The 133,075-nt window shown below is 43.9% G+C and overlaps 1 protein-coding gene across 6 annotated transcripts; it reads right to left on the minus strand.

Annotated features, from left to right (window-relative positions):
• Positions 1-1,557: 1,557 nt before the first annotated feature.
• ATP13A3 (ATPase 13A3) lies at positions 1,558-108,940 on the minus strand. 6 transcript variants are annotated; one of them, XM_067542817.1, is made up of 35 exons: positions 108,498-108,940; positions 105,201-105,244; positions 73,267-73,363; positions 69,426-69,599; positions 65,223-65,393; positions 64,731-64,801; positions 62,363-62,443; positions 57,437-57,506; positions 56,313-56,447; positions 54,736-54,808; positions 53,899-54,030; positions 52,717-52,896; positions 43,656-43,813; positions 42,699-42,887; positions 41,454-41,515; positions 40,500-40,650; positions 39,868-39,984; positions 38,735-38,752; positions 38,475-38,628; positions 38,270-38,390; positions 33,521-33,645; positions 32,017-32,195; positions 28,168-28,290; positions 27,997-28,076; positions 27,035-27,077; positions 26,819-26,928; positions 25,442-25,538; positions 24,261-24,333; positions 22,308-22,485; positions 20,877-21,064; positions 19,570-19,658; positions 18,460-18,540; positions 12,781-12,870; positions 5,997-6,165; positions 1,558-3,027 (listed from the first exon to the last, which is right to left on the minus strand). In XM_067542817.1, the coding sequence occupies exons 3-35, from the start codon at positions 73,315-73,317 to the stop codon at positions 2,987-2,989; spliced, it is 3,774 nt and encodes a 1,257-aa protein (XP_067398918.1). In that variant the 5' UTR covers positions 73,318-73,363; positions 105,201-105,244; positions 108,498-108,940; the 3' UTR covers positions 1,558-2,986. The 6 variants fall into 6 exon arrangements, with proteins under 6 accessions (XP_067398918.1, XP_067398922.1, XP_067398920.1 ...); XM_067542821.1 differs by having other exon boundaries at positions 1,558-3,722; XM_067542819.1 differs by having other exon boundaries at positions 5,953-6,165.
• Positions 108,941-133,075: the final 24,135 nt, after the last annotated feature.

Consider the following 133,075-nt stretch of genomic DNA (forward strand, 5'->3'; position numbering starts at 1 on the left):
CCAATATTCATAACAGGGTGCAAGGGAGGTGGGGCAGAGGCAGGAGGGAAAGTGAGAGGAACTGAACTAGTAAACGCTGATAAAAAGCCATAACACTATTAAAAACTTACTAACTATAAATACATATGTGCAAAAGGCACCAAGACAAACTTTGAAATATTTCACAGCTCTGGGCACTGGAGGTACTGACGCAGGACACACAACAGTAAGAAGGAAACAGAAAGGTGGTCGGTCCGCTCCACCCTTTAAGTGTTTAGTTGGAAGCATGAGGCAGGCCAGGTCACATGCACAGAGCAACCAACACTGCTTGCAAGAATTCTTCGACCCCAGGCTCAGGCGTTCCCACAGTGGAATGCACATAGGCATCAGCATTCAAAGGACAGTTATGACCAGCGTGGGTGGGGTCTACCAGAAAGTGTACACGTGTACCCCAACAGCCCTGTATCAGTCTGAATAGAGCCAGAATTCCTTATTCCAGCCCCCATCACGAGTAAGGTACAGAAATACATGCCTGATAGCAGCAGCATGTCTCGCTTATTATATGACACGTCCAATACACAGGAGTTCATAGTAGACCTAAAGGCACATCAGTCTCAGATTCACGTATTTATTTATGTTTAAATCCCCGTACATCTTCCAATGGGCAAGTATCTGGGGCGCAAGGTCTTCCAGTTCCAGCCACTTGTCCATCAACAAGGCTCTTCTGCATCAGAGCTAGAACCCTGGCAGCACCAGCAGGGAATGGGCACCTGTCTGCTCCCGATGCAGGCTAAGCAGTACAGGCTGGGCACCTTTTACCTCCCCTGTCTCCCTCCAGTTTAATTCCCTTGCCTCCATGAACAGTCTGCAACAAAAACTTAAGTCCATCTTGAAGGAAGCAAAAGGGTAAAAAAATATTGTTTTGGTTCCAGATTTGTGTCTAGGTTTTTAAAAAAACCTATCAAGCTTTTGGGAGTTGGCTGGGCCTCTCTCAAACACATCCTACCTTAGCTTTTCTTAAACAAAATGCTTTGTCCTGCAACATTTTAATGTGTTTCCACACTGTAGTGTGGAGAGGGTCTCAGCCTCACTCATAATGTGAGGTTTTCTGACTCGGAGCAGGACAGATATAGTAGGGGCAGCAACATTGTTCGCGTGCGGAAGATTGGCAAGAAATGAATGTGTCACCTTAGGAGAAATGCTATCAGCACACCACACTGCAGAGCAGCAGCACTGGAAGATCTCAATAATGAAGCAGAAATGCATCACTGCTCTCAGTAAGTACAAGTTGCAGCCTCAAAATGGTCTTCATCAATCCATGATGCAAAACTAAGGTCATTGTCTCCAGACATTAATCTGGTGTGTGTATATCCACACACACACACACACACACACACACACACACACACACACACACACACACAATGCATGTGGGGGGCTGATCCAAAGCCCATTGAAGCCAATGGGAGTTAGTCATTCTGTCTACTTCCATGGACTTTGAATGAAGTCCTAACTTTGTGACTGGGTGGAATTAGAGAAACATTCCTGAACACGAATAACAAAAGCTGTGAAGATATACTCTGTTCATTTACATTTTTATTTCAAAGAGCTTCAATCACAAAAATGATTTTACAAGGCTATTTACAATTGTAATGTACAGTTATGCATGTATGCCTCTGATGCCTGGGTACCATTCTAGAGCAGCAATACATATTTTTAAATATAAAGATGCAGTATCACTTCTGATTTAAACTAGCTTTTTAAAAATAAGAGGAAGGTGAACTTCCAGAGAACGCTAAAATCACGAGCCTTCTCTTTTTGTTAGTTACAAGGAAGCCAACACCTAAACCAAGAGTAGTTTCTGGTTCACAATTATCAAACAAGCTGCAATTCATTGAAAATAGCTGCAAAAACCTGAAGCTATACTGTGTAGAATTAACATATTCAGGACTTTAAAAACTCAGAAAACCACCCTTTTCCCTCAGACATACAAAAATCTAATTTTATAATTAAAAATTTCACAGGAGAAATTCTAAAGCACTTCCTAAATCGTGAGTGTTGTGATGACCAAGGAAAATACTAAAAAACTTGCAGCACAAAAAAAGCATCCTGCATGTGCTTGATGTTAATACAGTATATACATAATACAGTAGAGGATTATTTACTTAATTTCAGATGAACTGGTTCTGCGCAATCTTCAAAAACACAGAACAGGAAATAAAATAAATAGAATAAAGAACTGTGACCATTTTAAAAATAAAAGTGCAATTGTAAAAGTTTGCAATTTAAAGTTTACAAATGAATCTGAACAATCTTTGTTTTGCGGTTGGCGTAGCCACTTTCACTGGAGCCTTATTTGCAGCCTAGTTTACAGCAGATTTAGTTATACAATGTATGAAAACAACAGTTACCACTAATTATATCTGAAGGAAGGACGGAAGGAAGAACTTTAAAAACAACCCTGAGGGATACCCATTTTAACGATCTGGTTATTTATTTAAAAAATTTTAGAAGTTACATTTATTATTTAACAATTGCTTTCCTGGGTAGACCATTCTTTTAAGTATGTGCATAAATAATATTTAAATCAGTAATATTTACAAATCCTAACACACCAAAGTAAGACATATACAGATTTAAATTTAGGTCTGTATACACTTAAATAATTTAATAGAAAATCTGAATCAAACTATTCAGTCTGAGGCTGAACTATACAATAGAAAGTAAAAAGACTATCAAGAGTATTTGGTAGGGCCCGCTAAATAGTTCTGTTCATCTAAATTCATAAGCTTTCAAGAAAAATTTACAGACGTTTCTTTTAAATACAAACTCTGAAGTCCAACATACTTCAACGTATGAACTAATTTGGGTCCAGATCTAGTTTGCTATCTTTCTGCATACCTGAAAAAACACATCTTCCTTTCAAAGTGATACACAGGCAAATAGGGCTGACACCTGCCTTGAGGTAAGAAGGTGCAATTCCCAGTGACTTCAGCAGGAGCTGCGCCTACTTCCATGGATGTGTTTGAACCCTAAAAAGTATAAAACCTGGCAACAAAAAGCAAAGTTAAAAAGGATTTTTTCCCAAAAAGACAGTTGATCTGTTATTCTTAACAATAACTAATTGTTCTTGGTCAAAGACACTAGCCGTTCAGTCATATGATGTCAAAAGCACCCACTAATTTTGGGTGCCCAACTTGAAGAACACAGCACTGACTCTCAGAGGTGCTGAGCACCCACAATTCCATGTGGAGTCAAAGACATGTGCAGGTGCTCAGGATCAGTGAAAATCATGCCCTAAGTTTCACAAGCCATTCACCCAAAATTAATGGACACACTTGACAATTTTGACCCTAATTAAAAAAATTAGAATACTCTCTAAACAAACTCACTACTCTAACAAGTAGTTTACTCCTTATTATCTGGATATTACTAATGGGCTGATACATGAACTATTATCATCACAAATGAAAGACATACTTTAACATCTGAACCAGGACAGACTGATTAGCAGTCTGGGGGAAGAGCACTAAGCAACGGTACAAGAAAGAAGCAGACCATGTGCACATTTTTCTCTTCACTTTTGACTGAACAAACAAGTTAAAATGAATGAAACACTAACTCAAAGAAAGAAAAAACTGTAAGTTAACATTTAAACAAATATAGGATGTGGTTGTAAGTCACAGCTCCAAGGTCCAAGATGCATAGCTTCATGGAATCTTTCCACTAAAGTAAAATATTTTCTATAAAAGGGAAGATATAAAGAATATTCACTCAGCTAGCAATATTCTTCCCCTCCTCCCCCCACATTCCACACTAACGAGATATCCCAAAGATTCAACCGTGGCAACATTAGTAACTGTTATCCAGTTTTTACACTCTTCTAAAGTTACAAATATTGTTTGAAGTTTAACAGTATAAAAAAGGCAGGAGGAGGACAATTCTGCTCTGTACTACAGATTAAAAGCTGGTAAATAAAACAGGAAGAGAGTTGTCACTTGCCATAGGGGATGGTAAACCACTATGAACTCATGAGAAATAATTGTTAATATAACTGCTGATCTTCACAGACCTAGAGGAACCCTCCAAACCATTTAGCACCATTTTTTAATTGCAGCATTGGCATGGCATGTTCAACATCGTAAAGGCAATGAGAATATTACCACACACTGCCTCATATGAAAACACAAGGGAAACAGGCCTGAGCTGCAAAATTCCGCTTACTGAAGAACCCTAGAGAATGATCTCTTCCCTAGGTAACTGTAAAAAGCTATCTCACAGGATTTTTTTAGTAGGGAGAACACTCTCGAGAGTACTTTCCACAGTTTTCATTCAGCCCTATATACAATGCTACAGGATTTTTCATGGAAGGGTCAGATCTGGATTTCTAGTGTTCTGTCGCAAAGTTCAGCGTTGCTTGGATCGGTCAATTTCATTGCCTTAAAAAAGGCAGTTCAAATTTAAGCGTTTTTGTCATCTTTCAAAAGAGCAATAAGAACCAGCTGGAGGAGGGTTTCCTCTAGGTTTTACCGTTTTATTAGGTTGCCAAAGAGGTTGGGGTTTTTACCCATTTTTGTAGGCGGCTCAAATCCAGTATTTTGAAGGTATTGCTGCTTGCTGTCTCATACTTGCAGTTTCATTTTCCTAGTGGCCTAGTAAAATTCTCTTTGGCACCACCTGAAGGTGAAACTGCACACGGCCACTAACTACTTATATGGCACCACTGATGATGCAAAAGGTTTTTAAAAAGAAATCCACGGCAGCCCTATACTTTTACAACAAGACACGACATTTCGGCTCATCTATTTCCATCTTTCCATTGCTGCATATAACTGCATGGTGATTAAGACACTGGTAGACCAATCCTTTGGTATTTATAAGCCCTTGGTGCCCAGGATTAAGGATTGCTAATGCTAAGGACACGTGAAAACCGTTTTCTGCCTCCTAGCAGGAGTTCTGGCCTTGCTGGTGCAAAGGTGTTAAAAATAACTCAGATGATACAAATAAAAGCTGGGCTGATAAACGTCATCACATCCCCTTTGTTGGACAGAGTAAGAGTGCATGGAGCCGTCAGTTAGTTAAATCCAATAAAAGTGAGATGTAAAGGAAGAAGAATTATTTGACCTAAATTCTTCAGCATCCCCTTCTCAAAAATCCCACCAGCAGATTAAATCACAGAACATTAGAGTTGGAAGGGACCTCAGGAGGTATCTAGTCCAACCCCCTGCTCAAAGCAGGACTAACCTCAGCTAAGATTGAACCTGTCCTTCTGCAGCCTATGCCAATTCAGGATTAGCGGAAAAGAAGGTAAGCGCTCATGTGAGAGTGATGCACTTCCTTCTTCCTAGGGACTGAGCACACTGCTTTTACTGCATTCCCAGTACCTGCAGGGTCAGATCGAAGGACTAAGCTGCAAAACTCCAAACTCTTACCTGTGCCACAGCTGGAAACTCTCTTGCACTACTAGGTATTAACTTGTGTTTAGTGCAAGTGAAATAGGAGGAATACACACACAAATGCAATGCTTTCTGATAAAAAGTGAAGAAGAAATAACTGACAACCCTTTACGTGTTTTTTCTATGGGCCTCTAATACTACTGTGACAAGGCTACGTCAAGACAGCACATTATGCTCATACTGGTGTTGGTGCACAAAATGGAACAATAACCACCAAATATTAACATTCCCCACATATTCAAAAGGACTGTATTTAACTGCCCTGCAGTTTAAACTTTTAAATACAACTCACTTTGGGCAAGTGAGACTTAGACATTAGTTTTAAAAAAAAAAAAATCTTCTGTTGTACGTTATCTAGCTCAAATTTTAAATGTGTCCATTGCATGATGTCCAGCTCTGAACTTTGTATTCAGAGACAAAGTAACTGGAAACGTTTGTACTAGGATTTATAACGCTTAGTACACTGCAATACCAACCCTAACATTACATTGCTCTCAATACTGCTAAAGAAACATACCACTGAGATTCATTGTTATGTTACAGTGATTATTGGATATGAACCATTTTCCTGGGTTGGAGCTTTAGCTTCTGTTGTTGTTCTAGGTTTTGGAGGCCATTCTGGATCAACCAGCAGTTCCTGAGCTAAGTGCATGTACTTGGCTTTTGGAATCTTCTTTCTGCAGCCAAACAGTGAGGAAAAGAAGCATCCTCTCCAGCGATCCGAAGCCTCCTGGAGAAGGGGCAGGGAAATGAACCAATATGAAAATTGGGCTGCCAAGAGCAAAATACTTTAAAGCCACACCAGATATCTTAGAGTGAGACATCACAAGCAAATGTGACTTTCATGATGAATTGTTTTAGTTTCTAATTCAGAAATTGTCATTATTACAGGATCAAGATAATGTTGTGCAGAATATTTATATAGGGTCACCTACTCCTTCTTCTGCATTGTGGAAGGAATGAGATTTTTAAAGGTTCAAATGCGAGGGGGGTGGAGGGGGAGATTCTGCACCACAGTATCTAGGTCTCACACACCAGCAATCATTTTCATCTGCTTATAACTGTACTGTTTCAGAGGAACTAGTCAGCTCTCTGCAATCTATGTCTGTTTGATTCCCAAATTTGGGGGGAAAACCCCTCAAAATATATTACACATATACATATGTTTGTTCAACGGTATTCAACCAACCATCGGCCGTAAGCAATTTAAGTAACAATGCCTCTCTCCCAGGATGTGCTATTAAAAAGCATGCAAAGCAGTGAATTAGAAGTAACATGTTAGTGAATAGGAGTAAGTCACACTGATTTTTTTTGTGTTTGTTTTTGTTAGATCTTCCTCACTCCCCTCCCCCTAAATAGGCAATACATAAGCCTCCACTACTTGGAATAGACAAACACATTGCTATCATTCTCAACATATTTGGTTCCTCCCATTTCTTAGTCTACTCTGTTTACTTTGTACGACTGCCATTCTCATGGCTATACATATAAGTGATAGCTCTTATGCTCCCTGGCTTAGATTTACCCCAGTGCAGAATGCTAGCATGAGCCCTAGGCACCACTGAAGGTCTCAAAAATCAGGCATAATCTGGACTGAAGCAATGTGTGGGACGATTCATGCAGGCTCTCTGCCCAGAGATACACAAAGGGCATAAAGCATTAAAGGTATAACCAAGTCAACAGTGTTTTACTACATTGCATTTTTCATAGACAGTAGCCTCAGTCAACAAACTGCAATTGGTACCACTATCACTTGAGACGTAGCAGCTGCCAATACCATTGCCTTCTACAGAAGCTTAATAATTAGTAGTAATTGACCATGTCTGTCATTTTGTTTCACTTTATATGTACCATAGGGTACCGATCTCACAGAGGATGCTCCAATACCCCCTGGGAGCAAGGTAATTGGGAGCAAGGTCAAACTATTGGTTAACAACCCAGCTTCCATGAGAAAGAACAGTTATTTACCTTACAATTGCTGTTCTTCGAGATGTTTCTCATGTCCATTCCCAATTAGGTGTGTGTGCGCACCACATACACCGGTGCAAGAAATGTTTCCCCTCCTGGTATCTGTAGGGCTGGCTCTAGCACCCACTGCAGTGGTGCACACATGCACCCACAAATAGGGCGCTGCCGGCCCCCCTTCCTCTCAGTTCCTTCTTGCCAGAACTCCGACAGATGGGAAGGAGGGTGGATGTGGAATGGACATGAGCAACACATCTCAAAGAACAACAGTTACAAGGTAAGTAACTGTTTTTTCTTCTTCGAATGCTTGCTCATGTCCATTCCGAACTAGGTGATTTACCAGCAGTATCCCCAGAGGTGAACAAGAGTTCATGGATGTGACATTTACAACACCGCTCTGTCAAAACCAGCGTTGTCCCAAGCCTGCTGTATGATAGCGTAGTGGGACGCAAAGATATATACTGAAGACCACGTAGCAGCTCTACAGATGTCCTGTATTGGAACGTTCCAGAGGGGTAGCCGTGTTAGTCTGCATACAGCAAAAACAACAAGAGTCCTGTAGCACTTTAAAGACTAACACATTTAATTTCTGCAGGCATAAACTTTCGTGGGCTATACCCCACTTCATCAGCTTCGAAAGCTTATGCCTGCAGAAATTAAATTTGTTAGTCTTTAAAGTGCTACAGGACTCTCGTTGTTTTTGCTGCATTGGAATGTTTGCTAGGAAGGACGCTGAAGACACCTGGGCCCTTGCTGAATGTGCCATTAGGGATATTGGAGGCGTGACTCCTGCCTGTGCGTAACAAATCCAAATACGGGCAGTGATCCATGCCGAGATTTGCTGGGATGATACCAGTAGCCCCTTCATCCAATCAGCAATAGCAATGAAAAGCTGTGTGGACTGATGGAAGGATTTAGTTCTCTTAATGTAGAAGGCTAGGGCTCTCCTGATGTTGAGAGTGTGCAGGCCTCTCTCTTCACTGGAATTGTGAGGTTTTGGAAAGAAGACCGGTAGAAAAATGTCCTAGTTGACATGAAAGTGGGAAATCACCTTTGCCAGACGCCGAATGCAGACATACTTGAACCTTATCTTTATAGAAGATTGTATAGGGAGGCTCTGAGGTCAAGGCCCTAATCTCCAAGATCTGCCTTTCTGATGTAATGGGCACCAGGAATGCCACCTTCCAGGACAGGTGCATGAGGGAACATGAAGCTAAGGGCTCAAACGGTGGCCCAGTAAGCCTGGTGAGGACCAGATTCAAATCCCACTGAGAAGTTGGGTCCTGTACTGGTGGCAAGCGCCTTTCCAGTCCCTTGAGGAAACTGGCCATCATCTCGTGCGAGAAGATCATTTTACCCTGAATAGGAGGGCGAAAAGCAGATATGGCTGCTAGGTGCCCCTTAACCAAAGAAAGCCAATCCTTCTTGTTTCAAATGGAGCAAGTAGTTTAAGATCAGCTGAAGAGGAGTCTTAGTTGGAGAGGTAGTGTGATCAGCTGCCCAGCTGGTGGAGCGCTTCCACGTGGCCAGGTAAGACATTCTGGTGGATGGTTTTCTACTCTCCAGTAGAATCTAATGGACTTGGGCCGAGCAGGATTGTCCTTCCCGCTTCATCATGGAACATCGATGCCGCCAGGTGCAGGGAGGCCAGGTGCAGAGGGAGCAAATGACCATGATCTCGGGAGAGGAAGTCCAGCTGCGATGGGAGTGTCCACAGGCGGGTCACTGATTGGTTCAGGATGCTGCTCGAACTATGTTGGCGTGGCCATGCAGGAGCCACCAGGATGACCCATGCCCTGTCTCTTTTCACTTTTATGAAGACTTTGTGGACCAGTGGTATTGAGATCCCCAACCAAGATAGGAGAAAGTTATCAGTCAGTGAACCATCGTCGAGCCCCTGCCGCAAGCAGAACTGCCTGCATTTCCTGTTCTCTCTGGTGGCAAAGAGATGCACACGAGGATTGCCCCACCTCCAGAAGATGTGACTGGCCACCTCTGGGTGTAGGGACCACTTGTGGTGAAAGCAAAAGGATCAGCTGAAGTGACCTCTTCTACTGCACCCACTTGTAAGAGGGCTTGCACCTCCTGGATGAGAAGTTGCTTATGAGAGGGGTCCCTGAAGAGGGACAGTGCAGGAGAGTGGGAGGGAGGAGAACTGAAGAGTGTACCCAGTGGCTACCATACTGAGCACCCAGCAGTCCGATGTTATGGTAGCCCAGGCAGGGAGGAAAGGAGTTAGGCGGGAAGAAAATAATAGGGAGGCTGGATCCCGGAAAATAACTGGTATATCGCCCTCGGATGTGCCTTCAAATGGCCTGTTTGCCTCCTTGGTGGTGGTGGCTTGAGCCCAATGGGGGGGCAGTGTATGACGAGTGGCCCTGGCACCTCTTGTAACCCCCATTCTTTTTTTTGTAGGGCTCTCCTGGGGTTGCCCCCTGAATCCCCGTGGCTGTTGGGGCCTAAAATGTCACATGGCCGATGACAGGGTGTACAGACCTTGGGAATGCAATGTCGCCCTCCAGTCTTTCATCCAATGCAGCCTAGAATCTGTCTGCTCTGCAAACAGGGCTGTACTGTCAAAGGGGAGGTCCTGGATGGATTTTTGGACTCTGGCGAAAGGCCCAATGTTTGCAGCCAAGATGCCCTTTTCATCGATATGGCCGATGCCATAGTCCTGGCCGTGGAATCTGCTGCGGCTGAGGCTGCTGCAGAGATGCCCTATCTACTACCCTCCCTTCCTCCAAGATGGCCTCAAACTCTTGCCTGGAGGTCTGAGCTCAGGAGTCTACAAATCTGTCTAGTGACTGCTGGATATTAAAGTGGTATCTTTCCAACAATGCCTGCAGGTTAGATACACGCAGCTGTCGACTCACAGTGGAAAAAGCCTTGCGCCCGAATAAATCTAATTTTTTGGCCTCATTTTTTGGGGTGGAACTCATTTGGCCCTGTCTATCCCTCTCGGCAGCTGTGACTACCAACGATCCTAAGGAGGGGTGGGCGTACAGATATTCAAACCTGTTAGCCGGCACATAGTATTTCCTTTCGACCCGCTTGGATGGGGGGTGCAAGGAGGCTACAATCTGCCACAGTGCCTTGGCCAACTTCCCCAGAACTTTGTGCAGGGAAAGGGCTATCCTGGATGGAGCTGCTGTTGTCAGGATCTCAAATAGCTCATCCACAGGCTCTTTCAGTTTCTCTATTCCAAGGCCCTGATTGGACACCACCCTTTTAAGCAGTTCCTGGTGGGATCTGAAATCGTGCAGCGGGACCATGGTGAAGGGCCCTGCTACTGCCTCATCAGGCAAGGTTGAAGAAGAGGCTGGTAGCTGTGGAAGATTGGGATCCTCTTCTCTGGCTGGGATGGCTCCACCTGGGCTTGTGGTGGGCAACCCCTCTTGGTCAGACTCCACATCTAAGTATGGTGCTGTACTCAGGGGCACCGAAGATCTTGGTACGAAGCCCCTGACACTAAGTAAGTCTGGGACTCCTGGGGGGGGACCCCCATGGGTTCCAATACTACCATGGTCTGGGCCACTGTCCCTGAGGCCATGTCCTCATCAGTGGCATCATGGGGAAGCCAGGTGCTGGGGTCAAAGACGGTCCCTTCAGCAGGACCATTTCCTCTCCCCTCAGAGTCTGAGGAGCTGCTGTTGTGTGACCATGGCGGTGCTGACACTGATTGTCCCTTGGTGCTGTGACACGTGTGCTGATGCTCCGGCACTGGGAATCAGTGGCAAGAGTCTGTGTGTCGGGTATCCCAGGACTCGCTCTTGTCCTTAGGTCTTTTGTAAGTACTTGGGGAGCCGGGTTGAGGCTCCTGGGATCTGTGCTGGGAACCTGGGGACCGGCAGCGCTCCAGAGACTGGAACCATCACTGTGCCGACCAGTGCCAGGCACTCGGAGACTGACAATGGGAACCCGACCTCTCACTGCACCGTTCTGGTGAGCAGTGTCTGACGTCCGGGCACTGTCTACGCATCAGTGAGCGGAGACAGGGACACCTACGCGGTGATCAACACAGGTTATCCCCTTGATGAGCTCACGGTGCTGAGTCTCGGTGCGGTGGTCTCCCTTCCCTGGGCGCTGGTGGTACAGGCATTGACAGGAGGTCCTTGATTGCCTGAAATGCCACCAGGGTAGTCAGCACCGCCAGATGAGGAGGACCCTTACCACTCCCAGGAGTCGGTGGTGGACCTGTTACTGGGCTCGAAGCTCATGAAGGCGAGAATCCCCTTGGGGGTTGCAGGGATTGGTGGCCCGACAAGGGTCTCAGCTGGTCCCCTGCGCCCTTCTTCGCTGGCAGGTGTCCCTGCTCAGTGTGCGCCTTCTTCAGCCTCCTCTATGGCACTGGAGATGGTGATCGGTGCTGAGAGGAAGATGGTGCCGGGAGAGCGCTCTGTGCTGAGGTGCTTGGCGCCAAGTCTGAGTGACCCAGCTCCAATGCCATCTACGTGCCAGCTCCATTAGAATGGCCTTCAGCCCAATGTCACAGTCCTCCTTAGTTCAGGGGCGAAAACTCTCACCGATTTTGCAGCACTTGCGAATGTGAGTTCCCCCCAGGAACTTCAGGCAGCTCTGATGTGAGTCTCTTTTTGGCATAGGCTTCCTACACAAAGCACGGGGTTTAAAACCCGGGGACTAGGGTCCTGGGACCTGGGTCGCTTTCTAACAACTCACTCTACAACCAACTCTTAAGAGAAAACTAGTAAGTAACTATATACACACAGGTTAAGAAAAAACCCACTAGGTCAGGAGACTTGCAAGGGCAAGAGACGTTTCAGCACTGTCACAGATGATCAGAAGAAACTGGGGTGGGAGGCAGCCCCCGATATGCGGGCACATACACATGCCGCTCCAGGGGGCCCTATGGATACCACTAGGGAAAAGATTTCCGGAACTGGTGCATGTGGCGCTCACACACCTAATTGGGAATGGACATGAGCAAGCACCCAAAGAAGAATCAAAGCATCTCTAGTCCCATTCTACTGATTTGCTGACAGGCAGACGACCGACAAGCGTCTGGAATGGACATTGGTGGCACTGCATGTGTTGGTCCCTGAAATTCCAAGTATGTCATTTTGGAGTGAAAAAACAAGCCAATGGAAAAATCAGAGACGCCTCAAAAGTGCACACATGTTTAAGTCCTGTAAGTGAAGCTAAACTACTTCATTTACAGTTATCTGCCAACAATAATATTTAAAGATTCTTCTGTTAAAATTCCTTTAATTGTAAAGTTACAGAAATGTGATATACTATTTAAAAACATGTTTCTAAAGGCAGCAAGCAAACATACACCCATATACCATTATAAATGCATGGTACAAGACTAAATTAATCTGCGTACAGTTGAATGATTGACAGCAAAATATTGGTCTCCAACCTGAGGTGGCTGGGGCATAGCGAGGCGATATTCTCCATGTTTGTCTCGACTGAACACAACCTTCCAAAGGATCATGTCAAGGAGGAAATTCTGTGAAACATTGCAGTGAGTGGGAAGAATTAAAAAGACTAATGATCATTTGTTGTTAGTGTGCACATAGAAAATAAAATCTGAAACAGTGAGGTAAGCATAATTAACTCAGTGCAGAACAACACTCAGCTTTCATTTGACAACATTTATTTTTTACCAGTGTTTATGAGATTAAACCATCTCCAGCATTTAAGTGCTTACATGAGGGTTTTAAGAGCATGAATGTATGCTATGCATTAATTGCAATAATTATGACAACTGCATTTACACAAATAGGATTCTTTTTTAAAACAACAAATTTTGACACTGCTATTTTAAGAATCCCCAGTAAACACTGCAAGTTCTAACAAAGCTTTGAGTTAAGATTCTTTTCTCAAATCATCTTTTGAATTCCAGTTAGTCTGATCGTTTGGGTATTTATTTAGCATTGCTGATCACAGCCCAAAGTTAGTTATTAGGTGAACCAGAGCGTTCATCTGGTCAGGATTTCAGGGGGGCATAAGTGCAGATTCTGTGCTCGGAGGCGGAGGGACTTGGTGAGTTATGTGTATGGTCTGTCTGTCTGTCTGTGTGGCTGGGCTGTAGACCCCTGAACAGGCCAGGTGAGACAGATTTGTCTGTGCCTCAGTGAGAGCAGTGTGGCTGCAACCCTTGGGGTCTTTGAACCAACTCAAAGTTTGAAGTGTCTCAGCAGTTAACCCCACCCTGTCAAAGAGAAGGTGGAGCTGAGCAGACAGGCTTAGTATATAAGTCAGTTGCCTGGTAAACTACTGAGGGAAGCAAATAGGAGAAGCAAGCTGATGAATTTAGGAGAGAATTTGATTCGTTCTGTTTGCGGCATAGCTCTATTCCAGGTAGCAAATATGGACAAGAAGGGAACAACTATGTCCTGCCTCAGATACACTATGGCTATGTCTACATTGACGGTGGCAAATTCGCCGCAGTAAGATCGATCTATCCGGATCGATTGAGTGGAATTGAAGACCCACTCAATTGATCCGGAAGTTGATCTATTAAAACCACCTCCAGAAAAAGCATAGTGTTGTGCTGATGGGTACGCATTTACCGTCGGCGCAGCATAGGGAGAACGGCGCACAAAACGGAAATTACGAAGTCAACAGGAGTTACACAAACTACTCTACATAGCTTGCGTCGCTCCCGTCGACTGCCACCGAATTCTCAGGTAAGTGTAGACCAGGCCTATGTTTACTTTCCTATTAGAAGACAGAAGAAACCTCTGGTGCCTGAATTCAAGCTGTGGACCATACTAGAGTAGAAAATACATGGTCTAAAAGCACACGTTTCAACACTTCTTGATTTCCAAATGTGGTTGTCCTTTACCACAGATACCACAAGGGGAAGAGTCTGTGAAAGGAGAACTGGAGAGAATAGAAACTGAAGAAATGGGTTGAAGATGCATGACCAAGAGTAGAGAGAGAACCAGGAGGCATTGAACCCAGCTAAAAATACCGATTCATTATCAAATAGTCAGTGAGGCAACTACAGAGGAACCTGTCTCTGGAGAAACAGAACAGACAGCTACAGGGAATGTAGCTCCTGGGCACCCGGGCATATGAAGCAAGCAGCTACAATAAAGGTGTTTCACCTGTCTCAAGAAGGCAAACAATCATCCTCGGTGATTCCACAGTAAGAGTGGGCACAGAATTTAGCAAAGGACACAAGGACAGCAGGATGGGGTGCTGTCACCCCAGGGCGAAATACGAAATGTAACTGCAAAACTGAATGGGATTATTAAATCTTCTGGCAAGCCTCCACAGGTGGGGATACACATTGGAACGACTGCTGTGGCATCACACAGAAGTACGCAGATTACAGAAGACTTCAGGAATCTTGGAAGGGAGCTGAAGAAGATGAAAGTCCAAGTTAAATTCTGAGAGAGGCTTCCAGTCCCACAAGCAAGAGAAGGCAGAAAATATTAGAGGTGAACGACTGGTGGTACAACTGGTGTGAAGTTGAAGGTTTCATTTTGTGAAGCACTGGCCATATTTCAATGGGAGACAAGGCTATATGAATGGGACCAACATGCATCTCACAAGTAGGGAGCTAATCATCTCAGTTGGAGACTAGCTGGAGCAGGCGAAGGGGGAATTAAACCAAAAACACAAGGGACAGGTGTTAAGGAACTAACTCAAACTTAGTGTCATGAACAAATTGAACAGATGTGAAAGAATGTGAAGAGCAGAGAAAAAAAATTCTGTTGCTTAAATACCAATGTTAGGAGTCTAGGTAAAAATAGGAAGAAGGGGAAATTCTCACTGATGAGAAGAAATTTTATATAATTGGCTTTACTGAAATCTGCTAGAGGGAGGCACATGATCGGAATGTTAAAATCCCTGGTTAGGAAGGACAAGAAGGTAAAGGGGGAGGGGGAGGAAAGGAGGCACTCTACAGTAAAACAAGTAATGGTGCCTTATAGAGTTTTTGGTAACTCAGAGACACAGAATCTTGAAAGCATATGGATCAATGTGTTAAATAACAACGCCTAGGAGGGCTCCGGGGAGGATGTGTTACAGAACATTAAATCAAACCAGAAAACAGGATGAGCTATTCCTCCTTAAACATCTGTCTTTAATGTGTGGAAATAAAAACTGTATTGTCATGGGGCACGTCAGTCTGGGGGGAAAGACAGGCAGATGCCACTCAAGACACTCTGCCATCCTAAGCAAAATGTCAGTGTGTTGCTCCCATCCTCTCATAGGTTTGGGGGGAGACAGATCTGGCCTGGCTGCCCCACAATCATGACTGCAGATTTGACAGACGGCCCCAAATTTGTGCGAGTGGAATTGCAAGCCTGTGCGTCAGGTCACAATGCCACTCGCTCAAATTTGGCCCAGCCACCCCTCCATCATGATAGAGGGATGGCTGGGCCAAATCTGCCACCCTAGGCAGCTGCCTAGTTTGCCTATAGCTAGAGCAATTCCTGCATACTGGAGGTTGCATGCAGGCCGTAGTAAAACATATACTGGCGTCTAAAAATTATAGATAGTTTTCTAACCCAACAGGTACTGCACCCAATGAGGGAACGCTTTTGGACTTCATTATTATAGAACAGTGAATTAATCACCGGATTCAAAGTGGTGGTTGCCTACGGGCCAGTGCTCATGAGTTGATTACATTTAATGAGAGCAAACAGAGGACAGTCTTACCCAGTAATGTATAAACTTGGTGCTTCAAAAAGGCTAATTTTCCAAAGCCAAGAAAAATGAGCAAAATTGATTGAGAGAAAAAATTTAGATAGAAAAATGTGACTGAAAATAGGGAGTTCTTGGAAAAGTTTATTAGACGGCCAAAAAGTCATAATGCCACAATCAAGAAACATGACAACTCTGGCAAAAAGCCCACCCTGGTTCAGTGGCAAAGTACATCAACAATTCAAAATAAAAGCAATAAACAAATGGCAAACGAGGGAAGCAGATAGCAATTGATATAAATGAGAAGTTATGAAGTGCAGAAAATTGATAAGGGAAGCTAAAAACATAAGGAAAAACTATGGCTAGCAGTGCTTAGGACAATAAGGAGTTTTAGAAAATTAGGGAAAAAAAAATCCTAGCTATGGTTCAAGCCTATTAGTAGATTGATATGGTAAAATAGTTAATAATGAAATGGATACAGAAAAATAAGTGTTCAATAAATTTTTCTGTTCGGTATTTGAAAAGAAGGAAGATCATGTACCACTTGAGGATGAATAAGTATTTTTAAGCTAAGGAGGATGTCAGACAATATCTATTAGGGATAAACATTTTTAAATCACCAGGTCTGGATAACTTGTACTCAAGAGTGCTAAAAGAGCTGGCTGAGAACATCTCTGGCCCTCTGATGTAAATTTTTAATAAGTCTTTGAACATCAGGGAAATTCCAGAACACTGGAAGAATGCTAATGTTGTATCAATATTCAAAAAGGGCAAGTGGGATGACCCAGGTAATTACAGACCAGTTCACCTGACATCAACCTCAAGCAAAATACTGGCAAAGCTGATATAGGATTCAATTGATAAAGAATTAAAGGATGGGAATATAATTAATGCCAGACAATATGGCTTTATGGAAAATAGGTCTTGTCAAACAAGCCTGATATTCTCTGGATGAGATTACAAGTTTGGTTGATAAAGGTAACTGTGTAGATGTAATATACTTAGACTTTTGTAAGGCTTTTGACTTAGTAGAGCAAGACATTCTGATTTAAAAATTGGCAGTGTGTGATATTAATAAAACACACCCTAAATGAATTAAGAAGTGGCTAACTGATAGATCTTAAAAAGCAGTCATCATTGGAGAACCATCATAGAATGAGGATGTTTCTAGTGGAACTCCAGAGGGATCTGATGTTGTTCAACATTTCCATCAATGATCTGGAAGTTAATATAAAGTTATTTGCAGATCAAATTTGCAAATGATACAAAGATGGACAGTGATAAATAATGAGAACAGGGCAGTCCTAGAGAACAATCTGGATCAGTTGGTAAGGCTGGCCCATTCAACCAAAATGCATTTTAATAAAGCCAAATACAAAGTTATCCATCTAAGAATACCGTCCATTTCTACAGAACAGGGGACATATATTCCAGAAAGCAGCAACTTTAAAAGAATTTAGGAGTCTTAATGGACAAAGAGCTGAACATGAGCTCTCAGTGTGATGCTGTGGAAGAAAGGGCTAAAGTGATCCTTGAATGTGTAAACTGCAGAGCAGTAAAGATGTGATTTTACCTCTGTATTCCGCTTTGGTGAGACCAATACTGGAATACTGCACAACTTCTGGTGTCCACATTTTTAAAATGATATTGAAACACTGGAGATGCAGAAAAGAGCCACAAAGACGATTCAAGAAAATATTTTACAATGAGATATTTAAAGAGCACAGTCTGGTTTAGCTAATCAAAAAGAAGAGAGGTGACAATTACAGTGTGTAAGTATTTTCAGGGAAGAAAACATCAGGTACTAAAGGACTTTACTTTAGTAGCAAATGGCAAGACAAGAGACAAAGGCTGAAAACTGAAGCCAGACAAGCACAAAGTAGAAATTAGACACATTTTTAACAGAGAATGATTAACCATTAAACAAACTATCAAGGAAAGTGGTGGATTCTCCATTGATTTCTTCAAATCGAGACTGAAACTGTTCTGGAAGATATGCTTGAGCCAAACCCAAGTTACCAGGCTCAATACAGGGGTAACTGGGTGAAATTTAATGTGCTAGACAGGAGGTCAGACTAGAGGATCTAATGGTCCCTTCTACCACTGATCTATGAATTACACTTGTGATCCAGTATAAGGATAGTGACACAGACCCTAAATAAATACATGTCATAGAAATCTGTGTTCAACATAGTACACCGCTGCTGTACATTAAGTTGAATTCAATTGCAATGCCTAACACCATTATTAATATTATTGCTTAGTACATTCGTTATCTGTATTATGAAACTTTAAACCTTGTGGCTTTAACCTTGCCTGAAAATACATCTGAAGGACAAACGTAACTGTACTCCATCAGTATTTGTACAGGGTGTATTTGTACCCCAGGAAAAGGCTACACAGAAAAGACCACTAACAGTTAATCTGACCTACTTACCTCTACCAAGATGGATACAATTGCATTGATGATGACAATCACGAGAATTGTTATACGCCACTGATATGGTACACAAACTAGCTGCAAGACAAAGTTACCACAGGTGAGCAATGCCCATTGTATGCCCTGAGCAGTTTCACACAATAATGTGTGCAATATGAAACAAGCGTGGTTGTAAACCTCGAATTTCAACTCCTATCTTACTGCTTAAACACGAGTCTTTGCAATAGAGCAGATTAATGCTTATCTGCAGAGCATATCAGATAGTATCACCTCTCATTCTACTGTATCTTGCTGACAGAATGTTTAAACCCCTTAACACATGCTTCTTCTGCATTAGGTAGATCTAAAGGGATTTTTTTTTAAATTAAAAAATGGTGAAAATTTATATTTGGTTCTCATTTGATTCTCTAAGTATATGCCAGATTTTCGTTAGGCTCATCTTCTGGTCGAACCTGAACTCTAGCTTTCAAAGGATCAATCCAGCCCAGAGGTTTCCAATCTTTTTGGCTCAAGGGCCACAGATATTATTTTTACAACCCTGAAGGGTCACCAGCGTCCGCCAGCAGCCCCCCTCTCACCTACTGCAGCCAGACGGAAGGAGTTTGGCGAAGAGGCTGCCTCCTTGCTGATCTCCCATCCCTCTGGCTGCAGCAAGGAAACCACATGCGTCCTGTAGCCCCGTGTACGCCATCTGGGTCCCTAGGCAGTGGCTCCCTTCTGCAGCCAGGAGGGACGGAGATCAGTGCTCCTCTCCCTCTGGCTCCATCAGGGACCCAGCACCTAGGGACTGAGGCGAAGCATTTTGCCATGCTCCCTGCTACAGCCGAGGGGAGGGGAGCGCTGATCTCCTGTCCCCTGGCTGCAGCAAGGAGCCTGCACCAGTCTTGTAGCCCTGCAGCAACGTGCTTGCCTGGGTCCTTAGGCAGCGGCTTCCTTCTGCAGGCAGCAAGGGGGCATGGCAGGCCCTGAAGGAAGACCCTTGAAAGACCCTGAAGGCCGTGGATTGGGAACCACTAATTTAGCCAATGGGAATTGTAGACTAGAAGAGAAGCCAGCCAACTGATTTTATGAGGCATGAAGCGTATACACATGCTTGTTGAATCTTACCTCAAGACATCTGTCAATGGATTCAACTGGATACATCATGATGAAAAATGTGAAGATATAAAGAACTATCACAGATATAACAAAGAGAACTGTAAAAAGAAGAGAAATACAACTTTAAACATGCTGTCACTCTTAGCTTTTGCATATGTATCTCACAATTAACCCCTGAACAATAGTTCACAAAGCATATTTTGCACTGGTAGACCATATGCAAGTACATATTATATTAAACAGTTTTGGATTTCTCTCCTGTAAAATTGTATTGCAATGATTTTGTTGCATATCCAAAAAAGCCACCTAAACAAACAACTGGCTAACTCTCATTAACTGATTAAAACAATGCAGCTTATGTGACACTTAACATGTTGTGAAAGTGGAAAACTTCTTGCAACAGAATATAAATTTTAAAGCACTTTGCGAAGAAGGATAAAGATATCCATATCTAACTTTAAAGCATGTGCACACGTGTGCATATATATATATTTATTTATTTATTTCTCCATTAATCTTCTAAAACAATAATATATATATATAATTTTTGATAAATACAAAATGATTAAGTTACAGGAGTTCAAATCAATCACTGCCCTACCAACAAAAACTTACACATTTTAGATTACACTTTTTGCACTCCTGAGAAAAGACCATTTTTAAAATGTAAGTTTTGAGGCCCATAATGCAAACCAGAATCTTTTCAGAATCCTGAAAAACATTTAAAGCAACTGAAATCTGTTTAAAAAAATCTGCACGTGAGCTTTCTAAACAAACAAGATTATCAAAGATATTAGCAATCAGATTTTAGTGTAAGCAGCAAACACACAGTTCCAACAGATTTAAGAAGTGGAAAATGTTATTATTCAGTGTCTTAAACAAAACAGCAATGGAATGCAGGAGTATTCTGCTACCAAAACCAATGAGTCAAAAGAGAAACCTCATTTGATACAGTGGTAATGACTGTATTTAATTGGTTTTCCTAGAGAGAGAATACCATTCAAATTTCATGCATTTTACTTTGAAAGAAGTAAACATTTGTAGAATGTGAGAATTTCTGCATTACCCTCTAAAACAAATTCCCAGAGGAATTTTTGAATATTCTACAATACTGCCCTATGTATTTTCACCTGAAACTCTCCTCTCCCTCTTCTGCTGGGGGAACCCACATTCTTGTAGCAGCAAAGCTGTTACTGCTAAAGCAGCACAACATGCTCCTAAACAACTGTGCTAAATTAACAAAACATGCCTACTGTAATTTGGAATTCTTCCTTAGAAAAATACAGAGGAATTGTATACAACGAGAATAGACTTACCATTTTTGTAGCAAGGCTGTCTAAAGGGCTTCCCTTTAGAAAAGACTATTGCCACTATGAGGTACTGAAAGCAGGAGATAAAAAAAACCGTTGTGTTTTCATAGTTTTTGATATTGTGCTCATCATGAAGAGTCTCATTCTCATGTTGTGAGGAATTGGTATTTGTGACTGTTGATAAGTTACATGCACTGCAACACAGAAGAACATTCAACACGGAGTCAAAATAGAGGATCACAGTAAATTTTAGCCTGGTCTACATTATGAAAATAATTCCAGTATAACTTGCTACAGAGGCTATGGTTTTACTACAGTTAATGAAGTAATTCAGATAGGCCTTTGTGTGAGTTGGTGACTGTGATCAGGGACTGGAGTTTCTTTTGCAGCCCCGTGAGTTCTGAATTCTTTTGTTTCCATTGGGTCAGTCAGTAATACAAACTGTATAGGCTTATTGTGCTACTGTCCTTAGAGACTGCAGTTAAGTAAATTTTACAAACTAAAAAAATAAACATGGCAAGAGTGGTATAAATATTGGTCAGTAGCCCAGTATGCTGCTGCTTTATAAAGGATGAAAGAACTTTATTAAATAGTACAGAAATAGGCACCAAAACATGAAGTTTGGATCTGAAAATTGCTCTGAAGCTCAGGGCTCTTCAGATTCAGGGCTCAGGTGCAGGCCCACCTCTATCAATATTAGCAACTGAAAGTAATTACTAAGAATTTCTATGCTTTCCCTTCCCTTCCACCCGCTGCTCAGAGATGCAAACGTTGATAGTCCATCTCTGATAGCCTCCTGTGATCCCTGCAGCCATTCCTGATAAGGTCGTCACAGAACTCCCTCAGTACATTATCTTCAACCCTTAGAAAACAGTACCTTAGTGTTCTACAGTGGTACTGCAGCTCAGTAAAACTTCTTCTGTACCTCAACTCCTCTAGCTGTCCAATCCCATAACTCCTGCTCCACTCAGCCTTCTAAACTGGACAAAATGAAGCCCCCATTGTGCGTTTAGCCCTCCTCTAACTTCCCGAGCATGAGAAGATTATTCTTCTTCCCCCATGAGGATACCTTACATTCCCTGCTCAACATCCCCAGTCCTTTGCCAATTCTTCCACACACCATATCCGGGCCCTCTAACATGACCCTACCTTTCCCTACTGGTCCCCACAAGTCTTACATGCAGCAGGAAAGAGGGAGGCTTCCAGGTCTGTGAAGGAGGCGGGCAGGCAAGCTGAGACCCACTCAGGCAAGAATCCCACCCTAGCTTGATTCCAAGAAATCAGAAGCCTTTTCTCCTTCCATGGCAAGGAATTCCTCCAAGAAAAAGCTCTGCACGTTAGCCAGTTGCCATGAGAAATGCACCTTGGAATTTGCTAGTTATAAACCAATCCCTCTTCAATGTCACCATAGTCTGTATTTACCAGTGTACAACTTACTCTGAATGTGTGGTCCAGGGCTCATACCAGGGTTGCTGTTTGACCCAAATAAATCCTATCGTTTGGAAGCCAAGGCAGGTGATAATCTGAGACAGAACTGAGCAGAGAAGTTGACCTGAGATGAGTCCTGAAGGTGGCCTTTGTGCAACAAGCTCCTTCCAAGCAGGATTTAAACTCACTGTATTGAGAGAAAGAAAATCAAGGACAGTTCATAATCTGCACGTTTCCAAGTATTATTTTGTTTAACCTTTATGGAGCTAGGCTATGTCTATGTGGTGAGCTATGGATGTGATTCCCCTGTTCGCATACCATGATGGCACTAGCGCTCTCTCATTCAACGCACAAGAATATTAAGTAGCCACAGTAGCACAAGCAGTACTCTCCTGACACTAGCGAGTAAGCACTGGGCAGGGCTCAGCCACGCCTCTGTGCTACCGTGGCTACACAGCTATTTATACTCACACTAGCTTGATAAGAGCTGGAACAAATGTGTGTATGTGAGCAGGGGACTCCCTTACCTCGTAGTGTAGACATCGCTTTAGAATGTTCTACTTAGGACTTTTAGACATTTACTTTATCCCAAGTTACTTTGGTGGTTCTGAGTCCTAGTAATGTTCATCAGTTTGCAAAAGGCCGCATCTTAATAGGCTGCTGGCACAGAGATGGGGAGAACCAGCCTCTCATTGGTTAACCCATCATTGTGGTATCCAGGGGAACCAAGGAATAGGGGGACCAGAGTAACAGGAGTGGTAGACTGATTGTCCCATCTTCATGGCACCTGTAAGAATCAGCAGCAATTACAGGGTCCCTGTCTTTGTCTCCAGACAGTATACCTTAATTTCAAGAACTATTTTTTAACACTGGCCAATAATTTTACTGTTAATATTCCTTGAGCTAATCACTATCTGCACGCTTTTCAAGTGTGGATAAACACACACGTCTATAGCACAGGTGAGAATGTAATCTCTTGTGCATAAAAAAATCTATCTGTGAAAATGTAAACCAAACATAATCGCACCTTGATCTTTTGGATGAAAAGAGTCGTAGCTGTTTAAATAATTCCTATTCACTTTTAGCCAAATTTCTGCCTCCCTGTACAGCCAAGAGCCGCATTCATGACATCATGGCTGTTAATCAATTGTGTGTGGTGACACGTCGCATTCCGGAGCTCACCTCCATTTAATGTAGTACGTTAGCATTTGATTTTCTAATTCAGACATTGTCTTTAGCATATTCCCATGGTTTTGTTCACCTTTTACTCCTGCATCCCCTTCTAGAGGGGCAGACACTAACGGCATTTCTCTCTCCTGGAATAGGAAGGGAAGAAGGAGGTTCCTGTGCTCTTGCCTGCTGGTATGTGTCAAGTGGGGGTGTGGAAGTTCAATCCCTTCTTCTACCCATCCCCAGTGAACAGAGACTGGGCGAACATCCAGCAATGAAACAGTAACTATAAATCATTCAGTAATACTGAATGAAAGCAGAAATCACATAAAAAGCTCAAGGGCCACAAAAGACCTGTGGCTGCATAAGGAGAACCAAGAAAATACTTATTTACATGGCAGACATAACTAGCAGCGTTCATTTTGACTATTTACGCGAATAATGGGATTCAAAACAAAGTAACAGGGTTCTTTACCTTCAGGTTTTTTTTAAAATAACCCCATCTCCCTCCCATGCTATATCGACATGCAGAACCGTAGGAAAAAAGATGCAGGTGGACACCTACTGTGTCAGAAACTTGTGTACTTTATCATATAGTTTACTCTTACCTTTGAGATGGTACATTCAGGTACCAAAAAAAAGTCATGTGGATGTTAGTAGGAATATTTAACAAGATGTTAAAAAGTTAATAAATATGTGCTTCAGACACACATTTGCTCTTTTTTCATAATTGTTTACACAGCTGATTGCTAATAAAACAAAACATCAGGAGTAATTCAGCACAATACTTACTGGTAAAGACAACAACCAAAATGATTGCCAGATCGATGAAAAGAAACTGGAAATCACCTAAATTGCTCAGGATCTATATAGAAAACAAAAGAGCAATATTACTCATTTCTTCACATTAAGAAATATTTTACAGCTTTTTAAAAAACATTTATTTCCATGAATAGTTGCACAGAAACTTTATAAACTACAGGTTGATCCAGTAATGGACTGAGTGTCCAAACTCTGTGGGAGTCAGGAGTACTGGGCACCTTGCAGGATCAAACCCTATGGTAGCAATGTACTGTACACAAAAGCTTGCAGATTCAAATCATTTTCTAGGTAGTTTTTTTTTAAGTGTAAGTTGTTCTTTAGCCAAATTAGCAAACAACAATGCTGCCTATACAGTTACTCAGCAAACAAAGGCTATCTTAAGCTCTGAAGTTGCCCAAGTATTCTATACAAGAAAATCCCATGAATCTACTCACAGCATACTGCTCAAAAGCTGAGATTCCAAAACTCCCTTACTACTAACTGGTATTCTGAATTAAAGTTACAGATGTTTAATTAACCAATAACAATTAAAGTGGAGTGAACTTCCACTGAGTGCCTTTAAATTAAGTCATTTTGTCATTTCTGCCAAAATATACCCAACCCATTTTCTTCCCCATCAGCTCAATATTTTCCAGTTGTTCTGTCTCAAGCTCTATGTCATTCTTGATGTGTTATTTTGTTTACAGTACTATTCCTTTCTTAGTTGTTGATAATATGGCATGGTAACCGATGGAAAACAGGTCTTCGTTCTACATGTTGTTAGGTTTTAGTACTCTATTGCTCTATCTTCTAGGTACATACTTCTGCCACAGCAGTTCTGAAGCCGTTTCAATCTGTAGTAGGTTTTTTCCACATTTAACAAACAGAAAATGTTACCACAGTAGTTCCTATACCAACTATAGAGAAGGACATGAAATACTGTGAATACTGTGGTAATGTTAGCTAGTTTTCAAAGGCAAAGCTGTAATGATTTTCGATGACCATTATATACATTATTTAGAGATGAAAGCAAGATGAACCTTACCATAATCACCAAGTCCCAAAGAAACTTACAATACATTAATTTGAACCAGCCAGAGGTTAACTTGCTTATCTTAAACCTTCTGAATTACATTTAATAATGTTGGAGTGTTATCTTGCCAAATACTCACAGAATATAGTAGGGTAACGCTGAAATACTGGATAATGCTGTACAAAGCCATAAACTTAAATACGCAAAAGGAAGTTATTAAAGCGGCACGGCCTTCCCTGTGAAAACAAATACATTCATATAATTAAAGTCATTTAAGCCAACAATTATACCCTGGTTAGCAAAAGATAGCTAACACTGAACAGAACAGCAAATGCAGTGAGATGTTTTCTACTAAAGACTGAAAGGTCAAAGACGTGAAGAATCTGAAAAGAAAAAAGGGGTGAGAATACATTGGCCAGCAGATCACAACTGTGAACATGCCATTTACAGAGAAGAGACTCATCAAATTTCTGCTTGATGCTGTTTAATTTTAAAAAGGTTCACTGGAAAAATCAGTAAAGTTAAGGGTGCACCTCTCTTCTGAAAAATGTCTATGGTGGCATGTTTTTACTCAATAGATATGCTCCCTGATCTGCTGACTTCAGGGACACAAATTACTTTTGAGTACTTATTACAGAACCTACACAGTTGTGGTAGATGGAACCAGATTCTGTTCTGGCTCATGCATCAGCAAAGTTGTTAACCAAGTTCCAGGTGCTCGGACAAAAATTCAGTAGGTTTCTGTCAAAGATATCACTAAGGGCAGAAGTTGCCTGAAGAATTTTTATTGCTGAGGATTATGCCCAAGGAGGAAAGAACATCACTTGCCTCTCAGTTCCCAGATTGAGTTTGCAGGGACTGACCACACCTAGAAAGAGACACCTTATAAATGTAAACGGAGTAAAATCTGATCCGCCAATCACTGAGACACAAACATGAAATCCCAAGTGTCATCTTTTACTGCCACTCTTCAAAGCAGAACTGTACTTCATGCTATGAACAGACTATGTGGCAGAAAGTACAGCATTTTAAGTCCTGAATGGTCTCTCTCCAAGAGCACATATATTAGAATTGTTAATTAAAGCATCCTGTAAACTCCAAAAAATTAGTCCTAATTTCTAATGGCAGCAAAGCAATTAATTCTTAGGATATTTAATATGCCTGCAGACTACTTAGGATAGCTAAAGGCTCTCTCACAACTTTAAGGAAGAAATTAATTTTACATAGACAAAAATTGGGGTAACATATGGGATCATGCTGTGAAAATGCAATACATGACTCACAGAATACCCTTACATTAAATGAGAAGAAATATTAAGGGTTATATCTGCTCCTCTGGATCCAAACTGGGCCCCTCTCATATCAAATATGAAGTTCAACAGCATATGCAGAAAAATAGGCATGAAATGCTTTGATTTCACAGTGCCAGCATGTAGGATATTGCCTTGCTCACAGTATTATATCAACTACATTTACTTCTGGGAACCAGTTTGCTGAAAATTCTGAGCTGCATTACCTGATAAGGTTCGGCACACAGGAAATACTGGGAGTTCTGGAAGTGAATGGTGATGCCACAGAAGCCTCAAGTTCAGACAATGATATACCGCCATGGGCCTTCTTCAGCGCCTGCCGGGTACCATAAGGGTAGTTGGAGATTTTTTAATAATCTTTTAGCTTTAAAATTTACAGTAATGTGACAATAGCTCCTTAAACAAAATAGAAGTGTACTTACACCACAGTCATTTGCACCATCTCCACACATGCCAACATAGTAACTATAAAAAACAGACAAGTTTCAGCGTTTTATTTCAGTCCATGACTATAATACTTATTTCCATTATACTGAACACCTATATTCCAGTTTACAATTTCCAAGTGTGGTGCAGACATTAATGAATCCTCAATATGTAGCAGGTTATTACTATTATCACTGTGCAGATGGGGAAACTGAGGCAGAAAAGTAAAGTGACTTGCCCCAGCTCAAGCAGCGAGTAAATGCCATAGACAGGATTAGAACTCAGAAATTTGTGACTACCTTTCCCAAACTTACTCTACTATGCCATGCTGCCTCTACAGTTTGGGGAAGGTGCACCTAGCAATATTTGGTTACATGTGTTCAACAAATTATTTCTACGGTATCAGACAAACTATCACTAACATTAGAAAGACCTACATCAGAAAAAAATACAATTGCAAAAGGAAACCAGCCGTTAGACTAATCTCCATTTTAAAAAACTGCAAGAGCTTGAGACCAGGAGCCAATTTGACAGGATATGAATAGCTGATTAAACAGAATTCATCCCATAAATATTTACTTGTTTAATAAGGGGAAATTAAATGAGGATATTAACTGTTCACTAAGCCGAGTAACAAGATGTTTTATTGTGCCTCAGAAACACGTTGGTCAATTTAATGTTGCTTTAGTCTAAATTAATGCTGCACCACATTGAATTCTTCAGTTACAATCTCCTGAAAAAGCAGCTATTTAAAAAAGCTATATTTCACAGTCCTCCAGGAGATGACACTGGTTTTTAAACAGCTGTCTGGTTTGCCAGCACAGAAGCTTTTAGAGTCTAGCCTTTTCACCAGGCTACATGTAAACAGCTCAAACAGTAAAATGTTCTTATGTGAAAAACAGAGTATCTTCTTAATACAGCAAACACACAACATTATCATAAACAAACAAATACTCACTCTACATTTTGTAAAGCTTCCACTAGCTGGGTTTTCTGATCAGGTGCCATGCGGGCAAACACAGTGCCATGCAACACCAGCTGAAAGATAACAGATTGCTTACCAACATTAGTCACAGTGCAAAATTTGCACATCATCAGAAAGGCCAGAAACACCAATCAAGTTACTAACCTTGGGCACAAAGTCCTGAAAATGCTCCAGTATCACTGCAAATGACTTTCCGTTCATTGCAAAATGATATTTAGTCAGCTGGAGGTCCTCAAGGCTTTCATGGACCAATTTAATCGGAATATCCTGTATCAAGACAAAGACCTAAGGTTACTTTAGTCATAACATACTTATCCATATTCTTTAAACACTAAGCTCCTACACAAAGGACCAATGGAAGTGCTATCCTCAGAAATATAGCTTTAATAAAGGATGCTGAGAATTTTACTTTGAGCTGCAGGAAACCTTGTAATATTAAATCATACTTATTAAATAGCAAAAATTCCATGATTTATTATAGTTAATTACAAATATATAAATAAATATTTTGGAACAAACCCTTTAATAATTACAGATTGATTATGTACGAAAGGGTCACCTGCAGCTGCAACGCCAATCTACTAGTTATGTTTTTAACATATGTCTAGAGTAACAGGGATCTTATTCCCTTCTATTCAGCACTGGGGAGGCCACATTTGGAGTATTGTGTCCAGTTTGGGCCCCCCACTACAGAAAGGATATGGACAAATTGGAGAGAGTCCAAAGGAAGCCAACAAAAATGATTAGGAGACTGGAGCACATGACTTATGAGGAGAGGCTGAGGGAACTAGGCTTGTTTAGTCTGCAGAAGAGAAGAATGAGGGGGATTTGACAGCAGCCTTCAAATAGCTGAAAGGGGGTTCCAGGGAGGATGGAGCTAGGCTGTTCTCAGTGGTTGTAGATGACAGAACAAGGAGCAATGGCCTCAAGTTGCAGTGGGGGAGGTCTAGGTTGGATATTAGGAAGAACTTTTCACTAGGAGCGTTGTGAAGCACTGGAATGGGTTACCTAGGGAGGTGGTGGAATTTCCAACCTTAGAGGTTTTTAAGACCTGGCTTGATAAAGCCCTGGCTGGGATGGTTTTGTTTGGGTTGGTCCTGAGCAGGGGGTCAGACTAGATGACCTCCTGAGGTCCCTTCCAACCCTAATCTTCTGTGATTTATGATATTTTACTGCTGTCTGGTGGTTTAAAACTTAAAGCAGTAAGCAACACTAGAGCACACAGAGTGCAGAGCCCTCTGGGCTCAGATGACATTGCATCACAGGTCTCGTATGTGAGGATGCTGCTGTGTCCGGGACCAGTGTGCAACTGGGCAGGTTTTTGCTGCTTTGAAAAGGTGGTCACTTAAGACACTACCCTGCAGCACTGAAGACAAATGGGAGATTTTTAACTGACTCAAGTGGGAACAAGATCAAGCCGTTAAATGGAGGCAATTTAACACTGTGTAATAATTAGCCGTATCTTGGGGTGGTATCTTTAAGCAGGCAGTTGTTTAGTAAAGCTGTTGACTGAGATATGTCAATATATTTACTTTTTTCCAAAGAGGATAAAACCCACTAAGTAGATCTGTTCCCTCAAAAGCAGAGTTATGTTTCAATGTAGTTTCGTTATTTTCATGTTTGCACAGTGCTTTGAAGGAGAACAGCAATATAAATATTACTATTACTACTATCTATCTTTTAAGTGTACTTTGAAGTGTATACTAATGGCCTTAAAATCATGTTGCTTTGCCACAGCTAATTGATGGCTTACCAGCTACAACCCTGGTTAGGACTTTGGTGTGCTAGCCAATGGACAGCTTCTGCAATGGAGCGACACACCCTGCCGGTCAGCAGAGTGCATCTGATCCAGGATTTCCTCAAAAGGCCTCAAATAACTTTTCCATATTGAAAATTAAAAAAAACCACAACTTTGAATTTTATTTGTTAATTAAACCAAGTAGAGTTCAGTGAAAGATCAAATCATGGGATTTTTCTTCCCCCCAAACAGTTTGTGGTTCTAAAACAGCCCAGTATTATGAATGGCAGTATTATGCTTTACTTCTGGGATTGCATGTCACTGCATTTTCAGTTAAATCACAGGTGCTGAGTTTTGGTTTTGCCAGTGGGTGCCCTACCTTGTCCTCTCCAAAGCCCCGCCCCCAACACTATCCCCAAGGCCCCACGCCCACACCCTAGACTCCCTCCCCTGAGCACCTCCCACCTGCTGCTCACTCCTTTCTGACCCTTCCTGCCTTAAGGGCAAGGTGTGTGTGTTTGGGGTGGAGCTCTGCCAGTTTTGGGAGGAGGCTGCTTTCAGCATTTTTATAAACTTCTTTCACATTCTAGTTATTAAATGTGTGTCTGTTACATGTAATCAGACTACAAGTAATTTATTATTGTAGTCCCTTAATGTTCCCATCTGATGCATATCTACACGTTGTTTCTATATAAACATATTCAAAACACACAGATTCAATACTGAAAAAAGAAAACATAAAAACAAAGTAGTATATGCCCACTTCCCACCTGCAGAAACCCTGGGTTCTGTCTTCCGCTGTCCATCACTCATCACAGCCAGAGTTGCCATTAGCAACCTCCATGCCCATCATCAAAGAATGCTGCGTGGAAGGGTGGTCCCACTGAAGTCAATAGCAAAACTTCCATTAACTTCAGTGGAGCCAGGGTTTCACCCCATTTTTTTTCCCAAGCTTAATGCTGCCATTTAAAATCCTATTCTTTGTAATACTGCTTGTAAATCTTTTGCCATTTAACTTTCTGTAAAACAATATGATTAACTTACTGCCTGCTTTGTTTTTCCATTATTTCTTTTCCTTCACTGATCTTTTCTCCCTCTCTTTCCCCTGATCACCTTTTTCTGTTCTACCCTCCTGATTCTAATCCCTCCTTCTCGCCCTGGTTTCTCCTATTCTTTTCTATCCCCCTGCTCTGCTGCACTAGCTCTCCAATCCTCACTGCCCCATTCCATTCCCTCCCCTTTGCCTCTCCCCCCAATCTAGCCTCCCTTCTGCGTCTTCCTGCCCTGGGGTACTTCACTCCCCACTCCTGTTTGTTCTTGCTTTCCTTCCCACCTTCCCCAGCTTCTGCCAGGGCCTGGGTCCGGGTCCAGGTCCAGCTCCACTCCTCCCCCACATGGCTCAGTGGCCGGCAAGGTTCCCCCCTCCCCAGCTTCTGCCAGGGCACAGGGATGGGGTCCAGCTCCCCTCCATGTGGCTTTCCAGGCAGCAGCAGCAGCGGGTCTTCCCCCTCCCCCGGCTCTGCCGCAGCATGGGGGTCATGGAACCGCCCCAACGTGGCTTCCCTAGGTGGCAGCAACACTTTTGCCCCCACTCACCCACCCAGCTTCTGCTCGAGGCAGGCTCCTTTCCCCCCACCAGGCAGATTTCTCTCCATGTGGCGGGGACTCACTGCCCCCAGGCAGCAGGGGCTTTACCACTTTCCCCCTGCCCACCACCCACCCACATCACCCTCCCTCCCTTACCTGCTGCCTGGGGTCATAGTCTGGCTGGGAGGGGAAGATGCAGCAGCTACAATGCTCATTGACCACTCACACAGTACACACAACCCACATCTCTAAGGCTTTTTTTTGTGGTGGTTAATTTGTTAAGATGGGCCTGCCCTCCTTGTTAGCAACTGAAGCTGCCCCGACTCAGCCCCTGCGGAAGCAGGGAGGCATAGTCACTGATCTGCTGGCAGCAGGCTGAGCAAGCGGAACAGCTAGCAGCAGCTGTGGGGGGTGGCTAGGGGAAGAGAGCGGCCGCCAGCTGCCAACAGCTACATCCTGGTGGGTGCAGAGCACCCACGTTCTTTTCCCCCTGTGGGTGCTTCAGCCCCTCAGCACCCATGGAGTCGGCGTCTAGGAGTTAAATTAAGTAGTGCGTTTATTATGACTTGTACAGCAACTTACTGGAATGATTTAAGAAAATTCAATAAATGAGGCTAGCCATAAATCTCATGCTAACCCTTCACAGGGTAAAGCAATGCTGAAATTACCTGTGAGTTAATGGCTGGTGATGAATTAGTGCATTTTGTGCGAGTATCTGCATAATGCCAGTTTATCCTGGCAACCTGCCCATCCTTCGGAGGTAGTGCTTCAGCAATAATGACCTTATCCTGAGGTAGAATCATTCCACAGTCTCTAGCCACAGAGATCGCAGTTAGCATGTTATCACCTGTTGAGCAAATAAAGTACAAAAGGGTTTCATTAAACAAATGGCAATGTAGTATATAGATGATCATCAGGAAAGGATCATACTTGAGTAAAACCTGCTTTAAAACAGCAGCGCAGCAGGACTGTATTGAGTGGCATCAATGTCTGCGTGACCCACTTTGCTATTTCACAGCCAAACCTTTGTTTCCTCCAGGATAGCAATGCCAGTTGGACTGTATGGTATCAGAGTGTCATTTCTGCAAGACATCCACAGCCATTTGCATGGGCAGCAGAAGTCCAATGTCTACTCCATACCTACCAATATGTAAAAGCTATAAACGGAAATATTCCTGAAGAAAGAGTGAAAGCGGCAGATGGACACACACCACTTTTAACTCTACTGAAATACCATGGAGCAGGAAAGCTTATTCAGAACACATCAATAAAATGACAAATAAAATTGCTTAAAATGGGAATAGCTGACAAGTATGCTCCTCCCATTGAGGATCTCCTGTTGATCACCATGTTATATCTTACCAGCCACCCACAGCTGAACAAAAGTTCCATTTTGCTTAATAGAGATTTGAGAGGTATAATTTTTTTCTCAGTGCTTGTGTTTGTCTAACTTATAGGAATCACAGACAAAGGAATGGTTCAAGAACAGATTGATGGGAACTTTTCTTTATACAAAAAGACCATATGTTAGGTCTATTAATTCAATCAAAAAACCACCATCATTCAATCACAGGAACAACAGAATCAGCTGCAGCATTGTTCACAGTTTACTCTTGAATATTATCATAGTAAAGTAGAATTTGGGTGTATCTATACAACACTTTTACAAATAATGCATCGTTTTTACCACACAGTACAAATCATATTACTGTGAATTTCCATTGCACCTTCCTTCCAAGAATCTCAAAAGTGATTTACACATATTACTGAACTAAGCCTCACCCTTCCTTTACTGATGGGGAAACCGAGGCACAGAGCTGTTAAATAACTTGCCCCAGGTCACATAGTGAGTATACAGCAGAGTAAGGAACTGGATCTAGATCTCCTGACTCCTAGACTTGTGGGTTATCACAAGATCATACTTCCTCTCCTCAGCTACCAAAAGCAAAAATCTCATGGTCCCTTTCTTTTCTTGTTTCTATACAATATCAAATCTTTTTTATATACAAGTGTGAACTTGAACCAGAAGAGCTAAAAACAACTCAGCTTTACATGCTGGAGAGTCATTGATGTTAAATATAAAACCCCACATAGATGTGGAGGAAAGCATTATCTCCCTTCGAAACAATACATTTATTTGTTCCCCAAATGTTGAATTGACTATATTCTAACCTGTGATCATGACCGTGCGAATGTTGGCTTTATGCAAATCTTCAAGTACTGCAGGGGTTTCTTGTTTTAGTTTGTTTTGCATTATAATCAACCCCATAAAATCCATGTTGCTTTCAATGGCATCTCTGTAACAGGGAAAAACATGTTCAGAAAAATTACAGCTACTTGATGTAGTGTTTTTTTTGTTTTTAATAACCTGCCTATGCTTTTACCGAAAAAGCAAAGAGAAAGATTTTATTTTTAATTGTGAAAAATAAAAAGATTCAGCTTCATCAGTGATCTCAGAAATAATTTCTGTTTATTTTCAATTTATTTATTTAAGAAAAAATAAAATGTAAATCACAAAAGTGAAAAAGCAGCCTCTCACTCTGTGTAGTAACTGTATTTCTTTGAGATGTGTCCCCCGGTGGGTGCTCCACTTCAGGTGATCATGCACCTCGAGTTCTTGACTGGAGATTTTCTGTCCATTCAGCCTGCACATGCAGCCTTGTGCCACATACAAGAGCATACAGGGCAGTGGTTCCCAACCCATGCGCGGAGGCCAAAAGTGGCCCATGGAGTTTTTCAAAGTGGCCCGCTGTTCCCCTCCTGCTGGCCGCAGAAGGGAGTCACTGCCCAAGGACCCAGGCACAGTGCACTGCTGCGGAGCTACGAGACCAGTGCAGGCTCCTTGCTGCATCCAAAGGGACAGGAGATCAGCTCTGCCCTCCCACTGGCTGTAGCAGGGCAAAGTGCTCCACCTAGGTCCCTAGGCTCTGGGGTCCATGTTGAAACCAGAGGGAGGGGAGCACTGATCTCCTGTCCCTTTGGCTGCAGAAGGGAGCCAGGTGGAGTGCACGGGGCTACAGGATGCGTGCAATTTCCTTGCTGCAGCTAGGGGGAAGGGAGATCAGCGAGGCGGTTCAAGAAGGGACGGACGGGATCCAGGGAACAGGCTGGCACGCCACCCTCGGGCGCACCTTCAAAATGACCTCCTTTGATTACCGGATCGCCTAGATGACCCTTGCTGGGAGGCTGAGGAGAACCCTGGCGTTGGATGACGTCTCCTAGATCCCCTATTTTTGTCCCTCTGTCTGTAGGGCATGAACCGCTGTGGCTGGTACCTCTGCTGTTGCTGGTCCTGAGGACAGAACTGGCGCCTAAAGGTCTGGGATGTATAAAGACCCAAGGAGCGGAGCGTGGCCCTCGAGTCTTTCAGACCATGCAACTTCTCATCCGTCTGGTCTGAAAACAAGCCCGACCCGTCGAAGGGGAGGTGCTGGATGCACTGTTGGACCTCCTGGGACAGCCCCGAGGATTGCAGCCACGAGCACCTGCACATGCAGATGGTGGAGGCCATGGCTCTGCCCGCTGAGTGTGCTGTGTCTGACGATGCCTGCAGCACTGCTCTGGCCACTGAGCTGCTCTGGCCACTGAGATACCCTCCCCCAGGAATGTACTAAAGTCCAGCGCCTGCTCCTGGGGCAAAGCGTCCGCAAAGCGCGTTAGCAAGTCCCAGAGATTGAAGTTGTACCTGCCCAGGAGAGCCTGCTGATTGGCATTTTGAAACTGCAGGCTTGCCGTCGAATAAACCTCTCTCCTGAACAGGTCTAATTTCTTGTTATCTTTTGTCTTTGGGTGTGGAACCGGGCTGTCCCTGCCTAACCCACTGGTTGGCCGCATCTACCACCAGGGTACGGGGAGAGGGGTGGGTGAAAAGGTACTCAAATCCTTTGGCCACGACAAAATATTTTTTCTTGGCCCCCTTAGAGGTTGGGGACACTGAGGAAGAGGTCTGCCACAGGGCCTTCACTATCCCTCATGCACAGGGAGGGCAACCCGGGCGGCAGCTGCCAGGACATTAAAGAGACTGTCTGATGCCTCCTTCAGCTCCTTCACCTCCAATCCCAAGTTGGAAGCCACCTTCTTGAGAAGCTCTTGATGTGCCCTGAAATCACCGAGTGTCCCTGGGTGACTGCCTTTTCTGAGTAAGAGGAGTAGTGGAGGGGCGTGATGAGTGGTGGCATCCTTTCCTGCTGATGAGGGGCCCCAACAGAGGTCCCTTCCTGGGGGCCCGAATCATTGTTGTTGGCCTAATGATGGCCCTTCTCTGGCGCCGATGGTGCAGATCTCACCCCAGATGACCTGATCAACTGTAGACCTGGCCGGACCGGAAACCCTCAGGATTCCCAATACGGCCATTGGGGTGGCCATTGCTCGAGGCCATCCCAGGGCTGCCTGAGCCAAAGTGATGATGGCGACAACTCGCCCGGCGGCCATCCTCTTGGGAGGACACCAACTCACTGTCAGACGACTGTGGTGGGGCTGCCATGGAGGCTCCCGCTCTACAGTGCCGAGTGGTGGGGGAGCGATGACCCGACCTGTGGGTGCTCTGGCACTCTGGAGAACCGCCTCTTGGTGGCACTGATCATGACAACGAGACCCAGTGCCGGTGCCGCAACCGGTGCCGACGCAGGGAACCATGCTCCGACTGCAAATTGGAGCGCCCGGAGCAGCACCTGGGCACCGATGACTTATGGCACTGCTTCCCTCTAAGTGCCGAATCGGCCTCTGGCGACTGGGTTCTGCACCACACCAGTGTGGGTGAACTCCTCAGTGCCGGTGAGTCAGAGCGGTGCTGACTTACCTCTGGGGAACGGCCTCGTGCATGTGACCCAGAGAGGTGCCGCCTCCTGGAACAAATTTTGCCTGGTGCTAGGGATCGTGACTGGTGCCGGGAGGGTGACCTTGGTCCGTGCCCTGCCGATGCGGGGTGCTCCGGCAACCATGACCTGGAGCGACTTCTAGGGGAGCGGTGTCATGTCGACCCCTCCACCCGGGGCGACCGAGTGGTTGGAGATCTTCGTCCCCACTTTGGGGCTCGCCTGAGCCAACCAGGGGTTTCCCCTGCGACACCGGCCCGTTCTCTCTGGGCAGAGGCAGGGCAGTGGCAAGGCCAACAAGGTCCATGCCGCCTGAAACACCTCCGGTGTCAATGGCGCTGGTAGGTGCAGAGACCCCCTGCTACTCCCAGGAGTTGAGTGTGGCTCTCTGGTTGGAGACATAGGCTCCGACGGTGGCGAGTGAGTCTCCACTGTCTGGCTTTGGTGTGGCCCCATGCTCGACCCCACTTTTTTGGATGGTGCAGGGGAGCATCCCCGCTCTGTGTGCTGCTTTTGCTGCTCCTTCCTCGATGGAGAGGAAGAAGTCCGGTGCCGAGGCAGGGCCGGCGCCGATTGCGTGCTCTGCACCAATGCCATGTTCGGTACCAAAGCAGAACGGGCTGATTCGGAGACCAATCTGAGTGCTGCCTACATCAGAAGGCTTTCAAGTGGATCTCTGTCTTTCTGGGTCCAAGGTCTGAAAGCCTTACAAATTTTGCATTTGTCCTTACAGTGAGCTTCCTCCAGGCACTTTAGGCAACTATCATGAGGGTCGGTCAGCAGAAAGGCCTTCCTGCAGGAGGTACACAGTTTGAAGCCCGGTGACCAGGGCATGCCCTGCTCCTGGCAAAGTCCCAGCCGGGACTATCCTAAGTAACTAACTACCATCATTAACAACACTTAAGGTCTAATCTACCTACCTAAGACAAACAAGAAACGATTAAGGGAGGAGAAAACAGACTGAGCACTTGCGATGCAAGCCAAAGCAGTTCCAGCAACCATCACAGGCAGAAACAAGGAACTGAGGTGGGGCATAGGGCTGGCAGCGCCTCATATACCATGTCATGTGCACGGGGCTCCAGTGGGCGCCGAAGCCGGCCCTATGGGTACTGCTTAAGGGAAAAAAGTTCCGGTAACCGTGCACAAAGGTGTGTACACCTACAATGGAATGGATGTGAACAAGCACTCAAAGAAGAAGAAGCTTTTTTTTTTAAAAAAAAAAAATCAATGTCTAGTTTTTTCCTTGAGAAATACTTTAGTTTAGAAAGTTTGGCTTTAAAAAGACAGCATCTTCTGGAACACTTTGAAAGTCATTAGAATTATAGCCAATTGTATGTGTCTGTTTCAAAGCCACAACTTTAATTACTTTCCCTGGCAGCTTGCATGGTAAAGGTACAGGTAATAAATGAAGATGATCACAAAGTTATGGAGGTTTCTAAATAGACACATTATCTACCATACTTTCAGTATTTTCTTCTGTCACTTTTGACAACAACACGGAAGCATCTTTCGAGAATGTTCAGTTGCTTCTGTTGATTCTTCCACTTCTGAAACATGGAAACTGATTCTCTACTGTGGCACCCCAGCTTTGAGCTGCTGTAACTCCATTACTCAAACAGGGCACAGACCTGGTGGAACAGAGCATAGAATCATGTCCACAATCCTCATGATGCCTTCCATGTTTGGTTGTTGTGCGGATCATACCCAGTGACTCTTGAATGGACACATTACTTTCTGCTACATAAATATACTTATTTAATCAGAATGAAGGAAGTGGGGATTGTCATGTTAACATGTATCAGACACCACAACACAACAGTTATGGTGTATTGGAGGGTCAGAGCTGTTCCACAATGCACACACTATCACCAAAAGACACTTATTTGCCTTTGGTTTCTCTGCCTAATGTCTAGGATACCAATACCTATGCACAATACTGCAGGTGAGTAGACACAGAAGACAGAGATGAATAGGAGATGTAATTTAGGTAAAACCAAAATAAGCAGCCCCCAGGCTATTCAAGTAGTACAAAGAATGTAAATAGTGCACATTTTAGCATGAATTATCTTAAAGAGGTTAGTTCTCAATTAAAAATGGCCACTCTTACCTATTAATATTCTGGACTTTGTGCCATGTAAGCTTTGATTCCAATTTTCTGTGAGCTAGAGCGATGACTCTGAAGCCCTGCTTAGTGTAGTCTTCCAAAACCGTTTCAAAATCAACAGGAACTTTTAACAAAAGCCAATTACAGAATTATTAACACTCTCATATCACATCTGAACTCTATGAGAAAAGTCAGTTTATTCCTTTACCTGTTTCTTGTTTACATAAACTGGCAATCACCTCTGGGGCACCTTTCATGAAAGCATCCATTCTCTTCTCCCCTAGCACTCTTGCTATCACACACATGCGTTGCAAAGCAGAAGAAAATGGAAACTGACGTACAATTCCAATCTCATAACTGGCCTGTATAATTGATCAGAGACAACAAGGGAGGGGAGTTGTTTGGCATATATATCCCTTTTTCCAAAAAAAGCCATTTCCTTAAGAAAGGGAAAATATTCACACTTACCGAGAGCTCAAATAGTTCCTTAAAAAAAGACAAAAAAAACCCTTTGTTTTAAACAACCTATTACAAAGCTTCATTTTAAAGCTATATTTTCAGTGCTATCATCAGATACGTATTGTATCAGTAATACAGCTGAGTAATATGAAATGACAGTTGCATCCACAAGATAGATTTCCAGTTTAAACTGCACTGCATTGTAATTAGGCTTTAAAAGTTTGATATTAACATCTTGCATTTATATAGTGCCTTTCATCCCAAATGATCCCAAAGCACTTCACAAACTTAGCGTAATAACGAAAGCATGAGATGGGCATCAGTAAACCAGAATTTTATTGCCAACTTTGCCACAGACGTGCTGGGTGACTCTGTGCCTCAGTTCCTCCACATGCGGCAAATACTTGCCTACCTCACAGATTATGTTTGAATTAATGTTTGAAAAGCACTTTGGGTCCATCTACACAGCAAAAAAAACCCTGCAGCTGGCCTGTGCCGGCTGACTCAGGCTCAGAGGGCTTTCATTGCTGTGTAGACTTCCGGACTCAGAGCAGAGCCTCGACTCTTCGACCCTCCCACCCATAGACCCTTAGACATATCTTTAGAAACTCATGGAGAGAAGGTGCTGCAGAATTGCTAAGTTTTATTCCTTATAGTTATAAATTCAGCACTATTATACAAATTAAAAGGCAGAGCCCTCTGTTGTGAAACATGGTACGAGATTAACAATGCACTGCAATTCCATTCACAAAAGCTAAGGACAGGAAATAAAAAGAGAATATTGTAGCTACTACATGGGGAGTCTCTGGAGCAAACTAGTTACCAGGGTAAGAATCCCTAATTGTTTCAAAAGGCATCATAGTATCTTTAAAATGGCCAGAAGTAGTCAGAGCAACACCATAATGATGCATTAATTTGGCTGTCCAAAGGGAGTAGTGCCATTTACTGAATCACCAACTCCTGCAACACCTGAATGTTCCCTACATTTTCCCTTTGATGTGCTGACCAGTCCTGATCCTGTTTAGGATTAGATCTACAGGATCACAGTACATGGGAACATGCATCCACTCTTAACTCCTCTAATGAGCTAAAGAACAAAACGTACGCAGAACAACGGTTTTATTTGCTCTGAAATTTTATACCATTTCTTGATTTGTTGCAGGTTTGGATTCCGGAAGAAGCTGTTTTGAAGGTCGAACTACCGTTGGCATTATTCGATTGTGAAGAGCTGTTTCCTCTTCAGTTGCTTCTTCAAGAATCTAAATGAAAACAACATGTAATTCACTTTTGTCATTAACTAACTTTATATCAGATAATTATATTTCCAAAAACAATAACTCTGGTAGTCAACATCAAGGGCACTGATCTTTTTTGACAGGATTTCTATTAAGAAGCAACAATATTAAATACCAGTAAAAGAGAAGATAGACCAAGGTCCTTTCAAAAGTTTTAGCTAAAGAAGTGTGCATAGTTTGTGCCAGAAACGGACCACACTCTCCCAAGATTAGAGAAAAGTAAATTAGACACTAAAAATTCTTTCAGTTTTAATAAATTTAGGTATTGGTATGAGACACGAGTATTTTTAAAACTTGAGTTTCTGTGTTGACACTCTCCCTTTAGAGTGACACTCCAGTACTGCAGCACATCTAGTCATTTAAATCTTGCAATCTGAGGAGGCATATAACAGAACATCATATATCATATCACTATGTGACATCTCAGAATACTGCACTTAGAAATGCTGATTCCGCTGAAAAAAAACAAAAGAACTTACCCATCCTATGGCTTCAAACATCTTTAAATCAAGCGGGTCCCCAGAAAGCACTCCTTCAATTTTCGTGAGTGAATGACAAGTTGCCATACAAGCAACAAACTGAGACTTCACCAGGCTCTCACTGCAAGCTCTCTCTTCTGGCAAAAGGAAACTAACACAGAATATAGTAAAGACAATGAAGTAGTAATGTGCTTAGTGCTACAACCATTTATTCTGAGCTAATTCCAAAGGGTTATATTAGCAGCAGAACATTGGCTATACAAGTCTTTTCAGGTTTATCCTTTCCACATAGCACAGGGAATGGATTAAGACTCCGGACTGGGATTTTCAGTGGAGCCAAAGGGAGCTAGGCATCCAACTCCCATTGAATTTCAATGGGATATGGGCATGTATGTCCTTTAGGTTCCTCTGAAATCCGCATCCCCATTATTTAAGTAGTCAATCACCTCTGGTTTGATCACATGTAACTTCACAGGGGGCCTATCTACACAGGAACTAAAACTGGGTTACCTGAATCAAGTTCATGTTAACTCAGATAAAACAGCCTGGCTAACTGGTGATTATAGAGCCAAAAACAAGTGCATAGACCAAGCTCACAAATCACTTTGCACAGTTTCTGTGCTCTGTTTATAAATCCACTGTGGTCCCATCCACTTCAGCCAACTAACCCACATTTTAGAGCTGTGTGAAAGTATCATGAGCTTTTCACCAAGTCTAAATCACACTTTGAAATGTACGCCTTTCTAGTCACTTTTTTTTGTTTGTTTGTTTATTAACAATCAGGAACACAAAGGATCACAGCTTCTTTTCTACTCTATGCAGGTTCTTACACCATGCTCATCACCATAGTATCTGGGAACCAGTTACATATTTGCTCTCATGTCAATCACATTGTACCAAATAATGAAACAGAACTTCTCTCCCATACAAACATTGCAGTGCGTTTATCCTTACTGAGCATTTTCCACTCTTTGGATCCCCCAAAGATCTAAGCCATCTTCAGTAAGAGTGCCAGTCTACCAAAAAACAAAAACAAAAACAAACAAACAGTCAGTAACAACAAGGAAAGCCTTCAGAGCTGGGGTGGGCTCCAAAATGTGCCAGGAGACACCGCATAAATATTAGCAGAAAATGAATAAAGTTACACTTGAACAGTAACTGTTGCACTTTATTTCCAGCCAAAAAATAGAGCTGATATTTATTAACTGTTCTTTACATGACAAAAAAGAGCACATTTCCTCATTGATTCTGCAGATAACTGCATATGGCTTTGTGGAAACATTCATTTTGTAACACAGAAGCATGACTAGGTTACTGTCTAGTGTTATGTATTCACTGCTCAGAGCCTGTAATGAAATCACAGCCGTCTGTGCTCATGGGGACAGGATGGAACACCCAGCCCCTCAACCCTCAATTATGTGAGTTCACATGGTCTATATGCTTTGGAAGAGGAAATTCTTAAACTTTTATATAGAATTCTAAGCAAAAAAGAGAACAGATAGACAAAGGCGCTACAACTCAAGCTGGGGAGGAAGGGCAGGCACTAAACTCTTAGCAGTAGCAGTAGTTATTTACACAGAGTTAACACACCATTTTGAATACATTTGCCAAACACAGAAATAAAATGGCTGTGCAGACAGTTTAAGGAGTGAGACAAAAATTTAGAGGGGAAAGAAGTTTGGATTAGTCCTAGTTGAAAGGAAGAAACAGATGAGCTGTGTTCACCTGCACTATTTCTGACTTTTAATTGTTCCTATTCCTACATAAAGAACTATATTAAACATATTAGTTTGGACTTTCATTTGAAATAAAGTTAAATGAGAAATCAGCCCAACTACAAAGTCTGGATCTGAATTTTCCTGAAGCTTGGGGGCCTTCAGACAGCTTCAGTGTAGACCCAATCTCCACGTGAAACTTATGATTCTGGGAGCTATTGACAAAGTAGTATCTGGAGTTTTGAGATGAACGTACCACTCACATTTTCAACTCTTTGCTAGGGTTATTTCTATGTTTAGCATCTACTACCAATCAATTCACTTAGGATCTGTAGCTACTAGAATAGAATTTATTTATTTTTAAAAGTTAGCCCTAAAATCATGATTATGAATGTCCTTGTAGCCACTGCTATAATTACTACTTTTTAAAAATGATATACTTCCCAGCCAATAACCAGCAAAAAAAAATTAAAATATATCTAACCTTGTCAAAACACACAAGATTCAACTGGCCACAGATATTTATCCTCTGAGGACTGATGCAGAAGATACCAATCTTTTTCAACCGTCTCTGTGCATAAACAATCCCAGCAGTCATTGCAGCAGGAAGTGCAGGAGGTACAGTAATGGTGATAATGTCAAGAGACTCAATGATTATTATATGAGCTGGAACCTATAGTTAAAGAAAGTACACTATTAACGGAATAAAAGTTCAATGCTTAAAGGATTCAATAGTCTCTCCTTAGTAGATTAAGTTTAACACAGTACTGGACCACAAATTTCAGAGATAAAGCTCCATTCAGCTCTTTTTGGAATATCACAAAATAACTTTTTGAGCACAGCAGATGCTAACAAAGCTGCCACAATCCTTATTCACACAATACAACTTTAGCTATCCACTCCTAAGATATTTATACTTTTAAGCCTCTGATATCCTTCCCAATAGATTAGTTAAAAGCCAAAGGTGAGCATATAATGTGCAACAAATTTGATAAATTGGCATTTTCTATAATCTCATCAAATAATTTCTATGACTGATCCTTGGTATATAGCTCATTTCTGTGCAATATGTTTTGCATGTGCAATAGCTAATTTGTTTTGATTGGATACAAGTCACATGGTATCTTATTTCTTCTTTGGATTACATTAACTTCTAGAATCAGTTTTCTGGTGCAAATGCTTGTGACTACAAATTCAAATTTCACTTTCCTCTAATATTCCCTTACATTTTGCTTTTTTGCTCAACAATCCTGTCAGTAAATTTATCTGTTACAAAATTCATGGAAAGCAAATGCAGCCACAAAGGTTTCATGAAAAATTAGACTTAATTTTTGCAGAAAGTTGTCTTGCACTAGTTCACCCAGACCTATTAAAAAAAAACACTGGTCAGCCTCTACAGTTAAAGTAAATGAGTAGGGTGATGGAGGGATGGTAATCATACCTCATTTAGTATGCTATTGACAACTGTGTAAAGAAACCCAACACCTGCCACAACCACAAGGAATAGCAGAAACATGTAGGCATCTCTGTAGAGTTTGAAGTCAGTTGGCTTTGGATACAGTATTGAACGAACAAGCTGTCCTTTAGACGTACTAAAGCCTATAATGAGAGAGATTTTAAGGTATCATCAGATTAAAAATGTAAACAACGACAATGTTATACAATGCATCAAAAGCCTTTGAGAGACTAAGATCCTGAGCTAATATTTTGATGCACAGGTTTTGTTAGTGCTAAACCTATTAGCATGCTGTACTTGCAAATCCTGGCTTCCAGAATTAAAGCATTAAAAAGACAAAGAGCAAATTCAGTTTTAGCTGAATTTCACACAGAGTCTCTATACTTTAGCTGCAACCATGCACACAGAACAGCTATTTACCCTACCGTAACTGATTCTTCAAGATATGTTGCCCATACAGAGTCCACTCTAGGCATGCATGGGCTAAAAGCACATGAGATTAGATTCTTCTTAAATAGCAAAATCTGTTGGGGCCTTGCCTGCACCCCACGTGCCTTTGTGTCCACCATAACTGGTGGTACAAAGGGCAGGGCGTCCTCATTAGCCACTCAGTTCCTTCGCCATAAGAACTCCAGAAAGGATTCTGAATTAGTGGAGAAGGAGGTGGTCATGGAATCTACGTGGACAACCCATCTCAAAGAACCACATTTACTGTAGGGTAAGTAAGTATTCTTTTTTCGAACAATTGCCCACAGAGATTCCACTCTAGGTGGCTAACAAGCCGTTATCTCAAACCTGGACATGGGAAGAGGAGTCCTGTTTTCCAAGTGACTGCAGGACAGCCCTGCCAAAGTTGACATTGACAATGACCCTTGACCTAAGGAGTAATTAGAAGTAAATGTATGAACTCAACTTCTGGTAGCAGCCCTTCATATTTCAGATATTGGTTTATTATCCCGGCAAGCACCAGAAGCTTCCTGAGTCCTAGTGGTTCTAACATGATACAGAGGATCCTTGTTAGCTATCTGATACCAAGTCTTAATGCAGTTCAAAACCCACTAGATAACCTGAGTGGAAATAGGCTGCCCTCTAACCCTTTCTGCAAAAGCCAAGAATAGTCTAGGAGAGGATCTCAATGACTTTGTTCTGTCTAAACAAAAGGGCAACGCCCTCACCACATCTAGCCTTTGAAGTCTTGATTCTCCCAGGACAGAATGAGGTTTGAGAAGAAAACTGGCAGAAGGATAGATTGGGATGTAAATCAGACTACCTTAGGAAGGAACTTGGGGTGAGGATTTTATCCCCAAGAGGATTTTATCCTTATGAAATATGGTGTACAGAGGACCTGCTTTGAGGGTCTGGACTTCTCCCACACTGCTAGTGGAAGTAGCAAGCCACAAAAAAAAAAAAAAAGACAGCTTTCACTGAAAGATGGTACAGAGAGCAGGTTGCCATGGATTCAAACAGTGGGTCCCCATTAATCCAGTGAGGACTAAGCTGAGGTCCCACGAATGGGGGAGGCTCCCTCAGAGGTAGAAAGGCATGGCTTCTTACAGTAAGTGTTCGCGCCCCAGGGAGAAAATCAGGGCCAGGGCTGACAAGGATACTGGGGTGGAGTGTAAACAGGAGGATACCAAAATGGAGAATCCCAAGAGAAACTCTGCCCTCTTTCTGGGCCCTCTGATGGAGTCTTCTCTGGATTCCTATGGAGACATGAATGGTGGGAAGGACAGGCATCTCCACTGTGCTTTGGGGAGGACAATGAAAAAGAGCAGACCTCCTCCAAAGGTGGAGCTGAGCTGTCCAGGAATCAGTGCTGGATCAGGTGAATTAGGAGAGGAAGGCTGGTTCCTTGGACATAACATAGCTGAAGAACTCCAAAAGAGAAGACTCTCAGACTGGACCTATAGGCTGAAGCCTTTCATGGCACCAGCCTGTGCTGAAATATCCAGTGTCAAGACAACCGGTGCTGCAACGTCCATTAGCGCCATGAAGGCTGTGACTGGCACTGAAGGAGAGGTAGTGGGTGCTGCAGGTTTGAGCATCAAAGGTGGTGCAAAGGAACATGGCACTAGCGCAATGTGACTCCTGTGGTTAAAGGAGCCGTTGGTGCCAATTTGCTCTTTGGCACCAGAATGGGCCTCCAAGCTGCAACACTTGGTGAAGGAGGCCCCAGGAGAAGCTGAGTCTCTTATTCAGAGTTGGTGTGGTAGACCTGCTCCTGGATCCCCCCTGGAGCTATGGCCTCTTTCCTCCCTCTCTCAGAAGTACTAAGGTGGCAGGACAGAGGTGTGGGAGCGATGGGAGAAGGCAGCAATGGAGCTGGAAGCTCAGCCACAGCTGGCTGGTGCTGAAGCAAGATGCGACTGACCCACTCTGGGTTTTTCCTGAGGCAGAGGTTGGAGGCTCCATGGAATTTTCAAACAAGAACAATTTACATCTCACCTCTCTGCTTTTTAAGAGTCTGTTTGGAGAATGAGCAACATGCAGAGCAGGGCTTTTCTGTGCTGTCTCTCAGGGGGAAAAAAACAGTGGGAATGACCATTGTTTATGGGCTTGGCAGAGCCGCACAATGGCAGAAACTAAGTTAAGGCTATACCCCACGGTTGAGGGATATGGATACAGCAGGGTTCCATCGCACAGCATTAAAGAGGAACTGAGTGGAGGATTGGGCTGCCCCACCCCATATATCCCAAGCTACAAAGGTCACAGAGACACGTGCAGCCACAACAGACACTGCTATTCAAAAATAATCTGATCTCATATGTAGAGGGCTCCTGGAGTGGAATCTGAGTGGCCACTAACTCAAAGATGACACGTCCTGTGAAAGGAGCCACCGCATTGGATGGAGAGAGATCAGTTGGCATACCATCATGTGGAGGAGGTAAGTATACCAGACCTGTTGTGGCACGTTGGAGCTATTAGCATGACATGAACTCAGTCCTGTTGTATCTTGTGAAGTACTCAGAACAGGAGGGGAAAGGGAGGAAAGGCATAAAGATGGGGCGCATCCCATTATGAGGAATGCATCTCCCAGAGATCCACATCTCAGTCCCGCTCTGGAACAAAACTGAAGGTAGCAGGCGTTGTGCTATGTGGCCAAAAGGTATATGGTGGGGTAACCCCATCAGTTGAAGATGGGATGTAGTGCTCCCCATGTGTCCAGGTCCCATCCACGATGATGGGAGAACCTCCCTGGTTCAATGCATTTTAGCGTCCAGGAAGGTACACTGCTGAAATGGTGCTGTTATGTTGGAAACACCAATTCCACAATTTGACTGACTCCGAACATAAAAAGTGGGACCTCACTCCGCTCTGCCTGCTGCAATGCAATAAATGCAGGTGAAATTGTCTGCGATGACTCTGATGGTACAGTGTTCTAGTAGAGGAAGGAAATGTAGGCAGGTGTTGCAGACCGCTCACAGTTCTAGGAGATTAATGTGTAGGGTGGATTTGGTTAACAACAATCTGCACTGCATTGTGTGATCGTGGAGATGCACTCCCCAACCAATTAGGGAACATATCAGTTGTTAGGATCATGGTCGATGGTGGCTGAGGAAAGGAACTCCAACATAGACATGGTTGGGCTGTGTCCACCAAAGCAGTGAGTCCTTGTCTCTCATTGGCATGGATAAGAGTTTGTGGAGGCTGTGTTTATGGGGGAGATATACTGTACAGAGCCACGCCTGAAGACATCACATGTGTAGTCTTGCGTGTCTGACCATAGAAGTGGCTGCTGCCATGTGGCCAAGAAGCTAGAGGCACGTTCTGGCAGAGATCCAGGGGCAGACCCATGCGTTGGATACCAAATCTACTATAACCGAAAATCTCTGAGGTGGTAGGAAGGCTCTGGCTTGTTTGGCATCCAACTATGTGCTGATGAATTCCAGTTGTTGTACTGGCCTTAAAGTGGAGTTTTCTAGGTTCACAAGGAGGCCTAGCTTCATGAACAGCTCCATTGCTATGTGAATAACTTGGAGAACATCAGTTTCAGATAGGACTTCAAGGAGACAGGGGTTCAAGTATGAAAAGATGATGACTCCTTGTTTCCTTAGGTAGGCAACGACTACTGCCAGGGCCTTGGAGAACACCCAGGTGCTGTGGACAGTCCGAAAGGCAATACCTTGTACTGGTAGCAGTCATCGCCCACGATGAATCAGAGAAATCACATGTGGGCAGGGTGTATGGTAATATGAAAGTATGCAGCTTGGAGGTCGAGGGCTGAGAACCAGTCCCCCGTTCCAGTACTGAGATAATAATGGAGAGGGTGACCATCTTGAAGCACTGTAGTTTGACGAACTTGTTTAGATTGCAAAGATCCAGGATGGGTTGCTAGCCATAAAATTTCTTCTGAAACTGGAAATAGTGGGAGTAGAAACCCTGTACCATGTGCTGGAAAGGGATCAAGTCTATGGTTCCCAGCTGCAGAAGAGGATTTATTTCTCTCTGTAGAATGAACTTGTGAGATGGGTCCCTGAAGAGGTACGGGAATGAGGAGTGGTGGGGTGGGATAGATAGGAAGGGGATGGAGTATCCTTCCTTGAGAAGGATTCCTTGAGAAGTAGCCCCTTGAGAAATGCGCTGTCTATGTTTGGTAGGAGACCTTTGTCTTCAGCACTGACTGTCCTAATGCCATTGTGGAGTGTACCGTTGTGGTTGGGATTGTGGGGGGAGAGGAACTTCCAAAAGTGTCTCTTTGGCGCTGGTGTGTAAATTCCAAGAGATCTGAGTGTAGACCAGGAGTCTTTAAGGGAGCATAGAGAATTGTCCGTGCATTTCAAGAATAGTTTCTGGCCCTCAAAAGGTAACCCAATAGACGGATCCATGATGCACACCTCATGACCGCAGCAGTCACGATAGACTTTGCAGACACCACTGCCCGATCTAACAAGTTTTGCAGAGCTGTATGGGTCCTTCCAATATTAGGGACTAGAATTGCTCTTTCTTGGCCTCTGGTAGGTCATGACAGCAGTTCCTCCAATTTGGAGTAGTTTAAGTAATTATACTTAGCCATGAGAGCTTTGTAGTTCGAGATTCTAAACTGGAGCATGGCTGATGAATATGTTTGTGTGTCCAAGTAAGTCTAGGTGTTTGTAATCTCTGTCTGGATGGCTAGAACGGGATTGATATTGACGGCCTCTCTCTTGCACTGCATTGACCACGAAAGAATTTGATGTGGGATGTGAGAATAGAAATTCCACATCCTTTGCTGGAACATAATATTTTTTTCAGCGCGTTTGCCAGTTGGAGGGATGGATGCCAGAGTCTGCCAGAGCACCTTCATGGGGTCAAGAAGAGCCTCATTGATTGGTAATGCGATCTTGGTGGAAGAGGATGTGTAGAGGATATCAAGCAGTTTATGCTGCTGGTCCTTGACTTCCTCCAAAGGAATCTGGAGGGAGTCTACAATCTTGCAGAATAAGTCCTGAAAATGTCTGAAGTCTTTGGGAGACGTACGGGATGGAGGCATGATAGCCTCATCAGGGGAGAAGGAGGGAAAATATAATGTTGGTGGAGCCTCCCACTTCTGTTTGTCTTCCTGTTCTTCCTCTTAAGTTGGTCTCAGCTTTGCTCTCTGGGATGGTTCCCAAACTGTGCCCTGTACATGGCCCAAGGGTCCCAATATGGCCTGTGTGGACCGAGTGGAACATGTGGCTGCATCCACGGTGATCCCTGTCAAGATTTTGGACTAGATGTAGACTCTGGATAGTAAGGATGAACAGGTGTGATTTGTCTTGTAGATGAAGGAGCAATGGAGCCCTCCTCATCCTCCTACTCTTCATTCTTGTGGCTGGGGAAGTGAGGTGCCGTCCTTGGCAGAGAAAGAGACGAGTGTTGTGAGTCTAGAGAGGAGGATGGACATGGGGGAAGGTCATGTCGAGGGGGCGCAGACTTAGGAGTATCAGATACCAGCAGGTGCTTAGGGTATCTAAAATCTTGTGGAGAAGGAAAAAGCATCATCGGTGCCAAGTGTATGACACAGTACCGATGGGAGTATTCCCCTGAAGTGTCAGTAGATGGCACCAGAGACTTGGTCAACGCCAATGATTTAGCTGGCACCAATGACTTGACCTGCGCCGACAGCTTCTTCAGTGCCAGAAAGGGCGCCAGTGCTGGCAGTTTTGTTGGGGCCATAGCTCCTGAAGTCAGCCTGACTCGTTCCCCAGAAGTGGGAAACAGTGCCAAGGCCTGCATGTCTGCCGTTACGGTCTTTAGACCATTTCTTCATGTCAGTACCAGAGGTACTCCCACGGGCCCTGGAACTGTGCCTCCTGTCAGTTAAGGCAACAGATCTCACCGGGGACAGTGTTCTGGTGGGCTGTGCCTCAAAGCATGAGGAAGGAGCCTGTTTCTTTTCATCCAAGTGAGAAAGAGATGACTTTCTCTTCAAGGGACATAGGAAGTACAGATCAGCAGACCTGGCAGAGTGTGAGAGCCTCTCTGGGGAAGGGTCCAGTCCCAGGTTTGATCACAGCAATTTCTTCATGAGAAGTTTTAATCAAATGTCCCAGTCTTCTCTTGCTCTGGGATTCAGGCCAGGGCAGTGGGAACACTTTTGTGGAATCTATCCCTCTCCTAGACAGCAAATACACTGAAGGTGGCCGTCCATTACCGGGAAAACAGCCCCACAAGAAACACACCTTTTAAATCCAGGAGATCTAGGCAGAAGGGTGAAGGGAAAAAGCTTCCTGGTCAGGAAGGGCAGAAAAACGGAAACCTAAGCTATGAAATAACTGTAACGGAAAGTTAAAACAATACATTTTATTTTTGGTTAGATAGAAGAAAGAAAGGAGAAGAAGATAAATACTAACTACACTACACTAACAGGTAAGGCACTATCTTGAGAGGGAATAGGAGAAGTGGGCTCTGCTGCGGATTCCCTCCCAGACCAAAGGTGGTAAAGAAAGAACTGGGGGCAGCTGTACCACACAGCGCTAGACATATGTCCTGCTCACAGTGTGAAAAGGGGAGTTGAGCATATGCGGTCCAATAGGCAATGCTGATGAAGATTTCCGATTCCATGCGCAGAGTGCGCTGCCTCACCTACAAGTGGAGCACCCATAGGGGCATCACTCAAAGAAGAATCCCTAGAAAGCCTGTTCTAAAGGTGGCAACAAAAGGAGGGAGATCGCCTGAAGACTCCTTGCCACACATTTCAGCATTGGCAGTGTTCATGCTGTGTCCTGTGCCCTCCCTCCGTGACCCAAGGGGAGGCAGGAGAAGGAGGAGGAGGAGGAAGTAGTTGACACTGCAGGAGTGCAGCTGTTCATGCAAGCTCTAGAGACTTCAGCGCTATCATACATCAGGTGTATTACTCTCCTGGCCACACTGAGCTGGTTTTCCAATCTTGTTGGGCCCTTTCTTGCCCAAAGGAAGGGGCCAAGGTAATCCTGCCCACACTGGGCTGGGAGAGGGAAGTCAGGGACTGCACTCCACCCACAGGGCCAGCCAAGCTCCCCAGTGAGACACACAATGGAGGAAAGGGGTGAAGTAGGAAACGAAGACCCTTCCTTTTGTCTCTCAGACTAATGCCAACGCAAACGCCACAGAATAGGATGCAGAACTGAAGGGCCAATCTCCCCAAAGGCAAATGCAGCCCTGGGACATGACTGGGAATTAGATGAATGCTGAACCAAGCTGTTAGACAGAAATTTGAAACGAGGTTAAAACTTCCCTCTACGAAGGTCTGCAGCAGGGAGGGCTAGAGGAACTGCCAGTTTCAGAGGAGGCAGATAAAACTGGAGGGAATTTATTTTTTTGGGAAGCATTCCTCTGTTGCCTGTGACTGACACACGTCTGGTTCTCCCCCAAGCTGCATGCAGACTGAAGAATCCTCTGAGACAGCTCTATCTCAGCATGATGAAGGACAATTTACGAGATTGCCTTTAATTTGAAGTCCAGGCTGGAAGTGAGACTACTGGGCTCCCTTGCCAAAGGTTGCTTGCAGACTACAAATCTTGCATGCAGAAAGAAAACCATATATCATTTAGGAATGTTTACATTTAAGCTATGTGCACTGACATTCCTCAAGTTTCAACCCTCCACTACCAAGAGAACTCAATCAACGAGAATGAAAAACAAAATGTATCAGAAAGAAAATAATATTTTAACTGAACATATGCAGTGGATCTATCAGAGTTTCTCTTTAATTGTAGTCCAGGCATACGCCCACTAGAAAAGAAATTACTATAAAATGAAAAGGAAATAAGATTAAAATACAACTAAAGAAAAAAAAATCAGCTAGATATTTAAAAAACCACACAGCAGTAAGATTAGAGTAGAAGATGATTAGTCCATTCCTGTATCAAAAATGAAAATCACCTATCCATATGTCTTATCCTGGCACTGATGAGAAGGTTGTTAGGGATTTAATGATTTTACTGGGAAACTCCTATAGAAAACACACCTAGTTTTAGTCAAGCTAAATCTAACTCTCCTATCAATGGTTCATGCATAGGTCTATAGCTAAGTTTTTTTGGTTTTTTTTTTAAAAGTAGACTTGCAACACACTGAGCACTACTCTGGGAAATCCTATGCAGAGTTTTTAAAATGATACTTACTTCACATTAGCCTGGATTGCAGAGCTAAAACTATTAATATGACTAAATATAATGTTATAAATAAAGCTAGTGAATATGCAAGAAGGTGTCTGCCATTTTTGGACAGACACTGCCATTTAAATATATTCACTTCTTCAAAGTCAGAGACAGGCTTTCTCCATAGGCAAGTGTATCCCAAGTGGGGGGAGAAGGGAGGGAGGGAGGAGAAATCAAAGAAATAGACAAAGCACTTTTGAACAAAAACATTGCAAATTAAATTTAATGCCAATGAAAATGTTTCTGGGCATGTTTTAAATTCCTTGATTCTAGAGTCTAGTGGTTAATTGATTTGTCAGTGTTGAAAAATCAATAGTTTTAAAAGTAATTTTGTTAAATGCTTTGGGGAATATCTGTTTAATACAGCGAAATTAACCAACAAGAAGTAGAAAGCAGCAGATAGACATAATTATAAAATGTATGCAAGTGAGAAAACTTAGAATTTGTACCTGTTCTCACTACTATGGCTTTGACTAGTTCTCCAGTATAAAAACGGGTTTGAATGACGTTGGTTCCACAGAACAAAGTGTGTCGCTTATGTACTTCTGGACTGTATATTTCATCTCCCATGGCTTTTGGGTCTTCTGCAGGATTTGGGAGATTAGTCTTTGTTACAGGAACACTTTCACCTTAAATGGAAAAAAGCTCTTCGGTTCATCAAAAGCAAATACAAATAAGCAGCACTTCTCATCCATAGCTCTCAAAGCACTTTATAGAATAGTGAGTGGAGTGTTAACTCAGCCAGACAGTAACGAAGCTGGGAAAAGAACCCAGAGTCCTAATTCCCATTACCCCATTCTCTAACCTTCTAGACCTCCTACAGAACCCAAGAGTCTTGACTCCCAGTCTTTCCTCCTCTACATCACGACACCAGTTAGCAAAACATGACAATGCTGCAGCTTGTAACACTGAGGGTAAAAAGTAAAACTGATCAAAAAGTACATTTGTTACTGTAAAGAGCCATTTGATCAAGTGCAGGCTGCCTAAAGTAAGCTTTGTTAGGATGTGTCCCTACACACACCTCATCCAGTTTTGATCACTGGCTTGTTAAATTATTCATTTAGCAATTTCAACACTTAAACAAAAATGTATAGCGTCTAGCAATTAATCATGGCCCAGGAGGAAAATAATATGCATCTTGCCTAAAGGAAAGGCAATCCATAAAAATAAAAATCTGTATACAGTTGTATCTTTTAATACAGCTCACATATTAGGACTTTGCATTTGAGAATTCTTAAAGAAAGGAAGGAATCTGCAAGCTGAGACTGACAGAAGTACGCATATTTTAATTAACATAGTGAAAATAAAAGAGAGGTAAATAAGAACAATGAGATGAAGACATACCTTCTCATTACACCTTTAATTATAAAAATATATAGAATAGCATCTGGCACAATAAGGCCTTGATCTCATTGGCTTATAGACAGTATCACAATATAAATGCTTATTAAATAATACGAATACTGCCAAGATTTGTGTAAATACTATCAATCCTGTCTGGAGTAAATTACAAAAATACATATTTCAAAGTAGGTAAAATATTCCTTCTGATGGGATAAGTTGCAAGTTAGAAAAAGAACAATGACATAACTATCAACTACCCAGCTATCCAGGATGTAAATTTACTTCACCTGTTAACATGCTTTCATTTACGATGCAAGTACCACTGACAAGTACCGCATCACAGGGCATGATTGTCCCATTAGATGGAATCACCATGATGTCTCCAGGCACAAGGTCTGTGGAAAGGATCTCTTCTATTTCTGAAAGTAAGAAGAAAGAATTTAAGAACAAGTTCTTTTTCTGCAATTGTAAATAAAGGCTTGCAAATCAGTACCACCAACAGAACAGCCATGGCCCAGGCTATAAAATTATGCTGCTCTTTCTATTATTAATAGTGGTATTTAAAATGATGAAACTAATGATTCACTAACACTCTGTATGGACCCTTGATTTTACACTGATGAGTGCCTCAGAAATAATACAATAAACATAATTTGCCACACAAGGAACCTAAGCAGCTCAAGACTCCTGTTCCCCACACCAGCAGAACCTAGAACAGTTGGAGATATGGCTGCCAAAGGGCTCTGATTCACTGAAAGGTACTAATGAATGTCTCCCTGGGGTGTTTCTATTTTAACCTTTAGGCCCAAAGTAGGCTACTGCAGTGTTAGCTATATACATGGAGAGGTAGATAAAAGAAAACCGGGAGGGAGACATGAGGGCCTAGTCTAGATCTGCTCCGACACAAATGAGCTGATCATCTGGAAGAAGACACCAAAGTAGACTATCATCTCCAACTTTAAAGTTCACGCCTACCCTTTTACTGAGCAATGTTGCTAAGAGATAACAAGGACCCAACTACTTTAATCAGATGGAACCAAGCACAGACTTGTACTGATTTTAAACTATTCATTACGGACCAGTTTTAGATTGATCTTTTCAACCAAGTTGCCAGTGCAATTTACCTTGATTCGCTCTGCTGACAGAAACTCTGACAATGCTGTGAGCTGCCACCATGTCATGTAACATAATATATTGCTGGAAGGGAGAAAAAAGAACAGTCATTAATTAGAAGCACTAACACCCTTCTAGATCCAGAGAGAGACATGGTGGGTGAGGTAATATCTTTTACTGGTGAGAGAGAGAGAGAGAGAGAGAGAGAGAGAAGCTTTTGAGCTTACACAGGGCTCTTCTTCAGGTCAGTAAAAGGTACTCAGAGTCACAGCTAAATACCAAGTGAAACAGATTGTTTAGCATAAGGAGTTAACACCATTTCAAGGGACCATTCAAGGTGAAGTGGCCCTTTAACACCTCTCCAGTCACGGGGGCGGGGGAAGGAAGGGAGAGAACAGCAGCTATGGGAGGTCGGGGGGAGTGTTCGGAGGTTATGGATTGTTGTAACAAGTCATAAATCCAGTCTCTCTATTCAGTCCACGATTTTTAGTGCCTAGCAAAGTTATGAATTTAGGCTCCCAGGCTAGTCTTTTGAAGAGTTGTGCAGGTTTCCCTTGAGGATGAGGACAGAGATCAGGTATAAAGTGACTCTTTGCGAAGAGTGTTTATCCACAGGTGACAGTCTATTTTATCATTTTCTGTGAGTTCATTTGAGAGCGTAATGATTCAGAGACTATAAGGTCAGAAGGGACCATTATGATCTAGTCTGATCTCCGACACGACGCAGGCTACAGAACTTCACCCACCCACTCCTGTAATAGACCTTTAATCTAAGACTGATTTATTGAAATCCTCAAATAATGATTTAAAGACTTCAAGGTACAGATAATTCACCAGCAAGTGACCTGTGCCCCATGCTGCAGAGGAAGGCGAAAAATCCCCACAGCCTATGCCAATCTGCCCGGGGGCAAAATTCCTTCCCAACCCCAAATACGGCGATCAGTTAAACCCTGAGCATGTGGGCAAGACTCACCAGCCAGACACCCAGAAAGAATTCTCTGTAGTAACTCAGAACCCACCCCATCTAACATCCCATCACAGGCTATTGGGCAAATTTACAGCTAGTAGTCAAAGATCAGTCAATTGCCAAATTAGGCTGTCCCATCAGACCATCTCTTCCATAAACTTATCAAGCTCAGTCTTGAAGCCAGCTAGGTTTCTTGTCCCCACTGCTCCCCTTGGAAGACTGTTTCCCTGATGGTTAGAAACCTTTGTCTAATTTCAAGTCTAAACTTCCTGATGGCCAGTTTATATCCATTTGTTCGTGTGTCCACACTGAAGTTTTTGTTTTGTTTTGTTTTAAATATTGAGTTCTTTGGAGTCAATTTTTGTCTCAAAATTACACACAAATGAAATTAAACTTTAAATTAGGATTTTCATGGAATGGTTCTGAATGGATGGATCATTTGATGATTCCCTGCTCTACCATTCCCTCTGAAGCACCTGGCACTGGCCACTGTTGAAAGACAGGACACTGGGCTAGCTGGACCATTGGTCTGACCCAGTCTGGCTGTTCTTATGTTCTCATGAAATGTGTACTCTAGCAAAAATGGTATTTGTGATAATAGTACTGGTAATTTGAACTTACCTTTCTAATGGTGTACAGTGAGCTAACAATGGATATCACAGACATAATCACAATCGCTAATGCATAGTAGTAATATTCATCAGTGACCCACAATATCACACTGAACAGCTGGAAAATGTAAAACGGGTTTAGAACCTGAGAGAGAGAGAGAACACATTAAGGTTTCGCCAAATGTAATACTTCCCCTATATTAGTCTGAAATAAATTCAACCTCTTCTCAGCAGAAGAAACTTCGGCTTTTCAGTTCCTTATGCCTTACAAAACTTTTTCAAAGTTTTGCCTATGCACTTCCTGTTTTCCACTAACATTTCACTTCATGTGCCAGAGTAAATTACAAAATCACAGAGGGATTTCCTTAAAAAGGGCCAAATTCCAAAGGCACAGTTCTCAATGAAATCAATGGGAGCAGCAGGTGCAAGTGAGCAGAATATGGCCAAAACATTTTCTCCTACTTTAGCTCTCCCTGCTTCCAATGGTACTGAATCCCTACCAACATCGTCAAGAAAAAAAAAAAAAAAAGACAATTTTAACTTGACTAACAAGGAAATTTGTAGCTAAACAACTGCGCAGCTAGAGGGCTGGCAAATTTATTTTCTTAGGAACCCAAGTTTCAGGAGTAACTGTAAGCTCAAGGAGTTTAAAAAACATGTTATCCATAAAAGAAAACTAAACTCTAGTCATTCAGTTGAACCACCATGAGAAAATATAAAGAAAATAGAACAAGATTAACATACTATCTAGGCACACTTATCTGGTGAATACTAGTGTGGAGTCTTTAACGCATTCACAGTTTGTAAAGAGTATATTCAATGCTCATGAGTCAAGAACTGGCAAGAGCCAGACGCAGTATGGGTTTTTGCTGTGTAACTCTCCAGACAAAGTCCTGACATGATCTGTAATATTTCTGTTAATTAGACTCAGAACTGTGCCTGCAACTGTGGGCTCCTCCTGATCTGGAGGTCTACGAAATATTAGGGCCAATCTCACTTATGAAGAAAAGGGCTAAAATTTACTTTATACAAACTAATCACTATTTGAAACCTCACACACATTCAGTGCCACTCCAAATATTTATTAATTCTATATAGTACTTTTTTTTTTTTTAATTTAAATAAAGTTCTTACCTCCTTAATCAGAAGCTTAAAAATGGAAGGCACTTTCACAGCAATTTCATTTACTCCATAGAATAATTTTCTGTATGGAGGGAAAGCAAAACAGTTAGTTGCACTCTGGTTGTAGATAATCTATATCACACTACTGCTATATTAACCTAAATTATTTTAAAGCACTTTATCTTCCCATTCATTACAGTATGTTAGATTGTCTTTCACACAGTCAGTATAGCCTTTTAAATGCTGGTAAGGATGAACAACAGAAAATTTTACAGGAAAATGCAACAGTGAGTAGAAAAAAAATTGTATCTGGATGAGACATTGAAGGCCTTGAAAATTAAGGTATTTATGATCTAGATATAAATTGAACCACAACTGAATTTTCTGGTGATGTCCAAAAATCAGAGCAGTATGAGCATGTAATAGAAAGAAAACTAACCACAAAGTGACCTGAAGAGATTAAAACAGTGGTCTACATACAATATGTGATGCTACACAAAGACATAGAACAATTGAGAAGAAAAACCAATACAAAACCAAGGAACAGTTACCTGGAAATAGTAAAAGAAAGTTTTAGAGATAACAACATGTTATTTGCTGTTCACTGTTAAGTGTGATGTCATTGCCAACACCACATATACAAGAGATGACTCTGAGCAGATCAATAGTAACTACAGGGCACTCAGAATGAGGGTGAAAGGGTGGGGAGCTCAGGTGGTGTTTTTGTCCACTCTGCCAGTTGAAGGTAAGGGCCCAGGTAAGGACAGACACATCCTGGAGATGAACACATGGCTACACAGATTTCTTTGACAGGAGGACTTTGGTTCCCTGACTATGGGATGGTGTTCCAAGGAGGAGGATTGCTTTGTTCACCTGATGAAGAAATGGAAGAGCCTTTTGGAACATTAACTTACCAATCTAGTAAGGAAGACTTTAAACTAGGTACAATGGAGCCAAGAGACAAAAGCCCATAGATAAGTATTAAAAGAGGTGACCTTGAAGAGAACTGGGGGTTGAGGGAGGAGGAGAAATGGAAAATTACAATAGGGTCATAAGAGTAACAAGAGAGAAATCAGCAGAGGAATCTGCTCACCATCTTAGAAGTCTACACACAAATCAAAGGAGTATGGAGAATAAACACAAAGAACTGGAAGTCTTAGTACACAAGCTAAATTATGACTTAACTGGTCTCTCAGAGACTTGGTGGGATAAATCTTTTGACTAGAATATTGGAGTATTGCTTGTTCAGGAAAGTCAGGCAGGAAAAAAAAGAAGAGGTTTTGTATTATAAATCAGGAATATATACACTTGTTCTGAGGTCCAGAAGGAAGTGAGAGACAGACCAGTTGAAAGTCTTTGTATGACGATAAAAGGTGAAAAAACAAAGGCAACATCTTGACAGTGGCTTACTACAGATGACCAAATCAGGAGGAAGTGGATGAGGCATTTCGAGAATGAACAACAGAAATATTCAGCACACAAGACCTAGTAGTAATGGCACTTTAACTACCCAGACATCTGTTGGAAAAGTAATATGGCAAAACATAAAATGTACAAAAAGGTCTTGGAATATGTTAGGGACAACTTCTTGCTTCAGATGGTGGAGGAAGTAACCAGGCAGATAGCCATTTTAGACTTGATTCTGACCAATAGGGAGGAATTGGTTGCAAATCTGAAAGGCGAAGGGAACTTGGCTGAAAGTAATCATGAAATAATAGATATCATGATCCTAAGGAAAGGAAGGCGTGAGAGCAGACTTTTAAAAAGCAGAAATTGACAAATTCACAGAACTGATAGGTAGGATCCCATGGGAAGAAAATCTAATGGAAAAAGGAGTTCCGAGGTGCTGGCAGTTTCTCAAAGAAACAATATTAACGGCAGAACATCTAACTAATTCAAATATGAAGGAAAGATAGGAAGGATAGTAAAACAGCAATATGACTCCATGAGGAGCTCTTTAATGACCTGAAAATCAAAAAGGAATCCTAGAAAAACTGGAAACATGGACAAATTTCTATGGATGAGTACAAAAGAATAATGCAAACATGTAGGAACAAAATCTGAAAGGCTAAAGCACAAAATAAGTTACACCCATCCAGGGACATAAGAGGCCATAAGAAGAGTCTCTATAAATACATTAAGAGTTTATAATAAAAGAGTTTACTCAAGATAGTTAGGTCCAAAACAGGCTGCAAAGAGTTACAAAAGGATCTCACAAAACTGGATGATTGGAGAACAAAATGGCAGGTGAAATTCAATGTTGATAAATGCAAAGTAAAGCACATTGGACAACATAATCCCAGCTATGCATACAAAATGATGGGCTATAAAGTAGCTGTTTCTACTCCAGTAAGAGATCTTGGAGTCTTTGTGGATTGTTCTCTAAAAACATCTACTCAGTGTGCACCAGCAGTCAAAAAAGCTACCAGAATGTTAGCAACCATTAGGAAAGAGATAGATAATAAGAGAAAATATCATAAATGCCACCACATAAATCTATGGTACGCCCACATCTTGATTGCTGCTTGAAGATCTGGTTGCCCCATCTCCAAAAAAGATATTTGAATTCGAAAAAGTACAGAGAACGGCAAAAGAAATTATTCAGCATTCTTATGCTCTTATAAGCAAGAGAAAGACAAAGAAAAGCACAGGTCCACGATTTAATGGGAAAGTGAGCTAATATCGGATGACACAAAGAAGTCTGAGGTATTTACTGCCTATTTTTGCTTCAAGTCTTTGCTAAAAGGTTGATTGTGATCAAATGCTTAACCCAATTAATATTAACAACAAGGGGGAAGGAACACAAGCCAGAATAGTGAAAGAACAGGTTAAAGAATATTTAGATAAGTTAGACATATTCGAGTTGGCAGGGCCTGGCAAAATTCATCCTCGTATACTTTGGGAACTAGCTGAGAATCTCAAAATCACTAGTTATCATCATCAAGAATTCCTGGAGGACAGGTGAGGTCCCAGAGGACTGGAAATGGGCAAACACCCTACCTATCTTATAAAATAAACTTAAAAATCAGAAGTTGAAACAAAATTCCTATATATTATTTTTCTTATGTTGACTGGGACAGAGTGTACAGGGCCCTTTGAAGCACCCTGTGGAGGCTCCATGGCCCTGCCACACCCTGCCCCAGGAAGGAGCAGCAGAGGTGGATCCTCCAGGCATGCCTAGATGAGCCTCATGAAAGCAGTGAATCAGAGCCCATTAGGCTCAGCTAAAAGGAACTGCAGGGCTGAACAGGTCAGTTTCTGGCTGGGACCGGAAGGGTGCTCTTCTCTGGCCAAAGTAGCTCAATGGGCTACATTGGCTAAGCCTGTGTGTCTTGGCCAGAGGGCTAACCCGCTGAAAATCTGTCTACTGAGATCAGCAACTGACGGGACGCCAGCAGATGAACAATTGCAGGACCACCTCCTACTGCTAGGGGCACTCATGAGGTGAGTGTCTCCTTCACAATCATCAAATAGAGGGCCATATTCAGCCCGGAGGCTGAACTGCACAGGCTATGGCAAGCAGTTCTGCAGCTGGCTAAACTTTCAGAAGAAAGGGACAAAATCCAGCAGGCTGGAAAGTTACAGCCTTTTCCTCTTAGAGCAAGAATTCATGTAGGCTTGGTGGTTTTTTGGCCACATTCTCCAGTTTTAACATTCTGAGTACCTATCTTTCTGTGTCATTATTTCAGAGATTCTAAGGCCAGAAGGGACCACTGTGATCACTTAGACCTCCTGTATAGCACAGGCAACATGCCTTTCCCAAAATAATTCCTAGAGTCTACCTTTTAGAAAAACATCCAATCGTGATTTAAAAATCATCAGTGATGGTGAATCTATTACAAGACTTGGTAATTTGTACCAATGGTTAATTACTTTCACTATTAAAAATGTATGCCTTATTTCCAGGCTGGATTTGTCTAGCTCCAGCATCTACGCATTGGATCATATTATACCTCTTTCTGCTAGACTGAAGAGTCCATTGTTAAATATTTGTTCCCCAACATAGGTATTTATAGACTGTAACCAAGTCATCCCTTAACCTTCTTTTTATTAAGCCCTAAATTGTGCTCCTTGACTCTATTACCATATGGCATTTTTTCTAATCCTTTAATAATTCTTGTATCTCTTCTCTGATCCCTCTTCAATTTATCAACATCATTCTTGAATTGTGGAAACCAGAACTGGACACACTATTCCAGCAATGATCACTCCAGTGCCATACACAGAGGTAAAAGAACCTCTCTGCTCCTACTCAAGATTCCCATGTTTATGCAACCCAGGATCGCATTAGCTCCTTCGGGTACAGTGTCACATTGGGAGCTCATGCTTAGCTCCATGACCCTCAAATCTTTTTCAGAGTTACGGCTTCCCAGGATAGAGTCCCCCATTCTGTTAGCCTAGCCTACATTCTTTGTTTCTAGATGTATACATTTCACTACATTGTGTTCACCCAACCCAATTTCCTCCCACATCGCCCCACTCAACTGATTTCTGAATCTTTTGAATATTTGTGAATTTGAAAAGATTAAGCATCACAAGGATTTATTTCCTGCCAAGAATTAAGCAATTAAAGCCTTTCTTTCTTTTTCAAAGCCAACTGGCATTGCCAATTCAACTGTTAATGGTAATGATATTGCTAAAAAAATTATCTGACATGAACAGTTTAAGAGACTGGAAAAAAAAACATTTCTAACCATACTTACTGCTGATGTAAGCAATCACAAAGGAGATCACTCAAATTTAATATGATTTTTCAATTCAAGGCTATACACGTAAAGTGTTCTTCTGAAAGGAAGTTTAGTATATGTGGCTTGGATATTAATCACACTAAATTTTCTTCACTTACGAGAAATATACCAGAAACACAGCTATCTAAGAACAATGTACCTTTCTGACAGCTTTTAGATTAATATTTTAGTCTGAATATTGTAAGATTACCTGTAGTCTTGCATCCTCTTAGTCAGTCCTGTACTATGTTCATTATGAATTGAAGAACAGGAAGTAGACTCATCCAGTCCCCTAAAATAATTGTAGAAATTAAACAAGTTGTCAGCATCAAGCTTCTTAGCTAATAAACTTTTTTAAAATATCCCATTAAGATGCTAGAAATTGTAAAGACCTTATACTTTTATTAGAAGTTTAAGCTGCATTATAAAAGCAAAGCAGTCAATTATAAACCTCATTCCATTCATTTTTGCCTAGTTATTGCAAGCATCGATGAGATAAATTAAAGACTGAGCAGAATACCACAGAATTCATTGCTTGGTGAGGTCAAGTTTGCCCTTTGGTTTTACATCATTTATTTTTAAATTTAAATTTTTATTTTAAACATGTAACTAGTATTAGAAATTTCCACAGAGAAACAGGAAAGAATTGATTTAACTTCTATTTAATGAAATGGATATGATATGGATTAGTTTTGACCTATAAATTATTATTCAAATCCCTCCTTAAAATTCTTCTTTGCCATGAGGCCTACAAAAAATGACAACAGTTCGACCATCGGTGCACTGAAACCGCTGCCTATTTTGCTGACCAATTGTCTCATTGTTTCCATCTATCCCCCCATGCAACCTTAATTTAACTCCATTGTGCATATGCAGTACGATACATTTTTTAATGATCTGACATACCAATTTTCCCACAGGACCTCTGCCTCATTCAGTGCACAGGATGGATTCGATATTTCTTTTTATCTTCATTATTCAGTGTGTGGCCCCATGTATTAACTGCACACCATCCAAACACTACCCTAAATACAGAATTATTAGTTTCCTCATGGGTTTCCTATAGTGCTCATAATAACATCTTACCTCTTTACAAAGATTAATTAACTTATCTTCACAACAACCCTGTGAAGTAAGGTGGTTGTAAGTTTCCTCATGTTCAAAATGAGGAACTGGATGCAGAGATTAAGGCCAAAATTGTCAAAAAAGTGTCCACTACTTTTGGACAATCTATTTGAGAAGCCTAAGACCTGATTTTTCAGAATACTTAGCATATTTTAGCACTTTATATGTTTGACAGCAGAGCTCCCATGCACCTCAGTTATAGATATGAATGTTCAGCTCTTCTGCAAATCCGACCCTCTGTGTGTTAAATTGGATACAAGAAAAATGAGGAACACATGGTGGCCATCAGAGAAATTCTGGCTGAAGTGACTTGCCCAGAATCACACAGGAACTCTGTGGCAGAGGCTGGGATAGAATTAAATTCTCCAAGGGAGGCCTTAACAACAATGCCATCTTTTTTCTTCTTCAGTTCCCTGCCACATTCACAATGCACCTTCCAACTTGTGCAACAAATGAGACAGGGGTCCTACACTGACAACAACCTCATTAACTATACAACCCTGGTTCATTCCCAGAGCACAGGAGAAAAAGTCCTGTGTACAAAGTTTTTGTATCTAATGCCACAGCAATCCTGGCAGATGAGAGGAGCAACTGCACAGGAAATCCTGCTCAACTCCTGAAAGCCTGAGATGGAGCACCCTTATTCACTCCATGGGAATGGCATATGCACAGGCCAGTTCAGCATGTAGGAGCTGTGAAGGGATGAAGTATGTTCAGTGCAGATGGAATCTTCAGAGAATTTAGCATCCAAGCTCTAACAAACTTCTTCTAAATACATGCAAACAGTTTTTTCAGAGGCTTAAAACTTGGCCAAATTTGGGTGATTTTTTTTTTTTTTTTTTTACAGGAACAGCAAAAGACATCCATGACACAAAGGTAACCCTCTCTGCCAACTCCAAAAGTGCAAGATAGCTCAAAATGGGTAGGGAAGGAGCAACACACACACAGTGGGGCACAAAACACATCAGTAGGTCACACCCCCAACAACAAATCAAGCTTTCTTAGGGTCTGTCTACACTATAGTTAGACACCTATGGCTGGCCTGTGCCATCTGACCTGGGCTCCGGCTGCGGGGCTGTTTAGTTGCAGTGTAGACATTCTGGCTCTGGCTGAGCCTGGATGTCTACACTGCAATTCATCAGCCCCGCAAGCCCGAGTCAGCTGCCACAGGCCAGCCGCAGGTGTCTAACTGCAGGGTAGATAGACCCTTAGACATGTGGTGTGCTAGTGAATGGATTAGCCAAGACCTCTGCTACCATTCAAGAGAGTCCTGAGGTACATTAAAGAGATGGAAAAGGCACAAACCAGAGAAAGATTCACAAGTAAATAGTATTGGAAAAGAGTATTGGAATATTGTCATTTTTTGATCAGCTCTTTTGGAAACACAATTATGGCTACCAAGAAAACATGCATACTTGCTCTGCAAGGCCAAGGTAAAGCAGAAGTATTCTTACCCTAAGAAGTCAAAACTTTGGAGTGCATCTTTCCAGAAATACTTTACACTGTGATGCGTGAAATAGCGAATCTGTAAGGCAAATCCAGGCAATTAGGTATTAAGCTGACAGTTCAACGCTTGTTTTCTGTTATATTTAGTATCACTGTTAAAAATTTCTAACAAAAGTGAATTTAAATTAGTTGTGTTATAGTTTTGAAAATGAAATATAAAATTTTTATTGTGTGTTGTCTCTGCTATATTAACAATATATTTTACACTAAACAGTTTACTTTTCAATAATCTTATTCTATCATTAATCCCACAATATACTGAAGCAAAAGATCTGTTATACTTTGTAACTTAAAATATAGGAACACATTTCCCTACTTCAACTAACTGGCCTCTTTGGTAGTCTAAGCAGGTCACATGTATTATATTGTGCGGGCATAATATATATTCTTTTCAAAGATGCCTTGAAGATTAAGAATTCAGATACCACAGGTCCACTTACAGGTGAATGTTTGTTCGGGTCGTTTTTATTCCCTTCAGCAAGGTTTTCACAGACATGACCTCTATGGCCATTTGAAACTATGTCGGCAATAGATTGAGGATTCTGTAATGAGCTGGCTCCCAGAGAAGGCATAATACGAATCTTTGCACAAAACCATATCCTGAATTCATCCTAACAAAGAAAAAAATGTGGTAATAGAGAAACAAATTGCAGAATACTGTTTGATACCTTGTGAGGATGGATAGAAGTGAACCTAGGGACAATTTATTTTCTCATAAGTACCAACATTAATTGGAAAGCAAACCAATTAGCACAGTCAACATATACTTACAGAAATGAGATACCATGGGATTGACATCAATTACCCCAAGGACAGAGTTTTCCCTTTTATTTATAAAAACATTTTACCACTCAAACTCCACATAACACTAGCAGCAAACTTTAAAAGCTCTGACATGTGCTAGTGAACCCTCAAGACTTAGTTTTAGAATCTTTAGTTCTTTACAAATAAATATCATGGTATTTCTTCTATACGTTCAACAATAATTTATTATTTCAGAGCACCAGGGAGATTAGTTTAGGCTAAGTGAAGCGGTGAAACTTGCATGGGAGATAGGAAATACCGAAGGAATGGCATGAGTGAAATGGCTGCATCCCTCAACTATTCATCTTCAGGTTTTCATACTTCTGAGCTATTCTGAAGTATAAGATGTATTGTATAGAAATTATGGCACTTTTTGAGAGTGTTCAGCACAAAACTTTCAACCTTAAGATTTTAAAGTTTTTGGGGGGTAGCCGGGGGAGGGGGAGGGGACACAGACATGGAGGGGAATAATTAATTCATACATGCAGAGCACTCCCAGTTGTGGAGGTGATGTCCATGTGAAGTGGTAAAGCCATGTGATAAATTGCAGAATGCGATAAATTCACTACACACCTTTGTTAGCCTCCTCTTACCCAGGAAACTAACTACCCCTGGTCTTATTCTAGCTTTTAAAATTCATTAACAGACAGCAGCCACCATTTTATTTTGAAATTCATCTGCCAGAGATACGTCTTCATCCTGCAAAATATGGACTCTTCCCTAAAATTACACCTGACCAAAGCCCAAGACAAGCAAGATCTAGCCCTGGGTCAGTTACAGCTTTTCTATACACAAGCTTTACACCATTGGAAAGGGGAGATTTCCAGCTTCCCAATGGGATCCATAACATTGACCTCTAGCCCTTGGAGTGCCAGAGATATTTTCATAAAAAAATATGTGGGAATAAGTAGAATGGATGCAAATAATGCTTTAATAAGAAGGTAGTGTTTCATAGCTTTGTCCCCAAATTTTGCACTTCTGTTTATATCCTCTTCCTTTATACAGGACTTTACATTGCTTTACTTAAGTAATTATAACCAGATGTCCACTCATAACCTGCAATCCCTGATGCTCTAACCTCTCTGTGTCATGTTGTAGTTTATTTCTGTGCTCTTCTATCTAGAATACCTCTCTAATTTGATGTTAGCTGCACATTTGTTCATGGCTGAATTTACATCCAAGAAACATTGGAGAAGGAAAGACATGAAAAGTTGTGCAGAACTTTCTGGTGGATTAGAAATGAGCAAAAAAGCTGCTGGAAATCCCAGGAGGCCTGAACTAGGGCTACAACTAGAAGAAAGCATTATTGTTAGATGAGTAATGCATGCTACACCATCGTGACAGAGGCTGCTCTGCACAACACTGACCATAGCTTGAGAACGTCCATATTATGATCCACAAAACTCAGAGGCCAGTTCATCAACAGCCTCAGTTCATGGCCTTCCAAAACCTAGGATTTCAGGAACTGATTAGACTTCTATATAAAAGACAACTAAGTAGGATATAGAGATAAAACAGTCTTCTTTAGAAGTTAACATACACAAATTAAATTCTACAGTAATATTGCTTTAGCTTAAAAGGACGTCATCAAGATATTGTCTGTGTATTTTGTCTATGCACCTACCTACCTTTATAATCATCCCTTCCTGACAGTAAGATCAATGTCTTAATATTTATTTTTCTGAACTATTTAATACATAAGAATGGCCATACTGGGTCAGACCAATGGTCCATCTAGCCCAGTATCCTGTCTTCCAACAGTGGCCAATGCCAGGTGTTTCAGAGGGAATGAATAGAACAGGCAATCATCAAGTGATCTATCCTGTCGCCCATTCCCAGCTTCTGACAAACAGCCATCACTGCCTATCCTGGCTAATAGCCATTGACAGACCTATCCTCCAAGAACTTATCTAGCTCTTGTTTGAACCCAGTTATAGTCTTGGCCTTCACAACATCCTCTGGCAAGGAGTTCCACAGGGTGACTGTGCGTTGTGTGAAGAAATACTTCCTTTTGTTCGTTTTAAACCTGCTGCCTATTAATTTCATTTGGTGACCCCTAGTTTTTGTGTCATGAGAAGGAGTAAATAACACTTCCTTATTTACTTTCTCCACCCAGTCATGATTTTATAGACCTCTATCATATCCCCCCTTAGTCATCTCTTTTCCAAGCTGAAAAGTCCCAGTCTTATTAATCTCTCCTCATGTGGAAGCTTTTCCACATACCCCTAATCATTTTAGTGCTCTTTTCTGTACTTTTTCCAATTCCAATACATCTTTTTTGAGATGGGGTGACCAGATCTGCACACAGTATTCAAGATGTGGGTGCACTATGGATTTATAAAGAGAAAATATGATATTTTCTATCTTATGACCTATCCCTTTCCTAATGATTCCCAACATTCTTTTAGCTTTTTTGACTGCTGCTGCAGATTGAGTGGATGTTTTCAGAGAACTATCCACAATGGCTCCAAGGGTATGTCTATACTGACAGCGGCAAAGTCGCCACCACCAGATCAATCTTTCTTTATCGATTGAGCGGTCAGTGTAGACCCGCTCAATCGATCTGGAAGTCAACTGAGTAAAACCACCCCCTCAAGTAGCGTAGCGCTGCATCGACGGGAATGCTGTTCCCATCGGCGCAGTGCAGTGAAGACGGCGCGCAGAAGGGAAGCACAGCAGTCGACAGGAGTTACGCAAGCTACTCTGCGCAGTTTGCGTAACTCCCGTCGACTGCTGCCGAATTTCCAGGTAAGTGTAAACCAGGGCCAAGATCTCTTTCTTAATTGGGTAACAGCTAATTTAGACCCCATCATTTTACATGTATAGTTCGGATTATGTTTTCCAATGTGCATTACTTTGCATTTATCAAAATTGAATTTCATTTGCCATTCTGTTGCCCGCTTACCCCGTTTTGTGAGAGCCCTTTGTAACTCTTCACAATCTGCTTTGGATTTAACTGCCTTGAGTAGTTTTGTATCATCTGCAAATTTTGCAACCTCACTGTTTACCCCCTTTTCCAATCATTTATGAATATATTGAATAGTACTGGTCCCAGTACAGACCGCTGGGGGACACCACTATTTACTTCTCTCCATTCTGAAAACCAGCTATGTATTCCTACCCCTTGTTTACTATCTTTTAACCAGTTACGGATTGGAGAGGATTACTAAGGAGAGGATCTTTCCTCTTTTCCCATGACTGCTTATTTTGCTTCAGAGCCTTTGGTGAGGGACCTTGTCAAAGACTTTCTGAAAATCTAAGTACACTCTATCCACTGGATCACCCTTGTCCACATGATTATTGACTCCTTCAAAGAATTCTAGTAGAAATTGTTTTTTACTATAGTTTCAACCAATTTGCCAATAATACAGAGTTATGAATGCAAATACGGAATAATGATTGCATGACTATCAAAGATTTTAAAAAATCCTGTTAGTGAAGATATTAAAAGTTTCACTGAATGCTATTTTTCTATTACTTATTTCAGCAAACACAAAACACAAAAGTATCAAAAGTCCTTAATAAGTAAGCAAATGTCCTTTGGATAGTCACCATTCTTCTCACACACAAAGCTACACAAGCAAAATGCAACCTTTTGTAATTTTCACAGCAAATGGAGTATTTTTCTAAAGTCCTCATGATTTCATTACTCCAAAGGCCCCTTCAAGTTTTCAGTTTGCTTACAACTGGCAAACTAGCCCTTCGTCTACTTATACTCCGTAATACAAAGAAAGTAGCATTAGGAAGGTTACAAGTCTGAGCTGCTAACTACCACCTCTAACTTTGCTGTTTCAGTCGCGGTGTTCACAAACTAGAACACAATCAGAGCACAAACTTACCGTTGTTCTCAGTAGCACCACTTCACAGTCTTTAAGTGTAGTCCTTTTGCACGTTGCTTTCACACGCCACTCGGGCATCCAGTAGAGGAGGAGGAGGAGGAAGCCACCAGTACAAAGCACCCCTATAGCAACTAAAACTAGCTTCCAGCGGCACAGATTATAACCATAAATCTCCTATACGGAAACAGAGAAACAAATAATGAACAAAGATATCCTTCATTGCTCTGGCTGAAGAATTCAGAAGTAATCTGTTACAAACCATGGAAGATAAATGTGTCATATTTCAAAGGTTTTTCCTCCTTTTCTTTGCTAGAGGGAGGGTTCAAAAAATGTATTTACTATATAGTGTCAGCTGCTTTGTTCAGTCCGATGCACACAGACTCAACAAAACCCACAGAGGTGCTGGATACACACCAATTTAAAAATACTGCAATACAGGAACTGACTCCTCCTCGGACTGCACCCCAGGCAGTTACTCAGGGAAACTGTTATGTTACAATCTAACCTTTAGTTTTTAAGGACTAGGTTCTGATTCATTGTTATGAAGATGTAAGGGGGCAACAGATGTAAATTCCAACAGCAGCTGTGAGCACTTAGTATCCTTCCTTCTACTCACAATCCCACAACAAACTAGGCTGGATAGAAAATAAAAAATTTGCGGGGGAAGTTACTGTTGTAAGAGCTTGTTTTGTTTATTAAAAAAAAAATTATATGCTGTTTTGTGTTTAATTAAATTTCAGTTACCATCCTAATGCAACTTGACATAGATCATGAACAAAAGATTAATTATCTATAAAATAGCATTACATCATTCTCCATTTTCAAACATATTAAAAAGTACAATTAATAAGATCTGAAAACATTAAGCTATATAATTGCTTCAATAAATGTATACAGTTATTGTTACACTTCTAGGCAGCAAAAAGATGAAGTTACTCACCTTGTGCAGTGCAATGGTTCTTCGAGGTGTATGTCCCTACGGGTGCTGCACTGCACCCCTGTGCTGCTGATCGGAGATCTTTGGTAGAAGTCTGCCTCGCCTGCACATGCACTGCTCCCCATCTGCCATGAGCCCAGCAAGCATGCGCAGGCATTCCCTCCTCTGCTTCTTCTCTAACGCAGAGTCAACTACTAGAACTCTGAAGCAGAGGGGAGGAGGCAGGGTAACGGAGCACACATAGGGACGCACATCTAGAAGAACCATCGTCACTGCACAAGGTGAGTAGCTTCCTGTTCTTGTTCGAGTAGTGTCCCTGTAGGTGCTCCACTGTAGGTGACTTCCGAGCAGTACCCACCACTGGAGGTCGGGACTTCGGAGTGGAATCTAATGCAAAGGATAGTACTGTGACATCGAACTTGGCATCCACAGCTGAATCCTCCAGGACGGAGTAGTGTTCTGCAAAGGTATGCGCAGATGCCCAAGAGCTGCTCTGCAGATTTCTGATATAGGGATACCCTAGGAGAAGGCAATGAATGAGGACACTGACCTCACAGAATGCATGTGTATTGAAGATGGGAAAGCTACCTTACACAATTGGTAACGGAGCTTAATACAGCTGGAGACCCAGTTAGAAAGTCTCTGGGCTGACATCACTGCATTTCACCTATCTTCAACGGATAGGAAAAGTCTCAGGGATTTCCTGAAAGTCCTTGTCCTGTCCAAATAAAAGGCCAAAGCTCATTGAGCATATGGAGAATGGCTTCCCTATTATCCTCATGAGGTTTGGGATAAAAGGCTGGAAGTTGAATAAGCTGATTCATGTGAAATGCAGAAGTCACCATGGGAATGTGACCACCATTGGATGTGATCTACGTGTGACCTTCTCTGGGAAGAACACAGTAAAAGGAGGATGCACCATCAAAGCTGCTAACTCCCCTATACTTCTGACAGAGGTGATGGCAATGAGGAACCCGTCTTCATGGAAAGGTAAGTTAGTCAACAAGTGGCCATGGGTTCAAATGGCAGTCTAGACAGTAATTTTAACAGTAGGTTGAGCTCCCATTGGAGAGTGGGGAGCCTGGGTTGTGGGAAGAGATTTGCTAAGAAACCTTGAGAAACCTCTTCATAGACAGGTGGGAGAAGATTGGGTATCCTTCTACCTGCTGCTGGAAGGTTGCAATTGCTGCCAGATGAATCTTCAGCGAACTAATAGAGAGTCCCTACTTCTTTAAAGTCAACAGGTAATCTGGGACAACAGGTAGGATGGCTGCAGTAGGGGAGACATGCTTGGGCTGGCATCCGATCTGGAACATCTATTACCTGTCAGCTCTATTTTTCTTGAGGAACCAGGGCGCAGTACCTAGCCTGTCTGACTCACAAAGGACTTCCCCTGCCCCAGTCTCTGCTTGAACCAGAACCGATTAGAAAACTTACAAAAAGCAATGAAAAAGCAGTGGGAGACACACCTAAACCTCTTCGGACAAGGGTGACAAGATTAAGGCAACTCCCCTAGCCTCATTTGCATTGAAGATGGAACAAGACAGGCATCTCCATTAGCATACCGAATGGAGAACCAAGCTCCAAGACAGGAATGGCACTGAACTCTGGGATCAGCAAAGCAGGGAAGCCTGGCATGATGAGAGATCTCTGCTCCAGATGTTAAAAGAATCATAAAAGATTAGGGTTGGAAGGGACCTCAGGAGGTCATCTAGTACAACCCCTTGCTTAAAGCAGGACTAACCTCAGCTAAATCATTCCAGCCAGCCAGCAAAAAACAAATGAGGTAACAAAGGAAAAAAAGCTTCAGGAGAAGCAAAATTAACAAAACTAGAGGGAGTTATAATCTGTGAACCAACAGCTCAGAGCTCTGTCTCCAGCCAGAGACGGCTGAGAAGGGGCTGAGAAGGGAATACACATGCATGCTGGTGGGCCTCATGGGAGGCGGGAAACAGCACATGCACAGACAGGACAGACTGCTCCCAAAGCTCTCTGATCAGCAGTGTGGGGACACAAACACACCTACAGTGGAGCACCCAGAGGAACACTACTCAAAGTGCCAAATCTAGTGTTAAGGACCTATTTAGTTGTAAACCAGCATGATTTAATGGTCATATCAACCAAAGAACAAGCATCTTTCTTTAAAAAACAACAAGTACAAATGGAAAAGTTTTTTTTTTAAGGGCCAGATTCTGGACTTTGATCATGAAGAAATAACAGCCATGCAAACCTACTCTTCACCTCGGCAGAGCAGGCCCAGTCAACATGCCCTCATAGCCATTATGCAGGCAGGCAACGCACACATACTAAGCATGGAAAAGGGGAAGGCACAGAGAGCTTATGCAAATTAGCTCACCATCCGCTGAACAACTCCAGGCATCCTACCTCCTCTCAATCATCTGAAAAGAGGCTGGACATTTAAAGATTAGCCACCAGGACCTTCCCCCAGACTTTGAAAAGTTATAGTCTCCATCTCCAGAGTAGAGAGCAAGGTTTAACTGCTGCTACACAGCTACCTCCCTGAACCTCTCATGGGACAGGTACTGCATCTGGGTAAGTGTGCACACAGAGCACTCCAGGCCCACAGTTCTAGCCAGGTTCCATACCTCAAGGGACCAGAACCAGGATTGGTTTTTATGAAACACTACTTCGCTGCAATTTTCCTTTAAAAGGGTATTGAGAAAGAACATGAGATGTGGGACCTGTTGAAATTTTGGCTCCACAGATCTGCTTGGTTCTTCACATTCTCTGTTTAGGACTTTGAATAAATGGAAATTCCTACCCCAAGACTAGTCCTCTACGATTCCACAAAGGGCTCACGAGGACTGTGCCTAAAGCAGTATGACCCAAACAGAAAAGCACCATTTTCTTCAATTTGTGAAACTAGACCATAAAACTGATTACCATCTCATCCTCCTCGCCTTCATTGACAATCTTCTTTTCTTCCTTTTCCATGTTTACTGAGATGTGGAACTTCTCAACTTCAGGTACCGGAAGACCTCTAACAAGAGAAGTATTAAAAAATAAACTGTTAAAGCAATATTTTGCCTACTGTGCATCTGCATTAACTTTTGATGTTTCATTGGCTTAACTACATTCATAACATGAAATGCATTGACACACCACCTGCTTTCATCTCTCTCTTAAAAGAATTTGTGACCATTGTATATGTTAAAGCTTTTGCAGTTCAATTTACAGAAGTGCCAACTAAAAATAGTTAACTAAAATTATTTTTCCAAACCCAATTTTATTCTAGAAGTCTATAAATTATCTGACAAATGTAAACAGATATAATTAAAACTGCACTTCTAGCTACTTAGATGCCTCACTAATATTAATGAGTTTATTCTCACAACACCCCTGTAAGGTATGGAATTATCTTCATTTTAAAGATGGGGAACCAAGACAGAGAGAGATTAAGTGATTAGCCCAAGGTCACATTGACAATCTGTAGCAGAACCAAGAACTGAACCCAAATCTCCTCACTCTAAGTTCAGTGCCCTGGCCATAAAGCCATCCTTTAATTTATTTCTGCTTGAAATTGGATGACACCTCTAACTACATTTTTTATTATTATTATTATATTCCTACATCAAGATTAAAGCACTTACGTAAACATACACACTATTATATATCTGTAAGTCTGAACTGAATTTTTAGTTTCTTATGGAGGTGGAAATGCACAGATGGAGAGCAGTACTAAACAGAACACAAAATCCCCTCCCCAAGACCCCAGAGGGTTAAACCAAGGCTCTAGCAGTGAAGAAAACAGCAACACTGGTCAAGGATAACTGAAATACATCACACAACAGAAGGGTTTTGAAGAATTTTTTTTGAAGGAGGAAAGGGAAGGAGAGACATGACTTTTTACTGAATGTGGTTCCACCCGTAAGGGGCAGCGAGGGACTCCCTACAAGCACTATTCACACATTCTACAGATCCCATTAAGAATATACATGTTAAAAAAGCCTGTGCTAGACAGCTTCACGATTAGGAAAGAATTAGAAATTCTTATCGATATTTTTTATCTTGTGATAGCATCCAAGGGTCCTAATCAGGAGCAGGCCTGCACCATGCTAGGTGCTGAACAAATACACAGAAAGACAGTCCCTGCCTGGACAAACTATTTCTAAATTGAAAAATAGACAACAAGTGAGTAACAAACACAGTAGAAGGCGGAAAGGAGAAGGTGACATGGGTAACAGTAGTATGGTCACACAGTTACATGGGTTTATTACATGCCTACATTGAGGTTTCTGTTTCATTAGAAAAGTACTCTCTTTTACAACTAAATATTCACTACCCAAAAGGCATTCAAGCAAGCCATAACAGATGGCCAGTTTCTTCTAGGGTACACACCAGATATTTAAACTTGAGAAGTCATTTAGAGGACTAGTGGTGGCCATAGGATTATTTCTGGGAGGGTATATGATGCATAACATAATTCCGGCCTTTCCCTACTTTTGAGGGCTTGATTTTGCAGCATTAATAATGTGCCTTTAATGTAGTTGTGCATACGTACGTTTCCTAGGCTTCTCTAAAAAGCAAACTGAATAAATAGAAATTCTATCATGTGGCATTATATTGAAACCCAGAAAAGATCAGCAGCAACCCTTTTGATCCACTACACCCCTGCCACTTGAGTTAACAGAGTGACTGACAGAAGTAGTAGGTTGTCATCCTCTATGTGAACCAGCTCTAGAGGGGTATGGGTCATTTTGCCAGTGGGTCTCAACTATTTGCTAACAGCAGAGGAATGATGAGACTCTGGCATCTTGGGTTCCCATTCCAGACTCTGGAGGGGGGTGTACTCTACCGGGCACAGACTCTTCTGCTCATTTCTTCCAAAGTGTGACCCGCTCTGCCCCATCCCCTCCAATCTGTCCCTGTCCTCTCTGTTCCCCACTCCTAGTTCCTTGTCCCATTTCCATTTGCCTCACCTAGTCAGTCTCACTCCCCACATCTCACACTTCTCCCACACCTGTCTCCCCCAATCCCTCTGGCTCATTGTTTCCAGCCTGCCTGTCAGCCAATCCGTTCCCCTCTCCTGTGCATCACTCCTGCCCACATTCCTCAGCCCCACTGGCTCCCGGTCTCCCTTCCCATGAACTTTGTCCAATATCAGCACCCCTCACCCCAGGCTCTTTTTTCAGTCTCTTTGCACAGCCACTCCCAGTTCTCTTCTTTTCAGCATTCCAGACCCATCAGATCTGTATCCCGTCCCCTCCACCTCCTTTCCTCACCCCCACAGGTTCCCAGTTCCTCATCCCACCACTTCCCTCACTTGCTCACAGTCTTCCCCTCCACCCACCAACTCTCAGTCCCAATTCCCTTGTCCAGCTAATGCAAGTGTCCACACCCTCTGCCCTCACAGGAGCCTCATCCCAACCTACTTCCCACCCATACACACCTTCCCATTTCTTCTCCCTCTGCATTTGAATGAGGCAGCTTTCTTCTCCATGCTGCTGTGGGCAGGGGACATGAGTACACAGGTGAGAGGCTCCCTGCTCTCAGTTCTTGTGCACAGCTCACAACTGCAATTGTGGTGAAATCATAGTCCCAGGTTGGAGCATGCCCAATGAATTCAGAATCACCAGAGAATCCAGCTGCAAAGCACTGGCATGTGTGAACTGCCATTTTCAATGGCTTATAACTTGGCCAAATTTGGGTAGATTTTCCTGGGGAAGATAAAAGGCATATATCCCTACCACAAAAGCTACCTCTCTGCCAAAATTCAAGCCGCTGCTCCAAAGCATAGGGGCACTAGAGCTTCTCAAAGACGACGTCACCAGAATTGTTTAACATGGGCAAAACTATGTGTTTTTCCCTAGCTTCATTCTCAGAAACAACAACCATGTTAGCTGAAACTTTCTCAAAAAAAGTGAGGCTGAGACAGACACCCAAAGCAAGGTCAATATCAGTCTAAATGGTTACAGTTTGGCAAAGTTATAAGTGACTGAAAATAGGGTGTTATAAAAGAAATCATCAGGCAGCTTTAATTGAGAGTGCTTCCACCCCATCTATAACAGAACACGTATTATTGTATGCTTAGGCCTTGATCCCTTCTGGAGAACTGTGCAGGCAGCCCCTGTTCCTACACAGAACACAACAGAAGTTAACTGGGATCCAAATGGGTGCAGGAGTCCATCTACAGGGAGCTCCTTGCAGGATCAGGTTCTCAGATAATAATACAAGACTCACTATGAAATAAAGATTAAAATTAATTCCTCGAATATCTTTTTTAAAATCAGTATCACTTCCAGTCAAATGAACAACTGTGTCAATGTCCTCCCACATTTGTTTGAGCCAAGTAAGTAACCTCTTTCTACAACATGAGCTGTCACAGTTCCAATGGAAGCAGAATCTCCACAAACAAATTATTTAGAAAAATGTATTGACATCTAGAGTACTAAAGAGCTAGACTGCCTCCGTTTGCATCTTACTGTGGTGCACTATCAGTATCAGCGCCTGAAGGCAGAGTTCGATTCTTGATGAGAACGGTGAGCCTATAGTTGCCAACAGAGAGGGGCAGGAGAATAAATGGGACTGAAAAAGCACTGAGAAGGAGAGGAATAAATGGCATTTGAATATTTGCATGTCTGTTTGCAAATCTGGGTAAGTTTCAATTCTTAAATTGGGAATCATTCCACAAACAACATGGCACAGATAATCTAAGTATATTTTATTATACTATTAGGCATTCCAAAAAGTAACAAAAAAGACAAAGTACGCTGATAAACAGTTTTCATTTTGGTACTGAAAATCCTGCTTCAGAAACAAGACTGCTACTGTACTCTAAAAATAAAACTACTTCCTTGTACAAGTAGTATCTTCTCTTCTAATACAAATATCATCTATTGTGCTGTCCAGCCAACAGAACCCACAACAATATATGTATGCATTACAATGCTAATACCTAGGGTTGCCACATTTGGTTGGACGTAATCCTGCAGATTTAATTGCTGGAGACTTCAGGACAATGCTGGAGGGGTGGCAACCCTAAATATCAAAAAGTTGCTGCAATTTGAAAATTAAGTGTTCAGTTCTGCAAACCTTCTCACATAAGCCTTTCCAGTGGGACTCTCTAAGTAAAAACTACTCACATGAGTAAGAGTTTGTAGGATCAGGACACAACCTCAAATATTTAGTACAAGTGGTGTATCCTCAAAACTTTCCTAGCACAAGTTAATGTTAAAGCGGATAAAATTAATACAATTCCTTCATCTCACCATGGCCAGCTGCTCTCCCCCCATACCTCCCCCCCCTCCTCCCCGCCAGCTGGGCTCCAGATGAAGCAGCTCCTGGAATTTGAAGGCTCTTCTGCTGCACAGCTAAGTCATATCAATGAACGGAATCAGACACCTGCCAATGGCAGCCTGTGGTAATGGAGCATCTTCCCTCTTTGCCAGACGTGGCCCTGGGAGGAACAAGGCACTTGGGTCTTCAGGCAGCCATGGACCTGAGGAAAACGCTACAGTTCAGCTGGCTCTATCGATAGTATGGAGAAAAAAAGAGTTAAGATTAGAAGGAAGGAGAATAAAGGAAAGCAATGTGAATATGAAGAGTGGAAAGCAGGAAGCTGAGGGAACCCAATAAAAGGCAGAATGAAATGGAAAAAATGGGAGAAACAAGATGGCAGATCTGAAGAGAAAGAGATAAAGTGAAGAAAAAGCAAGTAGAGAAAGTTTAAGAACAGCAAGTTTTATTTATGTGTTTTACTTATTCTAAATGCACCACAGTGAATACAGACACAACTTAAAAGTTACATCAAATTGGTTTAAGCCTTTATGTTCCTGGGAGCTTGCCAATATAGTCTTCTGCTATAAAGTTGGGCAACATTAATAAACTTGATATTGTTAAAAGCATTCTAGCTGTGCTCAGCCATTAGACAAAGAGTGACTATATTCTCCTCCCAATATTCTCAATTCCTCATTTCAAACTTTAATTTGCACTAATGGGCAAATGAGGCAAAAAGGCATGAATATACAAAATCTGTTAAAATTAACGTATCATGGTAATTTATCTATCAAAAGCCTTTTAAAGGTCTAAAACTAGGGCAAAGAACAAGGCCTGTACATTCAGTTAAGTCATTCAAAGTAACACTAAAATAAGGCACTAGTTCATATATTGCTGACATAATATACTGAGACTTCTGTAAGGAATTTGACTTTGTACTGCACAACATTTTGATTGAAAACCTAAAATGATACAAATTCAACACATTAAATGGATTATAAACCAGCTACCTGACAAGTCCAAAAATGCAATTATAAACAAGGAATCATCATCTGGTGTGTCTCTAGTGGGGTTCCAGAAGGTTCAGCTCTTAGCCTATGCTATTTAACACTTTTATCAATGATCTGGGGATTATAGTGGATAATCAGCTGAACATGAGCTCCCAATGCGATGCTGTGGCCGAAAGGGTTAATGCACTTCTTGGATGCATAAATATGGGAATATCAAGCAGAAGAAAGGAGGTTCTATTACTTCTGTATTAGGGACAGGTGCACCCACTGCTGGAATACTATGCCCACTTCTAGTGTCCACAATTCAAGAAGGATGTTGACAAAGTGGAGAGGGTTCAGCGAAAAGCCAAGAGAAAGATTAAAGGATTAGAAAACATGCCTTAAAATAGATTCAAAGAGCTCAATCTATATATTTAGTCAGTTGAACAAAAAGGTTATGGGTGACTTCACATCTTTATAAATACCTACTTGGGGAACAAATATTTGATAATGGGCTCTTCAATCTAGCAGACACAGATATAACAAGATCCAGTGACTGGAAGTTGAAGCTAAACAAATTCAGACTGGAAATAGGATGCAAATGTTTAAGATTGATGGTACTTAGCCATTGGATCAATTTATCAATGGTTGTGGTGGATTCGTCATCATTGGTAATTTTTAAATCAAGACTGGATTTTTTTCTAAAAGATATGTTCTAGTTCAAACAGGAAATAATTCAAGGAAATCCTACTCCTGTGTTATGCAGGAGATCACACTAGATGATCAGTGGTCCCTTCTGGGTTTATAATCTACCTATCTGTTCATGGACTTGACTCTTGTACATTTGCCAAACCAAAGATTCCTGAGAGATGGCAAGTACTTTGGAACCCATCAGGGTGCATGAGTATTTTAATTAATTCCTTCTAGTCACCATTAACTTACACTTTTCTGTGCTGATGTTGCCCATTTTACTTCACTTTGGTGGATCATTAATCTATCAACACATGAAAGAGTGGAATCCAAATGAAAAAATTTTGCCCCAATTTACATCCTGAGCAACTTCATTTAAAACAATGGTTATGCACAGGAAGAAAGCTAGGAAAAAAATCTGTCCGTCATTTCTTTTATTCTAATCTGACGTATAACTAACATTTGCTTTTATCTGTGATTCACCAGGATAGCAGGGTGATCAGTAAACTGTAAATCACTGAATAAAAGACTATTAAGGAACTTCGGTGACTACAGGATTAGAGCTATAGATTGGTTTTAATCCATGATCGTTTCAGAGTTAGAAGGAAAATGTTAGAAAAAACCAATTGTCAGCATTGAGACTAATAAACCCGGAGGTACCTCAACCTCATTATTACAATCAGTGATGTTCTAACACACAGAGGAGGGATTGAATAGTGGGGTTGGGAATATGTTAGTCAAAATTAGGGACTACTTTGAGGCACTCCAGAAGGACCAATTATATTCATATTGATAGAGCCGACAATTTTTCATATAATAGGCTCATTTCCTCAGCAACACATTCAACAAGTACGTATCACGCAATGCTCCACATGCTATCCCTAACTTTCTGTCCAATACTTAATCCAATTCCTAATAGGCAAAGCTTCAGCTACATGAAGGATCACTTTTCTGACTAACCCTGGTAATTACAAGCCAGGGATGGGATTTGGGAGGGAAGTGGAAGAGAGAAATAGTGGCACTCTTTCAATATCTGCTGACAAAATTAATTCTGCCCATTTGATACCACTCAGACTGTGCAATAATTCAAATTATTGACTCCTACATGCACCCTAGGCTCTGCTCTCCTCTCCCTGAGGAGAGTTTAGTCAAGTGCCTCAGCAATACAGTACAGGCTTTCCTGGGCTGGTCTCTGTGGCCTTAGCTCCTTCTCGTTTGCAGGGAGACAACCCAACCACTCAATCAAAAAGTCCATAGTTTATGCTGATCTGCATAATGTGATCCTTCCTCTCCTTCCTCACATTTTGAAATGAGCAGAGAAATATTTAACAATCCTGATCTGTAAGGCTGGAATTGTCAAGTAAGTATAAGGGAGTTAGGCAGCCAACGTGCATTGAAATTCAGTGGGGGCTGGCTCCCTCAGAGTCCCACTCTAAAGTATCACTCACATTGATTTAATTCCTTTTGAGAGAAATGCAGCAACTCAGCCCTCTCAGAGCTATTGTTGGAGGCAAGCTTAACAGACATTGGAAATGTGAACTGTGTAACTGGTGGAGCAAAGCTTCATTCACGCTTAGTGTCTTTTTTTTATATTTTATTTGTAAATGAAAGTTGAGATTGTGAAGAACAAAGAAGCTGGAGAGAAGCGGTGGTAGGCCATACTGCTGTATACCAGCCTAATTCAAGCCTGGTTACAGTTATCTAGATGTCAATATGGCCCCCATCACCACAGAATCCAAGCACTACCATGGCAAGAACAAGAGTGGTAGGAGCAGAGGACTGGATTGTCTCAACAGCTGACCCACAGCTGTCGAACTCCAGACATCAGGATGATTCTAGATCTCCCCAAAGGTCTTGTACCTTTTTTTGAATCTCTTTTTGCCTTTCCTCCTGCATACCTCCACCCCCAACAGCAATCCAAGAACAGCAGTAAAGGAAAGTGAGAAGTCATACTAACGTAAGTATGGAAAGGAACAAAAAAAACTCCCAAAAATGCAGGAAGAGATTGAAAATACAATCCTTCTGATTTCTTGTATGCTTATGTAATTTTTGTTCACTTAAGTCACCACTGCAATGGGCACAGATTGAAAACATCCATCAAAACTAGACAAATGGGCAACATGGAATTCAACACAGAAAAGCACAAAGCAATGCTAATTGGAAGAAACCATTTAAATTACTGGTATACCCAAATGGGTCCCAAATTAATTGCATCCTCAGGAGATAAACATAGGTATCATGGGACAGCTGAATGGTGAGTAACAGTCAAAATGTTTAATATAATAATACAGAAAATAAGCCATTATGTAAGTCAAAGATACCCTCTTCTCCTGGAATAGCGAGTCCAGTTTTGGTCACCTCATCTTAAGAGAGTCAGCAGAAATGGAATGTGTAAACAGAAGAGCCATGAAATATTGGAAAGGGAATCTTTCATGCAAAGATTAAAAGACAGTGGAATTAATAAAGTTTGGAAAGAAGACGAGTAAGAGAAAATATATTACGAATGGTATAAAAAAGGATATTTGCACACCCTTGCTTAAGCTGTCCCTTTATTAAAGGAGCACTTGAAAATGAAAGGCAACACATTTGAAAGAAAGAAGTAAACAATGACTGTGCAGCACATAATCAGCTTTTGAAATACACTGCTTAGGAACATGGAGGCAAATAGAGTAGTACAATTTTTAAAAGGATTAGGCAGTATATAAATGACATCTGCAGTTACATGAATTAAGAAAAGGCCTAGTAATCATTCTCCAGGACAAAAAATAATTACCAACAGGAAGAAAGTTCTTGCATGGCAGAGAATGGTAAAATTACGAGAATTACGGGGAGGGGGAAGGGGGGGGAGGTGACGCCTTCTTCTGAAGCATCAGTCTCCAACCTTGACTGTAGACGGACTATTGAAAGGTCACCGACCCGTACGGCAATTTATAAGATATTGGAAAGCTATAAATATTCAAACAGTAAAACAAAGGTTTATATTACTTAACTGCACAACTATTTGAAGAGAACATTTGATAAGACTTGCTAGAATTTAAGTAATAAAGTGGCATATTTTAAAACTAGACAACAAAAATATAAAAAATTACACATCTTAAAAACAGTTTTTTACTCATTTAGAAATTGTGATATTTGAGAACCATTATTAGCCTATTTTCTTTAATTTTGAAATCAATTTCCTAAGAATTTGTACAATTTGTAGAGAATATTTGTAACAATTTTGTAAGGAAAGGATTTTAAGTCAACAATGCTGGACATGTGCCACAGGTATGAGTACACCTAAAAAAAAGTTTCTGTTGAAAGCATGAGCAGTTGCCGTAAGTTAAAGAACGGGAAAAAAATCAAGCTAGCTGAAAACTGCAGAATGTTAGGAGAAAATGAGAGAACTCCTAAACTTGGGAAGGATATCTCCACACAAGAGGAAGGAATGAAGTTTTGAAGATATATCCCCTGTGCCTGGATGTTTACCACACTAATTTCTAAGATGACAACAAAGGTCACTAATATGTGTTGGAGGGGAGAGAGGAGGTTTTGTTTGCTTGTTTTAAGTGTTTTGCCATGTAAAAACTTGGTAGTTAAAGGTCTACTTTCAGTAGATCCTCCAATACCACCCCCGTCTTAGTCTGTTTTAATTACATAAGTATTTTTTTTTTCTTAGTTTAGTGGTGGGAAAAAAAAAGTTAAATCAAACATCCTTTGTTCAACCACTTCTCAGATCTTCAGAACAGCATTTAAGTAACAAAAAGTTTCCCTTACCAGCAGTAGTCTATCACCCGTCCTCTCCAAATGCTTTTGTTAGGAGTTCCACGATGCAGTTCTTAATAACTGAGACCCTATCTACAAGGGAAGTCCTGCCAATGAACTATTTTGTCTAAAATCTAAAAAAGTCTCCAAGGGCTTTTCAAACTGCGTTATCAAAAGATTAAAATATCACAGAAAATTTGGCACTGCTTGAGTTTGGGGGATTTTTTTGTTTTGTTTTTTGGTGTGTGGGGGGGACAATTGAAAAACTTTAATTGGATTTGTTTAGAGGATATGCCTCCAGCCATCAGACTGTTGGTACAGCTCATTCTATTCAAACCACTACAACAGCTGACGAGGCTCCTAGGACATAGTTTCATGTGCATGCATGAGCCCTGATGTTATCTGTATGGCTACACACATATAGGATATTATGCTTCTGACCAAACCCTTCCTTGTATTTACAGTGAGCAGCTTTGAGCTCAACATTTTTATATGAGTAAGCACACAATACAAGACATAAAAAAACCGCATCATTGATAGAGTGGGCTATCTTTGCTCCACAAAAATGTTATAAAAAAAGTTAATCAATGCCATGGCACACCAGATTAAAAACCCATTAGACCTTGTAGTAAGGTAAACAGGAGTTGGCTTGATCAATGCGTGGCAAGAGAGATCTCAAAGGTGCTGCAAAAACTGCTTTGTAACCTTTTGAAATTATGAACACCACTCTTCCTTATGAGTCAGAAATAAACCAGCATGGTCTTAAAGGACTCTGTGCTTACTGGAAGTGCACATAAAACATATAAAAAGTCAAGTTACTAATCATAATCTATTCTAAAGGAACACCAAACAGTACGGGCATTAATTTGGTTCCCTAACTGAATGTATGTAATTACAGTCTACCTACTTAAATCTAAGAATAAGAAACAATAGGTGGATATAACAGACAGGCAGAGTACAATATAACAAGGAGAATTCTCATCAGCAAGAAAAGCAGGGGTCACAGAACACCACTTGCCTTACTATAGTCAAGAGAGACAAGGTGGGTGAGATAATATCTTTTATTGGACCAACTTTTGTGGGTAAAAGAGACAAGTTTTTGAGCTTACGCAAAGCTCTTTCTTCAGGTCTGAGAAAGATAATCAGCATCTCACAGCTAAATACAAGATGGAACAAATAAGGAGTTAACACATGTTGCAAGAGACCATTCAAGGCAAAGTGGACAATTAACACCTCTACAGTCATAGGACAAAGAAGGGTTGTTAGGTTACAGATTGTTCTAACCCTAAAATAACTATAAAAAACCCTGATGACTGCCAGGCAGCACAAAAACAAGAAGTGGAACCAACTACAACTCCATAACCGCAGAACATCACCTCCAACCATGACACTGGGATCCAGCACATGGACACTACTTTACATTCTATCATCATCTTATCAAGACTATCCCTAAGCAGAGTCCCACCACAGAACCCGATACCATAATTAATATATGGAGAAGTAGAAGAATTCTTTCACCAAATCTACCTCAAAAGAATCCCTTCACAATGTTGGCGGCAGTGATCCCTCAGGTCGAGGATGATCTCTTTCACTGGTTTTATTTTACATGGGTCTTCTGTTGACTGAGGAGGATCCTTAAGCCGCAGACTCATTGGCAGACGCTGAAGATGGTGTAGGAAGGCAGGGTAGGGCCACAATTCCTGCATGACAGTTGTCTATACTTTCTTTTCTCTCGTTTTTTTGAAACCAGGGCAAGATGATTTTCCTCAAAAGTGGCCTTTCCTTCTCTGACAAATCTTCATCAGTTAGCCCTATCTTGGCTACTGTCTCCCAGTGTGCGGTGTCGATAGCACATCTCTTGATGTTTATCTTGAGTGTGTTTTTGAAGCATTTCTTTTGGCCTCCCCGTTTCCTTTCTCCTTTGGTGAGTTGGGCGTACAGCAATTGTTTTAATAGGCGTGCATTAGGCATGCACACAGTGCCCGTTCCACCTCAGTTGGTGCTGGATAATCAGGGCCTCAACACTGAAGATATTGGCCTCCATGTGAACACGAACATTAGTGCAACGATCCTCCCACTTTATGTTGAAGATCTTCCGAAGAAGGTGCTGGTTTTCCAGGTGTTTTCTGTAGGTCACCCCAGTCTCACAGCTGTAGAGGAGACTTGGAATTACCACTTTTATAAACTAAAAGTCTAGCGTGTGTTCTGTTGTTGTGGTTATTGAACACCTAGCGAGACAGTCTGCCAAAGGCAGAGCTGGCACAGTGGATTCTGTGCTGAATCTCAATGTCTAATGATTGCCCTCAGAGAGATGGCTGCCAAGGCAGGAAAAATGTTCTAAACTTTCCAGTTCTTCTCTATCAATATAGATCTTTCTTGCTGGGTCTGATGATTGATTGCGAGCAGACTGGTGGAGAACTTTTGTTTTGTCGATAGTCAGCGTTAGCCCTAAGCTTTTGTAAGCTTCTGAGAAGCAGTTAAGGGCTGTTTATAGATCCTCCTTTGAGTGTGTAACTACAGCACAATCATCTGTGTACCGAAATTCAGTTATTGTTGCCTATGTTACTTGAGTTCTGGTACAGAGGCAAGAGAGGTTGAAGAGGTTGCCATCAGTCCGATATTAGATGCCAATGCCCCATGGCAGACCATTTTGGATTAGTGTTTTCAGAGCTGCTAGGAAAATGGAGAAGAGAGTAGGTGCCAGTATACAGCCTTGCTTTACACCAGTTCGGATGACAAAGGGCTCAGGGATAGAGCCACTGCCCAGGATGGAGGCAGTAATCCGGTCATGCAGGAGTCTTAAAATAGTGGACAAGCCAAACTTTGATGTGATTTTCCACAAAGCCCCACAGTTGACAGAGTCGAAGGCTTTGGTCATATCAAAGAAGGCCATATACAAGTCCTGGTGTTCACATTTTTCCTGGATTTGCCTGTCTGCGAAAATCCTTCACAACAAAGACACCACCACCCACAACTACCATGTCCCCACCAACAGTCCTAAGAAAAAAAGAACCATTGACTGAACACCCCACAGCGGACAAAACCACACACTTGATCATTACATTGACTGCGTCAGGAAAAAAAAAAAAAAAAAAAAAAAATCAACTGTGAAATCCTTAAACATCACAGCCACCAGAACCTCTCCATTACCAAGCGGACAGCGGGACAGCCCAGAAATCCAACCACCACACACTGATCAAGACAGCACACAAAGATCATCATCATGGTCCTCAGCTGTGACAACTATGTTCATGACGCCAACTAACAACTCTTCGACACCACCAACCATAAAGAACTCAAAGAAGATCCCACACCACAATTCACCCAGGAATTTAAATTGGCCCCCGCCACCAACACAGCCACCGGAAGGGGGCTCCAGACCGCCCCCAACACAGCCGCCGGCACTTGGAGAGGGGTGGGGGTAAGATTGGGCATGGCCCTTTGTTAAGACTGCCAACCCTTGACTTACTATATGCTTCCCAAGATACACTGCACAGCTGCAGTACTTGAGTGTAGACGCTCACTACAACAACAGATGGGGTTCTTAATTTACCTCCCTGAGAAGTGGTAGCTAGGTCAAAAGAAGAATTCTTCCATTGATCTAGCACTGTCTACACCGAGGGGTTAGGTTGGCTTTTTCACACCCAAGTGACTTAGCTGGATATAACTTTTTGGCATAAACCTGGCCTTACTGAAGAAATATCAGACTCATAGAAACCATCCTCAAACCACTCACCACACAAAGGGCCAGTTTCCTCAAGGACAGAAACAACTTCCTCTAGAAAGTCTCTTGGAGAGACCAGATAATTCAGCTCTGCTTAGGGATAGTCTTGATATTGATAGAATGTAAAGTAGCGTCCATGTGCTGCGTCCCAGCGTCATGGTTGAAAGTGATGTTCTGCAGTTACGGAGTTGTAGTCGGTTCCACTTCTTGTTTTTGTGCTGCATGGTAGTCATCAGGGTTTTTTTATAGTTATTTTAGGGTTAGAACAATCTGTAACGTAACAACCCTTCTTTGTCCTATGACTGTAGAAGTGTTAATTGACCATTTTGCCTTGAAAGGACACTTTCACGAAAGCTTATGCCTGCTGAAATTAAGTTTGTTAGTCTTTAAAGTGCTACAGAACTCTCGTTGTTTTTGCTGTATACAGACTAACATGGCTAACCCTCTGGAACTTTTTTGGACTGCCTGATTATCCTTTTATACTTCACTTGGCATAGTTTATGCTCTTTCTATTTTCCGCAGTAGGATTTGACTTCCAATTTTTAAAGGATGTCTTTTTGCTTCTAACTGTCTCTTTTACTCTGTTTAGTCATGGTGGCATTTTTTTGGTCCTCTTACTGTTTTGGGGTTTTTTTTTAATTTGAGGTATACATTTGGTTTGAGTTGCTATTATGGTGCTTTTAAATAGTTTCCAAGCTACTTGCAGGCATTTCACTCTTGTGACTATTCCTTTTAATCTCCATTGAAATTTTAATTTTCATGAAAGAAAGAAAAAGAAAAGAAGTCTTATCAGCAATTACTGCCTGATCCTGCACCTGCTGAAGACACAGAATTCCAGTGGGCATTCTACATGCAGGACAGATGGAGAATTGGGTACATAAAACAAAACCTTTATCAAGTTATAATTATTAAAAATTATTACACAACAGAATCATGGAAGAGTGAAAGGAAAAAACATAAGGACCAAAGGACAGACAGACTATAGAAATATTTACAAACACAGTCTTATGAAACTATATTGCATAAGAACCATACAGCATCTTTTCCAAATAAAAAGAAGCCTATTTTTGAACTTCTCCATTAAATGACTTTGAAATAGCTGTCAGAGCCTACAGCTAATTTAAAATCTTTTTTCTCTTTTAAACTAAGGAGGCTTGATTATATGACAGTCATATATGAACTCCAAACTGCATATGGTAAGACCTCAATACTGAAGTATATAAAAGAAAGGCATGCACTGAAACCTGGATTCCACATGCCCCTTGGCTTTGTAGCCACTCTCTTATTGGACCCGTCAATTTCCGCACAGCCCTTGCCTAAGACATCCCAAAAGAAAAGCTGTTTCAAAAACCTCCCTCCACCCTTCTCAAACCTTCTCCAAGCAACACTCCTTTAGTACAAATGTCTAACCTAGAATTTTTGCTTTGACTTGAAGTAGAGTTGATCACCAATGCTATTTCCACAGGGTCAGTATCAATGGATGTCCACTGTACTGTATGAGAAAGGTGTTGCTGGTTTATATGTTCAAGAAACTTCAGATCTAGGACTAGAGGTCATCTTCTCCCCATGTCCATTATACTTATCACAAGAAGCTGAAATTACTGTGATGTTTCATCTTCAGAAGTAACATGCTCTTCTAGTGCCAAAAGGTGCAAAGTCAGTCCATAGCATTATAAACTTAAAATAAAATATTTTTTTTAACTGCGCATTAGCTCTTACAAAAAAGATTGTTTTTAACATCTTGATTTTTGTTACAAGTTCCAGAGCAAATAATTAAATTAAAATAAAGAGGGCAAAAGGGACTCATAGAAAGACACTTCTAAACTGAGTAATGCCTCTTTATAGAAATTTAAGGATGTTGCCATTTACAATTCTGCAGTGTTTCTTCTTTAGATAAACACCCTTAAATATCATTAGTTATTCCCATAATGTAGAATAAGTATTTGGATAAGGCATACAATTTATAAGAACTATTCAAATTCAGGATCTTCCAGCTACATTTTGAAAGGAGTTAGGATTATAATGTGTAACAGCAAACAAAGCTTAACGCTTTAGTCAACTAACCAACCCTTAACAATAAGAATGACCTAAGAGTTTAATGAATACATGGAAATTTTACAAGTACACCAGCTAAGTTTTAACAAAGCCCTCTACTCAATACCCATTTTATCATTTCCCATCTTGGGCTTTCTGTTATAATGCAGGCTTTTGTTTCTGTGCTTAGGCTTAAGGAAGACCATTGTATCCAACATACACCAAACCAAAACTGTGTTTATATTTGTAAAGTATATTCTTTGTATAATTACACTTTTCTGTAGGCCGCAATAGAGATTGCTATGTTTGTAGTGAAAATACATGCTACATCCAAGAAAGATAATGTTATATCCTATATTACATTCAAAACCATACACATCAGTATAACTAAACAAAGTTCTATAAATAATACTGTATTCCAAAACCCATTTCTAGTGTATCTGACTGCATATTTCAGTTTCAAATAGTTTCACTGTTAGCTATAACTGTAACTAATAATAACTTGATAACATTTGTTAGAAAAGAAGCTTGGGAAAAAACAAGAAGCATTTTATCAATATCAACTGATGAAGTATCTAATTATCAACGGCACTTCTTGAACTCTCAAGATTTTTACTATTTTAAATTGCAGAGTCACACACTAACACTAATCTGTGTTTGAGAAATCAAAACTAAGAAATTCCTAAAGTTAGATTGTTCCCAAATGCTCATATGTAAAGGTAATATTTATTACTGGACCAACTTCTGCTGGTGAGACAAGCTTTCGAGCTTGACGAAAGCTCTCTTACCCACAGTAGTTGGTCCATTAAAGATATTACCTCACCAACCTTGTCTCTAATATCCTGGGACTGACAACTGCATGGAGATATGTAGTCTTTTCTATTCCTCTCTTCCCTATTAAATGCATTATTCTCTACTATCAGGTATGAAGTGTGTCATGGGATCAGCGTTAACCTTTGCACTTTGATTGTGATTTCTTAACTATGCAGTAAAGACGGTTTTTCCTGTAACTTTCCTGGAGCTGTTTAAAAAAAAAAAACACACACACACACACACACACACACACACACAATCCCCCTCCTCCCCAGTTTTTTTTAACTTGTAGAGCCTATGAGCACTGCTTGCTTTGCCAGTGGAGCTTATGTTTCTTAAATTGCAACTGTACAATTAAAAATTGTAATGGTTATCTTTGATAAGTGACTAAGTCAGCAGAGAGATGTCAAGCTTTTTCCTCTCCTCTAATGCACATCTGGGCTTGCCAGCTTCATATGTTCCTAATTTTAAAACTACAGAACTGGGTTTGTACCAATCTGACTTTTTTTTTTAATGTTATTTTTACAGAACAAAACAAGTATTAAATTTGTAGTTCAGCTGTGTAAGTTATCCAACTTAAACATTACTGACAGGTAATAAGAGTATATTAAGAAATCATAGCAAAGATATAGGCCCATTACTAAATGGAGATATAAAATTGTTAATAACGATGCAAAAAAAGGTACAACTATTCAATAAATATTTCTGTTCTGTATTCGGAAAGAAGCAGAATGATGAAGTATTTTCCAGTCCATTAGTAACCAAGGAAGTTAGACTAATCTACTAGGAATAAACATTTTTAAATCAGCAGGCATGGATAACCGGCATCCGTGGACCCTAAAGGAGCTGGCAAAAGAGAGGTCTAGATCACTGGTAATCGTTTTTAATAAATCTTGGAATACCAGCAAAATTCCAGAAGACTGGAAGGGTGCTAATGTTCTAAAAACTCAATATTCTAAAAGGGCAAGTAGGATGACCCTGGAACTACTGGCAAGTTAGCTTGCCATCAAGCCAGGACAAATTATAAAAGATTATATGGGATTCAATTAATAAAGAATTAAAGGACAGGAGTATAATTAATGCCAGTCAACGTGGTTTTATGGAAAATAGATCATGTCAAGCATACCTGAAAAACCTGAAAGAAGGGTTATTGTGAAAACACAACAGAACATGAGCTACTAGAACAATGAGGTGGCTAAAAGGGCTCGTGCAATCTTTGGATGTACAGAGGAGTAGTAAGCAGGAACGGAGATGATTTCACCTGTGTATGCAGCATTGGTGAGACCAATAATAGAATGCTGCGTAGAGTTCATTTGTCCACATTTTAAACACATTGCTGAAAAATTAGAGTGGGTGAAAAGAAGAGTGACAAAAATGATGAAAGGACTGGAGGAAAATGCCTTACAGTGAGACTTAGAGATGGCTTGATTACCATGTCTAAGTACTTTCAGGGGGAGAAAACACTGGGTTCTGAAAAACTCTTTAATCTAGCAGAGAAAGGCATAACAAGAACCAATGGCTGAAAGCTGAAGCCAGACAAATTCAAACTGGAAATAAGGCACAAGAAGTTTTTAACTGCAAGGGTGATTAACCACTGAGCAGTAGATTCTCCATCTCTGTCTTTCTGGACGATATGACTCAGCCAAACACTAGTTAATAGGCTCAATACAGAGGTAACTGGATGAAATGTAACGGCCTGTGATATACAGAATGTCAGACTAAATGATCTTCTGGCCTTAAACCCTAAGAATTTATGAACCTATGATATACTGAGAAGTTTTCATGCCCATTCATCTCAGAGAGCCAACAAGATACCATTTGTGACAGTGATGCTTTTAGTTTTTGTATGAAATGATCTACTAGGAAATTAATTTAAGATAATCAGTTAATTTTAATTTTTGCTTGCCATTGACCTAGTCTGGATTCACACCAACGATCTAGTGGTGAAAAGCCTCCTTCCTAGATGTCAAAACAAGCTCAAGGTACCAGTTCAAAAATCAGACTATGCCTTAATGGTCTATAGCCATACCCTCATTTGCATGTCAAGCTAAACTACTGAGGGCATCTCTACACTAAAAATGTAAGTCGACCTATGTTAGGTCAACTTACGCCACCGTGGTAATTACTGCAGGGTTCATCTCCGCTCTGCCCTTCTTCTGTCAGTGGTGCGTGTCCTCACCAAGAATCTTCCACTGACATAAGAGGGGCAGCAAAGAGCTGAGAGTCAGTGCTCTCAGCTCTGTGCACAGCTCCCCAGGAGCTGGGCTGCCCCCTGGGCTCTCGGCACCCCACCGGGAGCATGGCAGTCACCAAGTGGGAACCCAAGAGCCATGGGGTGGGGGGAGAGCCAGCCATGCTCCTGGTGGGGAGGGTAGCCATGAAGGGAGCTCGGCGGGCACAACCTGGCTCTAAGCAGGGAGTGGGAAACTAGGAGTCTCAGGGTAGCTCCCAGGAGGGATTAGGGAGCCTTGGGCAGCACCCAGGTGCACTCAAAGTGTCACAGCTAAATACAAGATCAAACAGTTTCACATAAGTAGTTAGCACATATTCTAAGGGGCCATTCAAAGTGAAGTACTTTAGCCCCTATTTGTATCTACATGCTTCCACTGGAATATATACATAAACTCATGTTGGAAGCTATTTTACTTATTTAAATATTGGTGCTCTTACGTGCAAGAGAGCAATTAGAGAGATAAGGTGGGTGAGGTAATATCTTTTATTGGACCAACTTCTGTTGGTGAGAGACAAGCCTTAGAGTTCACACAGAGCTCTTCTCCAGGTCAGAAGTAGAAGAACTCCGTGTAAGCTCGAAAGCTTGTCTCTCTTCCCAACGAAAGTTAGTCCAATAAAAGTTATTACCTCACCCAACTTGTCTCTCTAATACTCTGGGATCAACATGTCTATAACAACACTGCATACAAGAGAGCAACTGTCTTTTTGAAAGACGTGTCCCCAATATTTAGAAAGGCTGTTAATTTTCTAGCTTTAAAATTAAGTTTAGTATAAAGCAGGAAAACTGAAAATACACAACTGACTGTAAAAGGATTTTTAAGAAAATGTCACTAGGTAATATACTAAGTGACGTACTTCCAAGCGAATGTTTAATTTAAAATTATCTTGATAAAACAAAAATTTTAGACCAACTAGTTGCAGATCAACAGTAGTATCACAGCCACACAAGTCATTATTAAAAATAATCTAAAAATAACTTCCAGTTTCCAGAGAGTAGGGAATACTACAAAATTACACGCACATGCATGCACACCCCCCTCCAGCACCACCCCTACCACTTTCCATAGGCTAGGGCAGGTGACAATGTTTCCAAAGTAAATGCTAAGTACCCAACCACTGCTATATGGTCCATCTATGGCATCAGTAGTCAGAATGTGAAGATTTACATCCACCTTAGTATCAGCCAGGAGAGTCTTTCCAGAATAAATAAGACGCTGGCTGTCCTTGCCCCTTTTTCTGCAACAAAGACAAACATCTATTGAAAAAAATACATTCTGAAAATTCCAATAGTTGTGGTCCTTGTCTCATAGCATTTGTAACAAATGTCACCAACTGCCTTCAATAAGTTGTGCTCACAACTGTATCCATTGTTGAGGCATCAAGAAATTTAAGATAAAATCTCCCTGAAGGGATATCTATCTCTGTATGTACTACTCACCCAGTGTACTATTATTTGGTAACCTGTGCATAGACTAACCACAAAGTCTGACTCAAGTCTTTTTGAGTCAATCTTACAAATCATTTCCAAGAATGTATACCTTTTTGTTTACAAGAAGTGATGAGAAAGAAAGCCATCTATGCCCTCTACCGGGCACCCATGCTGTAGAATGAAAATATCACAAGTGGCAGCTAGTTAATATCAAATACTAAGAAAGCAATCACATGAGAAACCTTGGGTCACTGGCAGCAATCATTACAACAAACACCAGCCAGTGATCTCTTAGTCTGTACTATGGAACCAATCTTGTGTTGAAACCACCATAGGATACACATCTGTAGTGGAATAAAAGACCCATAGCATGGCCGCAGCTGGCTCAGGTCAGCTGACTGAGGCTCACAGAGCTCATGCTGCAGGGCTGAAAACTGCTGTGTAGATGTCTGGGCTCTACTGAAGCCAGAGCTCTGGGACACTATGGAGGGGAGAGGGTGAGGAAATCCCAGAGCCCAGGCTGCAGCCCAACCCCAAATATCTACAGAGCAATTTTACTGCCCTGCAACCTGAGCCCTGTGAGCCTGAAACAGCTGACTCAAGGCAGCCACAGGTGTTTAACTGCTGTGTAGAGGTACCCTATAAGGTAAACCAAAGACACTGCTAAAAATAAAACTGGTTTGTAAGTTTCTAAAGTACACTGGCACTGTTTTAAAAACATTAATTAGTGCTGTAGTCCAATAAGATTTGAGACAAAATTAGCACTTCCATGAGATCTTGAGATATGTGAACCATAGACATCTTGATTTCTCTATCCCAGTAAAGAACCATCACAATTACCAAATGCAATGGTCTGAAAGAATTATTCCATTGTAACACAGTTTATTTTATAAACTGACATACATCAACATATTTTATTGTTTGGAGTGCAGGAGTTGGGTTTTTATTATACAGTCAACTAAACAAAAAAAAAAGTAGAAGTGATGCAGAAATACTTCATTTTTAGACATACTCATCTGATCCCACAAATGAAAAGATAAACTAGTAACTGGAATCAGTTGAAAGAATACTGATAAAAACAAATGAACTGACTTGTTAGATTAATACAAGTCTATAAAACAAATGGACTGACTTGTTAGACTTATACAGGAAGTGTGTTCAAAGTCTGGGGCAATTTAGATCATGAATTACGTAACACAATGATGACAAGTGCAGACAGTGTAAAAGATGTAGATAACATCAAGTAATGGGATTAGATATTTGGGGAGGTTTATTTTCAATCCTGAAAAGAAAACAGAATTATGCTAGTGATTATTTCAGAGATGTCTAGTTTGTCATTGTGTTTATAATAGCAAGTCACTGTCAGTGTACAAGCTGTCGTCGATCACAGTCTATCATTTTGAGAACCTGAAGTTTACTCATTGGACAGATTCTGAGCTCAGTTACTCTGGTATAAATCTGAAGGGAAACCAATGGATTCACATTAGTTTCAACAAAATAACCCAACCAAATGGCTCAAAAATGTTTTGTTTTTTTAAAAAGTCTAGAGGGTGCAGCAACCCCAAACCTTCCTTAGCCATCTATATACTGAAGGCAGGAAAAGATGACCTCTCAAAGAAGTATGCACCCAGGAACTGACAGAAGTTTTAAAACAGTTTGTATACATTTACTGGTACCAGGGGAGATTTAATCCTCCCTCCCATGTTTGTGTTCTCTTTTCTAGGGTACTTGTGATGTCACTCTTAGAAATAAAGATCTCCATAGCTCAGATTTTTCAGGAATTTAGGGAGGTGCGCTAGTTTTGTTAAAATACAGTAAAGCCTCACTAATCTGCACCCATCAGAGGACCCAGCATGAATTAATAAGGTTTCAAACTGGCAAATAAATTGAAGAGTCCATATAAACCATCAGGAACAATAATTGATAACTGTAGTTTTGCTGTTGACATTTAGATCATAAACTCCAACGGGAGGAAAGAACATGGTTTCCTATATGTTCTGTATAATATTTCAGTACTAGTAAATGTAATGTATATTCTCTAAATGATGAAGTCATGGTACTATAATACACAGCCACACAACAGCATTCAAATCTGAGAGATGAGTAAAAGAAATTTTTTCACAGATTACAGTATCTGTAATAGGTTTTACTGTATAGTGTTGATTGTGATTTTAAACATGCACTATTTTTCTGTTCTGGAATCCTGAAAACAAGTTTTTAACCTTAGTAAATCGTCTTAAATTTGCCATTAAAAGAATGTTTTACCTACTCAAACCAAGGTAATCTAAACTTAAGTATCTGAAAGATAACTCAATACCATGAATAGTGGGGCATGTTCACCTTAATTAAGACTGTAAACTCTTTGTGGCAGGAGCTGTCTTTTCGCTATGTGCCTAGCACACTAGGCCCTCAATACAAATAAAATGCATTAAGGGAATCAGTGATAACTTCTCATTTTTAACATCTGTAAACCGTTATTTTATTGAATGTTAGGAATTAAAAAAACCTATACAAACTTATTAACTTAAGTTATACACAATTTATGTGCTTGTTAGCTGAAGCTACTCCCTTTGTCTTTCACCATCACTACGTTAAACTTTAAATATAAGCCAACTATGTAAAAAAGCCACTGAAACACCAGTGTATAAATTAGCTGAGAGATTGCTGCTGAAGGGGATTTACTTACCTCAAAAATTTATGTGGCTATGACCATATAATTTAGCCTCACAACAGCCCCGTGGGGGGGAGGAGGGTGTAATAGCCTCGTTTCACAGATGGGGAAACTGAGGAAAAGGTAACTTGTACATGTTCATATTGCAAGTTTCTGACAGGGACAGCAAGAGAACCCTGATTAGAACCTGCTCCTAAGGTCCTGGCTGCACTTCTGATGTATGCATACCTCATTCATGGCCCCACAAAGTGGTGAGACCACCTCGTCAACCTCCTCCTGGTGCTAGCCAAAGTTACCATCTGTAACACCAGGGACAGGATGTTGGCTGTGGAGTTGCTCTGCAACCATGGGGCCTATTTCCCTTCCTCTGTCCATTCATGATCCGGGCAGAGTTCCTCTGGGCTGCGTCTGACTCCCTAGGCACCTTTACGGAGCAATCGGCGATGTCTGGGGTTCTCTGTTTGGTGTCACCTTCAGATTTGCTACATTTGACTCTTTGACCCCACACCCGTTCCTGTTTTTTCATTTGTTGTCCCCCATACTTAGTTGAGTCCCGGACCCAGTAGCTCCTCCCCGGAGGCTGAGGATGGGGCCTTCAGCTGTGGGCGAGCTTGCGCCCACACACTTCCCAATAGAACTCGCCGTCCTGAAATTTACCCTCCGTGCCACTACATTCCTGTCAAGGTTCAAGCCATGGTCAATCTAGCTGCTTTCGAGTCATTCAGAATAGTTCCACAAACCTGGATTTACTTCAGAAGTTAAGTAACGTTCTCCCTTTTTGACCCAAGCGGCTGGTTGAAGTCCTTGAGGCCTTGGGATGTTGCAATTGGCAGTAGAAATTGATGAATTTTCTTTGATGCAATCTTGTTTGTTTACAAGGAACATACAAAGTACTGGTTCGCGGAACACAGGAGGAAACGAAAACAAAAGTAGCAGTTTTTTAGCTTACAGCCCCAAGGTTCGCTCTCTAGCTTTTTCCAGGATCACATTGTGCTTGCAAGGCTGCTGCTGCTTGGCTGGTGCACACACACCGTCTCTCTCTGTCTCTCTCACACACTCACCTCCATCTTTAGAGGTTTTTAAGCTGCGGCTTGACAAAACCCTCGCTGGGATTATTTAGCTGAGGTTAGTCCTGCTTCGAGCAGGGGGCTGGACTAGATGACCTCCTGAGGTCCCTTTCAACTCTGATTCTATGACAACTCTTTTGGTACAAAAAAAAAAAAACCAATACATCCCTAATCAAAAGTTTAGACTTAGCCTTGGTTTGCTAGACAGCCAACAAGAAGAATTCCCTCATGGTGTGACCTGTACCTAAGAGGTCTGGCCACCTCTAATCCAAATGTCTCAAATTAGATCCCTGTGCTAGGCTGTATCCAATCATTGAATTTTGTTTGGTAATACACTTAAGTAAGCAGAAGCTATCCTCCACCTTTTAACAAAAATCAGACTCCTATTTCCAAAATACTGTAAAGTCCAATTTAGAACATGACTTTCACATTGGGGAAACATTAAAATGATACAGAGATTTTAAAAAATCCATCTATCTTTCTTGTTTTTTCTAAATATGAAGTTCCCCTGTCCCTCCTGAAACTCATTTTTCCCACCTGCTTGACTGTTGTACAGCAATAATACTGAATTTCTGTCACCACAATCATTTCAATAGCAATACACCTGCCAGTAACAGGGTATTATGAGCTTGATTTTCAGCACCCATAGATTCTGTTCAAGTCAAAGTGCTTGAACACCCATTAGGAAGTCAGACCTTAAGTTTTCAATTTAGATCAAGGAAAAGGTTAATTTCCATTGAAAGAAAAATGCTTAACAATACAATGACAGCAAGCAGTATTCAAAAAAAGGCAGACAAGCAAGCAACGTAACAGTAATCTGCTTAAACCTTCTTTTCCGGTATTCAAACTGAGTGCATATGATCCTCCTGAACCAAGATAAGGTAAGAAATAAGACACGTCTAGCTTGTGCATTTTTTTAAAATAACAATCCGATCAATTAATTCATTGTTTTTGGTTATTTTACCAAACAAATCACAAAAAATAAAGATTCACCAGAATACCATATATTATTCCATCCAATTTTAAAACAACATGGTAATCATTAACCTAACACTTATCTGTAATGCCTTTTGATCCTACCATAAATGGAGACTAATAAAAAATAAGACACCTGCAGAAAGGAGGGAAATGGTTCTTCTGGGGACACTTGCAGAAGAGAATGTTCCAAGTCAGAACATCCTCTCTCAATTTATACTCATTCCATAAAAGATAAAAACGTCATGCTTTTCTGATACAGTAATCTGTGTTCTTAAAAAAAACACTGAGAAAACATCTATTTTTTCAGAGTCATGCAGCCACTGACAAATTGTGATCTTTTTGTATGTAGAGAAGGAAGGTTCAAAGGGAAAAAGAATTAAGAGTCATGCAAACAGTTTTAAAATAAGTGAATGAATCGAAGTAACAAGAGTAACTGCCAAAAACATATTCTGAACCCAAGTTTATATTAAAACAGTGGAGGAGAGGAATTCTGTACATAATGCTTTGATCCAGATTTTTAAAGCTATTTCAACATTGCTGCACTCAGGTCCCAATGCCAAAATGATTTGGGAACCTAAATTTCATTTTCCTAAGGGATTTAGGCACTTAGGAGTCTAAATTTCATCAACAATGGGATTTAGACTCCTAAGTGCCTAAAACCCTTGAAAATGAGTTTTAGGTTCCTAAATCAGTTTGGTATTACAATGCTGAGTCCAGCAACACCTACCTACCTTTAAAAATCTGTGCCTTTTTATTCAAGTCATTTTCATAATTCCCCCCAGCTGCTGAGTCATGTACACTCTGTTACTAAATGTTATCTTTCCTCTCCTGTGGTAAAAGGCTGGAGTTGAGTTTCAGTTAGGGACTGGGCTATTTCAGAGTTGCGAGCAAAATATAACCATGGACTAGCATCTACTGAACCTTATTCTCTGACATGTAAGTTACGTAATAAAGGAAGTAGCGTTTCCTCAATGAAACTCTTTTTATTTTTATCTTACTGTACAACAACGTGAAACAGGAAACACTTGAGCGTACAATTTTAAACATTTAGACTAACAATTATCTAGGAAAGACTATGAGGTAATGAGCTACAAAATCAATCAGGTTTTTTTTGGGGGGGAGGGCAGTTGGGGGGGGGGGGGGAAGGAAGGAGGGTTATTTAAACTTTTAAGACCTACCATGCCAAGTGCATATATAGATTCATGCACTATTTAAATTGTATGCCTTATTTTCAAGAGTGGAAGAATATATAGCATACTTATTTGTACCACAGTACTGCCAAAAGGCCTAAACCATCTCAAGGACCGGTCGTACTAGCCACCACACACATCTGTAGCAAAAGACAGTCACTGTCCCAAAGAGAGCACAAGATAAGGCCCTGATCCTCAAAATACTTAGGTCCAGTCTATGCTTAAAAATTAGATCAACCTACCTATTTTGAGACCTGAGCACTGCAGTTAGGTTGACCTGACCACAGGAGTGGACACAGCTAGGTCAATGGAAGAAATCTTCCGTCAACCTATCATCTCTCAGAGAGATGGATTAACTACATCAACATAAAAACCCCTTCCATCAATGTAGAAAGCATCTACACTACCGCACTACAACAGCACAGCTGCAGCTCCATACCTATGTCGCTGTAGTGACTGTAGTGTAGGTATGCCTGTACACGCATACTTAATTGACTGCTGGGTGTAGTTCATGTTTGCATGATTGTGGCCTCAGACTGCTTTAAAGAGTGTAGTGTATACTTAAGCAGTAGCTTCATAATGTGTGTGTTGGGGTGGGATGTCGGAAAGGAATCAAACCTAATCATGGAAATGAAAGTAAATCTTTAGAAAATTCTTCCTGAAACTTTTGATTTCAGGGAAATTGCTTTTGCTTTAAGAAGTGCCTCCCTTTACAGTGTATTCAAGAATGTATTTTTCTTATTTTTCTCTAACAAAGAGACAAACAGATTGAAATCATGGCATGTCTACACTAAAAACTGAAGTCAACCTATGTTAGGTCAACTTAGAGCCACCACAGTAATTACTGCAGTGGTTCACATCCAACTGCCCTTCTGTCAGAGGAGCACATCCTTAACAAGAGTGCTTTCACCAACTTAAGAGGGGCAGTGTGGAGGGCTGAGAGCCTGGGCGCTCAACTCCGCACACAGCTCCCCACTAGGAGCCAGGCTGTTCCCAGGCTCCTGGCTCCCTGCTTCCCACCAGGAGCACGGTAGCTGCCCAAAGACCTCCCAGCAGGGCGCTGGGAGCCTCAGGGTAGTCGGGCTCCTGGTGGGCAGCCTTGGTGCAGCTGGGCTCCCAGTGGGGAATGGGGAGCCTCAGCATCCAGGAACCACCTGGCTGGGCACAGGGAGCCCAGGCAGCTCCCAAGCCCCCAACAGTGAGTGAGAAAGCAGGAGCCTGGTGGGCAGCATCCAGGCTCTAGCTGGAGCCTCCCACCCACCCTGCTTTCTTCTTAAATTTCAGGGCTCCATGCTAGAGCCATGAAATTGACAAGAATGAGAGCCATCAGTCCCTGTAAATAACCCACAGCATTCACACAGACACTATGTCATCCTAATTACACCAACATACACCCTACACCTCTCGGGGAGGTGGAATTATGTAGCGTAGTAGGGCACTTACATCGGCAGGAGCAAGGCTGTAGTGTGTAAACTGACATAATTAGGTCAACAAAAGCTATTTTATGTCAACCTAACACTGCAGCATAGACCAAGCCTTAGTAAACAAAGCTTTAGAACACTTCCCCCTGGGTTTTCTTTAGATCTGTTAAGGCACAGTTGAATTCAGTGCTTCTAGTGGTAACAGTGTATGTCAACTTCCTAAAATGAACTTTAGCCAAGCAAAAGTGTAAAATATAACTTCTCAGCCTCTCCTAAGTCATGTGCTCCAGCCCTCCGCTGGACTCTTTCCAATTTGTTCACATCCTTTCTGTAGTAGGGGGCCCAAAACTGGACAAAGTACTCCAAATGAGACCTCTCCAGTGCTGAATAGAGGGGAATAATCACTTCCATCAATCTGCTGGCAATGCTCCTACTAATACAGCCCAATATGCCATTAGCCTTCTTGGAAACAAAGACACATGGTTGACTCATATCCAGCTTCTTGTCCACTGTAATCCCCAGGTCTTTTTCTGCCATACTGCTGCCTAGCAGTCGGTCCCCAGTCTGTAGCACTGCATGGGATTCTTCTGCTCTGCACTTGTCCTTGTTGAACCTCATCAGATTTCTTTGGCCCAATCCTCTAATTTGTCTAAGTCATTCTGTATTCTATCCCTGCCCTCCAGTGTACCTACCACTTCCCCCAGTTTAGTGTCATCTGCACACTTGTTGAGGGTGCAATCCACCCCATCCCTCCAGATCGTTAATGAAGATGTTGAACAAAACCAGCCCCAGCACCAACCCCTGGGGCACTCCGCTTGTTACCAGCTGCCAACTAGATATCGAGCTGTTGATCAATACCTGTTGAGCCTGATGACCTAGCCAGCTTTCTATCCATCTTATAGTCAATTCATCCAACCATTCATCATGCTTCTTTAACTTGCTGGTAAGAATACTGTGAGAGACCGTATCAAAAACTTTGCTAAAGTCAAGGTATATCACGTCCATCGCTTTCCCCACATCCACAGAGCCGGTCCTCTCATCATAGAAGGCAGTCAGGTTGGTCAGGCGTGACTTGCCCTTGGTGAATCCATGCTGACTGTTCCTGATCACCTTCCTCTCCTCCAAGTGCCTCAAAATGGATTCCTTGAAGACCTGCTCCATGATTTTTCAGGGGACTGAGTTGAGGCTGACCAGTCTGTAGTTCCCCAGATCCTCTTCCTTCCCTTTTTTGAAGATGGGCACTGTATTTGCCTTTTTCCAATCATCTGGGACCTCCCCCAATCGCCAAGAGTTTTCAAAGATAATAGCCAATGGCTCTGCAATCACATCAGCCAAATCCCTCAGCAACCTCGGATGCATTGCATCTGGCCCCATGGACTTGTGCATGTCCAGCCTTTCTAAATAGTCCTGAACCTGTTCCTTCAGCACTGAGGGCTGCTCACCTCCTCCCCATTCTGTGCTGCCCAGTGCAGTAGTCTGGGAGCTGACCTTGTCTGTGAAGACAGAGGCAAAAAAAGTATTGAGTACTTCAGCTTTTTCCACATCATCTGTCATTAGGTTGCCTCCCCCATTCAGTAAGAGGCCCACTTTCCCTGACCTTCTTGTTGCTAACATACCTGTAGAAACCCTTGTTACCCTTCATGTCTTTTGCTAGCTGCAACTCCAGTTGTGCTTTGGCCTTCCTGATTTCACCCCTGATGCTCGAGCAGTATTTTTATAAGTTATTTAACCAAGCTTCCACTTCTTGTAAGCTTCTTTTTAGTGTTTAAGCTCACTGAAGACTTCTTTGTTAAGCCAATCTGGTCGCCTGCCATATTTGTTACTCTTTCTGCACATTGGGATGGTTTGTTCCTGCGCCCTCAATAAGGTTTCTTTAAAATACAGCCAGTTCTCTTTGATTCCATTCCCCCTCATATTAGCCTCCCAGGGAATCATCCCATCAGATCCCTGAAGGAGTCAAAGTCTGCTTTTCTGAAGTCCAGAGTCCTTATCCTCCTGTTCTCCTTTTGTCAGGATCCTGAACTCCGCCATCTCATAGTCACTGCTCCCTAGGTTGCCACCCATTTCTACTTCCCCTTTCAATTCTTCCCTGTTTGTGAGCAGCAGGTCAAGAGGAGCACGGCCACTGATAAGTTCCTCCAGCATTTGAACTAGGAAGTTCTCCGCAACACTCTCCAAAAACTTCTTGGATTGTGCTCTGCTGTATCGCTCTTCCAGCAGATATCAGGGTGATTGAAGTCCCCCATGAGAACCAGGTCCTGTGATCTGGAAACTTTCACCAATTGTCTGAAGAAACCCTCGTCTATCTCATCCTCCTGGTCTGGTAGTCTATAACAGATGCCGAACACGGTATCACCCTTGTTGCTAACTAGAAATGGATGAGAAGTATGAGTTAGTATGGAAGTAGAGTGGAGAAAAGGGTGTAAATGGAAAGTGACATTTCCCATAAACAATTTCCAGAACAGCAGGAGCTGGAACACTTATGACTGGATAGGAAAATAAACAATTCAATATCTTTGGCTTTTTCAGCACTGTGTTGGCTGTGTGCCCTGGTTCATACTTGAAACGCTGGTGACCAAGCCAGGTGATTGGAGGAATTGTCTTGCTGGAGGTGCTCTCTTTAAGAAGAAAAAGTGAGGTCCAGATCCAGTGGAATTTTAGAAATGCTAGCTCTAATATGCTAATCAAATTCCTATTTCAGTAACTACATTCTGCCTTCCTAAAGTTTCCCCTGCAATTGCTATTGAATATTAAAATCCCAGACAAGTCGTATGCTAAACTTCCCTGTTTCACCATACTAGCCTCAGGTCAGATCTGAAAATAACCTGACCCTCTCAGGCTTCCGTGAGTCATCTCTGATAACCTCCTACTGCTCAGGGTTGGCACAGCAGCAGCTGTGTGCCCCCGGCCTGCCAACTGCCACCCACCTCGCTGTGTGTGGCATGCGCTGTGGAGTGAGCATGCCAATGAGTCACACCACTTCTCACTCCACACCACACACAGCTCTGCAGAGCAGAAGCATCTGACAGAAGCAGGGCAAACAGCAACCATCAGGATGACCCCAAGAGCAGGAGGTAACCAGAGATGGATCACAGGCACAGGGAGCAGAAAGCCCCTGCCAAGCAAAGCCCCACAGAGGAGGCAGCAGCAGCGCTGACACAGGTTTGGGTCCTGTAGGTTCTGAAAAAAAAACTCACTCTTGGGTCAAGTTCGGGTCGGCGGCTGGGTTAGGTTATAAAATTAGGCCTGAGCAGACCTCTAAACCATACTGCTTTTGTCACTTCTCACCCCACCATTCTTATGTTTGTGCATTATCTAGCTAGACTGTTTAGTTCACTGAGACAAGCGTCTATGTTCTCTTACCTATTTTTAAAGCACCTCACATACAGTTGGCAGTATACAAGTAATAGGAGGCAGCAGGGGCCAGAAGACACGGCATTGGTCTGAGAGAAGACCTTGGTTCTTCTCTGGGATCTACCGCTTGCTGTATGACCTTGGGCAAGTCATTTAACCTCTCTGTAACTTAGATCCCCCTCTAAAACAGCTACAGTAGTGCTTATCCACTTTTGTGAAGCGCTCAGTATTGTTGTTAGTACAGTATTTTTCACTTGCTGCCCTAAACTGCTGGGTGGCATTGCTGTATGCTGTTAAATTGCTGCAGAGTTCCATCAAGCAGGTGATTACACTGAGGGCTTCTCTACACTTAAAACACTACAGTGGCATAGCTGCTTCAATGTAGCCGCTACCTACACCCACGGGAAGGATTCTCCCATTGGAGTAGATAATCCACCTCCACAAAAGGCGGAAGCTAGCTCACCAGAAGAATTCTTCCATTGGCCTAGTACTGTCTACATCGGGACTTAGGTGGGCTTAACTACACTGCTCCAGGCTGTGGCTTTTTCACATCCCTAACCAATGTAGTTAAACCGACCTAATTTTCTAGTGTAGACCAGGCCTGATACTGTGCAAAATGCTAGACATCTATTATACACCAGCAAGCCACCTTAACAATCAGAAACATCCATGTTTGTCAAAAGGAATAGAGGAGGAGGGAAGGAAGGGAGAGATGACCCTAGCTGACTACAGAATTATCAGCAGAGAATAAGAAGTTAAACCAAATGAAGTTCACAAGTGAAATACTACTTTTCAGTTCTTGAAGAATGTGTCTACACTAGACTTTAAAAAACAACAAAAAAAAAAACCTCTCAAGTGGATTGATTGCCAATTAACTAAGGATAGTAAACACACTAGTTGTGAAAGCTACCCTGAAAAGTCCCCAAACATTTATTCCTTGTTACAGAAGTGTGTGCTTTATCTCAGGGCTCACTCAAGGTAAAAAAGTCAAGTGCAGATAAACCCAAAGAGAAGAAAAAAGTAAAAACCTATATATGCAGAACAGCAGCAGCAATAAGTAATGGCAACTTACAGTATCTAACCCTTCAACAAGTTAAAAAAGAGTAAAACAGATGTGGCCAGCTGTTTTTCACAAGTTAAAAAACAATCTCATCTTCTAACCTAGAGAAGGCAATGTTTTAGAAAAGTCAACTTTATTCAAAAAGGTAATTGAAGAAAAGCAGCAATGCTTTCAAATTTAGTTGTTCACAGAAAAGCATAGCTAACCTGTCTGAAAATGCAGTGCAGACTAGATCCAGCAGCTGAGTCCCCTGCAAAAAAATAAAAAAGGGGAGGGGAGCTAAAATAGTTGAAACTTACTATTTTAGTTGCACTGGCAAACAAAGAAAGTTATGAGGCTAAACACTATATAACTCTGCCGATATGAAGTGATAAATGTGTTCACAGCTAGTTTTTCTAGAATTATTCAACTGGACCAGACTTCTCAGCATTCAAAATATAATCATATTTTAATAAACCACAAGGAAAAACAATTAAAACATTAAACTTGGGTAACTATGATCAGATGGTCTGATCCTACAATGACTAAGCATAGAACTTACTATTAGGAGTAGCAATGTTAAAAATCCAGCAGTGGATTTTTTCAGAGGATTTTTCTTTTTCATTTTTAGTATTTCTGTGACATTCTAAAGTAATTACATGAATATATATATTGGAAACTTTTTAATAAAAACAAAAATTAGAACCTAATTTATGAATAAAAACTAACTAGTCTAAGAACTTAAAAGGAAGTGATGAAAACATCAAGGTCCTTCTTTTGCTTATAAGGAAACAAAAATTTTAGAACTGTCTAGAAGACTAGAGGAAAGAGGGGATGTGGATGGAGCCACTGCTGATGAGAAAGGCAAGCCTAATGCATTAACCAACTATCACTGAATGTTCATGGCAGAGAGGGGACGCAGTAAGTAAAGCTGTCACTTGAGAGGGGCCTTGGCTTTCTAGAATTTGGGAACTTCTGGAAGTTGGATAGGGTATCTGATAATGTGGTCGTACAAAGCTACCTAGCTTATCTTGTTTTTCAGTTTTCACAATGCCGAATTCACTTGATTGTTTCTGAATGTAAAGGTAGAAAATGTGAAAGCTGTTGATCAATAATGCAAATGTGTGATTGACTGGTGATTACCACACATCAGTACAGAGAAGGAAGGGAAAGAAGCAAATGAGTGGATTGAAGGAGTTAAAAATAGGAGTTAAAATAAAATTTTGTCTAAATTGCTGGATATCCAAGACTTCACAGAAAATGTATAAGATTTGGCATTTGTTCTGAGAAAAAAAACAAAACAGAAAAGATGAAAGAACTATTGAAGTACAAACACTCTAAGCTTCTGAGGTATGTGTGTTTAGCACACTTTAGTGCAGAATGCAGTGGCATGCCTGCCCAGTGCCCATCCACAGTGAGAGCATGCTACAGCCATAGTCTGCACTAGCTTCCAATTAGCTTCCAGATGGAGCTCAGATTGTTAGACTAGATCCCCCGAAGCCCTAAACTTGGTTTGGAACCTAGCTACTGAAGAGCTCCTCTCTGCCCTGTGATATACTGCAGCAACACCAAATAGCAGCGGTGGTATGAAGTGTAAGTGGCTGGGCATTTCCTCTGAAGGGTCCTCAATGCTTGAATATGATCTCCTCCTTGGTCTGATAAAATCTCAATGTATTGACCTTCAGAAGATGGCTTAGGTCAGGCTCATTCCCAGGCCTTTGCTAAGGAAATGGGTTGAGGGATAGAGGGTGGATGTTTGAGAGAGGTTGTTTTGCTATGGTGTTGCTATTGGGGCTTAGTCTGAGTTCAAGTGGTTACAGTTTGGAATTATCATCCATGATTTATATACTTCAATGATATAAATGTTTGGGGCCAATCAGGATAAGTGCTTTTAAAAATGTAAAAGTAAATAGTGAAAGGTCTAAATACAACTGGAAAACTTGATCAGGTGAGTTTTTAAAAAACTCAGCTGACCAATATCCTATCAAAACAAACAGTTATGAAGGTTCCTTACAGGGAATACATTTCTTACAAGAGTTATCAACACCATGGTTGCCCATGTATGAATTGGGGTTTTATTGAACAGTAAGAATGTACCTCATGTCATAGGAAAGTGACAAGTACATACTATTAGAAGGCAGTATTGCTCATTTATACATAAAGGTGCAGTTTGATCAAGAAGCAACGGATTTGTTAATACCACTAGAATTCTCTCTCATCTACAACAGAGTGAGCTAAACACTAAATCAGGTTTATCTAGGGTTAAGAGTGCAGAGTCACTTAAACCAAAAAAAAAAAAAATCAGATTTTTATTTAAATTGGATTTTTATCATTTAAATTATACCTTTTTTTTTTTTTTAAATAAACCTGTTAAAAATGAAATGCAAATTTAATACCACATAGGTTGTGGCCTAAACTTATTATAATTTAGTTGTAAATGTAAAACATGTTTGGATAAGAGAAGTTTATGTATCCAACACATTTAAGGTTGTTTTGTTCAATAAAAATACATTGAATATGCTATTGTGTGTGTTTAATTATATTCCAATTAACACAGTTCAATGTTTATATCAATGAATGAGAAGGCACCTCTCTTTGAAATAATGGACGTCTAAATGGAAATGTTCATTAAAACAGATAATTTAAATCAAGGCTTTCCATTTAGTAATTTAAATCAATGATTCCCAAACTGGAGTGTGCGACCCCCTTGAGGGGGGCATCGAAAATTACAGGGGTACGTGAGGCTTCAGTAATATTGAGGTAATTTAGCCCCCCGAGCACCGTGCCAGCTGGTCACAGCAGCCCTGAGCTCCACACCAACTAAAGCAGAAGAGCAGTTCCCCTGCACCCCCAAGCGGGCCTGGCGCCCAGCCAGAGTGGAGCAGCCCTCTGCCAGTGGGGGCCTGGAGCAGTGCCGGCCAGCTCACCAGCACCCACTGCCTCCATTACCCTCTGTCCACGGGGAATGGGATGAGGCGGGTCCACACAGGGCGTACGGTGGCAGCTGTGCCAGGGAAGGCTTAGCTTCTTACTCAGGTAAGAGTAATTTATTAGTAGTACATTTACGTAATTTAGTGTTATTATTACTCATATGTGTTTATAGCCGGTGGAGGGAAGGGCTGTTAACTAGTTTCACTCAAAGGTTGGGACCCCTGATTTAAATCATCACCTTGATTTAAATCATTCCACCCTGCCTCATTCCATAGGTTCCATAAAAGCATTCCTACTGGCTGAATGTACCAATTGGAAAGGTCACTTTTACACCTATGTAACAGAAAAATAGGTTTGGTATTTAATTAAAATTTAAATTAGGTTACATTCCAAAGGTAAGTAAATCTAACACAGTCTGTAGTGCAGTTCTTCTAGTCAAAGTGATGATGAGGAGCAAGAACTATTGCTATAGGCTGATTCTGTGAAATTCTCTCACTTGAGTGGCAAAATGCAAGGAGGCTGGGAAATACACAGGATTCCCATCATCCTTCACCAGAACTGAAATCCCAAAGGTTCCTATGTCTGTGTGTTACCTATATAGTCCTTTGAAATGTAGCTAAAATTCAGACGGTTGGGCTGGGGCAGGGCAAGTAAGTGATGAGAAAACTCAGATGACAGTAGGAGGGGACCGCCTAAAACAAATATAAAAACAAAAAGATAACAAAAAAGTGGGAAAGAAAAGCATTAAAAATATTTTTCTTTAAAAACTGGAAAATATTTATGTGTACCCTTAAATGTTCAGAAACTAAGACTATAATTTGATTTTGGGACTTTAGTGTCACTATTGTGACTCAGAAGATCCCCCAACAAATAGGATAGTTATTGCCCACAACTAGAGGAAGGTGCCGTGTACTGAAAACAGTACTATTTGTATTACAACAGCCACTTACCAACAGATATTCCCGTTGAACATAAACCCAAACACCCCTTCCGAAGCTGTCAAACGTTCTCGTGTAGAGGCTGTCAATAATACTGCCAGTCTAACGACCGCAAGAGCACACACACTCACACCAAGAACGGATAAGTGTGGTGCCAGTACCAGGGCTGCAGGACTAACCACAGTTAGACGGGCTCTTGCCAGGGGGAGGCAGATGCAGGTGGAACAAGACCCGCCCTGCCCAGCGACATGTTCGCAGCTGCGTTTTCTGAATGAAGGCGAGTAACCGAATCCGTGTGACTCACGGCAGGTCCGTGTGCACGGGCTGCCCGTCGGATGGGAGTGCGGGCAGCACACGCACGGCGGGCACGCCGGCACCGCCGGGGACGTGGCTCTGCAGGCAGCGGCGAAGGCAATGGCTGGTCGCGGACCGGACCTGCCCTGCCCCGCCTCGCCCGGTGTCCGTCCGTCCGTCCGGCACTGGGGGGGCGGCGGCACCTGCCCGGCCGCGCAGAGGCGAAGCGAGGGCAGGGAGCGGGCTGCAGCCCCGCCGGCAGCGCACAGGGCCCACGCGGGCAGCGACTCCGCTCGGCCCCGACACGGCCCGGCCGAGCAAAACAAACCCACGTGGGTGGCTGGGGCCCGGTGCGGGCGAAGGTCCGGCCCCACGGCGGCAGGCAGGGGTGGGAGAGCCCGACCCGCAGGGAGAGCGGGGCCCGCCCCGCCCCGCCCCCGCCGCGCCCCAGCCCTCCGGCGGGCCGGGACAGGGCGCGGCAGCCCGGGAGGGCAGGACAGCGGGGCCCACCCAGGCGGCGCCGGGGCACGTGGCGGGAGCGGCGGCGCGTGTGGCCCGGCGCGGCGCGGCCCGGCCCGAGGCATTAGCCCTACCGCACTCCTCGCCTCACGCGTGCCCGCGCCGGCCGGCCGGCCCCGCAGCGCCGCTCAGCGCAGCGCAGCCTAGCGCGGCCCCCGGCCCGTCCCGCCCGGCCCGGCCCGGCCCGGCCCCTCACTCCCTCCGTTACTCACTCACCCGGCGGCGCGGCGCCCCTAGCTCAGCCCCATGGCCCCGGCGGCGCGAGCCGGGCGGGCCGCGCTCCGCGCTCCTGTGAGGCGGGCGGGCGGGAGGCGGAACCGCTTCCAACCGGCTCCGCGCGCAGGCGGCGGAGGGGGGGAGTGGAGAGGGCCGCCCGGATGTGACGTCTCGCCTTATCTCCTGGGGGCGGGGCCGGCCGGCCCCCCAGTCAGCCCCCTCCCCCCACTAGTCCCTATGGCGACCCGGCCCGGCCCGGGGGGCGGCTTAGCTGCGCTGCGCTGAGCTGAGGGAGGGCCGCGCGAGGGGGGAGGGGCAGAGGGCCGCGCGAGGGGGGAGGGGCAGAGGGCCGCGCGAGGGGGCCGGCAGGTGCTGAGGGGCGGTGAGGGCCCCGGACCCGGACCGCTACTGAGAACGGGCCTCGGGGGCTGGGGGTCCTCGCTGGGCGCAAGCGCTGGGCCGGGCCGCCGAGCTGGGCGGGGGGGGCGCTGTGTGCGCAGGGAAGCCGGGAGCCCAGGCCAGGACCCGGACCCGGACCCGGCCGCGCCGTGCACTCGCGGCGGGCTGGTCCCTTCGCTGCGGAGCAGGGCTGGAGCCGGGCGGCGCTAGCCCCGAGCGGGCGGACAGCCGCCGGCGGGCGGGGAGCGTGGCGAGGCGGTACCTGTGGTAGAACCTGTCACAACGGGGCACGCCAGCTAGCCCCGCAGCGACCGGCACACGGCGCCGCAGGGCGGGTGCGGGAGACCCTGTCTGGTGCCCTTATTAACCCCGGCTTCTTGGAGCGCTAGCCTGGCACCCACCGGGACAGAGGCAGTTCTTGACTTAGTCCTAAACGCAGCCCCGGATCTGGTCCAAGAGCCGAACAGAGCGGGAACCGCTCGGGAACGGTGACCGTAACGGAATAAAGTTCAACAGCGGGCGGGGGGAGAAGGGGAGACACACCCAAGCAGCCCACCGCAGTAGCATTTAATTACAGAAAGGCACACGACACTAAAATGAGGAAAAACAAGGAGAGTTCGGTGGCACTTTAAAGACTAACACGTTTAATAGTTGCAGGCATAAGCGTTCGAGAGACTTCAGCTCTCTTCTTCAGATGCAGTAATACAGAAAATAGGTAACACAGAGACATCTTATAGATATCCAGGTGCATTGAGAGCAATGGGGGAGGTGGAGACCTAAGACCTACTTAAGATCTAATGACGACCCTTGAGTAGGAGGTGAGAATGGGTGAGCAAAGTAATTTACCTTCCGTAGTGAGACAGCCACTCCAAGTCTCTGTTTAAACCCCGTTTGAATGTCTCAAGTTTGCAGATCATTTCTAACTCAGCAGTTTCTCTTTGAAGTCTGTTTTTGGAGTTTTTTTGGAGAAGTACAGCAATTTTCAGGTCAGAGACAGAATGCCCTGGGGAATTAAAGTGTTCTCCCACTGGTTTATGGATGTTGTTATTTTTTATGTCTGATTTGTGTCCATTTATCCTTGTGCGTAGTGATAGTCCAGTTTGTCAACGTACATGGCAGAGGGGCATTGCTGGCACATGATGGCATATATAACATTAGTGGATGTGCAGGAGGAATTTAGCTAAACAGAAATTAAAAGGTACAGTGCCAAAAGTGAAATCCCTGCAAGGCACCTGGAAGCTTTTTACAGACACCATAACAGAGGCTCAATTTAAATGTATATCCCCAAATTAAAAAACACAGTAAAAGGACCCAAAAAGTGCCACCATGGCTGAACATAAACTCTGGCAAGTGACATATAAAAAATATAATTAGGAAGGTCAGAAAAGACTTTGAAGAACAGCTAGCCAAAGACCCAAAAAGTAACAGCAAAAAAATGTATTAAATACATCAGAAGCCTGTTGAACAACCAGAGGAGCCACTGGGTGATCAAGATGCTAAAGGAGCACTCAAGGAAGATAAAGCTACTGCAGAGAAACTAGATTCCCACACCTGAGCTATTCTTTGTAGATGACAAATCTGAGGAACTGTCCCAGATTGAGGTGTCATTAGAGGAGGTTTTGGGACAAATTGATAAATTAAACAGCAATACATCACCAGAACCAGATGGTATTCACCCAAGAGTTCTGAAGGAACTCATGCAAAATGGCAGAACTACTAACTGTGGTATGTAACCTATCATTTAAATCAGTTTCTGTACCAGATGACTGGATGATAGATAATGTGAACCCAATTTTTTAAAAAGGCTCCAGAAACAATCCTGGCAATTACAGGCTGGTAAGCCTAACTTCAGTACAAGGCAAATTGCTTGAAACTATAGTAACTTGTAAACTATAGTAAAGAACAGAATTATCAGACACATAAATTAATTAATTTGATGCCAAAATTATTTGATAGGGTGTTTTGGCCAGCGTTATGCAAGATGTCAGGTTTGATGATTGTAATGGTCCCGAAGCACCTCAGCAGGGACTGAGTGGTCCTTAAAAATAACTGTATTTATAAAGTTATTGGTGTTAAAAAGAAGTTCTCTTTAACCATTGGTGATGACAGCAGTGAAGAGAATTACTTTTAGACATCGTTCTCCATCGAAATTCCTTTAGTCTATTACAAATAAAAAGCTAATTACTCTTCATATTTTTCAATCCATAGCAAATTCTAATAAGTATTTATAGTTGGGATTATGTTTCCTAATGTGCATTACTTTGCATTTATCAACATTGAATTTCATCTTCCATTTTGATGCAGTCACTCAGTTTCATGAGATCCCTTTGTAAGTCTTTGCAGTCTCCTGTGAACTGAACTATCCTGAGCAATTTTGTATCACCTGCAAATTTTGCCATCTCACCATTTATACCTTTTTCCAGATCAGCATAGGCGTGTGCATGGGGTGGCACACCCGAATGCAGGGCTCGAGATACCTGCCGAAAATAAGTACGCCAGCAGTTTTTCTGGCAGCAGGGAATGACATGACCGGTGCCACGAGCTGCCGCCGAAAATAAGAACGCCGGCAGTTTTTTCGGCGGCGGGGAAGGACCTGGCGCGCGATGCGAGCTGCCGCCAAACATAAGGATGGTTTTCGGCGGCAGGTAAAATCTCCTAGGTAATGTGTGCACACCCTAATGAAGTGTGCACACCCTAATGAAGTGTGCTGTGCATGCCTATGCAGATCACTTGTGATGTTGAACAGCACTGCTCCCGCAACAGATACCTCAAGAACACCACTTTTTACCTCTCTCCATTCTGAAAACAGACCATTTATTCCTACCCCTTTTTGCCTGTCTTTTAACCAGTTACTGACCTTTCCTTTTAACTCAGGACTGCTTTTAAAGTATAAGGTATTGGGTTGGCTCAGTGTGGCAGGAACAAGGAAGAAAGCCAGTGGCAATGGTAGGAGGAAAACTAGCCATGCAGCTCAGTTGTATGATTCAGTCCACATTTCAGCAGCTCAGCATGGGACTCATTAACATGAGGAAATGAACCATATAACACAAAATTCATTATTGTCATTACTTTTCTAAATGTTATGGATGTTCACAGTCAGTATAATTGCCTAGAGATCTTGCTTTACATTTCAATCCACACATACATGGGAGCAGGCAAACAGTTTGTGGACAGAACATAAAAATAACTATAGCAGGCTTGTTACACCAAATCCAATGGCTATTTGCAGAATTCATGGACTTCCCTTGGATATTATGATTGTAGATTCACATACCTTCCCATCTGAATCTGGTCTGTAAATAATCTGAATTGATTCATGACTCTAGTTAAACGGGGTGTTATTACTAAATATGTTTGCCATGCTTAAAGGTTTTTTTGGCTCTTTTCCTACAAAGACAGTCCTAACCTTGTCACTGCCTGTCACCAGTCCTTTCACCAGTTCCTTTAAATATACCATTCTCTTACTTATCAGTTATGTTGGCCACTTCATCCTACAGAACAATAAAAATTCTTCCTCCCCGATCTATACTTTCTCTCCCCTATGGTAATTCATAGACTATATACCAACTCCAGCTTTCCCACACAGAACATTGCCTTTTACCTGGTGAATGCACTAACATGCTGTAGTACACTAGTCAGGCTGCTGGTATGCTGTGCACACGGCTTATCCTGACCAATAACATTTCATTGTTATTGTGCTCTCCCGTCTGCCTATATCCACCCGTTGTCTCTTCTGACAAAATGTACCTCTGTACTCACACCCTACACACTATTGTAATAATCTTTATACAAAGTAGGCCTTGTAAGGTATCATCTGAAAACTCATCATTTGCTGATCATTATTGTCTTGGTAAAATGTGTGGGGAAACATTGTATGTGAAGTTATAAGATTCCAGTGTATGGTGTTAACACACATCTCAAGCCCCACAGCCCTGCCCAAACTGAGGTTGGCAAACAGATCGGTCCTAAACAAAGGAATGTGTGCATTCCTTAATTTACATTTAAGCAGTAAACAGAGTCATCAAGCAGGAAGGGAAGACAAAGGAAGTTCAAACAGGTGAAAAAACAGCAGGGAACATCCTTCCACCCAAGCCCTTTGGCTTCTGGTTCTCAGCTGGAAATGTTTTTCAGAAGGGGGACTGAAACTATAAAAAGGAGGGACAAACAAATATTTACGTTTCCCAATCGTCTGGGCCCTCCCCCAATTGCCACGTGTTTTCAAAGATAATGGCCAATGACTTTTCAGTCACATCAGCCAACTCCCTTAGCACCCTCAGATGCATTGCATCTGGCCCCATGAACTTGTGCATGTCCAGCTTTTCTAAATAGTCCTGAACCGGTTCTTTCAGCACTGCGGTCTGCTCACCTCCTCCCCATTCTGTGCTGCCCAGTGCAGTGGTCTGGGAGCTGATCTTGTCTGTGAAGACAGAGGCAAACAAAGCATTGAGTACCTCAGCTTTCTCCACATCATCTGTCATTAGGTTGCCACCCCCATCCAGTAAGGGGCCCACACTTTCCCTGACCACCTTCTTGTTGCTAACATACCTGTAGAAATCCTTCTTGTTACCCTTCACGTCCCTTGCTAGCTGCAATTCCAATTGTGCTTTGGCCTTCCTGATTTCACCCCTGCATGCTCGAGCAGTATTTTTATACACTCACATACTTTATGTTTTGTCACAATCTCATACTTAGATTGTAAACTCTGGGGGCAGAGACCAACTCCTTTGTATGTGTGTTGTGCAGTGCCTCGCTCAATGGGGCGAGGGCCTCTAAATGATACTGCAGAATGAATAATAAATAACAGAATCATTTGGCCTTAAGAATATTTGTAATGCCTGGACCCTATTACACCTCATATCATAGCTTATCTCGGCACACACAGGAGGTCAGTAGCTGGCTGTCAAGTTCTAATCTATACTATGTTACAATCAGTTGCACATACACAACGGGAAATGACTGCCTAGGAAGGAGTGCTGCGGAAAGGGATCTGGGGGTCAGAGTGGATCACAAGCTAAATATGAGTCAACGGTGTCACACTCACAAAAAAAGCAAGCATCATTCTGGTAGTATTAGCAGGAATGTTGTAAGCAAGACAATAAGTAATTATTCTGCTCTACGCTACGCTGATTAGGCCTCAACTGGAGTATTGTGTCCAGTTCTGGGTGCCACATTTCAGGAAAGATGTGGCCAAATTGAAGAAGGTCCAGAGAAGAGCAACAAAAATGATTAAAGGTCTAGAAAACATGGCCTGTGAGGCAATATTGAAAAACTTGGGTTTGTTTACTTTGGAGAAGAGCAGACTGAGAGGGGATATAAGTTTTCAAAGACATAAAAGGTTGTTACAAGGAGGAGGAAGAAAAAATGTTCACATTAACCTCTGAGGACAGGGCAAAAAGCAATGGGCTGAAATTGCAGCCAGGGAGGTTTAGGCTGGACATTAGGAAAAACTTCCTAGCTGTCGGGGCAGTTAAGCAGTGGACTAAATCGCCTAGAGAGGTCGTGGCATCTCCATCACTGGACATTTACACAAACACCTGGCAAGGAGGGTCTAGATAATACTTAGTTCTGTCTTGAGTGCAGGGGACTAGACAAGAAGATCTCCTGAGGTCCCTTCCAGTCCTGCGATTCTATGCCTTTTCTGATAGCATAGGAAAAAAGTCATAGTATTTTTATACCTGTCAGCGTGTTTCTGTCTTTAGCAGTGGTGCTGGTGTCTCAATGAAAGCTGCTGTTTGAGGGTCAGCTCCTGCACTGATGAGCTTGAGCACGTCCCAGGGCTCTCGTAGATACAGGGATCTGCCCACTGCAGTCTAGTGGCAAAGTATGGCTGTTAGTTGCATCCTGAATTGGGCCAGGTTGTTCTTCCTGCAGTAAAATATGAGTAAGAGGCAGAAAACTGTCTGAGGGTCCCCTCACAAAGTTCCTGCCTGATCAATACATCGTGTGGTGGGGTTTACTCCTCTTCTGGAGCCATGTGACCTACCTCCAAACCATACAGACCTGCGGGTGCACCAGAGGCCATGATCTGGTCTCCGTCTTTGGAAACATAGCTCTGCTGGAGCTGCACTACCAGGCTCTCCCCTGGCTGCAGGTGCCCAAGGGAGCCTCTTTAAAAGGACGCCTACAGTGAGGCAGTATTGCTTTTTCTGTATCAGCTCCATGGGATGAGGGGATAACGTGTGTTCCTGTTCCCTTTTCCCCCACCTCCTGCACACTGCAAGACCAGCACACACGTCCTGGAAAGGTCCAGAGAAAAGAGGAGGGGAGAGACGTGGTTCTGCAGAGATGACTGGCTCCACCTTTTCCATAGCTGGAAGGGGAGGAGGGGTGTCAGATGTCAGGGCCATGATATCCCCGCAATTGTTTTTCTGAGCTAAGCCCTTGCACATAGCTGGTAGACGGTTCCATTGTTTTGGGTATGTCTTTCAGGCATGCTGGGCTGGCAACAGCAATGTTACATGATGCCAAGCGTGGGGTGACCATGCTGGAAATTCACACATCCTCTCGGGAGTGAGTGCAGATGGCAAATGCCTGGGAAAATGTAGAATTGTGTGTCCAAGGTATAATCAGAGCGCTTGGCCACTTGCATTCATGAAGAGGAGTATGGCATATCCCATGTGAAAATGATAATGTGCAACCACAGTTGTATTGTTTTAAAAAAAAAGATGTCATGTCATTTTAATGCTCCTTAAGCCACATCATCAAGTCTGAGTTGCTAAATGATTTATTACTGCTTTTTTGCCAGAACAACTTGTGAGCACAGCTACAAAGTAAATCATACAAAATGCCTGCAGAAGACAGAGGTTGGCCCTTTCGTATCATCCTGACCCCCCCTCCTCCTTATCCTTCTTGGTTTAAGAATAGTCTTGATAGTTATTGCTGATACAACAGTGGCGTATCCAATAGGTCACATGTCTTTCCAGTCATGAGCAGGCATAGTGGGAGGGGGACTTCACTACTCCATTCACTAGAACAAAGTCTTAAATAGCTACTTTTTGTAATAGCTAAAAGGAAAAAAAGAAAAGCGATTCTTTCCTGTTCTCTGCACTAGCCCTGCAGCTACTGAGAACAAAACAGACAATAAACAAGATCAGGCCTGTGTCTTCATGTTTCCTTTCACAGTGCCCTTTACACAGGAAATACCCTTCTCCAAAGCCACTGCCTCCTCTTCTCTCAAGCTGCTCTGCAAGAACTGTTTCTACCATGGTGTCTACTTGAAATTGCCACTTGCTGGGGAGAGGTCAAGTGGGGTTTGCTCGTATTTACTTTTTTTTTTTTAAACACTTTAAAACTATTTGGGAATATCAAACTATGCCCCAGGCTGTAGCTGTCCTATGGAGGAGAGTAATCTTACCACAATCCATTTCCCCTGCGCCCCCTCTGTTATTTGTTACACTGACCTGTAGGTCTGGTCTTAGGTCAGATTGTAAATTCTGTGGCGAAAGGACCATACGGTATCTTCCTGTCTGTTTGCACAACATCTGACTGTTTGTGCTGCACTAGCGCCCAAAGTGCAGTCTGTGGGGTTGGAGAATTAGCAGATTCTCTGCTGAAGGAGGAGTTTGGAGCTAAGAGGAGTGGTTGATGAGGTAGACAGACTTAACAGTAACTAAAGCAGCAGCAGATCTCTGCAGAGCTGCCAATATTACTAAGAAGCAAAGAACTATCCCAATAAAGAGGAAGAAAATAAGTGTTGTCCACAGAGATGGACAATGCAAGTCCAGAGCTGGATGACATGTTTGTGAGAATGGTGTCCCATGTCAATATTTAGGAAAGTAAAGCAACTTGGGAACTGAATGGAGACCCTGCTGCTATTGAAACGATACAAGAGTCCAGGCCCATGAAGTGCTAGGCTCGGTATACAAGAAAATCTAGAATAAATCTGAAACTGAAAAATAAAAGTAAAATTAGAAAGAAACAGCAGAGTAATTTCCCATAACTAGAATATTGGCTCTGGAGAGGATGCATAAAATCATTACCAAGGTACTTGTTTTTCCCCAGGTGCAAAATCATAGCATATAATTGGAAATTAAAGTCTGAGAAGAAGTGAACTGTTTAAATGTATAGTGGCAGTCACAGACATGCCATGACACTGATTGTTGCATCAAAGGCACAGGTTTGTTTAAACCCTGCGGTAACCGCAGTTATTACTCCACCCAGGATCATTCCATTTGTGCTGGGAGTGGGTTCAGAAGAATGTACCCACAGGGTGGAGTGAAGAAAGGGAATCAGTGCGCTAAAGTTCCCGAGATGCCTACATTTCTGGGGCTGCATGTGCACACAGTACTTAAGTCCTCATGCCCAGCTCATACCTAAGCCTCACTGAGATCCTCAGCTCACTTGCATGGGGGGCCTGCTCTGGCTCTGAGCACATGTCACCGAGCACAGCAGTGGTACTGCTGTCCATGTCCTTTGAACTTTTAGCCCAGGGGTTAGAGTGTTCGCCCAGGATGCGGGAGATCCAAGTTCACCCCCCACTCTCCACTATGGAGCAGGGATTCGAACCCAGGAGTCCCACTCTATGAGCGAGGGCCTGCCTGAACCACTGGGCCATGAGGTAGGTGTGGCTGATATCGCAAACCTATGCAATATCTTTGGAGGCCATTGTATTAATGTATGATTGTGTTCTATCCCATAGGGGAGGGCTACTGCAGCTCCTCCAGGAACTAAAAATCAACAGGGAGCGGCAATTAAGGGGAGGTGTGGGACATGGTGGATTTCTGCTGTTAAGTAGCCATAGAGGAACTTTTTAAAAAAAAAAATGTTTCTACTATGATGCGTTTACCCGATGAATAAATGTATTTTGCTTTGGAAGAGCCATGCCGTAACTTACAACTTCCGGCACTGCCTGGTCCTTGTGCTCAGAGAGAAAGCACGGCCAAGTGCTGGCCTTTAGACAGACTGGCTAAGGTAAGATAGCCGTTAGGGGAAGGCAGGGCTGTGTAGCCATTAAGCCCTGGCCTGAAGGGAGTGGGACAAGGCTCCCTGCCCAGAGACACGTGACATCTGGAGACCTGACTGAGCACAGCTGGAGTGCACTACGAAGTGGGGGCGGGGGGTAAGGTGCACTTAGACCCGATGTCACAGTTTCAGGGTCTCAGTCTCTCCTGTTGAAGCGCTGCTACTTTGCATAAATCATTAAATATTCAATGGGAGCCAGAGAGCGTGAGAGCGCAGCACCGGTAACCCGCTGAGCATTGTGCCTGGCCGGATAACACTGCCACGGTCCCTGTGTCTGGAAGTCACCTGTTCGCTGTTAGGGAGTGACGCGGCTACCCACACTCATGCAGCGCAGCACCTTATTGTGGGCTAGATTCTGCCCCCCTTACTCACACTGGGCAGTACCAATGGGCACAACAGGAGTAATGGTGGCAGAATCTGACCTTTCTTTTGCAGCAATCCAGTCTTTCCTACAGCCACACTGATTGGCTTAGGAGAGCCTGGAACACATTTATCCTAGAAACCTTTCCAGAGGACTGGAAAAGTGGGCTAGAGCCAGCTCCACAGGAGCTCGGGCATCAAACACCCGACGGGAGCCTTGCTTTTGCCCCATATGATGTCCCAGTCTGCACATTTTAACATGGAGTGCAGCAGTGCCGGCTGCCTCGAAGTGTCTAACTCTTGCCGGGGGAACGTGCTCAAGAGACAAGGTGCTTTCAGTGGGAAAAGGCTGGACCCCAGACGTTTAACACAGTTCTTAGATCAAAAGCCATCCCCGTGCACACTGATCATGGAAACAATTCTTGCAACCACCACCATAAATACGTGGTGTTGTTTTAACAGAGGGGAAGGAACAAAGCAAGAAGGCTTAGCGTTACTCCTTCTTCAGTGGCCTTGTTCCTCTGACTCAGGCTGTTTGCATGATCCGGGCTGGCTTTCATACAAACAGAAGCGAGGACAGTCCATTATTAAGCATCTACCTACCCACTCAGCCTGCCGCTGTGAAGCCTTTCTTTATTTTCATCCACTCCGCTCATCCCACACACACGGCTCTTGGACACTGGGTCCCTGTGCACACACTTTACAGCTGTAGTTTTGTACCCTCGTTAAACAAAGTGGCATTTAGGAGTGGTGTCGCCCACGCAGCCTTCTAGCACCAGGACATTTCACTGCGTGACGGACATGAACAGCCCCATGTGGCTGTGCTCTTAGTCCTAAACCTTCCCTTCAAGTCCTCCTCCTCCCCCTCCCCCCGCGCCGTTAGCACTTTAATACAGGCTCCGTCAGCCTATGGCACCACTGCACTAGAAAACCGAATGGGGTTTGGCTTGTATAAAGGGCTGGGCTAGTGGCTTGAGCAAGGGACTGAGACCTGTGACTTCTTGAGTTCTAGTTCTGCCCCTGCTGGTGTCTCACTGTGAGGTAAGTTGCTAAGTTTACCTCTCCACTCCGTTTCCCCAGCAGTGAGAACTTAGGGTATCTCTACGCTGCAGGTGGGAGTGAGCCTCCAGCCTGGGCCACACCTGTGCTAGCGGGGGATGTGCTAGCACACTGAAATAGCTGTCTAGCCATTGCTTTCATACTGCCGTTTAGCTCTGACTCAAGCTTACCCCCTCTCCTAGGGCCCAGAGCACACGCCACAGCAGCTACTTTTAGCACTAGCACAGGCCCTGCTAACACAAAGCTGTGGTCTGGCGCTAGGAGGCTGACGCCCAGAGGCAGTGTAGCCATACCTTTAACTACCTTACAGGGCTGCTGTGTTTCCTAGCTACCATTTGCAAGACATCCTGGCTGTGGCAATCGCACAGAGTATTAACAATCAGGTTTTCACATGAAGAAGCTGGTGGTGTACGAATGTCACCTCCACCCAGACAGGGATTTCCCAGCCAGCTCCTCTTCGCTAAGGGGATTTTTCTTTGGGACCTCAAGACACACAAAGCCCCTGGGCCAGGTTCTGTGCCGATGTACAGCCCATGCAATCCATTGCAAGGCAGCACAGACTCCAGCCTGTTGTACTTGCATGTACACCATGCTGACCACCTGCCTTCCAAGACAGGACATACAGGACCCACACAATGCAGGGGGGGGATCATTTTATTACATGGCATTAAACTGGCTTTTGTTGCTGAAAACACGCTCTCACTTGGCACAAATACAGGTTGAGTCTGAGCGAACGGAAATGCCCCATTTTCATACCCTTGTCTGATATGTTTTCCTATGCAGGATTCCAGATAAAAGGGGAAGAGGACAGCAGTGGGGGACGTGGGCTTACCTGCCTCTTAAAGAGTTCATTCCCCTCCATACCTATTGTCAAACCGTCCCCGCCAAGGACGGCTTTATAACAGTGCTTCTGGAAAGTGGGTTCTGCCTTTGGAATACATTAGACTACACCAAATGGCATGCATTTCCTAAACCTTTTCTCGGATGGAATATTCCTCGAACCACCCCTCCCTCCGTCCCCCCATACACACTCTACGGGGATAAAATTCCCCAGTCCGAAACGTACCTCCTTCAGACATTGCTCTAGGACGTGTTTCTTGCAGCTGCTCTAATAAAACACTGGAGCCTCCTGCACATTGGCATTGTGAGATGGTTCCAAATGATTGTACCTGTCGATTCATCCCCCAACTCTGCAACAGGACACCCCCCTCCTCATGTAGGGGCCTCTCTCTCTCTCTCTCTCTCTCTCTCTCTCTCACATACACGTAACAGGAGGAGACAAACTTCATGTGCATGTTGAAACAAAATATTTGTGCTGACTAACTACAGTATCTAACGCCAGAGATGTGCTTGGCACTGGCCTCCGAGGTGTAAAGCAGTGAACTTCACAAACAAACAGGGTCCCATTTCTATCCCTAAGCCACCTTGAAAACAAAGTCATCTAGCGCCATCTCTAGCAACCAGGATAGGTGATAAATAGTCTGGCAGGGGAATCATGGTACCAGGGAGAAAATTGTCAGCCCGTACCGCCACCCGTTTCCCTGCTTAACTGGCTTCTCAGAAACTGATGTCACTGCTGATACCTAGTAGATGTTTAGCCTTATGGCCAAGGTCCAGAGTGGCACCCGTGTAAGAGCTGATGAGTTCCTTGACAGAGAGAGCGATTCTGTGCTACCAGCAGACTGCCGGCAATGCTGTATCAGCTCCTTTTCATCGTAGCTGCTGTGATGCTAACATACAAAGCAGAAGGCTGGGCTCATTCTTCCTTGATATTGCACTATTCATCCTCTAGAATTGTAATCCACTAGGGCCCAGTCCTACACCCACGCACAGAGATCAGTGCCATGGATTGCAATAGCAGCAGGCTGTCGCTGCGTATCTAACGAGAAGAGTCTTTCCAAAGCACAGCCCCCAGTTCACCACACGCCAGACGTGGCCCAAGGAGATGTGAAAGCATGAAACAAGACAGATTTGAGCCTTATTTTAAGCCTACACAGCAGTCAAGGAGAGGATAAAGTGCACCCTGGCACTCCTCATGTTTGAGCCTGAGCTAAGGAACACAGCAAAACGCGGGTATGGCATTCCTGAAGAAGAACAAAGGGAGACAGATCACTGGAACGTCACGGAAATGCTGCAGGCCCAAACTGAAAAACCTCACTCCTTAGCTAGAGAAAGTCTGAGGCTGGCATCAGGTGCAATGACCAGACGCCGTAATGCAAGCTAGAGGGGCCTCGGTCTGGTTCAACAATCGTAGGAGACAGGGTAGGAGCCTAAGCTGGAGAAACCTTGGGAGGGACTCTATCCCATACTGACCCAATAACTGACGTGCGGCACAGGACACAATGGGTCCCAGAACTACGTCGAAAGTTATCCAGGGAACAGGCTTTCAGCTTGGCTGCCCACGAAAACTGAGCATATAGCTATGGAAACAGAGGCTGGAAGGGTTGTGACAGAAATGAGTTCCCCATTAGACCCAAATAGGCAGGGTCCATCTCAACCAGCAGAGTTCACAGAAACAACAGACATTTCTCTATGGCTCACTGAAAGAAGCCTCTCCAGGGCGCCCAAAAGGGAATAAAGCAGGGAGAGAAACCCCCCCCAAAGATCCGGATGGGAGTAGAAAGGGGGAAGAATTCTTTCAAAGCACAGCTATCACACGAGAGAGGCCCACTCCTTTGGTGGCATTTCCAGTGTGTTGCCAGTCCCTGACTGACTACGCAGTGTTCCTAGACAGGAAGAATGCACTGGGCAGCAAGAGAACATTCTTTCCAGGGCAATGATAATTAAATTGCTATTGCAAAGTGACACAGAGGCCCAGAGAAGCAGCTCATTGGAGTTAAAGAATCAAGCTGGGCCCTAAAAACCGCTAAGGACGGAGATTCCACCCCCTCCCTAGTAACCCATTCCAGGGCTTCACCACCCTCCCAGTGAAAAAGCTTTCCCTAATCTCCAACCTAGACCTCCCCCCCTGCAGCTGGAGACCATTGCTCCTCGTTCTTATGGCTTCACCGGGGCTGAAATTCTCCTAGCTTTGACTCAAACCACAATTTTAAAAAAAGCAGGTACAGCAGGAAACTCAGAGTTAGGAACACCAGGTTACGAACTAACTGGACAACCACCCCCCTCGCTTGGAACGGGAAGCACACAATCAGGCAGCAGCAGAGACCCAAAAGCCATACAGTACAGTACTGTGTTAAACATAAATAGACGTGTCCTCACAGAGGCCAACGTCTTCAGTGCTGAGGCCCTGATTATCCAGCCCCAGCGGAGGTGAGCGGTCAGTGTGTGCACATGCCTGATGCACACCTACCAAAACAATTGCTGTACGCCCAACTCACCAAAGGAGAAAGGAAACAGGGAGGCCAAAAGAAATGCTTGAAAGACACCCTCCAGATAAACATCAAGAGATTGACACCACACACGGGAGACAGTAGCCAAGACAGGGCTAACTGGCAAAGGCTTGTCAGGGAAGGAATGACCATTGCTGAGGAAAATCAGCCCACACTGGCTGCAGAAAAACGCCAGCAAAGAAAAGGCCAGACACCTGCCATGCAGCAATCTGGCCCAGCCCTGCCTTCCAGCCAGCTGCAGAGTCTGCGGCTCAGGGATCGGACCCCTCACTCACCAAAGGACCCATATAAAATAACACCCGTGACAGAGATGAGATCCTCCTCGACTGAGTTTAGTAAACGACGAAAAAATAAAGGGGGGGCCACGCAGGGTCAAGTGCCCCCCAGATTTCTGCTCAGCCTGCTGGGGCGGGGGCAGAGGGTTTCCGTCCTTCTCCCGCTGCACCTCCCCCCGGCATGCTGGCCCCTGTCCCTGGCAGCCAGGCCCAGGCAGGGAGCAGCGGGGTTAGGCCGGTGCCACCTCCCCAGCCTGGCTCTCAGGCAGCTGCCGCGGCTCCATCCTGCTCCCCTGCTCGGGCTCCCAGCAGGGACAGGGCCTGACGGTGCCGGGCGAGGCCCAGCAGGAGGAGGCCAGAGCCCTGCCTCGGCAGGTAACTCGGGTCCGTGAGGAGAGCACGGCAGCCCTGGGCTGGGCTGGGCTGGGCGGGGCTGGCTGGGGAAGGCGCCAGGAGCAGGTTCCCTGGCCCCTGCTCAGCCAGCGCTAGGGGCATTGCCCGCGCCCTGCACAACCCCTGCTGAGACACTGGTGCTGTGAGTCTCCCGGGCCACAGCTGGGCCCAGCCAGCCCCAGAGACAGGTCTCCCCACTCCTAGGGCCCCAGCCCCCGCAGCCAGCAGGATTGGCTGCCTGCACCCAGGGAGGTGGGGCTGGAAGTTCCTCCCAGAGATGACATGTGGGGGGGTCAGGCGCCCCCCCTTTTACACTGTGCCCCTCCCCCCGTGTCAGGAGGCACCCGCAATCTGTGCTCAGCACCCAAAGCTCCCCAAGACCTGCGTCCCCGTCTCGGGGCAGGCACCCTGCTGCCTCCCTCTCAGCGCCTGGACGCCTGTCTCCTGCCTGAGCCCCGGGGATGCTCGCTAGCCTCTCTCGCGTGCGGTCCTGAGCCAGGAGGCATATTCAGAGACCGCCTGCCTGACCGGCTCCCAGTCTGCGGCAGGCGGCTGCCAGAGCCGGAGAGGTTATCCTGCCCTGGATCCTAAGCCCCTGGGCTGTAGGCGACGCCAGAACAGCTTCAGTGAGCTGCTCTGCAGGACGACCCTGTTCTGTGGGATGCTGGCTACAAAAGCAGCCCAAGATTTTGCTGGGGGCTGGGTTACAGGAGCGCTGAGCTCCAGGGGCTGCAGCAGGGGACACAGACATCTGGACTCTTGGTTCGCTTCCCAACTTTGACACTGGTTCACTCTGCAACCTTGAGCAAGTCACCTATCTTCCCGGTGCCTCCCTCCCCCTCCGCTACAAAAGGGGGGGGAGAAATACCAACCCGAGGGGAGCGGCGAGGGTTAATTAGTAAACACCTCGGATGCGCTTTGGCATGAGTTTGCTGAGGAGACTTTCAGGAGCTGGCTTCCCTCCAGAGCTTCCCAAGCCCCAGGCCTTGTCCACCGCCTCGGGGCCCAGCGATGCTGCCGCACAGCGAGCGCACCTGCCACCCACGGAGCGATGCAGACGTTCCCCAGCACAGCCTCCCGCCCGGCGCTGCACAACCAGCCAGCTCGGCGCCAGCAGCATGGGAGGGACACGTGACTCGCCCACGGCCACGCACGCCTCGTGGAGCACGGCCCGGCACGGCCCGGCCCTCCCCCCGCTCAAACATCAGGCGGCAGGCTCCCCCCAGTCACTCATCGCTCGCTCGGCTCAGCTCTCCACGCCTTGCTCCACCACAGCAAGGGCTGGGCCTGGCCAGCGTCTCACCTGCTCACGCGCTGCCAGGAGCTGGGGCTTTACGCAAACCGCCAGACCGCCGCCTGGCCTGAGAATCCTGGGAGCTGCTCAGCGGCAGGGAGGCGCAAACGCTAACTCGTGGCCAGTCCTGGGAAACGTTGGGGCTCTTCTTCCCCGGCCCCCGGACACAGCTGGGGAAAGGCAGGCCTGCCCAGCAGCACAGGCAGCTGCGATGCGTCCCCATTCCCCACCCGGGTACAGTCTCTCTCCACAGGCAGACACCAGGGCCGTGCATGGGGAGGAATCCTCGGCAGCCCCCTGCCACGCCCTTATTCGCACCGGCGGTGACTCGTGACTTGCACACTCACGCCCTCGGGAAGCCAGCTCTTCTGCCGCCGCAAGGCATTGCCAGGCCTCCCTCTGGCTGGTGGTGACTCAGGTACCTGCGGCACTGTGCACAGCCCAGCTGTGTTTGAAATGAAGCGTGGGACTAACAGCACCGTCGGGGCTCACTTCAGCTGCGTGTGTGCTGCTGCCTGGCAGGGCTGGATGGGAGAGGGCAGCATGGCAGAAAGTCCAGGTGTATTTTTACAGGACACATTTATGGGCCCCCAGGAGGAATCCCTTCTTGTGCTGCTGCGGGCTCATGGAAGGAGCCCGGCGCCTGGGCCACAGCCTGGCTGCTGCAGATAAGGTACCAAAGAACTCACCCACTAGTCCCAGTTCCTGCAGGGCGCCCTTGCCTTGGGATGGTGCAGAAAAAGCCCAGCAGCTCAGGGTCTCCCCTCCAGGGCGCAATAGGGACAGTTCCTATGCCCCCCTCTCCAACCCTGCAGCATCCAACCTGGGAAGGGGGGAGGAGAACCCCTGGAGCTGCAGAAGGAGCAGAGGAGTGAGGGGGAGAAATTGATTGCTGGGCAGGGAGATGGGCAGCTGTAGAGATAAGAGAGTTCCTGAAGCGTGGGGGCAAAACCACCTTAACAAATCTAGGAGGGGATAACACTGAGAGAGTGTGAGTGTGTGTGATTGCTCTTTTAAAACAAAATCTCATTTTGGGGCCAAAAATCGGGCTGTTTTGGGGCCTGCCTGGTGGTTTTGAAGCTGTGGGTTGCCAGCCCCAATGGGCCAGCTCTCGGCCCGAGGGACTTAGCTCAGTTTGTCCTGTGCATCCATCGTCTAGCACGTTTCTCCCCAGGCACCCAAACCACTTTCAATGCAACACGCCTGCTACAGAGCCCGCGTCAGTGGGGCCGTTATCTTGCAGCTCACACACGCAGCACCCTGCTCTGGGGAACCAGGTTCTAGTTTTACACCCTAATATTTACTCTGATGGTGTCATAAACCACCCATTAAGATTTACGAATGGAGAGGAGCCCTCGTCCCAGCGCCAAGTGCTCACGGAGGAAGCTGCTCCGCTCACTGAGAAATCTGCAAAGAGCCGCTCGTTGCACAGCCACTGCTCGGTTTGTGCGGGTTCCTCGGACAAAGCAGCTTTTCATTAGCCAGTTGGCGCTTTCCTCCGCGAGAAATAATAGAGTCCCTGCTCCCCGAGGGGATTCTTCCCGCAAGCTAGAGCTGCCTCCAGGGGCTTAGGTCAGCCGAGCTCCGGCTCGCGGGGGCGGGGGTTTCTCTCACCCGAGAGATGTAACTGTGCCGATCTATGTTTTCAGTGCAGACCAGCCCTGAGCGGCTGCCCATCACTGCGATCCGGGTGCATGTTAAAGCCTTAAATTGGGTCAATGAACGTTTCAAGGACCAGGAACAAACCCCCTGCTCCCCACAGCTGTTACCCCCCCAGCAGCTAGGAGCCGTGGGTTCCATCACTTACTCAACAGAAGAGACGACAAAACAGCCTGGCCTGGAGCGGCGACCCGGCTAGCCCACCCCCCAGGACAGGCGTGTGCGAGGAGCAGACCTGCTGCGACAGCCCCTTGACCCCAGCTCCATCGGCTCCCCTCGGCGCTGCAGCAGCCCGAGGAGAGGAGATGGGGACAGTCCTTAGGAGAACACAGCCGATCCCAGGCAGGAGACTGCAGCCAGCGCAGTGGGGAGGCGTTTCAGCCCCCGACCCACTCAGAAGGTAGCGACTGTATTCTGGACCAGGCGTCCCTGGCCCAGACAACGCTCTAAGCCAAGAGGTAACAAAGGCCCTGGTCCAGGCCAGATCCACACAGGAAGGGTCCAGGGCAGTCTCCTTGCAGCCGTAAGTAAAAACAATCCTTTCTGGTGACCGAACAGTCTGGGCGCGCGGGGCAGGGAGGTGCCGTGGGTGAGCCTGGGCCTGCAGCCAATGGCTGGGTAGACGCCCCAATCAACAGAGCACTTACTGGGTTCAGCAGGGCCTCACGCTGTGTCCCATCGAGTGGCTGTGACTGAGCCTGTGACCCTTGGCACCAACCCACAGCCCCCCACCACTGAAGGAGTGCCCAGATTAGCTGGCAGCACTAGTAGGCTCTTACCCCCTCCATGGACCAGGTGCTAGCGGGGGACACAGCACACGTCCCATGCTCGGCGCTCCGTCTGGTGATGCTCATCCTGACCACACAAGGTCCCTAGGGATTCAAGTCCCGCAACTGCACAGTGACTCCGCCCCGTCCCCCGGCAGGGCTAGAACGAGGGACTCCCCCTGCCCCGGGCAGCCCTGTGCTACAGGGTCTCCACTATACGCCCTGCCGCCGGCATCTTCTCACCCCCGTCCCAGCAACGTGGAACACGAGAGATGGCAGGAGCGAGCCACGCGTGGCCCCGCAGGGGAGACCCTCGGGGCAGAAGGCTCAGCACTGGTCAGCACCCTCTAGGCGTCACCAGGCCCACTCTCCACGGCCACGGCCTGCGGGCGATGGTCCCAGTGCGGCTGTCAGGGCCAAGGGCTGCTGGGACATCGAGCCTCTGTCCATGGCTCGGAGGAGAGGGTTGGCACCGTTCCTGTAGCACGGCCCGGGCTGCGGCCTGACTGGATGGGCTCAGGGGCCGGGAGGCTGTTTGGAGCCGGCCAGCCACCAGCTCCCTCACAACGATGGGCAGACGGGGGCGCTAGGAGTGTAGGCAGCACGTCCGGAGTCAATCTCGCCGGGTCAGGGAAAGCCTGGTGCAGGAGGCCAGGGGCGGGAGTGAATTTCAGTGGCGCAGCCAAAAGACCTGCCCCCCGGGCCCAAAGCCATCTCGGCCCAGAGGAGCCAGGAGCCCAGGAGCAGCAGCTGTGATCTCTCGGCCCCTGGAGCGGGATGCCTCTGGCTGAGCCCAGCTAACTCACCAATGCCACAGGAGAAGCCTGTGTCAGAGCCCCTCTGAGTACTCGGGAGTCCCCGGCTCCCAACCCCGCTGTGGGCCCACGCCTGTCTCCCCGCCTGCCACGCACAGCCATTTGCTCACGCACATCTGAGAGGCCGTAGGAGAGCTGCGGTCCCTTTGCAGTTCTTTACACCCAAGGCAGCTCAGAGCATTCCCACCACAGGCCCTTGTTTGGGGAAAGAACAGGAAAATATCAACAGGGTCTCGGGGGTCAGGAAAAATAGACATTTCGAATTGTAAAATTCGCCCATAAGCGCTCTTAGCTTGACTTTGCCATCGAGCTTTTACAGGGTCGCAGGATCGTTTTGGTTAACATGGCACATGGCGAGAACGATACGCTCAGAACGGAAAGCACAGAAGAGGCGTTCTGAACAATGGGCCGCGCTGGAAAGGCCAGCTGGGCCAGGTGGCTGCGTCCCACCGAGACAATCCCTGAGATGCCTGCCACGTAAATCCCCAAAGCCCCGCCGCAGGGTACAGAAAAGCTAGTCACAATTCACTGTGCTACTAGAAATCGGGAGTTCTGGGCAGACGCGCAGGGGCAGCAATCGGATTTTGGTAACGCTGCCACTCGCTGTTCTGCACGGGAGGATCACGTTGGCCCTGAGCTCAGACCTGCTCTCAGAACTGCTCATGCACGGCAGCAGAGGGGAACGTGTTTACTGAAGGATATGCAGCAGCCTTGGTACAGAGCGGCTGAGCCCACAGAGCGGTCTGCCAGCAGGCTGGGTACACACAGGTGTGTCTTGCTGGCAGGTCTGAAAAGCTGGGTAAAGGCGCGTAGTCGGCTGAAGACAGGAAACCGTCCTTAGCCCTAGGAATTGCTTGTCCCACGGGCACGGAGCACATCCTGTTTCCTGGCTGTAATGTGGGATAATGTTTAACCACATCCAAGGGCACTGCGCGCTCCTCTGATGGCAGAGGCTATGTACGTGCAAAGCTCTCACACGCTGTGAGGGATTAACCACAGCAAACGAATGGAGCAGGCGACACACGGACCTGCCTACGGGGGTGACTGATAAACATGGAATAGACGCGTTGGGCTGGAAAGCACCTCAAGAAGTCATCGAGCCCGGCCCCTGCACTGTGGCGGGACCAAGTAACCTGGACCATCCCTGACAGGAGTTTGTCCAACCTGTCCTAAAAACCTCCGGTGATGGGGATGCCATAACCTGCCTTGGAAGCTGGTTCTGGAGCTGAGCTACCCGCACAGTTAGCCGGTTTATTCTTAATATCCAACCTCGCGCGCCGCTGCTGCAGATTAAGCCCATTACTTCTTGTCCTACCTTCAGGGGACACGGAGAACAACGGATTCCTGTTCTCTTTAGAACAGCCCCGAAGAGATTTGAAGTCTGTTATCAGGTTCCCCCACCCTCTCAGTCTGCTTTTCTCAACACTAACCAGGCCCAGAATCTGTAGCCCTTCCTCGCAGGCCAGGTTTTCTAAACCTTTTATCGTTTTTGCTGCTCTCCTCTGGACTCTTTCTGCCACAAAGTGAAAGCAAGTGGATCATGGCAGAGCGACAACCGTTCACTCAGCCGGGAAGGGGTGAGGCTGCACACAGATGGGGAAACTGAGGCAAGGAGGGCGGTCAGCTGACTTGCCAACCCGTAGCGAATGAGTGGCAGAGATGGGAGTAATTGTCACCTGGTCCAGCGCTCTCTCCGCCAGAACGATCCCAGGCCGGAAACGCCCCGCTGCACTTCCCACGCGGTCTTACTGCTAGAGTTTTCTTCTGATTTGCAGCGGGAGACCCGGGCCGAAGATCCCTGCCCCTCCCCCGGCATCACGGCCCCAACAGGAGTGAAAAGCCAGGACCTGCCCATTGAGCCCCGAAGGGCCGAAATTCGACTCCCTGCGTGTGTGTGGGGAGGGGCCCCGCCGCTGTCGCTCAGGAAAGGGTCGTTGTACTCCCCGGCTGGCCCTCTTATCAGGGGAAATGAACATGGGATTTTGACAAATGGGTTGTGCTGCAGCTGGAATGTTCTGTAATCGCCCCCAGCGGCTATTGTTTCAAGACCAGGATATTTAGTGCGGGAGGGGCCACAGGAGCCTGGCCCTGCTCAAAGGTTAAAGCGCAGCCTGGGCCCGGGCAGGGCCGGCTCTCCCCACATTGTGTTTGCAGTCAGAGTGGGCTGAGTGTGGTCCCTTTCTCACTGCCTGGCCAGTGCACAGCAGATTACAGCACCGGCAGGAGAGCGGGGGCTCGAACTCCTTTGCAAGAAGAGATGGTATCAGCCGCTTCTGGCAGGGAGCTGCATTCCTGCGGCCTCCTTGCTGGAAGCAGAGGCACCCTGCGCTCCTGTGACACAATGGGGATGGGTCTGTCTGCCTCGCCCAGGGGCTGCTCAGAGCCGATTAACAATGCTGCAGCCGTTCTCGGGCCAAAAGGCCTTCCCGTTCAGGAACCGAAGGCTCCGAGAGAATTCAGGGTGTTAGGCTCTTCCTTGAGCGCCGTGGGCGGTGGGCGGTGGGCGCTGAGGGACAGGCTGAGCTGAGCATCGAATTCCCATGTCAGCCCTGCTCCGTGCACACGCTCCAATGGGGCACGGGCCTGAGGGAACGGGCGCCAGGAATTCCACCTCAGCCCTTCTCCGGGGTCGTGGCGAATTCCTCCAACACCCACGCGGGGCTGGCCTGTTCCGACGGATCTCAGGGCCCGTTCGCAGGGGAAAGCCCTGTCTCCTGGAGAGGCGGTGGTGTGGTTAACAGAAACGGGTATGGGGGATGTGAACCCGGCGTGCTCACCCCAGTCTATCCGGCGAGGTCAAGCATCTCCTCGCTCCGTTTCCTGCGGGGTGCAATGCCTGCCTGTCTGCGGTGGCAGACGCCTCTGCATGAGCAGCGGGACCCCCCGCTGCACGGAGCGTGAACGCTCCTTGGGACTCTCCTGGGGTCGCACTCACCGGGGAGTCTCTGAACCATGGATAGGTCCCGGCCCGAGGGCTGGCCCCTGGGACTTTGCTCCCAAGGAGAGAGAGCATGACGAACGAGCGCCCTGCACAGGACGTCCCAGAGCACAGAGCTCACCCCGGTGGAAGCACAACGCGCTGTGAGTGGGTCAAGCGTCACCCCTCACGGGTCTGGGACGACACGGACTAATAATGCCTGATCTCTGGGGCCCACATCCAGCCCCCGCAGAGCCAGCAGGAGGCCTGGGGCGAGAGTGCAGCCCAGGCACAACTGCTGTCACTTCCAGAACAGCTGATCCCTCAGCCCGGCGCTGCCTGCGATTTCTGGTAACTGAAGCCGGCGCAGGAGGCGCACCAGCCAGGGACGCAGGCCAGGGCTAGGACGTGGCAGACAAAGAACCGCTTTGTGTTGCCACTTATGTAATATCTGCCTGTGAGAGGGAAGCCTGTGGCCACAGCTCGGGCTCAGCAGCAGTGCCTGGCCCGGGTTGACACTTGCACAATTCACAGTCTGGCTACGTCACGCCAGCGCCAAGCAGGACTAATTATTTTCCCCTTGCAAACCACGGCACAGTGACCTCGGCCGGGTCACCAGATCTGCCCCGTGGAGACAGGGCCGGGGCGGGAAGGGTTGTGGCTGCAGCCCAGAGCAGAGGGGCGAAGGTTCCTGTTATCCACAGTTGTGTGTGATAGGGACACCCACCTTGTGAAACCCATCACGTTTGCCAGCACCACACCCCCTCGGCCAGTGGGGTGTGACCCCCGGGGCTCACAAAAGACAAGCATAGGGGCCACGCGGCACTGAACATTTTATTCATTGAAAGCAAAGAAACGCTGCACCACCAGGAGCACTTGGGGGACAGCTGCGAGCAGCAGCCTCTGGCCGCTCTGATTTACGCCAGGGGCTGCAGCCGCCAGGCAGTGCAGAGGT

Source organism: Emydura macquarii, unplaced genomic scaffold (genome assembly GCF_026122565.2).
Source record: "Emydura macquarii macquarii isolate MOO-44397 ecotype Brisbane River unplaced genomic scaffold, CSIRO-AGI_Emac_v2 contig_729, whole genome shotgun sequence".
NCBI lineage: Eukaryota > Metazoa > Chordata > Testudines > Chelidae > Emydura > Emydura macquarii.

Excerpts from the sequence above, each read along its gene's own strand:
- ATP13A3 (XM_067542817.1), bottom strand. The coding sequence starts at position 73,317 with ATGGAAAAGGAAGAAAAGAAGATTGTCAATGAAGGCGAGGAGGATGAG. Across the intron at positions 65,394-69,425 it reads TGGTGCTACTGAGAACAACG|GATGAATTCAGGATATGGTT; the intron begins GTAAGTTTGTGC and ends TTTCTTTGTTAG. Across the intron at positions 54,031-54,735 it reads TGTCAGCAGAGCGAATCAAG|AAATAGAAGAGATCCTTTCC; the intron begins GTAAATTGCACT and ends TCTTACTTTCAG.